The 122,634-nt window shown below is 40.9% G+C and overlaps 1 protein-coding gene and 1 pseudogene across 1 annotated transcript; one reads left to right on the top strand and one right to left on the bottom strand.

Annotated features, from left to right (window-relative positions):
• Positions 1-1,753: 1,753 nt before the first annotated feature.
• On the bottom strand, positions 1,754-68,918 carry USP18 (ubiquitin specific peptidase 18). Its single transcript, XM_054718657.1, has 11 exons — positions 66,921-68,918; positions 64,812-65,062; positions 63,506-63,602; positions 47,492-47,637; positions 11,918-11,997; positions 11,470-11,616; positions 10,585-10,680; positions 6,543-6,710; positions 4,571-4,702; positions 4,022-4,071; positions 1,754-2,370 (listed from the first exon to the last, which is right to left on the bottom strand). Exons 2-11 carry the CDS (start codon positions 64,864-64,866, stop codon positions 2,325-2,327), a joined length of 1,017 nt encoding a protein of 338 aa, XP_054574632.1. The 5' UTR covers positions 64,867-65,062; positions 66,921-68,918; the 3' UTR covers positions 1,754-2,324.
• Positions 68,919-78,124: 9,206 nt separating this feature from the next.
• On the top strand, positions 78,125-79,867 carry LOC103304252 (band 4.1-like protein 5; annotated as a pseudogene).
• Positions 79,868-122,634: the final 42,767 nt, after the last annotated feature.

Here is a 122,634-nt window from a genome sequence, read left to right as displayed (position 1 = left end):
CTGCTGGCCTGATCCCTCCCAACTGCCCTCCCCTGCTGGCCTGACCCCTCCCAAATGCCCTCCCCTGTGGGCCATCTTGTGGTGGCCATCTTGTGTTCACATGGGGGCAGACATCTTTGACCACATGGGGGCAGCCATATTGTGTGTTGGAGTGATGGTCAATTTGCATATTACTCTTTTATTAGATAGGATAAGAATAAACTGAAAATTGTTATAAAATACTTAAATATAAATTGTGAAATCATAAAAATCCTAGAAGAAACCATAGGCAAGAAATTCTCAAACATCTCTTGTAGCAATATGTTTGCTGCTACATCTCAAAGGAAACTAAGGAGAAAATAAACAAATGGGATGACTGAAATAAAAAGCATCTGCACAGCAAAAGAAACCATCAACAAAACAAAAAGGGAGCCCACCGTATGGGAGAACATATTTGGCAATGATACATCTGATAAGGGGTTAATATCAAAAATATATAAGGAACTCATACAACTTAATAAAAGGGAGACAAATAATCCAATTTTTAAAATGGGCAAAGGACCTAAATATACACTTCTCCAAAGTGGACATACAAATGGCCAAGAGAAATATAAAAAAATGCTCAAAGTCACTAATTATCAGAGAGATACAAATTAAAACAACAATGAGTTATCACTTCACAACTGTCAGAATGGCTACCATCAACAAATCAACAAATGACAAGTGCTGGCGAGGATGCGGAGAAAAGGGAACCCTCCTGCACTGCTGGTGGGAATGCAGACTGGTGCAGCCACTATGGAAAACAATATGGAGTTTCCTTAAAAAAATTAAATATGGAAATGCCATTTGACCCAGTGACCCCACTTCTAGGAATATATCCTAAGAAACCTGAAACACCAAACAGAAAGAATATATGTAACCCTACGTTCACAGCAGCACAATTTGCAATAGCTAAGATCTGAAAACAGCCCAAGTGCCCATCAGTAGATGAGTGGATAAAAAAGCTGTGGTATATCAATACCATAGAATACTATGCAGCAGTAAAAAAGAAGGATATCTTACCATTTGAGACAGCATGGAGGGACCTGGAGAATATTATGCTAAGCAAAATAAGCCCATCAGAGAAGAATAAGTATCACATGATCTCACTCATATGATAATGATAATATAGAGCAAAATAAACTGATAAACAAAATAGTTCCAAAGACATAGAAGCATGGAACAGACTGTCGAATTTTAGAGGGAAGGTGGGGGTGGGTGGATGGGAAGAGATTAACCAAATAACTTGTAACCCAGGGACACAAACAATAGCATGGTGAAGGCCTGGGGCATAGAGTGGTGTGGGCTAGAAGAGGTCAATGGGGAAAAGCGGGGGTGTGGGGTGGGGGACATCTGTAATACATTCAACAATAAAGATAACTTAAAATTAATTAATTAATTAATTAAATCCAAACTTCTTAGTTCAGTTCAAGATCCTCTACATTCAGAGCCCCACATACCTGCCATCATTATCACTCACCACTTGCTTTCTTCTTTTGAAACAAGGTTGATAGACAATTTCTGAACCTTGAGCCTTGCCTTTTTCAACCATGACACTGAGTATGCTTTTCCATATAAATGCACTGTCCTCCATCCTAAGCCCTTTTCCATCCTGAAGTCTTCTCCCATGGCTCCACAATGAAAGTGATTTCCCTTTCCTTTGAATTCCTATAGCACAAACCCTTAGTATCTTATGTATTTTAACCACTGTCCATTAAACTGCAAATGCCTTTGAGAGAAAAACTTTATTCATTATTGTGCCTAGCATGCATTCTTATGAAGAGTGGGTAATCAATACATATTTGTCACTTGAGTTTTATGAGATTAACATGGGTTTTAAAGATAAAATTTAAAAGTATGTATAAATAGAAATTATATTCAGTCAATACAAACCAGTACAGTCATACTAAGTTGTAAAATATTTAAATACTTCCCTACCATTGCCCCTTGCCATCTGAATGCTTCCTACTACCATTGGTGGCCAGGTCTCTCTTCCCCTGAAAGCATCTGGACTCCCACAATCTCTCAACTAAACACTTAAAGTCTTACACAGCTGGGAACACACAGGACACTGCTCCAACCATGTGGCCAGAGTCAACTGATGGAAATATCCATTCTGACTGATCTAGACCTGTTGCAGTGTCACTGTTAAATCTTTTGATAATTACTCTGATTATAAATAAAGTTTAACAGTACAATTTGAAAACAGTGCTTTTCCTCATTGCAAAATCTTTTAAAAGAGCAGATTCAGGAATAGACAAGGAAAATGATACTTCGTCGGTCCCTAAAGATTTAGGATACATTCATTAGGACTCCATCTTCATGTAAACCAGAAGGTAGGCAGTTTCCCGCCTAGAAAGAAAAAAAATGCAACATCATAGCAGAAACCAAACATTCATACATTATTAATTCACAATAGGAAAAAAGCCAACAAACTTTCCAGGTTGTTAGATAAAGTGTTCATCTATCCATCACCCCAGAGGAAAACAAAATGTGTGACCTAGGAAAATAACTAACCTGCAGTTAGTTAATATCTAAATCAGGAGTTGACAAACTAGGAACCCATTAGTCAAATCTGACCCTGTATTTGCAAATAAATTTAATTGGAACACAGCTACACTCATTCATTCATATGTCATTTGTGGCTGCTTTTGACTACAAAGATAGAGTTGAATAGTTGCAACAGAAATTGTGTGGCCCACAAAGCCTAAAATATTTATTATCTGGCCCTTTATAGAGAAAGTCTGCCAAACTGTTACTTAAACAATGGGGGAGTCGCTGACAACCAGAAAGTGACAAAAAGTGAGCATTCAAAGGAGGTGGTTATAAGAAAGAAGAGAAAAGGAACATTGGAGAAGTATTTCAAACACAAATTCTAGCTCATTCATTATTTTTCAAATGATCTGGCCTACTTCTGTGGCTGAAACAATCACAAATATCACCCTAACCCAGAAACTCAGCTGGGAAAACTTATAAAGTCTCTGATTTAATTTCACCCAGCTTTTTTTCTTTCCAGTTTCCTCTCTGTAGTTATTGATTTGTAAAAAATAGTTATTGATATTTACTAACACAAGCCACTGCACCAGACAAAGAAAGAGAAAATGAGTGATCCTTGCCCCCAAAGAGTTTGTGGTCTAATGTGAAAGTTACATAAACAAAAATGACAAAACAGTGTGACCCTTTCTATAAAAGAAGTATGCTCAAAACACAGTGAAAGCACATGAGAAGCCCCTACAGATATGCCTGGGTGAATCAGTGCAAGGCATTAAAAGAGTAGGAAAAGGCCATGATCAGAGAGGTACTGAAGTATGGATAGGACTTTGCCTTGATGATAAGTTAAGAGAGGGTAATACTGACTAGAATTGCATGTGTAAAGCCATGAGAAAAAAATGGAGGATCTGATGTTTAGGGAGCAACTTCCTCTTTAGTTATTCTTGGAGTCTAAATTGTGAGAAAATATGGTGCAATGGGATGGGTATTGAAAGATGAGGCTGGCCAGTTAGTCACTGAGGAGTTATGTAAATACTAGAGGCCTGGTGCATGAAAATTCATGCACTGGAGGAGGGTCCCTCGGCCCAGCCTGCCCCCCTCACAGTCTGGGAGCCCTCAGGTGCGGGAGGCGACACGGCGATCAGGGAAAGGTGACGCCCCATCACACCTCTGCTGCTGCCACTGCTGGCAGTGCAAGCCTCAGCTGGCCCTAGTTACCTGAGCCTCTGGCGGCCCTGGGCAGCTGGGCTGCTGAGGGCAGAACCGGCCACACTGTGTGCCTGCCGCCCCCAGTGGGGCTGAAAGGACTGGGGGACTCCGCCAGGGCTGAGGAGGCTAGGTGCTGCCATCTTGTGGCTATGGGTATCACCATCTTTGTGATGGTGTGACCATCAATTTGCATGTTCCCTCTTTATTAGTTAGGATAAGGGGCAGTTGAATCCATGAGAGTGTCACACAGCAATAAGAATACTGTGTAAGCTCATTGGGCTTCCATCACTAACAATTCTCTTACCAGCGGCAGTTATGATTTCCATAGGTACATTGGATATCTTCCCAGGATACCTGGAAGTATATAACATAGAAAGTGAAGCAACCAGCTGATATCTTTGAAGCATCCAGAGTACAGGGTGCTATAATCTGCCCTCCCTCACTCCTTCCAACAAACCTACCCCTAGGAACTCACAAAACCCACAGCATCTAGTGATAAATGCCATGTAAATGAAGTCTCTTTTAGTACCATTGTCCCTCTGTTTACACTTGGTTATGTTCAGCCCAAAGTTCTAACTTCATATTTCCAACTCTTCTTGCTTTCCATAAATTTCCCACAAAGCTTAAGGCACTGAGCTTACAACACCAAAAATATAGACATTGAGCTAAGTAGACTCTTAGAGACCATTTGAACACTTCATGCAGAAAACAGCTTTCAAGCTCATAAAAGGTCCCACACACAGAGAACAATAATGTGGCTTGCTTGACCTTGAGGACCCATCTAGCCCTGGGCTCAGAATATAGCACAGGTAGCTAATCTAGGGCAAGAGGCAATTTAGATGATGATCCTCACCCAACAAACACTGGAATCGTTGAAGCAGAACCATTTTCCATCTATAGAATTCCGGATATAGGCACAGTAATGACCAAAGTCAGGCAGCCCCACATGGGCAATCACAGCAAAGAGTTCATACAGTCCTTCAAGCTGAAAGAACACAAGGCATAATATGATTCACCCATCATCCTTCTTTTTCTAACCCTACTTTAAAATAAGGGAACATTTCATTACTTGTTTATTCAGTGACTACTCCATGCCAGGCCCTGGTACTTCAAGGGGACTAGAAAACATTCCTTGACTTCAAGAATTTCACAGCTAAGTAAGGCAGAATTAGAATGTCATGCTTTATAACAGATGCATTTACAGGTAAATTCTGGAAAACTCAACTTTTGCACAAAAAAGGAAAAGAAACAACCAGCTGAGGAAAGGCTGAGGAGCTTGGGGAAAAGGTCTCCAGAGAAGACATGCTTGAAATGATCTTTCAGAATGAACAAGATTAGTAGACAAGTTATGGAAAGGGGGTAGCAAAAAAAATTTGGACATCCCAATCTTGTCTTAATCAAGATCAAAACAAAGGTCAATGTCCAGAGTTCCTGTTTCATATTTAAACTTAGTCCTTTGAAGCTCAGGAGGTCTGCCATGGGCCCTAGGCAGGGCTGCTAAACCTACATGGTTGCTATAGAGAGAATACCGGAAAGAACGGGTGAGTGCACATTATTGAGGGAGAAAGATAACTCTTTGTTCCCTTGGGTTATATTTTCTTGGGCTTGGATGCACCAGGAGCTTTTTGCAAAATAAACAATCAACTTCTCAAGCTTTCCCAAGCCTGCACTGGGCCTGCCTCCTGACCAATCCATTCTTTCTCCAGGTTAGATGGACAAGCCTCTATGGTCAAGCACCTCTCTTTGCATCATTTTGACTTCTAAGGCATGTGGTTACCTCTGCCTTCATTATTCTATCCCTTTCCCCAGTGATCTGCGGGAGAACAAATCAGTGGTTCCCTGGGGAGTGTTGTTTTCAAGCAGAAAAAAATTTAAGATATACTTCATCAGGTAAACTGTGCAAATAAAAATAAAGAAAACTAGGGAAAAAATGAGAATCCTATGAAGTGTATATGCCCTGAGTTGATAAAGAAACTATATTATAATATAAGCTTTTCTAACATATTATCAGGCCTCAGTATTTAAAATACTAGAGCATGAACAGTAAACAGACCACTGGAACAAAAAAGTTCAGAAATGGTATATACAGCTAAAAGTAGAATATGCTAAATGTATAATTTCAAACATATGGAGAAAAGATATCTATGTCACTTTTTTTCTCAGAATTTTCCAATAAGTTATTAGCTCAGGACAACTGAATTCAACTTTACTTTGATTAAATTTGGTCCAATGTACTGGCCACTTCCTTATTACCCTCCAAGTGGACATAAGCTGCTTTAAGAAGAAAACTTGGTTAGTGTTATATTTACAGCCCATTGTGTTTACCTATGTACATGTAAGTACTACACATCTTATTAAAAGGAAGGTCCTGAATTATGGGTTCTTTCCCTCAGGTTCCTTCTCCCCATGCTCTAAGGTGTCTGAGTACAAACCCAATATTTATAAATAGTGTCTTTTGAATCTTAAAGAAAAGAAAAGCAGCTATAAAGAGCAAATGAGGGTGGTGATGGCATGGTGATAACAATTCACTATTGTTCAAGAACACACAGGTCTCAATCATTAAAATACTATTTTTAAAATTAAGTGTTTCTTGAATATATGAAAATGCTTCTATTAATTACATCTGGTTGTTGGTGAGTTTCCTTCCTTTTTGTATACTAAACATGGACAGCAGAATTTCTGAGATGAGAGAATGACAAAGATGAGACACGCCAAAATGCCATTTCTGAGTGTTTAACTTCAAGCAGCCTAGTGGAAGTGGGCAAAATCAAAAGGACACAGTATCTAATGAGATGGCAGTAGACAGGAGGTGAGAAGCATGTCACCTGGTACTCAGCATTGCAGAGGTCTTTATCAGTCAGAAGAAACCGATTCAAGTCCAAGCTCTGGGGGAAATACAGCGAGTGGCAGATTTTTTCTGTCTGTGAATTCCTGATGGAAAACCGCATAAGGTGGATTGTCAAGGTCTGGGGCAAATACGTCAGCTTCAAGACCTGCAAAAGCAAAATCACTATGGAGATGAAATCCAAAGGCACTTGAAATGGATAATTCAGAGAAATACCACAGCAAAAGGTATGTTGAAAGGGAAGCATACATATCCCATGGATACAGACAACAGTGTGGTGAAGGCCAGGGGTAGGGTGGTGGGGGCTGGGTGAAGGTGAGCATAGGGGGAGGAAGGGAATGGGGACATCTGTAATCCTATCTAATAATAGACAAATATGTAAATCGACTATACCTCCGACACACCCACAAGCCACGCCCACCATCCAATCAGAGCGAGTATGCAAATTAACCCAAACCAAGATGGCTACAGCCACAGAGAGCAAGGTTTCCTAGGTAACAGAGGAAGCCAAGCTTTCCGCCTGCCCTTGCCAGGCCTAAGGCTCCACTCAAGCTACAAACTTTCAATTGTAGAAGGTAAACAAATTCAAACAAATGGCAGCAGAATGGAGCTTAAGAGAGCAGGCCAGGGTTGCCGCCGGCAACAGGGGAAGCAAAGCTTTCCGCACACCCTGGCTGGGCCCACCCGCTTAAGGCAACAAAGTTTCAATTATAACCCCAACACAAATGGCTACCAGCCTTGGAGGGAGCCCCAAGTTTGGCTCCGCTCCAGGCTACAAAGTTTCAATTGTAGAAGGAAAATAAATTCCAGATACCAGGGTCTCTGCTTGGGTTGCCAGGGGGCGTGGCTGGCCTGAAAACCACCACAGGCCCCTTGCTCAGGCCTCCCCACACCCCAAGAGAACCCCCACCTGATCCAGGACGCCCTTCAGGGCAAACCAGCTGGCCCCCACCCCTGTACCAGGCCTCTATCCTATCTAATAAAAGAGTAATATGCAGATTGATCATCACTGCAACACACAATATAGCTGCCCCCATGTGGTCAAAGATCCTGCCCCCATGTGGACACAATATGGCCACCACAAGATGGCCAGCAGGAGAGGGCAGTTGGGAGGCACCCAGCCTGCAAGGGAGGGCAGTTGAGAAGGACCAGGCCTGCAAGGGAGGGCAGTTGAGAAGGACCAGGCCTGCAAGGGAGGGCAGTTGGAGGTGATCAACCCTGCAGGAGAGGGCAGTTAGGGATAACCAGGCCGGCAGAGGAGGGAAGTTGGGGGCAAACCGGGCCTAAACAGGCAGTCGGACATCCCTCGAGGGGTCCCAGATTGGAGAGGGTTCAGGCTGGGCTGAGGGACAACCCCCCTCCATGCACGAATTTCATGCACCGGGCCTCTAGTAGTGTATAAACAATTGAACAAATAAATAAGTAAATAAGTAAAATAAAATCTCTTCTTTTTTCATAAAATATTTTATTATTTATTTTTTCAAAATTAAATTTTTATTTATTTACTTTTAATTCTTTATTGTTAAAAGTATTACATATGTCTCCTTTCCCTCCCATTGTCCCCTCCTAGCCCGACCTGGCCCCACCTCCCCAGCCCAGGCCGTCACCCCCTATTGTGTGTGTCCATTGGTTATGCTTATATCCATAGAAGTTCTTTGGTTAATCTCAATCTCTTAGCACCCTCCCCCTCGCCCACCCTCCCCTGCCTTCCCTCTGAGGTTTGACTGTTTGTTCGATGCTTCTTTGTCTCTGGAACTATTTTTGTTCATTATTTTATGTTGTTCATTATATTCCACAAATGAGTGAGATGTGGTACTTATCTTTCTCTGACTGGCTTATTTCCCTTAGCATAATGCTCTCCAGGTCCATCATGCTGTTGCAAATGGTAAGAGTTCTTGCTTTTTTACAGCAGCATAGTATTTCATTATGTAGATATACCACAGTTTTCTAATCCACTCATCTGCTGATGGGCCCTTAGGTTGTTTCCAAATCTTAGCTATTGTAAATTGTGCTGCTATGAACATAGGGGTGCATATATCCCTTCTGATTGGTGTTTCTAGTTCCTAGAAGTGGGATTACTGGGTCAAATGGGAGTTCCATTTTTTATTTTTATTTATTATTATTATTTTTAATTTTTTTATTAAGGTATTATATGTGTACATATCTTACCATTGTCCCCTTCACCCCACACCCATACATGCCCTCACCCCCCAGAGTTTTGCGTCCATTGGTTATGCTTATATGCATGCATACAAGTCCTTCGGTTGATCTCTTATCTCCCCCACCTCTCCCTAACCTTCCCCCTATAATTTGACAGTCTGTTTGATGCTTTACTGTCTCTATATCTATCTTTTTGTTCATCAGTTTATAATGTTCTTTATTATCCATAAATGAGTGAGATCATGTGGTATTTTTCTTTCATTGACTGGCTTATTTCACTTAGCATAATGTTCTCCAATTCCATCCAGGTTGCTGCAAATAATGAGAATTCCTTCTTTTTTATGGCAGCATAGTATTCCATTGTGTAGATGTACCACAGTTTTCTGATCCAGTCATCTGCTGATGGGCACCTAGGCTGTTTCCAAATCTTAGCTATTGTAAATTGTGCTGCTATGAACATAGGGGTGCATATATCCTTTCTGATTGGTGTTTCCAGTTTCTTAGGATATATTCCTAGCAGTGGGATTACTGGGTCAAATGGAAGTTCCATTTTCAGTTTTTTGAGGAAACTCCATACTGTTCTCCACAGAGGCTGCACCAGTCTGCATTCCCACCAGCAGTGTATGAGGGTTCCTTTTTCTCCAAATCTTCTCCAGCACTTCTCATTAGCACTTCACTTGTTGATGATAGCCATTCTGACATGTGTGAGGTGGTACCTCATTATTGTTTTGATTTGCATCTCTCAAATGATCAGTGACTTTGAGCATTTTTTCATGTCTCTTGGCCTTCTGAATGTCCACTTTCAAAAAGTGCCTATTTAAGTTCTTTAACCATTTTTTATTGGATTGTTTATTTTCCTTTTGTTAAGTTGTGTGAGTTCCCTATAAATTTTAGAGATTAAACCCTTACCAGATGTAACATTTGCAAATGTGTTCTCCCATGCAGTGGGCTCTCTTGTTATTTTGTTGATGGTTTCTTTTGCTGTGCAAAAGCTTTTTATTTTGATGTAGTCCCATATTGCTATGAGATATGTCTGATATTTTGCTGCCTATGGATTCTTCTTCTTCCATTCCTGTAAGAATACATTTGAGAGACTGCTTTCTTGCTATAAATGTTGTTAAATAAACATAGAAACAGTTTAGATATACTACATTATCACCTGCTATTGGCATTATCACCAATCCAACCTAGATTACTTAACAAGCAAAAAATACATTCATCATGTTCAAAACTTTAAATATTGACAAACTTAAATACTAAATATTGTTATAGCATTTAATATGAGAATTTCCTAATATATTACCAATATTTTTAAAGTTGTTATGAGTGTGAAAATGATAAAATAATTAAGTGTATTAGCAATCCTCTATTAATTATCTACATGTACTTTCAGTGAACACAGTGCAGTTTCTGAAGTGTTATCTTTTATTCTAATTGTTTTCTGAAATGTCTGTTTAAACTACTATAATACATGAGCTTGTAAAAGAAAAAAAGAGGGGGAGGAGATGAGACAATACAGAGTGGAGGGCCTATTGGCTGTCTGTTGAGTTCTCCCGCAGAAGGCCTGAGCAGCCCAGTTTCTGTACAGGCCCTGGAATCCAGGGCAACAATAGAATCTGCTCTAGGGAGTTATTCTACTCTTGAGGAAAAAACTCTGCCCCTGCTCTAAGACCTTCTCTTCTTATCTTTAAAGGCTCTGTCCCTCTCAGTGATGTGATCTGAGGAGCCCTATGATCCATGGGCCTAATTAGGAATCCCTCCCTCAATCACCATGAGGTGCCTTGGTGGCTCCGTGAAGTCTCTTGGGAAATCCTTGTGGGGCAACCTGGACTGGGAAAGAATCTGGTTTCACGAGTGAGTACCTGTTTCCCACGGGTCTTCTTCCCACAGTTCTCACAGAAACATGTGTCCTTGTTCGACAATTCCCTGGGCTGGAAGAAGCAGTGCAGGGCATCCTCCTGTCCCAGGAGAACAAGCAATAAAACAGGGTTGGTATTTCCCATCTAGAATACATCCCCTCACCCTGCAGATGGAGATTTAAGCTTTTCTTCTAGTTATCTCTATGTCCCCCTTCATGTCTGGCCCCGAGGTCAGGATCTCAAAAAGAACCTACTGGTTATAGAGATAAAACAGGAGGGGGCACTTGAAAGTGGAAATAGAAGGGGAAATTTTTTTTTTTTTGTCAAATCAAAGGAGAACTTAGGCAGAGCCATGCAAAGAAAACAGAAATGACTTTTTAAAAGTCAAGGGTGAGCTAAAAAAGCCTCATTAGTGAACTAAAGAAGCAAGAAGGTGAAGGGATTAGGCAAAATACACACACACACACACACACACACACACACACACACACACACGTGAGCAAAAGTAGGTTTACAGTTGTGAGTGTATGACAGAGTTTATTCTTGTATTATATATTTTCCATATAAACAACTGTAAACCTACTTTTGCATACACACACACACACACGCACTCACAGAAACATACACAACAGTGTGATGATAGAGGGAAAGGGGGTGAGGGGTAGGTGGAGGTGGGCAAACGGGGGAGAATGGGGATGGAAAGAGACTTTGCTTGGGGTGATGGATGCACAATGCAGTGTACAGATGAAGTCTTATTGAGTTGTATATCTGTATGGTTTTGTGAACCAATGTCACCTCAATAAATTAAATTTTTAAAAAAAGAATCAAGGGGCATTGGCAACACTAAGTTGTATGGGAACAGGAAATTCACCAAGAGAAATTCCTTACCACTGTTTTCAGGGGCTTTGAGTCCATATCAAAAAGAGAAAGTGGGAGGGTCAGCATGCTACTGTTTCTGCTACACTCTGTGGTACATTCAAGGCAAATAAAGGACTCCTTCATCTGGATTGTATACAGGGCCTGCAGTCTTTCTACCTATAAGACAGAGGAGGGGAGAGATAAGAAGGACACAGAGCCATGGATGGTCGTGGTCAGGATAATTTCCAGAAGTGGGAGCCATGAGATAGAAGCTCCAGAAATGGCAGCCACTAATGCACTTGCTCTATTAAAAAAGGTACAAAATAATAATATTAATAATATTATGGAATTGTGATAAGCATTTTATAGGATTTTCTCTTTTACTAGTAATACCCACTATACATTACATTAACAATTGCTTAATGAGTTAAATGAGCAGCATCTTAAACTTCTTAGTTCTCTATTTCTAGAATCTTACCAAGTCCACATCAGTGATTTGGCCCTTAATTAGGTTCCATACTGTGAAGTAGAGTTGAGCAGCATCATGCTGGACAAACACTGGCCAAAGAGACAAGAAACAGCCCAATTAGTGAGGTCACCAAGAATACTTTTCATGCCCTTCTGCCCTAGCTACCTATGAGCACTCACCACTTTGCATTGTCCTAGCCTTTCTCTCATTTTAAGGCTGTTTCCACTATATGTTAGGTGTTAGAAATGTAAAAAAAGGTTGCATTGATTTTGAGAGTTCCTCTTAAAAATTAAAATCCAAGTTTTCTGTCCTCTGATTTGCCACCCATACCTATTGGCCTCTACTCAGCAGACTGGTACAGCCACAGTGGGGAAACAGCTAGATAAAACCAACAGTCAACAGTGGATTCTTTCCTATGTCTACCAGGTATGCCAAAACAATACTCTAATTAGATTCCTATGGCCACCCATTATTCTGTGCCTTTATGTACTTTTTACTTATTTATTAATTTTTAATTATTTATTGTTGAAAGTTTTACATATGTCTCATTTTTCTCCATTGGCTTCTCCCTGTCCACCCGCCCCCCCTCCAGCACATGCCCTTACCTAACCCCTAGTGTCCGTGTTCATTAGTCATGCTCATATGCATGGATACAAGTCATTTGGTTGATCTTTTACCTCCTCCTCTGCCTTCCCTTTGAGGTTTGTTGGTCGGTTTGAGGCTTCTATGTCTCTGGATATATTTTTGTTCATCACTTTATGTTGTTCATTATATTCCACAAATGAGTGAGATCATGTGATATTTATCTTTCTCCAACTAGCTTATTTCGCTTAGTATAATGCTCTCCATGTACATCCATGCTGTTGCAAATGGTAATAGTTCTTGCTTTTTTATAGTAACGTAGTATTCCATTGTGTAGAGGTACCACAGTTTTTTAATCCACTCATCTGCTGATGGGCACTTAGGCTGTTTCCAAATCTTAGATACTGTAAATTGTGATGCTATGAACATAGTGGTACATATATTCTTTCTTTGGTGTTTCCGATTTCTTGGGATATACTTCTAGAAGTGGAATTACTGGGCCAAATAGGAGTCCCATTTTTAATTCTTGAGGAAACTCCATACTGTTTTCCACAGTGGCTGCACCAGTCTGCATTCCCACCTGTAGTGCAGTAAGGTTCCTTTTTCTCCACATCCTCGCCAGCACTTGTTATTTGTTGATTTGTTGATGATAGCCATTCTGGCAAGTGTAAGGTGGTATCTCATTGTTGTTTTGATTTGCATCTCTCAAATGATCAGTGACTTTGAGCATTTTTTCATATGTCTCTTGGCCTTTTGAACGTCCACTTTCAAAAAGTGCCTATTTAGGGTCTTTGGTCATTTTTAAATTGGATTGCTTAACTTCCTTTTGTTAAGTTGTATGAGTTCCCTATAAATTTTAGAGATTAAACCCTTATTGGATATAACATTGGCAAATATGTTCTCCCATGCAGTGTACACTCTTGTTTTTTGTTGATGGTTTCTTTTGCTGTGCAGAAGCTTTTTATTTTGATGTAGTTCTATTTGTTTATTTTCTCCTTAGTTTCCATTGTCATAGGAGATGTATCAGTAAAGATACTGCTATGATATATGTCTGATATTTTGTTGCCTTTGGATTCTTCTAAGATTTTTATGGTTTCCCATTTTATGTTTAAATCTTTTCTCCAATTTGAATTTATTTTTGTGTATGGTGTAAATTGTGATCTAGTTTCATTTTTTTTACATGTATCTGTCCAATGTTCCCAACACCATTTGATGAAGTGACTGTCTTGACTCCATTGTATGCTCTTGCCTCCTTTGTCAAATATTAATTGAGCATAATGGCTTGGGTCGATTTCTGATTTTCTGTTCTGTTCCATTGATCTATATGTCTGTTCTTGTGCCAGTACCAGGCAGTTTTGAGAACAATGGCTTTGCAATATAGCTTGATATCTGGTATTGTAATCCCTCCAACTTTGTTCTTCTTTCTCAGGATTGCTGTGGCTATTTGTGGTCTTTTTTTATTCCATATAAGTTTTTGGAGAGTTCTTTCTAGGTCTGTGAAATATGCCATTGGTATTTTAATGGGGATTGCATTGGACTCTGTAGATTGGTTTGGGTAGTATGGACATTATAATGATGCTGATTGTAACAATCCATGAACATGGTATAATCTTCCACTTATTTATATCTTCCTCTATCTCTTTTTTCAATGTCCTGTAGCTTTCTGAGTATAGGTCTTTTATCTCCTTAGTTAAGTTTAATCATAGGTATCTTAATTTTTTATTGAAATGGTAAATGGGATTATATTTTTAGTTTCTCTTTCTGTGTGTTCATTATTGGTGTATAAAAATGCCATAGATATTTGGTTGTTAATTTTGTTTTTATATATTTTCTTTATTTCCTCTCCTAAAAATGTAGCAGGTTCCCATTACTCATATCTGACCTAGGTCTTCCCCAACAGTATCTGAGATAACAAGAAAAAGGACCATTGCAGTGATAGAATATGCTGGCTAAGTGGAGGCAAGAATGAAGCAGTGAATTCTATATATATTATATAACTAAACATAAAGCTAAAATGGCATGTACAGTTCTCCTAGGGGGGAGGGAACCTAGGAAGACAAAAAACAAAAATGAAAACACACTGAGTACTATCTTGCAAAAGGACATATATTGCCAAAAATCCAAAGACATTGCAACAAAAGGTCATTATTGTAAGTGTACTAAATAGTCACATTTGCTATCTCAACACCATTTTATTTCCTTCATGATATTTATCACAATTTGTACTTAATGTTTGGGGGTTGTTGTTGTTTTATTTTTGTTTTGGCCTTTCCTCTAAAGTTTAAATTCCATGGAGTCAAAGACTCTATTACTCTTATTACCTTGTCTATAGCACTAGCACAACACCTTGCACATAAGTAAATATTATATATTAGTTGAATGGATTAATTCAGCCATATTCTAAGATAGTAATCCCAAAATTTAAGGACAAACAGCAAGGTTGAACTGATGTTGTCTCCAGAAAATTACTTACTGCCTGCTACAGAGCCAACACTGAACATAAAAGCAGTTGGAAGACCTTGCCATGCAGAGACATTTTGCCTTGTCTGACCGTACCTAACAACACAGGGATATTTGCCCAACCGATAATTGACTTAACACATGTTATGTGCAAGACATTGTACACACCAAAAAAGTTCCTGTCCCAAAGAAACCTATAGTCTAGTGGAGGACAAATATTCATATAATCATTATTCAAAGAAGAATAAGGAAATTTCCCTGGGTGTACACACAGTTGTGGAAAGTTAAAGTGTGGTGAGAATAAAACAGTAATAGCAGAGTGAGGGTCTCTGCAAATCTACGCCTCCATAGGGCAACGAAAATACTGGTTTTAAAAAATTGTCAAAATAAATGTTTTCACAACTCTGGAAATTAACCAAAAGTTTACAAATATCTTTAAAATGTTTACACAATAAAAAGTACAGAATCTAAGTAAGAAAATGTTTTTTCAGCTCTTTTTAAGATGGTGATGGAATTGATGGATCTTACTCTGACCTCCTCCCAGAACCACTCTGGAAAGACAACTAAATTGGGGAACAACCACCCTGAATTTCAAACTAAAGACTCTGAAGAGGATACTTATGACCAAGGACTGGCAGAAGAAACCACTAAGAGACTGGTAGGGAGGGGAGAGATGCGAAAGGGGCTGGCCTCACACCCCTATGGGCAGCAGCTTAATTTATGGAGGGATAGCTCAGTTGTGGGAAGTTCCCTCTGAGAGGTGTGAAGCCTAAACTCCAGAATGGGCTCCCAACCAGAGCAGGAGAGGCAGGAACAGATGCCCACATACCAGCTGGCTGTGAAATTCTGGCAGGGTTTCTGTCTGCCAAGGAGAGATGGAACCCACTGGAGATAAAGGCACCCTCTTAAAAGGCTAACACACAAAATTTTGTTTGCCTTTACTCACTCTGGACTCCAGCAGAGGGAGTGCAGTGCAGACTGGAGTCACCTGAGGAGAATCTGAGGTTTGTGGCTTTGGTGAGAAATGTAGGGGGCACACCCAACAGGATCCCTGTACTGAGCCATCCTCCAATCCTGCAGCAGCCATCTTTCTTGGGTGGAGCAATCCCCACTGAGAGGAATCAGCCTGGGGGAAAGCTACTACACACCCTCAGCAATCCCTCTCACACCACCCTGTAGGTCTTAAGCTCTGCTGAAGAGTCAGCAGCATTGGCCAGGGTGTAGAAGTCTGAACAGACTCAGGGAAGGGGTCAGTGACTGGTTTTTGGGTGGAGCCATTCCCCCCAATTCCCCATGAACCAGACTGAAACTTCTCCGTCAAGGGAGACCCAATAGAAACACCCTCCCAGCTTGCAGCCGATTCAACCTCTGGGTTCTCAAAGCTCCACCCACCTGACTTCCAGGGGCTCTGCCTTGCCAAGATCAGAGAAAAATCATGGACAGACTCAGATGTGTGGCTCTGGGATGGGGGAATCAAACCCACTATCTTCCCTGAAGTCTGAAAGGCACCTCCCCCTCACAGGAGATCCACTAGTCCCATCTTCCTGATTCTACCAGAGGCACTTCCAGTGAGCCCTTTCAGTGACTAAAACTTACAGCCAGACGGCAGGTGGAAGCATTTAGAGGCAGGTCCCAGAGTGCCTTGAGATGCTTTCTGTTCCATCTTTAGACCCTGTACTGAAACTAAACTAGCCTTGGAGCACAGCTTGGTCTTTCTCATGCACAGCCAAGTCCACTAGAGGCAGCCACAAACTGTGGATTGCTTGTAGCTTCAAACAGGTTGCCAAGGGCCAAACATAGGCAGAGTTTAACAGGGGCTTACACCAGAATTCTTCCCAAGAGGAACAGAACCAACACACCTAGTGGAAAGCTTCAAACATCATCGGTGCAGAATCCAAAAAACTTCACAAATAGTATATCCAAAATGAGAACACAGCATGCACTAAACTCTGCTAAGGCAAACTCCAATTTTTTCCGTTTATTTTCTTTCTTTTTTCTCTTATGTTTCTTTGCTTTTCTCTTTTCTTTTATATTGTTTCTTTTTTCCATTTTTTCTATCTCTTCCTATTCTTTCATTTCTATTTTTTATTCTTTAGTATTTTTCCTTTTTAATTTTTATATTCTTTTCTGTTTTTTCCCTTAATTCTTTGTATATTCTTCTTTTCTTCTTTTTTTCCTTATTTCTCTTCTGATTCTCTTTTTTTTTCTTGTTCTCCTTCTTGTTGTTGTTGTTTTTTGTTTTCTTTTTTCTTTGTTTTACATCACCTGTATAGAAGCTTGCATGCTGTGTACAGAGTTCAGCCTCAAGTCACCAGCCCAAGAGTCTATCCCACCCATGAACAAACTAACAGCAATCAATAACCAATTACAACAGGAGGGTCCACTTACCACACACAAAGGACATTCCTACATCACCTAGCTCATAAGATCAAGGAGACTTCACACTGAGTCTCACAGGACACCTACTACATAATGTGAACCCATAAATACTGGGAGTCAGCAGTTCTACCTAATACATAGAAACAAAAACAAAGAGACAGCCAAAATGGGAGATAAATCCCTGACCGGTTTGGCTCAGCGGATAGAGTGTCGGCCTGCGGACTGAAGGGTCCTGGGTTCAATTCTGGTCAAGGGCATGTACCTTGGTTGCAAGCACATCACCAGTAAGGGGTGTGCATGAGGCAGCTGATTGATGTTTCTCTCTCATCGATGTTTCTAACTCTCTATCCCTCTCCCTTCCTCTCTGTAAAAATCAATTAAAAAATGGGAGATAAAAAAGAAAAGGAAAAAAACAAAAATAACAGGCCCAGAATGAAAGAACAGGAGGAATCTCCAGGAAAAAAAAATGGAGGTAAGGAACTTATCAGAAATAGAGTTCAAAGTAATGGTTATAAGGATGCCCAAGGTGCTTAGTGAAAACTACCACAACATGACAAAGAACATAAAAAAACATGAAAATATAATCAACCATAAATGAAGAATGCCATCAAGAATACACTAGAAGGAATAAAAAGTAAGTTGGATAAAGCAGAGGGTTGAATCAAAAGACAAGGTAGGAAAACACATCCAATCAGAGCAGCAAAAAGAAGAAAGTGATCAAGGGATAGAGTACCTGTTTGAAGAAATAGTGGCTAAAATTTTCCCTAGCCTCATTAAGAAAAAACTCACACTAGTTCATGAAGCACAGAGTCCCAAACAAGATGAACCCTGAGAGACCTACATAAAAACACAGAATAATTAAAATGGCAAAGATAAAGACAAAGAGAGGATCTTAAAGGTAGCAAGAGAGAGGCAGTTAGTTATCTACAAGGGAGTTCCGATAAGGCTGTAATGAAAAGGAAGAACCTGCAGCCAAAAGTACTCTAACCAAAAAAGCTATCATTAAAAATTGAAGGCAAAATAAAAAGCTTCTTAGGCAAAAAAATAGGCTAAAGTAGTTCATTACAACCAAATGAACCTTGCAAGGAATGTTAAAGAGACTGCTTTAAGAAAAAGAAATAGAGAGGAACGTAGATATGAAAAATAAAATCACAATAAATAAGTACCTATCTACAATAATAAAAGCATAATATGCTAATCAGACTAGACGTCCTTTCAGATGATCTGGACAAAGCAAGGGCTATGAGGGAAGCCCAGGTCCTGGGTGCCAGAGGGAAGCCCGTGTTGGCAGTCACAGGAAGGAAGGCCTACTCTTGCACAAATTTTGTGCACCGGGCCTCTAGTCAATAATAATATTAAATGTAAATGGATTAAATGTTCCATAAAAAGACATAAGGTAACTAAATGGATAACAACCCATGACCCATTTATATACTGTCTACAAGAGACCCACCTAAGAACAAAAGATTCACAAAGACTGAAAGTGAAGGTATGGGAAAAATATTCCATGCAAATGGAAACAAAAAAGAAACTGGGGTAGCAATACTTATATCTGACAAAATAGACTTCAAAACAAAGGCCATAGCAAGAGATAAACAAAGGCATTACATAATATTAAAAGGATAAATCCAACAAGAGGATGTTACCCATGTAAACATATATATACCCAATATGGGAGCATCTATGTATATAAAAAACATTTGCTGGAATTTAAGGGAGTGAGCAGCAGTACAGTCATAGTAGGAAACTTTAACACCCCACATCAACATTGAATAGATCTTCCAGACAAAAAATAAAAAAGGAAATAGGTACCTTAAATGGAACAATAGATCAAATGAATTTAATTGATATTTACAGAACATTCCATCCCAAAGCAAGCAGAACATACATTTTTCTCAAATGCATATGAAACATTCTCAAAGATAGATCACATGTTAGGATACAAATTAAGTCTAAAAAAATTCAAAAAGAGTGAAATATAGACCACATATTTGGACACAACTTAAGTTTTAACAAAGTCAAACAGAGTGAAATCATCTTCTCGAATCACATGAAACTAGAAATCAGCTACAATTTTAAACACCCAAAAACATTCAAACACACAGACACTAACTAGCATGTTATTAAACAATCAATGTGTTACCAAAAAGATCAAGGAAGAGATAAAAATATTACCTGGAAACAGATGAAAATGAATACACAACAACCCAAAATCTGTGGGACACAGCAAAAGCAATCCTGAGAGGAACATTCATAGCATTACAGTCCTACCTCAAGAAACCAGAACAACATCAAATAAAAAATCTAATCCTATACCTAAAAGAACTAGACAAAGAACAACAAACAAGCTCAGAAAAAATAAGAAAATAATAAATACCAGAGCAGAAATAAATGACATACAGACTTAAAAAAATACAAAAGATAAATGAAACCAGGAGCTGATTCTTTGAAAAAATAAAATAAACAAGATTGATGAATCTTTAATCAGATTCATCAAGAAATAATGAGAGAGGCCCCAAATAAATAAAACCAGAAATGAATGAGCAGAAGTAAAAATTGACATCACAGCCCTAACCATTTTGGCTCACTAGGTAGAGCATCAGACTGTGGATCAAAGGGTCCTGGGTTTGATTCTGGTCAAGGGCATGTAGCTTGGTTTCGGGCTCCTCTCCAGCAAGGGTCTTGGTCGAGGCTCCTGCAGGAGGCAACCAATCAATGTGTTTCTCTCACATTGTTGTTTTTCTTTGTCTTTCCTTCTCTCTTTCACTCTCCCTAAAAATCAATGGAAAAATATCCTCGGGTGAGGATTAACAAAAAAACAGAAATACAAAGGACTGCAAGAAAATCCTATGAACAACTATGCAAACAAACTGGACAACCCAAGAGAAAAGGAGAAATTCCTAGAAACATACAATCTTCTAAAACTGAATCAAAAAGAACCAGAAAACCTGAATAGACAGATAACAACAAATGAAATTGAAGCAGTAAACAAAATTCATGGAACAGATTACTTCACTGGTGAATTTTAGCAAATATTCAGAAAACTACTAATAACTATTCACCTAAAATTATTCTAAGAAATTCAAGAAGAGGGAAGACTTCCAAGATCTTTATATGAGGCCAGCATTATTCCAATTCTAAAACTACATAAAGACACTACAAACAAAGAAAACTATAGGCCAATATCCCTGATGAGCACAGATACTAAAATCCTCAACAAAATTTTAGCTAATGAGATCCAAGCAATACTTTAAAAAATAATACACCATGACCAAATGGGGTTTATTCCAGGTATGCAAGGTTGGCACAATATTTGCAAAATGATACATCACAAAAACAAAATGAAGAATAAAAATCACATGTCAATAGATGCAGAAAAAGCATTTGATAAAATCCAGCAGCCATTCATGATAAAACTCTCAGCAAAGTGGGAATAGAAGGATCATACCTCAACATAATAAAGGGCATATATGACAAACCTACAGCAAATATCATACTCAATAGACAAAAAGTAACAGTGTTTCCCTTAAGATTAGGAAGAAGACAGGGATGTCCACTATCACCACTCTTTATTCAAGAAAGAACTAGAAGTCCTAGCTATGGTGATCAGACAAAAAGAAGAAATAAAAGGCACCTAAATTGGAAAAGAGGAAGTAAAACTGTCATTATTCATAGATGACATGATATTGTACACAGAAAACCCTAAAGACTCCACACGCCCCCCCCCCCAAATAAAAACCAAAAAAAATTCTGGATCTAACAAATGAATTTTGCAAAGCAGATACAAAATAAATATACAGAAATTAGTGGCATTTTTATACACCAATAATGAACTCTCAGAAAGAGAACCCAAGGAAGCAATTCCATTTAATATTATAACAACAAAAAATAAGGTACCTAAAAATATATTTGACCAAAGAGGTAAAAAACAAACAAACAAACCTGTACTCAGAAAACTATGTGACATTGAAGAAAGAAATTGACACAAACAAGTGGAAGCATGTACTGTGTTCATGGATTAGAAAATTAACATCATTAAAATGTCCATGCTACCCAAAGCAATCTATAGATTCAATACAATTCCTACTTCAATACCAATGGCATATTTCACAGATCTAAACAAATATTCCAAAATTTTATATAGAACCAAAAACGACCCAATCACCTCAACAATCTTCAGAAAGAAGAACAAAGTTGGAGGGATCACAATACCAGATATCAAACTATACTACAAAGCCATTGTAATGAAAACAGCCTGGTATTCCCTGGCCAAAGTTGCAGAGTGGTTAAGCATCGACATATGAACCAGGAGGTCATGGTTTAATTCCCAGTCAGGCCACATGCTTGGGTTGCAGGCTAGATCCCCAGTAGGGGGCAATTAATGATTCTCCTCATTGATGTTGCTATCTCTCTCTCTTCTTCTCCCTTCCTCTCTGAAATCAATAAGAACACATTAAAATAAAAATAAAAAACAGCCAGGGGAGGCGGTGGGGGCGGCTTGCATACATGCACATTAGCATAACCAATGGACAGGAACACTAGTGCGGTGAGGACTTGTCCTGGGGAGAGAGGGCTAAGAGGGGGGGTCAATCAGGAAAAAAGGAGATATATATAATACTTTAAACAATAAAAAAATGAAATATAAACTGAAACATAACAACAACAAACAGCCCAGTACTGGCACAAGAACAGGCATATAGATAATGGAAAAGAACAGGGAACCCAGAAATGAACCCCTACCTTTATGGTTAATTAATAATTTTTTTCCATTTTTTTATTAAGGTATATGTGTACCTATCTTACCATTGACCTCCAACCCACTCCCATACATGCCCTCACCCCCTTGTGTTTTGTGTCCATTGGTTATGCTTTTATGGATGCATACAAGTCCTTCAGTTGATCTCTTCCCCACCTCTCCCTAACCTTACTTCTGTAATTTGACAGTCTGTTTGATGCTTTAGTGCCTCTGTGTCTATCTTTTTGTTCATCAGTTTATAATGTTCTTTATTATCCACAAATGAGATAGATAATGAGGTATTTTTCTTTCATTGAATGGCTTATTTCACTTAGCATAATATTCTCCAGTTCCATACAGATTGCTGCAAATGGTAAGAATTTTTCTTTTTTATGGCAGCATAGTATTCCATTGTGTAGATGTACCATAGTTTTCTGATACAGTCATTTGCTGACTGGCACCTAGGCTGTTTCCGAATCATAGCTATTGTAAATTGTGCTGCTATGAACATAGGGGTGCATATATCCTTTATGATTGGTGTTTCTAGTTTCTTAGGATATATTCCCAGGAGTGGGATTACTGGGTCAAATGGGAGTTCCATTTTCAGTTTCTTGAGGAAACTCCATACTGTTCTCCACAGAGGCTGCACCAGTCGGCATTCCCACCAGCAGTGCACAAGGGTTCCTTTTTCTCCGCATCCTCGCCAACACTTGTTTGTTGATGATAGCCATTCTGACAGGTGTGAGATGGTACAGCATTGTTGTTTTGATTTGCATCTCTCGGATAATTAGTGACTTTGAGCAAGTTTTCATGTGTCTCTTGGCCTTCCTTCTGTCTTCTTTGGAAAAGATTCTATTTAGGTCTGATGCCCATTTTTTAAATTGGATCATTTATCTTCCTTTTATTAAGTTGTATAAGTTGCCTTTAGATTTTGGAGATTAAACCTTTATCAGTGATAACATTTGCAGTTCTCCCATATAGTGGGATTTCTTGTTGTTTCGTTGATGGTTTCTTTTGCTGTGCAGAAGCTTTTTATTTTGATGTAGTCCCATTTGTTTATTTTCTCTTTAGCTTCCATTGCCCTAGGAGAGGTATCAGTGAAGAAGTTCTTTGGGCACATGTCTGAGATTTTGCTGCCTGTGGATTCCTCTAGTATTTTTATGGTTTCCTGTCTTATGTTTAAGTCCTGTATCCATTTTGAATTTATTTTTGTGTATGGTGTAAGTTGGTGATCTAGTTTCATTTTTTTGCATGTATCTGTCCAATTTTCCCAACACCATTTATTGAAGAGACTGTCTTGACTCCATTGTATATTCATGCCTCCTTTGTCAAATGTTAATTGAGCATAGTGGTTTGGGTTGATATCTGGGTTCTCTGTTCTATTCCATTGGTCTATATATCTGTTCTTGTGCCACTACCAGGCTGTTTTGAGAACAATGGCTTTGTAATACAGCTTGAAATCTGCTATTGAGATCCCTCCTACATTATTCTTCTATCTCAGGATTGCTGTGGCTATTTGTGGTCTTTTTTATTTCAGATGAATTTTTGGAGAGTTCTTTCTAGGTCTGTGAAATATGCCATTGGTATTTTAATGGGGAGTGCATTGAATCTATAGATTGTTTTGGGTAGTATGGACATTTTTTAATGATGTTGAACAATCCATGAACATGGTATGCTCTTCCATCAGTTTACGTCTTCCTCTATCTCTTTTTTCAGTGTCCTGTAGTTTTTCACATATGGGTCTTTTACCTCCTTGGTTAAGTTTATTCCTAGGTATCTTAATTTTTTTGGTGTGATGGTAAATGGGATTGCTGTTTTAGTCTCTCTTTCTCTAAGTTCACTATTAGTGTATAGAAATGCCGTAGATTTCTTGGTATTAATTTTGTATCCTGCTACACTGTTGAATTCATTTATTAAGTCTATTAGTTTTTTGATGGAGTCTTTTGGGTTTTTTATGTACAATATCATGTCATCAGCAAATAAGGACAGCTTTACTTCTTTTCCAATTTGGATGCCTTTTATTTCTTCTTCTTGTCTAATTGCAATGGCTAATACTTCCAGTACTATGTCAAACAGGAGTGGTGAGAGTGGGCATCCCTGTCTTGTTCCTGTTCTTAGGGGAGATGGTTTTAGTTTTTGTCCATTGAGTATGATGTTTGCTGTGGGTTTATCATATATGGCTTTTATTATGTTGAGGTATGATCCTTCTATTTCCACCTTGTTGAGAGTTGTTATCAAGAAAGGGTGTTGGATTTTGTCAAATGCTTTTTCTGTATCAATTGATATGACTATGTGATTTTTATCTCTCAATTTGTTTATGTGATGTATCACGTTTATTGATTTGTGGATATTGTACCATCCTTGCATTCCTGGGATAAATCCTACTTGGTCATGGTGTATGAACTTTCTGATGTACTGCTGGATCCGATTTGCTAGAATTTTGTTGAGGATTTTGGCATCTATGTTCATGAGGGATATTGGTCTGTAATTCTCTTTCATTGTGTTGTCTTTATCTGGTTTTGGTATTAGGGTAATGATGGCTTCATAGAAGGATCTTGGAAGTATTCCTTCCTCTTGAAATTTTTTGGAATAGTCTGAGGAGGATAGGCTTTAGTTCTTCCTTGAATTTTGGTAAAACTCTCCTGTGAAGCCATCTGGCCCTAGGCTTTTGTTTGCTGGAAGCTTTTTGATGACTGCTTCAATTTGTTCCATAGTTATTGGCCTATTGATGTGTTTAGATTCTTCCTGATTGAGTTTTTGAACGTTATATTTTTCTAGGAACTTGTCCATTTCCTCCAGGTTGTCCATTTTGTTAGAATAGAGTTGTTCGTAGTATTTTTTAACAATCCTTTGTATTTCAGTGGGGTCTGTTGTTATTTCACCTCTTTCATTTCTGATTTTGTTTATTTGGGTCCTCTCTCTTTGCTTCTTGGTGAGCCTGGCTAGAGGTTCATCAATCTTGTTTATCCTTTCAAAGAACCAGCTCTTGGTTTTGTTGATCTTTTGTATTGTTTCTTTGGTATCTATGTCATTTATCTCCGCTCTGATCTTTGTTATTTCCTTCCTTCTGCTTGCACTGGGCTTTTCTTGTTGCTCTCTTTCTAACTCTTTAAATTGTAGGGTTAGTTAATTTATTACCTTTGTTTCTTGTTTTTTTTTCCAGTAGGCTTTAGAGCTATGAACTTCCCTCTCAAGCCTGCTTTCACTGTGTCCCATAGATTTTGGATTGTTGTGTTTTCATTATTGTTTGTTGCCATGATGTTTTTTATTTCTTCCTTGATCTCTCTGGTAATCCAGTCATTGTTTCATAGCATGCAGTTTCGTCTTCATGTATTTGATTTTTTTGGATTGTTTTTATTGTAGTTGATTTCCAGTTTTATGCCACTGTGATCTGAGAAGATGGTTGATATGATTTATATCTTCTTGAATTTGAAGAGACTTTGCCTATGTCCCAACATATGGTCTATCTTTGAAAATGACCCATGTGTACTTGAGAAGAATGTATATTCTGTGGCGTTGGGGTGAAATGTTCTGAAGATGTCAATTAATTCCATCTGGTCTAGTGAGTCATTTATGATTGATGTTTCTTTGCCGATTTTTTTGTTTAGAGGATTTGTCCAATGGTGATAGTGGGTTATTAAAATATCCTACTATGATTGTATTGCTGTCAATCTCTCCTTTGATATCCTCCAGGAGTTTTTTCTTTTTTATGTATTTGGGTGCTCCTGTATTGAGTGTGTATATGTTTACCAGAGTCATTTCTTCTTGTTGGATTGTTCTCTTTAGAATTATGAAGTGGCCTTCCTTATATCTTGTTATGTCTTTCAATTTGAGATCTAATTTGTCAGATATAAGTATTGCTACCACAGCTTTTTTTTTTTTTCATTTCCATTCGCCTGGAAAACCTTTTTCCATCCCTTCACCATCAGTCTGTGTGCATCTATTTTTTCTGAGGTAGGTTTCTTGTAGACAGCAGATATATGGGTCTTGTTTTCCTATACAATCCGGTACCCTATGTCTTTTGACTGGGGCATTTAATCCATTTACATTTAAAGTTATTATTGATAGGTACTTATTTGTTGCCATTTTTATTCTTTACCCCTGTGTTCCTTCTTTGCTTCCTATTTCTTTTTTTTTTTTTACAGCAGAGCCTTTAGCATTTTTTGCATTGTTGGTTTGGTGGTAATAAATTCCCTTAGTCTTTTTTTGTCTGTGAAGCTCCTTATTTCACCTTCATTTTTGAGTGATAGTCTTGCTGGGTACAGTATTCTTGGATTCAGACCCTTCCTTTGCATGACTTTGTATATTTCATTCCATTCCCTTCTGGCCTGATGTGTTTCTGTTGAGATATCAGTTGCTAGTCTGATGGGGGTTCTTTTGTATGTAACTTTCTGTCTCTCTCTGGCCGCTTTTAAGATTCTTACTTTGTTTTTGGTGTTTTCCAATTTAATTATAATGTGCCTTGGTGTTGGTCTTTTGGGGTTCATTTTGCTTGGGACTCTGTGAGCCTCTTGGATTTGTGTGGTTTTTTTCTTCCTTATATCAGGGAAGTTTATTTCTTCAAACAGGTTTTCTATTCCTTCCTCATTTTCCTCTCCTTCTGGAACCCCTATTATGCGTATGTTGTTTTGTTTTGTGTTGTCCCAAAGTTCCCTTAGGCTCTCCTCCTGCTTTTTAATTTTTTTTTCTAGAAGCTGCTCTACTTGGGTATTTTTTCCTGCCTTGTCTTCTAGATCACTGATGCCGTCCTCTGTTTCTTCTAGTCTACTGTTGATTCTTTCTATTGAGTTGTTTACAGCTGCGATGCCATTTTTCATTTCTTCTTGGTTCTTCTTCATATTGTCGAATTTGTCTTCCATTCTTTTCAGCCACCTTATGGCCATTTCTCTGAATTCTTTCTCTGACAGGTTGCTTGCCTCTATTTCATTTACTTCCTTTTCTGGCGATGCCTGCTCTTCTTTCATATGCGGGCTGTTTCTTTGTCTGCCCATGGTATCTTTTCTCCAGATGTCTGGTTATGTAGTTCTCTCTCTCCAGCAAAAGTCTCTGCACATGCATTCACTCCTATAAGACGTTTAGAGTTTCCAAAATTGGAGATTTTCACCACTCCACTATAGGTATTCACCAGAACATTATCACCCTTTATGTCTCTGTGCACAATCTGGTTTTTGTGGAGATAGTTATGGCCTTCCAGGATCTGCTTAGTGTAAACCTTGAGGGTGGACTCCTTTATCGGCCCCTACTTTGATTGCAAAAGAGAAGAAAGGCTTCACCAAAATCTTTGCACTGGGACTAAATGCAATGCTTTTTCCTCCATCTGTTGTCTTTTTTCAAAAGAGTGAGCACTGCAGCCAGCGAATGGACTAGAAGTGAATCAGCACATCAGACTGACCAGAGAAGGTGGAAAGTGAATTGGAACCCCTTTTTATCCTTAGGGCTAATTAATATTTGACAAAGTAGGTAAGAGCATACAATGGAGTAAAGACAGTCTTGTCAATAAATAGTGTTGGGAAAATTGGACATGTAAATGCAAAAAATGAAAGTAGACCACCAACTTAAACCACACACAAGAAAAATTCAAAATGGGTAAAACACTTAAATGTAATTTGCAAAACCATAAAAAAAAATCCTAGAAGAAACCAAATGTAGTAAAATCTCAGACATCTCTCATATCAGAATCTTTGCCAATATATCTCCTGTGGGAAGAGAAACAAGGGAAATTTTTAAAAATGGAGCTACATAAAACTAAAAAGCTTTTGCACAGCAAAAGAAACCTTCAACAAAATGACAAAAGAACCCACTGTATGGGAGAATACATTTGCCAATGACACATCTAATAAGGGATTAATTTCCAATATATGTATAGAATTTATACAAGTTAACACAAGGAAAACAAACAATCCAATTTAAAAATGGGCAAAGGACCTGAATAGACACTTCTCCGAAGAGGACATACAGATGGCTAAAAGAAATATGAAAAAATGCTCAAAATCACTAACTATCAGGGAAATTCAAGTTAAAAGTACAATGGGATATCACCTCATACCTGCCAGAATGTCTACGAACAATAAATCAAAAAACAAGTGCTGGTAAGAATATGGAGAAAAGGAAACCCTACTGCATTATTGGTGGTAATGCAGACTGGTGTAGCCACTGTGGCAAACGGTATGAAGGTTCCTCAAAATTATTAAAAATGGAACTTTCTTTTGACCCAGCAATCCCAATTTTTTGGAGTATATCCTAAGAATCCCAAAACACCAATCAATATATATATATATATACATACACACACATATATATATATCCCCATGTTCATAGCAGCATTATTTACAATAGCCAATATCTGGAAACAGCCCAAGTGCCCATCAGTAGATGAGTGGATAAAAAGCTGTGGTACAGGGAGAAGGAAGATGGTAAGCAGCAAAATGGCAGGGAAAGAGAGTGTGTGAGAGAATTAGGGAGCGAAAGAGGAGTGTGCGGATGTGCGTGGTGAGTGTTTGTGTGAGCTAGGGATAGCTAGATCCTGCAGGACTTTCAGAGGCTGGTGGGCTGGGAGGTCTTAGACTGTGAAACCCTGCTGCCACTGCAAACACTCCCGGGTGGCCCTTGCTGGCACAGAAACCATGCCATCTTGAAGGGAAGAACTGTTGTGACTAGGATCCTAGCCTCACCACCACCCAGACTGGCCTCAGATGCAACCCGGGGCCCTACAGCCACTCTGGACAAATTCCTGCCATCACAGCTACAGACCCAGGAACAACAAGACTCCAGACATCCCGGCTGCAGATTTCTGTGAGTCACAGAGCACAGCCCCCTCCACCCCAGCCTGCCTCAGTGGCAAAGGGTCTGTGTGACTCGTGGTGTGTGAGCGGGCTTACCACCAACACCAGGCATCCCAGAAACACTGGGCATCTGTGCAACCCCACCCCACTAGCAGGCCAGGGACTTGGATTATCAGTGCGCTTGGAAGGCTGCATGGAGCATCAGTGACTTTGTTTCTCTGCAAGCACAAGCTGGGACTCTGTTTCTCGTCGCATGCACACACTTGGACTCTGATTATTGGTGCATGTGGACTGATTCTTGGTGCCATGTAAGACCGCACTGAGCACTAATGACTAATTCTTGGCGCATACACGTGAGGACTCTGTTTCTCATCGTGCACTCATGGGGACTCTTGATTATCAGAGAGCGCACAAGGCCACACCAAATGCCAGAGACTCTTATTCTCAATTCTTGGCATGTGCACATGGGGACTCTGATTTTCAGTGCACACACACAGGGACTCTGTTTTTTAGCGCGTGCATGCAGGGATGCTAATTGTAGGTGTGTGCACGAAGTCACACCAAGCACCAGCGACTCTGATTCTCGGCACATGCGGGAACCCAGATTCTCAGTGCATGCATGAGGCTACACTGGGTGCTTGTGACTGTGATTCTCGACACAGGCATGTGAGGACTCTGATTCTTGGCGTGCATGGCTCCTGCCGAACCATGGAAGCCACACATCTCGGTGTCTGAGCTCTTCAGTGACACTCAGGTGGCATGACACTCCTGCAATATATGATTCAGGCCCCCGCAATTTGGCATTTGGACCATTTGATGATAGCTAGAATGAGGAGACAATGAAATAATCCCCAAAGGAAAGAAAAAGAGGAATCACCAAGAAAGGAAATAAGTGAAGTGGAGGCATGAAATGTGTCAGAAAAGGAATTCAGAGTAATTGTCAAACAGTTCATAAACCAGATGGATGAAAAAATCAGCAACCTATGCAAAAATCAGGAAGAAATCAAAAGTGATATAGCTACAATCAAAAACGTGATGGAAGGTTTCAACAGTAAACTAGGAGAAGCGGAGGACCAAATTAATGAGTTAGAATATAAAGTAGAGAAACAAGCACAATCTGAACAGCAACTGGAGCAAAAAATTAAAAAGCAGGAGGAGAGCCTAAGGGAGCTTTGGGAAACACAAAATGAATTAACATACATAAAATAGGGGTGCCAGAAGGACAAGAAGAGCAAGAATTAGAGAATCTATTTGAAGAAATAATGACAGAAAACTTCCCTGATATGGGGAAGAAAAGAGGCACACAACCACAGAGAGTCCCAAGCAAGATGAACTCAAAAAGACCCACACCAAGACACATCGTAATTACAATGGCAAACATTAATGTCAAAGAGAGAATCTTAAAGGCTGCAAGAGAGAGACAGAGAGTTATCTACAAAGGATCTCCCATCAGATTATCAAATGATTTCTCAACAAAAACACATCAAGCCAGAAGGGAATGGAATGAAGTATACAAAGAGATGCAAAGCAAAGGTCTGAATCCAAGAACACTCTATCCAGCAAGGCTATCAATCAAAATTTAAGGGGAAATCAGGAGCTTTGCAGACAAAAAACAAAACAAAACAAAACAACAAAAAACAAAAAACACTAAAGGAGTTTATCATTACCAAGCCAGCAATGCAATAAATGCTAAAGGGAATGCTGTAAAAAGAAGAAACAGAAAGGGAAGAAGGAACACAGGTATAAAGAATAGAAATGGCTACAAACAAGTACCTATCAATAATAACATTGAATGTAAATAGATTAAGTGCTCCAATCAAAAGTCATCCAGTGACTGAATGGATAAGAAAACATGACTCGAGGAAAGAAGATGGCTGCCGACGGGAAGGCAGACTGCAAGATAGTGTGTGAGTGAGAAAACAAAGAGAGAGTGTGTGGTACATGGGGAGTGTTTGTTGGTGAGGTGAGGGACAGCTACACTCCAGGAGACTGTGGGGGACTGCTGGATGGGGCTCCCCAGACCGGGCAGCCCCCACTGCTGCTGGGTTCCCTCCCAGAGTGACCGGCTCAGACGCGGAGACTGCACCATCTTGAAGGGGAAAGTGGATGTTATCGGAAGCCTGAAAAGCCCGGGGAATCTACAACTACAGCACCCTCTGAACAGCTGTGAACCTGAGAACACAGGTCACTAAGTGGTGCAAGCACGCGAATTCAGAGGAGCTCTACACTCCCTCATGGAAAGGTCAGATTTCCCTTGGGATAAGGTGAGGTCTGTGGTCCTGGCAGGAGAGAGAAACGTGCACTGCAGGAGCTGGAGAACCTAGGGAAGTCTGCACCTAGAAAAATCCGTGGCTGTTGGGGCTGGCGTGATCTGTGAATGTGGAAGGGGGTCCGCAGAGCTGCTAACTGAAGGAAACTCTAAAAAACAGCCCATTTTGATCTGGGTGCAAAAGGACAGCCTAAAAATGTTAAAAAGTGCGCCAGCTGCTTAGACCCAAGGGGAAAAAAGACTGCACAGACTTGCGCGCAACCCCAGAGTTCGCACAATTACTCTGGCACTTGTCTTTTCTTTTTTTTCCCCTTTAAATCCTTGCTATTGATTACTAAGCCAAATACATAGGATCACCCAATTGGAGACACTCTAAGAGACTGCAGGGGAAAGCTGTTTTTCTAGAATTGGGGGATCAGAGCGGGGAATAATGATCAGAGAACCAGCTCTGGGGCAACCCACTCCCCCAAACCAGTATTAAGTGCCACAGGGAAAACAAAATCTAAACACTAGCTAGAGAGGACCTATAGACCCAGAGGTCAATCCAGAAACACTGCCACCCAGGGGTTGAATCACAAATTGACTCTTGTGTAAACACAAATAAAGAAATCCTATCTAATAAAATAGTAATATGCAAATTGGTCATCACTCCAACACACAAGAGCTGCCCCCGTGTGGGCAAAGATGGCTGCCCCCATGTGGACACAAGATGGCCGCCACAAGATGGCCAGCAGGGGAGGGCAGTTGGGAGGGACCAGGCCTGAAAGAGGGCAGTTGTGGGCAATCAGGCCTGCAAGGGAGGGCAGTTGGGGGTAATCAAGCTTGCAGGGGAGGGAAGTTAGGGGTGACCAGGCCGGAAGAGGAGGGAAGTTGGGGGAGACTGGGCCTGCAGGGAAGGGCAGTTGGGGGGGGGGACCCAGGCCTGCAGGGGAGGGCAGTTAGGGGCAATCAGGCTGGCAGGAGAGTGGTTAGGGGGTGATCAGGCTGGCAGGCAGAAGCAATTAGGGGCAATCAGGAAGGCAGGCAGGTGAGCAGTTGGGAGCCAGCAGTCCTGGATTGTGAGAGGGATGTCAGATTGGAGAGGGCGTAGGCTGGGCTGAGGGACACACACCCCCGTGCATGAATTTCGTGCACCGGGCCTCTAGTATAAGAAATAAAGATGTACTGCCTGCTTAAACATCAGGACTGGCTTACAACACCAGGAACTTCAATACTGTCCTGACTAGGAAACAGGCGTGCCAAACAGAACACTAGAGGAAGTGAATGACCTTCACTACTGCACATTTTGATTTTTTTTCCCTCATCTTTTACTTAAGAAACTATTTTTTTCTTTTTTCCTCATTTGATTTTACCTTTTTAATTACTACATTTTTATTTTCAATTAGTATTACTACTACTATTTTACCTTTTTTTTTTTTTAAAAAAAGTGTCATCTTCTCTTTAGTTTACTTTGGGATTAGTGTTCTACCTTCTATTTTCATCTTTCCTTTAGCACCATTTTACTCTATCTCAACTTTACCTTTATGCCACCACTCTCTTCCTTACTTTTCCCCTTTTATTGTCCTGTTTCTCTTACCTCAGTGGTCGGCAAACTCATTAGTACACAGAGCCAAATATCAACAGTACAAGGATTGAAATTTCTTTTGAGAGCCAAATTTTTAAAACTTAAACTTCTTTTAACACCACTCTTCAAAATAGACTCACCCAGGCCATGGTATTTTGTGGAAGAGCCACACTCAAAGGGCCAAAGAGCCGCATGTGGCTCGCCAGCCACAATTTGCCGACCACTGTCTTACCCTATTCCTGCTTTAGATTTCCCTCTTCCTTCTTTTTACCCCCTGTTAATATTTCACACTTCTTATATATCTAATCTCCAATCCCCTGCTCCAAGTCTATACACACCTCTCTCTTCTCTTTCTTCACTATCCAAAATTTTTTTCTCTCTGTCCTTTTGTTGTTGTTTGCTTGATTGCTGATTATATTGTTTTTTATGCTTTTTTTGTGAGATTGTTTTGCTTTTTCTTTTTGTTTTGTTTTTTGTTTGTTTTTTGCTTCTGTTTTCCCTCGCCTTGCTTGATGTTAGTTGTTGTTTGTAGTTTGCATTCATCTACAGGTACTTGTTCCTGGCATTTGTTGGCATTAGTGGTTGTTTTATTGGAGTTTTCTCCCCATATACATAGTTTTCCCCCCTCTTCTTTCTTATTATCTTTGTTTTATCTCTTTTTTTCCCCTTTTCCCAATTTCATTTTTGCACCCTTTATTTCTCTCTTCTTCTGTCTCTCTTATCCTTTAATTTGCCTTTCTCTGGTGGTCACCTTTATTTGGGGTTACTAATATCGTGAATACATTTGTATTCCGTGTCTTGTGTGCTGAACCTTGTTGTGTTATATTTTGTGCCTTTAAATCAATGCAGGAGAGAGAGAACTACATAACCAGACACCTGGAGAAGAGAAATCAAGGGGAGACAAAGAAACAACCCGCATATGAAAGAAAAGCAGGCATCACCAGAAAAGGAAGTAAATGAAATTGAGGAAAGAAACTTGTCAGAGAAGAATTCAGAAAAATGGTCATAAGGTGGCAGAAAAGAATGGAAGACAAATTCGACAATCTTTGTAAGAACAAGAGGAAACGAAGAAGAACTATGAAGAAATGAAAAATGGCATCGCTACTATAAAGAACTCAATAGAAAGCATCAACAGTAGACTAGAAGAAGCAGAGAACCACATCAGTGAGCTATAAGACAAGGTAGGAAAAAATACCCAAGTAGAGCAGCTTCTAGAAAAAAAAAATTAAAAAGCAGGAGGAGAGCCTAAGGGAACTTTGGGACAACACGAAACAAAATAACATCTTCATAATAGGGGTGCCAGAAAGAGAGGAAACTGAGCAAGGAATAGAAAACTTGTTTGAAGAAATAATGACAGAAAACTTCCATGATATAGGGAAGAAAAAACCCACACAAATCCAAGAGGCTCACAGAGTCCCAAGCAAAATGAACCCCAAAAGACCAACACCGAGGCACATTATAATTAAATTGGAAAACACCAACAACAAAGTAAGAATCTTAAAAGCGGCCAGAGAGAGACAGGAAGTTACCTACAAAGGATTCCCCATCAGACTAGGGACTGATTTCACAACAGAAACACATCAGGCCAGAAGGGAATGTAATGAAATATACAAAGTCATGCAAAGGAAGGGCCTGAATCCAAGAATACTGTACCCAGCAAGGCTATCAATCAAAATTGAGGGTGAAATCATGAGCTTCACAGACAGAAAAGGGCTACGGGAATTTATTACGACCAAACCAGTAATGCAAGAAGATGCTAAAGGGTATGCTGTAAAAAAAAGAAATAGGAAGCAAAGAAGGAACACAGGGGTAAAGAATAAAAATGGCGACAAACAAGTACCTATCAATAAGAACTTTAAATGTAAATGTATTAAATGCCACAATCAAAAGACATAGGATACCGGATTGTATAACAAAAGATGACCCATATATCTGGTGTCTACAAGAAACTCACCTCAGAAATAAAGAGCACACAGACAGAGGGTGAAGGGATGGAAAAAGGTTTTTCACATGAATGGAAATTTAAAAAAAGCTGGGGAAGCAATACTTATATCTGACAATTAGATCTCAAAGTGAATGACATAAAAAGAGATAAGGAAGGCCACTTCATAACACTACAGAGAGCAATCCAACAAGAAGAAATAACTCGGTAAACATATATGCACCCAATACAGGAGCACCCAAATACATTAAAAAACTCCTGGAGGATATCAAGGGAGAGATTGACAGCAATACAATCATAGTACGGGTCTTTAACCTTTTGCACTCGGATGTCGAGTGTGACTCGACACAGTTAGCATTAGAATAAAGGAATCGAGAAAAAAGCAAGCGAGTGCAAAGGGTTAATACCCCACTATCACCGTTGGACAAATCCTCTAAAGAAAAAATCAGCAAAGAAACATCAATCCTAAATGACTCACTAGACTAGATGGAATTAATTGACATCTTCAGAACATTTCACCCCAAAGCCACAGAATATACATTCTTCTCAAGAACACATTGGTCATTTTCAAAGATAGACTATATATTGGGTCAGAGGCAAAGTCTCTTCAAATTCAAGAAGATAGAAATCATATCAAGCATCTTCTCAGATCACAGTGGCATAAAACTGGAAATCAACTACAATAAAAACAATCCAAAAAAACCAAACACTTGGAGACTAAATAGCATGCTATTAAACAATGACTGGGTTACCAGAGATATCAAAGAAGAAATAAAAAACATCATGGCAACAAAAAATAATGAAAACACAACAATCAAAAATCTCTGGGACACAGCGAATGCAGACTTGAGAGGGAGGTTCATAGCTCTAAAGCCTACTGAAAAAAACCAAGAAATAAAGGTAATAAATTACCTAACCCTACAACTCAAAGAGTTAGAAAGAGAGCAACAAGAAAAGCCCAGTGTAAGCAGAAGGAAGGAAATAATAAAGATCAGAGCGGAGATAAATGACATAGAGACCAAAAAGACAATACAAAAGATTAACATAACCAAGAGATGGTTCTTTGAAAGGATAAACAAGATTGATGAACCTCTAGCCAGGCTCACCAAGAAGCAAAGAGAGAGGACCCAAATAAACACAATCAGAATTGAAAGAGGAGAAATAACAATAGACCTCACAGAAATACAAATAATTGTTAAAAAATACTATGAACAACTCTATTCCAACAAACGGGACAATCTGGAGGAAATGGACATACTCCTAGAAAAATATAATGTTCAAAAACTCAATCAGGAAGAATCTAAACACCTCAATAGGCCAATAACTATGGAAGAAATTGAAGCAGTCATCAAAAAGCTTCTGGGAAACAAAAGCCCGGGTCCAGATGGCTTCACAGGGGAGTTTTACCAAACATTCAAGGAAGACCTAAAACCCACCGACCTAAAACTATTTCAAAAAATTCAAGAGGAAGGAACACTTCCAAGGTCATTCTAAGAAGCCAGCATCATCCTAATAACAATAGAAATAACAAGATAAAAACAACACAATGAAAGAGCAGAACAGGAAAATATCCCTCATGAACATAGATGCCAAAATCCTCAACAAAATTCTAGCAAATTGGATCCAGCAGTACATCAGAAAGATCATACACTATGACCAAGTAGGATTTATCCCAGGGATGCAAGGATGGTACAATATCCGCAAATCAATAAATGTGATACATAAACAAATTGAGAGATAAAAATCACATAGTCATAGCAATTGATGTCATACCCTCACTTGACAAAACTCCAAGCAAGGTGGGAATAGAAGGATCATACGTCAACATAATAAAAGCCATATGTGATAAACCCACAGCCAACATCATACTCAAAGGGCAAAAACTAAAATCATTTCCTTTAAGAACAGGAACAAGACAGGGATGCCCACTCTCACCACTCCTGTTTGACATAGTACTGGAAGTATTAGCCATTGCAATTAGATAAGAAGGAAAAATAAAAGGCATCCAAACTGGAAAAGAAGAAGTAAAGCTGTCTTTATTTTCAAATGACATGATATTGTATATAAAAAACCTGAAAAACTCCATCAAAAAACTATTAGACTTAATCAATGAATTCAGCAATGTAGCAGGATACAAAATTAATGCCAAGAAATCTATGGCATTTCTATACACCAATAGTGAACTTACAGAAAGAGAGACTAAAAAGCAATCCCATTTACCATCGTACTAAAAACAATTAAGATACCTAGGAATAAACTTAACTAAGGAGGTAAAAAACCTATATGTGGAAAACTACAGGACACTGAAAAAAGAGATAGAGGAAGATGTAAACTGATGGAAGAACATACCATGTTCATGGATTGGTAGAATCAACATCATCAAAATGTCCATACTACCCAAAGCAATCTATAGATTCAATGCACTCCCCATCAGAATACCAATGGCATATTTCACAGACATAGAAAGAACTCTCCAAAAATTCATCTGGAATAAAAAAAGACCACAAATAGCCACAGGAATCCTGAGAAAGAAGAACAAAGTAGGTGGGATCTCGATAGGAAAAAATGGCGATGGAATAGAGTCGGGTTTGGAGTCTGGTCCTGGGGCGGAGAGTAGGAGAAGCAGAGGCTCGCAGAGGGAGTGTATGTGGGCAAGCCAAGGGACAGCTAAACTCCAGGAGAAGGCGGGGGAGTGCTGGGCAGTGTTCCCCTGACCGTGCAGCACCCACAGGGGCTGGGTCCCCTCCCGGAGCTGCGGGCTCACCGGGCGCCTCGCCATCTTGCAAGGAAAGGAGGATTTTATTGGAAACCTGACTTTCCGCGACAACTGCAAACACTGAACTGCTGCGATCACCAGAACACGGGTCCCCTATCGGCGCAAACATTCGGATTCAAAGGAACTCTTCACTGCACCACGGAAAGGTCAGATTTCTCCTGAAATAAGGTGTGGTTTCTAATCCCCGCGGTGGGTGAGGGAAGCGCTGGGTGAGGGAAGCGCGGCAGCCGCAGGACCGGCAGGAACCGGAAGGTCTGTGCCTAGAAAAATCGGCGGCAGTTGGAACTGCAGTGATCCGTGAATGTGGAGGGGGGTCTTCTGAGCTGCTAACAGAAGTGACCTCTTGAAAGCAACTCATTTTAATCTGACGAGGAGGGTCAGACTAAGAATTTTCAAAGGAGTGCAGGATCCTTAGTCTGGCGCACAGACCCACTGTCCGCACACTTGGGCTCTTTCCGACTCTGATTGCTAAGCCCAATACATAGAAAAACCCAGGTGGAAAGGCCCTGGAAGCCTGCAGGGGGAAGTTGTTTTTTCGGAACCTGGGGAGCAGAGCTGGGTGTGACCATCGGAGAGGCAGCTCTGAGGTGCACACCTCCACAAGCCTGTAGTGAGTGCCATAGAGGGGAAAAAAAAAAAAAAAAGCTAGAGAGGCCCGGAAGTCAATTCAGAAACACTGCCACCCAGGGGCTGAAACGCTAATTGTCTCTGGTGTAATCAAAAATAAATACGAGAAATTAAGACACGGCCGGCTTAAAAAGCAGGACTGGCTTCCAACACTGAGGAGCCCTGGAATGAAGCTGAACTGAAATACCGCCCAGAATGGGAAACAGGCGTACCAAACAGAATAATAGAGGAAGTGAATGACAGCCGCTACTGCACATTTTAGTCTCCCTACTTTTTAATTTTAAATTCTTTTTTCAATTTTTTTAATTTTTTATTCTCATTTTTTTATTTTCATTTTTTGCATCTTTTACTTAAGAAACTAATTTTTTTTCTTTTTCCTTACTTGATTTTCACCTTTTTAATTATTACATTTTTATTTTCAATCAGCATTATTATTACTATTATTTTACTTTTTTTAAAAATGTCATTTGATTTTCTCTTTCATTTTTGGATTAGTGTCCTATATTCGATTTGCATCTTTCCCTTACAATCGTTTTACCTTATCTCAAAGCTAACCTTATGCCATCACTCTCCTCCTAACCTTTCCCCTTTTGGTCTCCTGTTTATCTTAACCCTTTCTGGCATTAGATTTTCCCTACTTTTTCAGTTTACTCTCTGCTAAAACTTCACCCTACTTATATATCTAATTCCCAAGCCCCTGCTCCAAATCCATACAAACCTCTCTCTATGCTACCTTAAAAAAATTATTTTTCTCTCTGGCCTTTTGTTGTTGTTTGCTTGAATGTTGATTAGATTGAATTTTTATGCTTTTTTATGAGATTGTTTTGATTATTCTTTTTTGTTGGTTTGGTTGGTTCTTTTGTTTGCTTTGTTTTTGTTTGTTTTTTACTTTTGTTTTCCCTTGCCTCACTTGATATTAGCTGGTGTTGCAGTTTGTATTAATCTCCAGGCTCGTGTTGCTGGAATTTGCTGGGAATAGTGGTTGTTCTAGTGGAGTTTACTCCCCATATATATAGTTTGTTCCCCTTTTCTCTCTTAGTATCATTCTTGTCTCTCTTACTTTTTTTTCTTTTCTTTTTCTTTTCTTTTTTTTTCTTTCTTTCTGCTCTTTTCCCAAGTTCAGATTCACACTCTTTTTTTTCTTTTTGTTGTTGTTCTTTCTTTTTACTCTCCCTCTTCCACTCCTATTCCCTAACTTGTCTTTCTCTGGTGGTTACCTTTATTGGAGGTTATTAATATCGTGAATACAATTCTGTTCAGTGCCTTGTCTGTTGTGCCTGGTTGTGTTGTATTTTGTACCTTTAAATCAACGCCGGAGAGAGAGATCTATATAACCAGACATCCGGAGAAGAGAGACCATGAGGAGACAAAGAAATAGCCCCACAGGAAAGAAAAGCAGGCATCACCAGAAAAGGAAGTAAACGATTTAGAGGCAAACAACCTATCAGATAAAGAATTCAGAGAAATGGTCATAAGGTGGCTGAAAAGGATGAAAGACAAATTCGACAATATGAGTAAGAACCAAGAGGAAATGAAGAAGAACCAAGAAGAAATGAAAAATGACATCGCTGCTGTAAAGAACTCAATGGAAAGCATCAAGAGTAGACTAGAAGAAGCAGAGGACCGCATAAGTGAGCTAGAAGACAAGATGGAAAAAAATACCCAATTACAACAGCTTCTAGATACAAAAATTAGAAAGATTGAGGAGAGCCTAAGGGAACTTCGGGACAACACAAAACAAAACAACATTAGGATAATAGGGGTGCCAGAAGGAAAGGAAACTGAGCAAGGAATAGAAAACCTGTTTGAAAAAATAATAACAGAAAACTTCCCTGATATAGGGAAGAAAAAACCCACACAAATCCAAGAAGCTCACAGAGTTCCAAGCAAAATGAACCCCAAAAGACCGACGCCAAGGCACATTATAATTAAGTTGGCAAACACCAATGACAAAGTAAGAATCTTAAAAGCGGCCAGAGAGAGACAGACAGTTACATACAAAGGAACCCCCATCAGACTAGCAACTGATTTCTCAACAGAAACTAATCAGGCCAGAAGGGAATGGAATGAAATATACAAAGTCATGCAAAGGAAGGGTCTAAATCCAAGAATACTGTACCCAGCAAGGCTATCAATCAAAATTGAAGGTGAAATCAGGAGCTTCACAGACAAAAAAGGACTAAGGGAGTTTATCACCACCAAACCAGCAATGAAAGAAATGCTAAAGGGTCTGCTGTAAAAAAAAAAAAAAAAAAAAAAAAAGAAAGAAATAGGAAGCAAAGAAGGAACACAGGGGTATAGAATAAAAATGGCATCAAATAAGTACCTATCAATAATAACTTTAAATGTAAATGGATTGAATGCCCCAATCAAAAGACACAGGGTAACAGATTGGATAAGAAAACAAAACCCATATATCTGCTGTCTACAGGAAACCCACCTCAAAAAAAAAAAGGACGCATACAGACTGAGAGTAAAGGGCTGGAAAAAGGTTTTCCAGGCGAATGGAAATGAAAAAAAAGCTGGGGTAGCAATACTTATATCTGACAAATTAGATCTCAAAGTGAAGGACATAACTAGAGATAATGCAGGCCACTTCATAATACTAAAGGGAGAAATCCAACAAGAAGAAATAACTCTGGTAAACATATATGCACCCAATACAGGAGCACCAAGATACATTAAAAAAATCCTGGAAGATATCAAAGGAGAGATTGACAGCAATACAATCATAGTAGGAGACTTCAATACCCCACTATCACCATTGGACAAATCCTCTAAACAAAAAATCAGCAAGAAACATCAATCCTAAATGACTCACTAGAACATATGGAATTAATCGACATCTTCAGAACATTTCACCCCAAAGCCACAGAATATACATTCTTCCCAAGTGCACATGGGTCATTTTCAAGGATAGACCATATGTTAGGACATAGGCAGAGTCTCTCCAAATTCAAGAAGATAGAAATCATATCAAGTATCTTCTCAGATCACAGTGGCATAAAACTGGAAATCAACTACAATAAAAACAACCCAAAGAAATCAAACACTTGGAGACTAAACCGCATGCTATTAAACCATGACTGGGTTACCAAAGACATCAAGGAAGAAATAAAAAACATCATGGCAACAAATGACAAAGAAAACACAACAATCCAAAATCTATGGGACACAGCGAAAGCAGTTCTGAGAGGGAAGTTCATAGCTCTACAAGCCTACTGCAAAAAACAAGAAACAATGGTAATAAATTACCTAACCCAACAACTCAAAGAGTTAGAGAGACAGCAACAAGATAAGCCCAGTGTAAGCAGAAGGAAAGAAATAATAAAGATCAGAGTGGAGATAAACGACATAGAGACCAAAGAAACAATACAAAAGATCAACAAAACCAAGAGCTTGTTCTTTGAAAGGATAAACAAGATTGATGAACCTCTAGCCAGGCTCACCAAGAAGCAAAGAGAGAGGACCTAAATAAACAAAATCAGAAATGAAAGAGGTGAAATAACAACAGACCCTGACGAAATACAAAGGATTGTTACAAAATACTACGAACAACTCTATTCCAACAAACTGGACAACCTGGAGGAAATCGACATATTCCTAGAAAAATACAACCTTCCAAAACTCAATCAGGAAGAATCTAAACAGCTCAACATGCCAGTAACTATGGAAGAAATTGAAGCAGTCATCAAAAAGCTTCCAGGCTAACAAAAGCCTAGGGCCAGACAGCTTCACAGGAGAGTTTTACCAAACTTTCAAGGAAGAACTAAAACCTATCCTCCTCAGACTATTCCAAAAAATTCAAGAGGAAGGAACAATTCCAAGCTCCTTCTATGAAGCCAGCATCACCCTAATACCAAAACCAGATAAAGACAACTCAATGAAAGAGAATTACAGGCCAATATCCCTCATGAACATAGATGCCAAAATCCTCAACAAAATTCTAGCAAATCGGCTTCAGCAGTACATCAGAAAGATCATACACCATGACCAAGTAGGATTTATCCCAGGAATGCAAGGATGGTACAATATCCGCAAATCAATAAACGTGATATATCACATAAACAAACTGAGAGATAAAAATCACATAGTCATATCAATAGATGCAGAAAAAGCATTTGACAAAATCCAACACCCTTTCTTGTTAAAAACTCTCAACAAGGTGGGAATAGAAGGATCATACCTCAACATAATAAAAGCTATATATGATAAACCCACAGCTAACATCATACTCAATGGGCAAAAACTAAAACCATTTCTCCTAAGAACAGGAACAAGACAGGGATGCCCACTCTCACCACTCCTGTTTGACATAGTACTGGAAGTATTAGCTATCACAATTAGGCAAGAGGAAGAAATAAGAGGCATCCAAATTGGAAAAGAAGAAGTGAAGCTGTCCTTATTTGCAGATGACATGATATTGTACATAAAAAACCCAAAAGATTCCATAAAAAAACTAATAGTCTTAATAAATGAATTCGGCAATGTAGCAGGATACAAAATTAACGCCAAGAAATCTATGGCTTTTCTATACACCAATAATGAACTTACAGAAAGAGAGACTAAAAAAGCAATCCCATTTACCATCGCACCAAAAAAATTAAGATACCTAGGAATAAACTTAACTAAGGAGGTAAAAGACCTATACGCAGAAAACTACAGGACACTGAAAAAAGAGATAGAGGAAGACGTAAACAGATGGAAGAACATACCATGTTTATGGATTGGTAGAATCAACATCATTAAAATGTCCATACTACCCAAAGCAATCTACAGATTCAATGCACTCCCCATCAGAATACCAAGAGCATATTTCACAGACCTAGAAAGAACTCTCCAAAAATTCATCTGGAATAAAAAAAGACCCCGAATAGCCACAGCAATCCTGAGAAAGAAGAATAAAGTAGGTGGGATCTCAATACCAGATTTCAAGCTGTATTACAAAGCCACTGTTCTCAAAACAGCCTGGTACTGGCACAAGAACAGACATATTGATCAATGGAACAGCATAGAGAACCCAGATATTGACCCAAACCACTATGCTCAATTAATATTTGACAAAGGAGGCATGAACATACAATGGAGTCAAGACAGTCTCTTCAATAAATGGTGTTGGGAAAATTGGACAGATACATGCAAAAAAATGAAACTAGATCACCAACTTACACCATACACAAAAATAAACTCAAAATGGATACAGGACTTAAACATAAGACGGGAAACCATAAAAATACTAGAGGAATCCACAGGCAACAAAATCTCAGACATATGCCAAAAGAACTTCTTCACTGACACTGCCCCTAGGGCAATGGAAGCTAAAGAGAAAATTAACAAATGGGACTACATCAAAATAAAAAGCTTTTTTACAGCAAAAGAAACAATCAACAAAACAACAAGAAAGCCCACTGCATGGGAGAACATATTTGCAGATGCTATCACTGATAAAGGTTTAATCTCCAACATCTACAGGCAGCTTATGCAACTTAATAAGAGGAAGATAAATGATCCAATAAAAAAATGAGCAACAGACCTAAACAGAATATTTTCAAAAGAAGACAGAAGGAAGGCCAAGAGACACATGAAAACATGTTCAAAGTCACTTATTATCCGAGAGATGCAAATCAAAACAACAATGAGGTACCATCTCACACCTGTCAGAACGGCTATCATTAACAAATCAACAAACGACAAGTGTTGGCGAGGATGCGGAGAAAAAGGAACCCTCGTGCATTGCTGGTGGGAATGCAGACTGGTGCAGCCACTGTGGAGAACAGTATGGAGTTTCCTCAAGAAACTGAAAATGGAACTCCCATTTGACCCAGTAATCCCACTCCTGGGAATATATCCGAATAAACTAGAAACACCAATCAGAAAGGATATATGCACCACTATGTTCATAGCAGCACAATTTACAATAGCTAAGATTTGGAAACAGCCTAGGTGCCCATCAGCAGATGACTGGATCGGAAAACAGTGGTACATCTACACAATGGAATACTATGCTGCTATAAAAAAGAAGGAATTCTCATCATTTACAGCAACCTGGATGGAATTGGAGAACATTATGCTAAGTGAAATAAGCCAGTCAATGAATGAAAAATACCACATGATCTCACTCATTTAGGGATAGTAAAGAACATTATAAAGTGATGAGCAAAAAGATAGATACAGAGACAGTAAAGCATCAAACAGACTTTCAAATTACAGGGGGAAAGTTAGGGAGAGGTGGGGGAGTTATGAAATCAAACGAAGGACTTGTATGCATGCATATAAGCATAAACAATGGACGCAAAACTCGGGGGGGGGAGGGCATGTGTGGGTGTGGGGTGGGGTTGGTAATGGTAAGATATGTACACATATAATACCTCAATAAAAAAAAATGGGCAACAGAACTAAATAGAATATTTTAGAAAAAAGACAGAAGAAATGCCAATGACATATGAAAACATGTTCAAAGTCACTTATTATCCGAGAGATACAAATGAAAACGACAATGTGGTACCATCTCACACCTGTCAGAATGGCAATCATCAACAAATCAACAAACGACAAGTGCTGGCGAGGATGCAGAGATAAAGGAACCCTCGTGCATTGCTGGTGGGAATGCAGACTGGTGCAGCCACTGTGAAGAACAGCATGGAGTTTCCTCAAAAAACTAAAAATTGAACTTCCATTTACCCAGTGATCCCACTTCTAGGAATATATTCCAATCAACTAGAAACACCAATCAGAAAGGATATATGCACTCCTATGTTCATAGCAGCATAATTCATCATAGCTAAGATTTGGAAACAGCCTAAATACCCATCAGCAGATGAGTGGATTTGAAAACTATGGTACATCTACACAGTGGAATACTATGCTGCTATAAAAAAGAATTCTTACCATTTGCAGCAGCATGGAAAGACCTGGAGAGCATTATGTTAAGTGAAATAAGCCAGGCAATGAAAGAAAAATACCACATGAAGGCTGGGGAGTGTTGGGGTTGAGAGATCAACCAAGGGACTTGTATGCATGCGTATAAGCACAACCAATGGACACAAGACACTGGGGATTGGGATGAGGGCATGTGATAGGGGTTAGGGGAGGCTAGGGGAAGGTCAATGGGGAATAAAGGACATATATGTACTAGTATATGTAATACTTTAAACAATAAAATAAAAAATATAAATAAATAAATAAAATTTGAATTGGTAGACTAAGTAAACAAAAAAAAAAAAAAAGAAAGAAAACATGACTCACCTCAGAATAAGGGATTCACAGGGACTGAAAGTGAAGGAATGGAAAAATATCTTTCAGGTAAATGGAAATGAAAAATACTGAGATAGCAATACTTATATCTGACAAAACAGACCTCAAAGTGAAGACCATAAAAAGAGACAAGGGAGGCCACTTCATAATTCTAAAGGGATTGATACAACAAGAGAATATAACTCTGGGGGGAAAAATTGGACAGTTACATGCAAAAAAATAAAACTAGACCAACAACATACACAAAAATAAACTCAAAATCAATAAAAGACTTAAATGTAAGACATGAAACTATAAAAATCTTAGAAGAAATCATAGGCAGCAAAATCTCAGACATCTCTTGTAGAAATATGTTTACTGATACATCTCCTAGAACAATGCAAACTAAGGAGAAAATAAACATATAAAAAGCTTCTGCATAGCAAAACAAAACAAAAAGGGATTCTACCAAATGGGAAAACATATTTTCCAATGATATATCAGATAAAGGGTTAATCTGGAAGATTTATAGGGAACTCATACAATTTAACAAAGAATGATAAACAATCCAATTTAAAACTGTGCAAAGGACCTAAATAGGCTCTTCTCCAAAGCGGACATACAGTTAACCAAGAGACATATGAAAAAATGCTCAAAGTCACTAATCATCAGAGAGATGCAAATGAAAATGACAATGATATACCACCTCACACATGTCAAATGGTTATCATCACAAATCAACAAATGACAAGTGTTGGCGAGGATATGGAGAAAAGGGAACCCTAGTACACAGTTGGTGGGAATCAGACTGGTATAGCCTCTGTGGAAAACATTATGGAGTTTCCTCAAAAAATTAAAAATGGAACTCCCATTTGACCCAGTGATTTCCCTTCTAGGAATATATCCTAAGAAATCTGAAACAGCAATCTATAAGAATATATGTACCCCTATCTTTATAGCAGCACAATTTACAATAGCTAGGATCTGGAAATATCTCATGTTGAGTGGGTTAAAAAAAACCTGCGGTGCATCTACACAATGGAATATTATGCAGCTGTGCAAAAACAAAACAAAACAAAACAAAACACTCTTATCATTTGCAACAGCATGAATGGATCTGGAGAGCATTATGCTAAGTGAAATAAGCCAGTCAGAGAAAGATAAGTATCACATGATCTTACTCATATGTGGAATCTAATGAACAACATAAAGTGACATGTCCAGAGACACAGAAGCATTGAACAGACTGTCAAACCTCAGAGGGAAGGCAGGGGAGGGTAAATGGATGGGAAGAGATCAACCAATGAACTTGTTGCAAATATGCATAACTCATGGACACAGAAAATAGGGTGGTGAAGGTCTGGGGGGGTGCGGGCTGGGAGAAGTCAATGAAGGGAAAAGGGGACATATGCAATACCCTTAACAATAAAGATTTTTTTAAAAGAAAAGAATTCAATGGGTAAAGAATACTCTTTTACTACAAATGGTGCTGGAATAATTAAATGCTCATATACAAAAGAATGAAGTTGGGACCCTTACCTTACAACATTCACAAAAATTAACTCAAATAAAACAAAATGTAAGAGCTAAAAGTATAAAACCTAGAAGAAAACAAAACAGAATTGTGAATGACTGATAAGAGGTATGGAGTCACTTTTGGGGTGATAAAGTGTTCTAAAAGTATATTGTGGTTATGATTGCACTACTCTGAGAGTATGCTAAAACTTCTGAATTACATATTTTTAAAAGAGTAAGTTTTATAGTATGTGACGTATCTTAATAAAGCTGGCTTTAAAAACAAAACTATTTTATGAGTTATCTTTTGTAGAAAATGATTTCTCCTTATTAATCCTTTATTATGTTTTCCTGGGATTCTTTACCTTCAGCTGAATCAGCTTTGAGAAAACTCTTAGGCTTACTTATTCTACTGAGAGGCAGAAAAAGAGTGAGTGTGAAAGTCATATATTCATAAATAAATCAAATACATTATTTATGCATATGTAAATGGGGCTCTTCAAAATATTTCAGATCTTCATAAATGCCTCCAATACAAGGGGTCCACAGTCTACCTAACTTTATTAGTCCCTCTCCCTCTCCCCTCTCATCTCTCTTCCTTCCCCTCTCTCCTTCTCCCTCTTTCTCCTTCCCCCTCCTTTTTCTTCCTATTTCTTTCTCAATCTCCCACACCCTTTAGAGCACTAGATCAGGAGCAAGTGATGCGAGCACTGTCTTACATGGTACATTGTACTTCTGGAGACAGTAGATGAGTTCCATGGGTCGCACTGCTTTCTGTCGACTGTCCTGCATCTTCTCCAGCAGTAAGAGCAACTGGAAGGGGACATTTCTCCTCTGCTCTTCCACTCTCCTTGGTACTGTTACCCTGCCAAATCAGAATAGCCATGAACCTCCTGTTACAACAGTTCTCAATATTAGGTGCATACTAGAATCACTTGAAGAAACTTCCAAAAATCTCCATGTCCAGGCCACTCTGTAGAATAACTAAATCAGAATTTCTGGAGGTGGAACTCAGTTATCAAAATTTTTCAGTTTCCCAGATAATTTAAATGTACAGACAAGATTAAAAAACACCATGGTTTTTAACCTCCTGAGAGGGTATCAGCACAACTGCTGCCTCATCACCTCTTTCTCCACTCTGCCTGACAATCACACTAAAATAAAAGGCAGATGCAGTAGGTCTTGTCTGGGCCTACAGTAAAGAGGGCATGCAGCACAATATCCATCCTGAAGCACCCCAAAGTGAAAAAGCAAATACTCATCTATATCCTGGGAAGAAAGAGCAATATGAAGGTATGTCAGTGCATTTTAGAAATCATTTACTTAATTATAGGTATCTCAAAATTGTTCATGCCAATGGAAGGGGGGAAAAAACATGGAAAACATGGGGCAGAAAAGAATGTGTAATAATACATATTTGTGTTTGCTTTGTTTGAAAAAATTGAGAGACTTTTGCATGTGCTTGCTGATTTATTCCTCTTTGACACTGGTCTAGTCTCAATTTCTTTTTAATCAAATCGGCTGTCAATCCTGACTGCGCTTTTAAATCACCTGGAGCATCTTTTAAAAAGGACCAGTGGCCCAGCCGGCATGGCTTAGTGGTTGAGCGTTGACCTATGAACCAAGAGTTTGTGGTTTGATTCCCAGTCAGGGCACATGCCCAGGTTGCGGACTCAATCCCCAGTAAGGGGGCCACGCCAGGAGGCAGCTGATCAATGATTCTCTCTCATCGTTAATGTTTCGATCTCCCGCTCTCTTCCTCTTTGAAATCAATAAAAAAATATATTTTTAAAAAGTACCAGTGACTGTTTCCCATCATAGGCCAAATGAAACCAAATATATGGGGGTAGTACCAGGCATTTGTATTTTAAACTTCTCAGATGATTAGAATGTGTAGTCCAAAATGTGCAGAACAAGACTCGTCTCTGGTAACATTTGAAAGAAGACTTTTAAAAGTCCAAGTCACTGTGGACTTCCAGTCAAGATGGTGGCATAGGTAAATGCTATGCTCATCTCTTCCTGTGACCACATCAAAATTACAACTAAACTACAGAACAGTCATCACTGATAACTGCCTGAAGTCTAGCTGAACAAAATCCTTTAACTAATGATATACAGAAAAAGTCATGTAGAGATTGTTAGGAGGAGCAGAGTTGCAGAATAGGCTGTTCCCACATCCACATGTGGTGGTTAAAATTCAGGAGGGATATCTTGGCTGCACATGTCCCCCTGAAGTATAAAGGGTCCCAGTCCCACACAAGGTCACCAAGCACAGGGTCCAGTGCCAGGAAGAGGAGTCCTCATAACTTCTAAATGTGAAAACTAATGGAGGTTGTGGCTGACTGAGACAGCTGCTGGAGTCCCAGGAGTTCACAAATTTATCTGCTGATGGACTCACTGGCTCTGAGCTCTATTGCTGGGGCAGCAGCTCAGAAGGCACCAGGGACATACAGAGAACTGAATTATCTGGCTTTGGGGTGAGGGCTGGAGGGGCAGCTTTCCCAGCAAGAAGTGCTGGCAGAAGCCATTGTTCGTTTGCTGATTCCTCCCCTTGCAGGTGCAGGCAAGCACCAGATCTGAGTCTCCATCAACTTGGCTAACACTGTTTGCCCTGCTCTGGTGATTTCCTGAGACCCTGACACACTGAACTTGCAGGCCCATCCAAGCCTATTCCAGTAGCTTTTTTAAACAAATAGCTATCCAGGCTCATGCTGAGGACTTCCCTAAAGAGTCTCAAAGGTTCATAAACCCCAAACAAGCAGCATATGGCCTTTGGCATGGCCCATCCTCTTGCTAAGCAGCCCCAATCCAGCATTAGCAGAAGCAAGCTTCAGTTCATAACAGCCTCTCCCAGGAACCTCCAAGCCCAGCACAAGGGTCAACCACCTGCAGATCACGTTGTAGCTTATACTAGGTGGCCACAGGCAGGGAACAGGGAGCGGCTGACCTTTGCCTAACCTCCCAAGAGGCCCCAGAACCAACACACCTTGTGACCAGATTCACTCCACACTAGAGCATTATCCAACCACCTCTACAAATGACACACCCAAAAGGGTGAATCCAGCAGGCACCAAAGGCCAGCTAAAGTGGATCCTGCTTCATCTGGTCAGATCCTGCACAACTTGTCCACGGTAGTCATGGCCAGACCTCACAACCAATCAACATAAGGGTCAATCCCTCCCACTGTAGTGCCAATAGCAATCAAGGCTCAACAACAGGAAGGAACAACCCACACCAATCATACACCTGTAGCACCAATTCAGGTGATGAGGGAGACTGTACTACTGGCCCCAAAAAAGTCTACTTTGCCAAGTCCAGGAGACATAGCAGTTGTACCTAATGCATAGAAACATACACAGAGAGGCAGCTGTTAGGGTCGCTGAAGGAAGAATGCATGAGGCCAATGTAGTATGAGATTATAAATTTATTAAGTCATATGAATAACAGATGGGCTGAGACCCAAAATGATTTCAGGACCCAAAAACAGGGAGTCAGAGGTTTTTAAAGGACTCTAGGTGGGCTTTTTCTGGGTGGAGAATTCTCTGTGCAGTTCCAAATTCTGGGAAACTCCAGAGAGGAGAGATAATGGTGTTAGCAAGTAGAATGTGGTCTAAGAAAGTATCCATTGTGAAGTGGCCTAAAGGTCAGTTCCCAGGGGAGGGAGTATTGATTCAATTATTTGATCAGACCTAACATTCCAGCCTTTTTGTTTTATGGAATAGGGACGAAGGTCATATCTTTCATATTTGTTTCCTACTGAGGTGAGACATCGAGATTACAGGGGAATGGGCTTTGATAGTAGTGGGCTAACCAAGGGGTTTCAGCAGCATGATTCCCCCCAATAAACTGGTTGGTGAAGGCTCAATAATGGTCCTGTTGAGTGACGTGAGAGTAAAAGCTGGTCCTGAGGTTGCCATAGCATCACTTGTCTGGTTTTGCTGTTTTTCTGGGCCTTGGGCTGAAATACAACTGAGGCCTAGATGTTATCTTTAGGGAGAAAAAGATCAGGGGTCTAAGTTGCCTGACTAGTGATATTAAAGGGGAGGATAGGTTACCCTGGGGTGAGGTTCTTATTTTCCCAGTTTTGTAGGCATCTAGAGTTTTCTTGTAGGTCCTGAGACAGGATTTCAAATAGGAGAAAGCAGTGGTTAGACCCTCTATTCCAGTTCCAACATTTGCTGTGATGCCAAGGATTATTAGGAGAGGGATTATCTGAACTGCCCTCTTGTGTTGGATATGGTGAGTTGAGACAGGTAAAGACTGATTGTTGGGGCTACATCCAAATTGGGTGAGAGACAGATGAGAGTACAGGTTCCTGTCCAGTTGGTGGGGAGATAGATGTATGTGTTCTCCCCACAAAGGAAAAAGAATCCCTGATCATGGAGACAAGCTGAAAGGTATAGAGAGAAGAGGTGGACTAAAGGATATGAGGTTCCTTTTCCCAGTTCCGCAGTCCAAGCTGAAAGGGTAGTCACCATGGCACTACCAATAAGGGGTGACAGATGAGTGGTTGAGATTTTATTGCAGTGAAAGTGGGAGGGAATGATAGAATGGGGAGTTATCCAAGGGAAAAGAGAAAGGGAAGGAAAGAAGCAGTTGGAGCCTCGGGCCTGGAATGGGTGGATAAGAAATAAAGCTGACCGGCTGTAGGAAATAACCACTGGCTTCTGGGAAGACCTGGTAGTCAACCCATTGGGACCAGTGGCCATTTGGTAGTTCTACATTAACTGTGGTGTTGCAAGCTGATGATGGGAGATGGCTTATTGTTATATTGCCCTGTGACCTTGTAAAGCATAAAGGGGCTTGGGCAATTAGTGGGCTGTGTAGAGTAATAGGACCTTTGATGGGGATGGAGGAAGGAGCTACCTTAGCAAGAGATTGAATACAAATACAGAAAAGAAGGGAGGCTTAAATTGTCTGGGCTATAGGATGATTACCTAGAAGGGTGTCTGCCTTTTTGAGAAATGTAGTTCCCTTTTCCTTTTTATAAGCTAGAGTGATTTTTACCTGATTCCATCTTGTGATTGGTGTAGGGATAGTGGTATATGCTGAAGAGCAGTGGGAAAGCCAGATTCAGAAATCCCTGGCAAAGGTTGGATTGGTCTGGTTTAGGAGGGAATGGGTAAGGTTAAGTGTTCATTTGAATGAGTGGAGGCGAGAAAGTTCCTTATGGGCATCGGAGAGAAAGGCTGGAATAGGATTAGGAGGAGAGCTAGTCCCCGCTTTCAGGATCAGGGATTGTCCCAAGGTGGGGAAGGGTATGTTCAGGGTCTAGAAAGAAGGAAGTCTCTTCCCATGGGTAATCAAAGTCCCCTTATAGAAGGGAGTCCCATAGAAAGGTGAGAATCCTGATGCAAAGGGAGAGGGGGCAGTAGCTAGGACCTGGAGTATATATATTGGGAGAGGAAGTGGGCTTTCAGAGAAGTCAGGATTGGTAGGGTTAATACATAGGGAGCACATGCAGGGGTGCTCACTCATTCATCCTCTTCTTCTGGGATGCAGGTAAGGTAGAGTCTGGTTGGCCTGATCAGATGGCTGTAATACCAAGGGGACTCCAGCTCATGTGATGGAGGTGTTCCTGAGATGGGTTTTAATCTGGAAAGGTGGAACCATGGGGTATGCCCCGATAGTTTAGCTGCTCTTGGGGTAATTATAAGGACCTTGCCATCAGAGCTGTAACTTATTAATGGATTTCCTTTAGGAGGACCTAGTCCCTTGGATGTGAGGAGTAGTGGGGGTGTCTCCCATAAAAGGTTGAGGGAGAATCTGATGAGCATGTTCTCTCAGTAATTGTTGGATGAGATTTAAAATGGGGACATAGTCTCCTAGCGGGGTCTCTGTGGGCGGGAGGTTGCCTAATAAGAAGGGTTTTTTATACATAAGCTCAAATGAACTAAGAAAGGAGCGTGCACAGGAAGGTTGCCCTGATGTGCATAAGGGCTAGAGGTAGGAGAGTAGTTAAGGTTCTTTAGTTATGAGAGTTAATTTAATTAGGTTAGACTTAATTAAGGAATTTGCCTTTTCTACCTTGTCTGAAGGTTGGGGATAGTAGGAGGGGGTGTAAGTTCCACTGGATGTTCAGAGTGGAGGAGACCTGTTGGGTCATTTGAGATATGAAAGCAAGTCCATTATATGATTCTTAATGAGGTAGGTCAGACATAGTGGGGAATGGCTTCTACACATCCAGAGAAGGTTCTATGAGGGTTAAGAGGTATTTGGTTCTTTTTCTAGGGGGCATGTGAGTGAAGTCAATTTGCCAGTCTTGTCCAGGGATTTGGCCTCTTGCCTGATGAGTGGAGAAAGAAGGAGGTCTAACCTGTCCTTGGAGAGAGAATAACAAGAACAGGTTTTGGTGATATCTTGCAGTAGGAAGGCTAGGCTAGGACATGCAATGAGGAGTTTCAGGAGTTGTAAATGTATCCTATATGTAGGGAATTGTGAATAGCCCATAAGATATCATAGGCCTGTCCTTGGGGAAGGATATATTTTCCCCGAAATTTTAACCATGGATCTTCCTGAGAAGCCCCAAGAGCTAATAGGGACAGATGTTCCTCTGGAGTATATTAGAGTGTTATATGGGGTATAGCTAAGAGTAGGGGAGATAAAGGCTTCCTCTGAGCCGCTGCCTTGGCTTCCTGGTCTGTTTATCTCCCTGTATTATGGGATCATTCCTGACTTGGTGTCCTTTGCAGTGTCTGACTTTTAAGAAGGCTAGAAAAGGGGAGAGAGATTCCTAAATAACAAGCAGGAAGACCTGTTGATGATTTCAATAATAGTGTCAAGGACTGTGAATGAGCAGAGGAAATAAAGTCTAGATATAAAGACTTTAAGCAATAGGAGAGAGCCTGGGCAGGACTGCTTTAGCTTACTAGGAGAGAAGGGATCCCTTCGAACGTCAGAGGTGATCGGGTCCTGACTCACTGAACAACAAACCTTCTACCCATTCGCAAATAACCAGTGTTAGAGAGTGGGAATTTTTGAGCATGCTTCCAGAGAGGCCGTGGACTATGCCCCAGACAGAGTTGTCAGTGCTGACACCAGGCCAGGCCTTGAGATATGGTCTCATGGCCCCTTCCCAGCACGTAGGCCTTCTCTCATAGAACTCTGTCAGCTTTCTGAAGAACAGGATGACCCTGTGAATAACATGATCGTCATTGGCATGATCCTGACGTTGCTTGGGAAAAACTGTTTTGTCTTGGGTTACTTGTTCTGCAAAAACCGGATGTGGTTAATGTGCTTAAAAGCGGTCCTACACAAAGGGTCGCTGCTGCTCTCTGGTCTCCCTGCATAGAGAAAGGCAGAGCAGTCGCCAGTCGGCCGGCCACCCAGCTAATAAAGGCTCCCTAAATTTTAATTTGGTCTGGGCTCCAGTGGTCCTTTGCTCGCGTTCGCTCCAACAACACCAGCTTTAGCCAAAAAGTAAACAACCAGCATTTCTTAGATTGACATTTATCAACACACTTTAAACACAATCTTACTTTAAAGAAAATATACATTCAACAAAGTAAAAGAGACCTTCTATAATAAGAGCCAAGAGCAGGCAAATTAAAACTTGTCTAGCAATCAGTGTTTCAGTATTTTATGTTATTTTAAAATATTTTGATGTTTATCATTTAATCCTGCAATGCTCCAAAGTCTTTAAGTTACCAAAGGCTTTGGAAAGTTATCTATAGGCATATGAGGCTGGAGAAAAGGCCCAAGGGGGTCGGGGGAGAGGGGTAGTGGAGGAAGCAGGCTCAGCAGCCTGTTCCCAGGTCTCCAGCCACTTGGATTTAAAACTGCCACATTTTTCCTTAGAGATAACATGATAAGGAATGATAATGAGTTCAGCTTCTGATAGTATCAGCTTCTGATAATGAGTTCAGCTTCTGATAATGAGTTCAGCTTCTGATAATGAGTTCAGCTTCTGTTAAGTAAGTGTTTGCAATTTTGTAGTAAAGAAATGTATTCATTGAGAAGGGGGTTGAGAGGGCAGAGAGGTAAGAGTTGTTTCATAGCATTAAAGGGATGAAAATGCTGACGTAGGGATCTAAAAGCTCAGTGAGGGCTCTCTTCAATGTGTCATAGAAGGGCTTTGCAAGAAGACTAAATTTGGGAACCCAGAGGCAAAAGTATTCAGTGATCCCAAGAAAGGAGCCTATTTCTTATCTAGAGGAGGGCGCAGTCATGGAGGATAAGGTGTTTAAGGTCCAAGATACTGGCTCAGCTCTGTGGGGTGAGAGTGAAACTGAGACAGGTGACTATGATTTGGAAAAACTGGATTTTATGAGGGGATGTGCAGTAGTCCTGGCCCGGCACTGATGTAGACAAGAGTGGATAAAAGGAGTGTCTAGTAAGATGCAGTGTAGAGGAGAGGTGGCTAATGGCTGTGAGATTAATTCGTCCGTCAACCCACATAATAGAGGCTGAGGGGAGGATAAGGTTCCCAGCAAATTCGGGGAGGGCATAATAAGTGATCCCTATGTCAATGAAAAAGAGCTTGGCTTACCTGCCTCCACACTCATTTCCCGAGGCCCTGTCCTGGTCATGTAAGTCTGCGGGGCCTTATTGGGGCCTGGGCAGCTTCAGTCTTTGGTGGCCAGTCCCAGGAGGTCTGGGAACTCCAAACTGGACCCAGAAGGTGGCCTGCCTGGACTGTCCAAGGTCCAACCTGGAGGGGCCAGACTAGTCTGATTTCCAGTGGCCTTCCCTTCCATACCTTGGACATGGTTCAGGCGGGGGTCTCAGGTTTGAGCAGGACTTGCCCTATTGTCCTTCCTTGTTGTATTTGAAGCATGGACCCGGAGGAGGTTTGGCCCCTGACTTACCCTTGGTTGGAGGACCGGCACTTTGTTTAGGGTTCATGAGAGTGGTGGCTAGGAGCTGGAAAGCCTCCTCTGGGCCTCAGCCTTGGCCTGATATTGCCTTTGTTTTGGATTTGGGTCTCCTCATCTCTATTATTAAAGACCTTAAAGGCTAGGTTAACAAGATCTTTTTGAGGGGTTTGTGGACTTGTGTCTATTTTTTGAAGTTTGCAGCATATGTCAGGGGCTGAATGGGATATAAAATGGGTGTTCAGAGGAAGAGTTCCCTCTGGGGAGGTGGGTTTAAGATGATAAATTTCTGTAAGGCCTTCGTGAGGCAAAAGAGGAAGAGAACTGGGTTTTCGTCAGGGCCCTGAGTGATTTCATTACATCTGTCATAGTTGACCACTTTATGGGCAACCTTTTTTGAGTCTGGCAATGAGACAGGTAATTATATGGCTACAGAGCTCGTGCCCTGGAGAGATAACCTGATAGTCTCATCTTGGGTCAGTTCTGAGGAATGCATCAGTACCAACAGGGTTTGCTGCCACATCCTGTCTATGGAGGATATTGGCATGGTCCTGATTTGATATCCAAATGCACTCCTTCTCCTCTGGGGTTAAAGAGGAAGACAGGATGACTTAAATGTCATGCCAGGACAGGTGATAGGACTGGGTCAGGTACTCAATTCCTTGGTCAGGTCAGTGGAAAAAGACCTGAGACACCTCTCAATCTGTGTGAGGTTGAACATAGAGGATGGGATGTGGACTTGGACTATGCCCTCAGTTCCTGCTACCTCCCTCAGGGGTGGAATGGGTATGGGAACAGAAGTGGCTATTGAGGAAGGCAGTCTTTGCGTTGCTTGAGTGTTAGGGAAAAGGCTGTATTAGAATTCAGGTTCTCGGGATTTGGGCTCTCAGGGGCCTGGGGAGAAGGTGGTTGCTGTTAGGAGGGTCTGTATTTTGTGAATCTACTGCAGATGAGGGATGGAACTCGTAAGGGGATGGAAGTTGGTGGTCTGCTGGGTCAAAAGTACATTTAGCATCAGAAGTGTAGGGGTGTGATGATTTGTGTGAAGGAGAAGGATCTGATGGGTAGAGGACTGACAGAGAGGATTGGGACTGGAGGATGCAAAAGGCCTGGACATAGGGAATCTCTGACCATTTTTCATTACAGTGACAGAAATTAAATTGCTCAGTGTATTAAAATTGAAAGTGCCATTTTCAGGCCATTGAGGCTAGTTTATATTGTGGCCAAACAGTGTTACAAAAGAAAATGAGGTGCTTGGGTATGCTCTTCCCCATGAGTGTGCAGAGGGAGTGTGGCATGGCCCATGAGAGAGGAAGGGTGAGTCACAGACCACAAATCCAAAGGTGACTGCTTAGGGCAGGCATCCCCACTGCTAAACAAACTACCACGAGAAATGAGAGGTGACCCTCTGGACTGGGCATCCCCAATCCAGAAGGACACAAAGCCAAATGGCTGAGGAGTCTTTTGGCCTAGCACTAGGACTTTCAAGACCAGAGACTTTTGAGAAGTCAGTGAGAGAGAATAGGCAGAAGACTCGAGATGAGGGAATTTATGGAATGTCAATGACCTAGAGAAGATTGGCCAGTGTGGAATGGAGGATCAGCAATGGAGAAAGAGAGTTTCTTGATCCAGCATTCTCTTTTGCTGGCTCGGGGGTGGGGGTGTGGGGAGCGGTGAGTCCATAAGGGAGGGAGGCCTAATTGAGGCTGGCTATCATGTCACCTCAGTAGGATTTGGTGGCAAAGCCCAGGTTGAGCTGCCACTGCTTACTGCTTTCCGAGTAGCAAATTCGTGGTGTCTGAAGCCAGGGTGATGGCTCCCCATCCCTGTGGAACCCCCTTGGGTTTCGGCACCAAATGTTATGGTCACCGAAGGAGACCAAAGTGGTAAGGAATTATAAATTTATTAGGTCATCTGGATACCAGGTGGGCTGAAACCCAAAATGGCACCAAAACCGAAAGACAGGGAGTCAGAGGTTTTTAAAGGACTCTAGGTGGGCTTTTTCTGGGTGGAGAATTCTCTGTGGAGGTTCGTATTCTGGGAAACTCCAGAAAGGAGAGATAATGGTCTTAGCAAGTGGAATGTGGTCTAAGCAAGTGGAATGTCCATTGTGAAATGGCCTAAAGGTCAGTTCCCAGAGGAGGGAGTATCGATTCAATTGTTTGATCAGACCTAACAACAGCCAAAATGAGAAAACAAAGAAACATGTTTCAAATGAAAAAAGGACAAAACTCAAAAAAAAAAAAAAAAAAAAAAAAGAGAACTAAGTAAAATGGAGACAAGCAATCTTCCAAATGCAGAGTTCAAAACACTGGTTATATGGGTGTTCAATGATCTCATTGAGAACTTCAACAGGAGTCAGGAAACATAAATGGAGAGAGAAAACATCTTTAAAAAGAGGTTAAGAATGCAATATCTGAAATTAAGAATACATTAGAAGGAATCAACAGTAGATTAGAAGCAGAAGTTCAAAGAAGCAATTTTGAAGACAACAATTTTTAAAACAATTGGAACAGCAAAACAAAAATTAGGATAATTTAAGGAGCCTCTGGGACAACATCAAGTGTACTAATATTCACTTCATAGTGATAGCAGAAGAGAGAAAAAGATTGAAAACTTATGTGAATAAATAATGACAGAAAACTTCCCTAACTTGGCAAAGAAAATAGACACACAAGCCCAGGAAGCACTGAGAGTCCTAGAGTCCTAAAACAAGATGAACTCAAAGAGGCCCACATGAAGTCACATTGTAATTAAAATCCCAAAGGTTAAAGACAGAGAATCTTAAAGCAGAAAGAGAAAAGCTGATAGTTACTTACAAGGAGATCCCAGAAGACCATCACCTGATTTTGGTCATAGAGAACATTTTATGAACTTAACCCCAAAGGGAAGTAAAGCAAAAATAAGTGAATGGGACTACATTAAACTAAAAAGCTTCTACATGGCAAAAGAAACCGACGACAAAAAGAGGTAGCTGATCAAATGGGAAATGGTATTTGCAAACAATAACTCCAACAAATGTTTAATGTCCAAAATATATAAAAAAACTCATAAAATGCAGCATCAAACAAACAACCCAATCAAAAAATGGACAGAGGACTTGAACAGACATCTCTCCCAAGAAGACATACAAACAGTCAATAGATGTGTGAAAAGATATTCAACCTCACTAGCAATTGGGGAAATGCAAATCAAAACTACAATGAGATACTACCTCACACATTTTAGAATGGCTATTAGCAACAAGACAAGTAATAACAAGTGTTGGAGAAATTGTGGAGAAAAGGGAACCCTCATTCACTGCTGGTGGGAATGTAGACTGGTACAGCCATTATGAAAAACAGTCTGGCGATTCCTCAAAAAATTAAGAATATAGTATCATGTGATCCAGCAATCCCTCTCCTGCTTATATACCCCCCCAAAAAAACCCTCAAAACATGTATTCATAAAGATATATGCACTCTATGTTCACAGTGGCCAAGGCATGGAAACAACCAATGTGTCCTGTGACAGAGGACTGGATAAAGAAAATGTGATACATATACACAAGGAATACTACTCAGCCATAAGAAAAGATGAAATACTGCCATTAGTGACATCATGTATGGACCTTAAAAATGTTCTGCTAAGTAAAATAAGTCAGGTAGAAAAATCTAAGAACCATATAATTCCACTCATATGTGGGATATAAAACTGAAACTCATGGACACAAACAGTAGTGTGGTGGTAGCCAGAAGGAAAGTGGTGGGGAGGATGGGGGTTAAAGGTACCTAATATAAGGTGATGGAAGATGAGTTGACTTTGGGTGATGGGCACACAGTGCAATAAACAGATGTTGCAACATAAACACCCACACCTGAAACCTGTATGATCATATTTACCAATGTGACCCCCATAAATTTAATTTTTTTAAAAAAGAAAAAGGGATAAAGAAGTGGTATATATATATATATATATATATATATATATATATATACACACACACACACACACACACAATTTAATAGTACTTGGCATAAAAAAGAATTAAATCTTACTATTTGTGACAATATGGATGTGAATTATACTAAGTGAAATAAATCAGACAGAGAAAGATAAATATCTTCTGGTTTCACTTATATGTGGATTCTAAAACAAACAAAGCAGAAAAACTCATAAATACAGAGAACATTTTGAGGTTGCCAGATGGGAGTGGGGTTGGGAGAATTGGCGAAAAAGGTAAAGGAATTAAAAAAATATTCACTGGTAGTTACAGAATAGTCAGAGAGATGTAAAGTACAGCATAAGGAGTACAGGCAATTATCTATATCTATACATATAACTAGAGGCCCAGTGCATAAAATTCGTGCATGGGGCGGGGGGTGGGGGGCCCTGAGCCTAGCCTGCACCCTCTCCTATCTGGGACCCCATGAGGGATGTCCGACTGCCCTCTCACAATCCAGGACTGCTGGCTCCCAACCACTCACCTGCATGCCTGCCTGATTGCCCCTAACTGCTTCTGCCTGCCAGCCTGATCACCCCCTAACCACTCCCCTGCCAGCCTGATTCATGCCTAACTACTCCCCTGCCTGCCCAATTGCCCCTAACTGCCCTCCCCTGCCGGCCTGGTCACCCCTAACTGCCCTCCCTTGCCAGCCTGGTTGCCCCTAACTGCCCTCCCCTGCAGGCCTGGTCGCCCCCAACTGCTCTCCCCTGCTGGCCCTGTCACCCCTAACTTCCCTCCCTTGCCAGCCTGGTCACTCCTAACTGCCTTCCCCTGTGGGCCTGGTCTCTCCCAACTGCCCTCCCCTGCAGGCCTAGTCCCCCCCCAACTGCCCTCCCCTGCAGGCCTGACCCCCCACCCCCCAGCTGCCTTCCCTTGTAGACCTGGTCACTCCCAACTGCCCTCCCCTGCTGGCCTGGCCACTCCCAACTGCCCTCCTCTGCCTGCCTGGTTGCCCCCAACTGCCCTCCCCTACAGGCCTGGTCCCCCCAAGCTGCCCTCCCATGCAGGCCTGGTCTCCCCTAACTGCCCTCCCTTGCCGACCTGGTCACCCCTAACTGCCCTCCCTTGCTGGTCTGATCGGCCCCAACTGCCCTCCCTTGCAGTCCTGGTCCCTCCCAACTGCCCTCCCCTGCTTGCCATCTTGTGGTGGCCATCTTGTGTCCACATGGGGGCAGCCATCGTTGACCACATGGGGGCGGCCATATTGTGTGTTGGAGTGATGGTCAATTTGCATATCACTCTTTTATTAGATAGGATAGAGAAATATGCTATTAACCAGGGCTGACTGGACAGGAGGAGGTTGCACACTCAGCATTGGAGGCGGGCGGCAGGGGCTTCCGCACATCTGTGCTGGTGGGGGGCCTGATCAGCAGCAGCCATGGCTGCTGCGGGGCCCGGGGAGTGAGGCAGGGCTGGACCAGTGACTCGAGGGTGGGCAGCGCCACGCGAACTGGGTTCCTAGTATTGTAATAACTATGTATGTTGTCAGGTGGGTACTAGACTTATCAGGTTGATCACTTGGTAAGTTATATAACTGTCTAGTCCCTATATTGTATACCTGAATAAAACATTGAATGTCAACTGTAATTGAAAAATGTTAAAAATTATTCTAAAAAAAATCCAAGTCACTGTGAATAACTGAATGTTTGAAAACATAAAAGATTATACATGTTTACTAGAGGCCCTGTGCACAAAATTTGTGCACGGGGGGGCGGGGTTCCCTCAGCCCAGCCTGCACCCTCTCTAATCCAGTACATCTTTTTCACAATCCTATACTGCTGGCTCCTAATCGCTCACCTGCCTGCCTGCCTGGTTGCCCCTAACTGCCCCCCCCCCCCCCCGATCTGGTTGCCCCCAACTACCTCCTTCTGCCAGCCTGTTCGCCTCTTACTGCTCCCCCTGCTGGCCTTGTTGCCCCCAACTGCCCCACCCTGTTGGCCTAGTTGCCCCCAACTACCTCCCCTGCTAGCCTGGTCACCCCCAACTGCCCCCCCTGCCAGCATGGTCACCCCTCATTCCCCCCACCAGCTTGGTCACCCCACGCAGCTTGCTTGTTCAGTCATTTGGTCATCCCTCAGGCCAGCCCTCGGTGGCTGGGCAGCAGCCATCCAAGGCTTGCCTACACCTCAGGCTGGCCCTGGGCAGCTGGGGGGCTGAGGGGACTGGGAACCACCATCTGCTGGCTGTGGGTGCTGCCATCTTTGAGAGTGTGGCAGTCAATTAGCATATTCCCTCCTTATTGGCTGTGGGCACCACCATATTTGTGAGGATGTGATGGTCAATTAGCATACTCTCTCTTTATTAGATAGGACTAGGGGCCCGGTGCACGAAATTCGTGCACTGGGGGTCGGGGGTCCCTCAGCCCAACCTGCCCCCTCTCACATACTGGGAGCCCTCAGGGGATGTCCTACTGATGGCTTAGGCCTGCGCCCCACAGGGAGTGTACCTAAGCCACAGTCTGGCCTCCCTTTGTGGGAGGCAACCGGGCTGGTCAGGGGAAGGTACCAGCCCCATCACCCCACTGCTGCAGCCACTGTCAGTCACCGCAGCCACCAAGGTGTTTTCATCAACACGGACTCCAGTCCCTTCACCAAGAAAAAATGACAACTTTCTTTAGGCATTTTCAAGATGTGTCTTTCATTGGATATGACATTTCTTTCTTTCTTTTTTTTTTTTTTTATTCTGAGTATATGTTTCCATTGACTTTTAGAGAATGTGAAGAGAAAGGGAAAGACAGAGAGAAACACTTTGATTGGTTGCCTCCTGCATGAGCCCTGATCTGGGCCCCGGCCAGGGAGGAGCCTGCAACCTAGGTACATGCCTTTGATCAGAATCAAACCCAGACCCTGCTGCCTGCAGGCTTAGGCTCTATCCACTGAGTCAAACCGTCTAGGGCAGGATATGATATTTCTTAGCCCCTCCAGCAGCAGACCTTCGTTTTTTTCTCCAGAAGTGTGGTGGAAAAACCCTAGATCACCTTTTGGATTCTTATTACCCAAGTTACTAAGAATATTACCAGTGGCATACAGGAAGCTTAGCCAATGTGCAGTCAGAAAAGGTGTTTCCTCTATAGTTCACACCAATGGAGGGCTGGGCCCTGCCCAGGCCTAAAGCCTCTGGCTGAAACTTTAGACCTGGGAAGGGGACCTCCAGCTCCCTATGATCACCGGCTCAGCCCCTGCCCAGGCCTGCCCAGACCGAAAGCCTCTTGGGCAGGAGCAGACCCCCAGCTCCCTGCGATCAATCGCAGGGGGTCCACTCCTGCCCAGGCTGAAAGCAGACCCCCAGCTCCCTGCCCAGGTGATCAATCGCAGGGGGTCCACTGGTGTACCAGGCCGAAGCAATGCCCAGCTACCTGGGATCGATTGCAGGGGGTCCGCTCTTGCACCAGGCCAAAAGCTGCGGCTGGTGGCTTTTGGCCTGAAGCCTGAGTGGACACCCAGCTCCCTGCCTCCGATGGAAGGGGTCCGCTCCTGCACCAGGCCAAAAGCCGCCACCACAGGCTTTTGGCCTGGTGCTGGAGCGGACACCCAGCTCCCTGCCTCTGATGGAAGGGTGTCCGCTCGTGCACCAGGCCAAAAGCCGCCACCCCAGGCTTTTGGCCCGGTGCCGGAGCAGACAACCAGCTCCCCGCCTCCGATGGAAGGGCATCTGCTCGTGCACCAGGCCAAAACCCGCTGGTGGTGGCTTTTGGCCTGGAGCCTGAGCGGACACCCAGCTCCCCGCCTCCGATGGCATGGGTCAGCTCTGGGCGCCTATGTATGCAAATTACCTGCCATCTTGGTCGGGTTTATTCGCATACTCGCTCTGATTGGATGGTGGGCGTGGCTTGGCTGGTGGGCAGGTCTGGTGGGCACGGCTTAGGCATAGCGAAGGTGTGGTCAATTTGCATATTACTGTTTTATTAGGTAGGATAGCCTGAATAATAGTCTTACCTCTTCAGTATCTGGGTGAAACCCATGTTCATAATCAACACCTGGATCAGGGAGTTAAGGCAACAGCTCTGTCCAATGTTGTGTAAACCAACTGGGCCTGTAAGAAAAGAGAAAAAAATACTGAGGACGAGGACTAGCTAAGGGATTTAACAGAAGTCATATGTTCTTCTAGAATCTTCTTAAGGATATGAAATCTTATAAAGTACTCTCAGAGGCATAAAGAAATCACTAGGGAGCTTGCAAAATAATTGGGGAGAAAAGATAAAGCATGAACTCTGAAAAGTGAAATAGTAATAAAAGTTTAATCATCCATTAGGAAAGAGAGATGTCACAACAGTTGTATTACTCATTGTCAAATGTGTAGTACAAGCCATTGTTGTATGAGCAAAGGAAAAGTGAGAAACGTTACAGAACGTGTAGCTGGGAGAATTATGAGTTCCTGCCAGAGTTGAGTCACAATGGGCATCTACAGGGCTCAGGGATAAGAGTAATTTTAGATTACAGTGGAAAGGGCCTACCCAGTTCCCACTTCATGGTTAGAGAAATCAGAAGAAAGCTTCAGGAGAAATCCACTAATCTAAATTCACCTCCAGGGGCTGGAAGCCAAAAGGAACTTATGAGACAACCAAAAGATGGCATTTCTCTAACCCACTTGCAACCAAACACAGCCTTGGGTTCCACAGACCCCACAAAGGTGAATAATTTAAGAGGGTGGTTTGGTTGGTTAGAGCTTTATCCTGAAGGTTGTGGGTTCAATTCTCAGTGAGGGCACATACCACATTGTAGGTCTCTCTCTCTCTCTCTCTCTCTCTCTCCTCTCTCTCCTCTCTCTCTCTCTCTCTCTCTCAAAATCAGTAAAAGCATATCTTTGGGTGTGGGTTTAAAAAAATAAAGAGGGAGCAAGTACCATTAATATCAGGATCCCTGTGGAAAGGGCTTTGGTGTACATAAAATAGGGCAATAAGAACGTAAAAATCCAAGGGTAGCAGGTAATCACAGATATACACTCCTGAATCAGCGGAAGCACTTGCTTCTAGACATACTTGCACACAGGTACAACAGTAAAGACAGGAAATAACTGCTACTATATGCCAACCATTGGTCTAAAGAAATTTCCACAGATTATCTCATTTATTCTCTCAACAACTGTATGCTCTCAGTACTATGATTATTCCCATTTAAAAATGCAGAAATGATGGCACAAGGAATCGGGAGTCATTAACCACAAAGCTCTACTGCTTCAGAGTATAGTGAGCAAACAAAACATTTCTAAATAGTCAAAAATAGAAAAATGGGAGGTAATGACCCTGAGGGCAGTTCCAGGCACCCAAGTGTTTTGGTAGCTGCTCCCTCTTCTTCATGTTGCTGTTTTCTTGCTTCTTCTCAACAGGGTCTGCTGAGACTCAGCTAGGACTGATGGCAAATTTCTTTAGGAACCCAAACACCTTGCCCATTAGTGATCACTCCAAAATCTCCAGGCCCTTGGCTGGAAGTTCTTCAGCACTGCATGACCTCACTCCTGGGAAGCGCTCTCATGAGTCAGCCTTGGTGGGACTTCTGTGAAAATACACCACAGACAGTTAAGGGTAAGCAAAGGGAAAAGCACGTTCATGTGATCAGTTCTGTTTCCAAGGAGCCAAGTCTTGGAGGGAGATGTATGGAAAGCCTGGCTAACAAAGCTCTAGGGCTAGAAATGAGAACTAGGCTACACACCCACTCTCCTTGTCCCACATGTCTCCATTCTTAACTCATCAGAGGAATGCCCCGTTTTCTTCCACCCCACCCCCACCAAGGTTCGCCCTCCTGGCAAATGGCACAATATTCACCAAGCATTGCAGATCAGAAGACTGATGTCCCCTTGCTCCTCCTTTTCAGCTCCCCCCGCTGCCCCCCAAATTGAGGTCTGTCAATTCTACTGCCTAAAAGTTTCTCACAATCACTCTCCTTTCTCTCCATGCCCTTAACTTCCTGGTATAAACAAATAATGAGAGCCGCTTTAAAATGAAGTCAGAGCTGTCATGCCAGAAAAACTGTCTTGCAAGTCTTATGCCTCAAACCTTTGGAATGTTCAAACAATGCAAAATAACCTTTGGACTGGGACTAAAGCAACAGTGTATTCCAATGAATTGTTTGCAAAATAACAAGAAAGCAGTAATATGACTAAGGGCCTGATGACTACCAGATCAAAATTTAAAACATTGTTTAGCATTAGTGACACAAGTTTAGCCTATCTGCACCAGTAAAACTGCCTTTCTTTCCCTTTCTCATGCATATCCCTTGCCTTTGTGCCCTAATCAGAATATTAATTGGGTTGCCCCCTGAATCAGAGCTTCCCGAAGAGCTGTTCTTTAATCACAAACAAACAAAAAAATGATTATTGCTTCTCACTTTGGCCTTTTGTTTTTAGGTTAAGACTGGAAAGCCTGTCCTGGCTCCCCTCAGGCACTTTGTACACAAAGCTATTAAAATATTTGATTCATTATATTCTAATGTGGGGAAGAACTGTCTCTTCTGTGAGTGAGTGCATTATTCAGACTCCTGCAGGACAGACACCATTCCCCAGGTGGAGGGGAGTGTTAGTGGTTGACAGTTCCCCTCTGAGTCTTTCTCCAGGAATTTACCCCAGCTAGAAAAGCTGGCCCGATCCCTAGTCAGTGACCAAACAAGGAGCAGATATAAAGTCTTTAACACCTTGCCTCAAAGTAAAATAGCTCTGAAGGGTCAGTCATCCAGGCCCAGAGGTCCCCTTAAGATCTTCTGAGGCCTCTGTTGCAATTGTCTGGCAAGTCACCTCTTCCTTCCTCCCATCCCTGCTTTGCTCACCCCTCTTAGTCATTAATTTAAAGGGCACTAAATCTCCTGAATGCACATCTCAGACAGAGCCTTAGTGTCTAAACTGACATCCAACTATGGGCACTGTGTAATTTCAACTGTTTCCAATACACTCTGCATAGTGCATAGTGGGCATTCAATAAAGAAAGGAAAGGACTCAGTTTGGGAGTTTCAAAATGGCAGCTGAACAGGCGGACATGTCCTTTGCCTTCTCACTGTGCAGATAGAAGGAACAACTAAGTCAAATAACATCCACCTGGAATTGGCAAATTAAATACAACTGGTGAGACACTCCTTGGCCAGAAAGGACAGAGGATGTCTGGAGAATGAGGATTGGGGATCTGGGCTGGAGAGAGAGATGCGTGACCACTGGGACAAGAGGGTCAGAAGGAACCAGTACTGCACCAAGTCCACGTCCCTTGGGGACATGTGTAATACCCAACTGTGGAAGGGAGGTGCACAGGGCTGTTGGTGGCCAGGGAATCTAGATCTAAGTTCACAGCCGCGAGAAGCTGTGCCCAGAAAGACAGCCTGAAGAACTGCCTAAGCCTTGCAGTTCAGGGGGAGGGAGGGAGAAACTCACAGTATCACAGTTGTTTTGCATCTGTATTTTCCTTGCTTTTATTCGCTAAACCCAGTTCATAGGATCTTTCAATTACAAACACTCATGAAGGCTGTGATGCAGATGGAGGTGCAGTTTTGTGGAGGCTGAGGGGAGGCTGTGGAGAGGAGCAGGACAGGGAAAGGTAACCAGGAATCTGGCACGGACACATTCCAGATCCTCCGAATCTAAGCAGCCATTTTTCTCCTTAAGAATCAGCCCCTGCCAGCAGCTGCAGGGCAACTAGTGCAGACACAACCAGCTTTGCAGAAAAAACAAAAACTCTGAATAGCTCCAGGGAGAACTCGGGGACTAGGTTGAGGGACCCTTTAGTCCTTGAAACCAATACCGCAACATCCCCACCTAAAGCCCGTGTCAGAAATAGACACTTGAATAATTAAAACTGATAGCAGGCAGACAAACAAAGTGAGCAGATTAGTCCTGCCTTTTTATAGTCAAGGCTGTGGAGATAGACACAAACAGAAGAGTGGTGGATCACTTGCAATTTCAACATGGTGCTGACTACCTAACAGGAAACTGAGAAGTGGCAGACAGAACAATAGAGTGGGGTCTTAAACCAGCCCCCATGGACATTAAAACTCAGCTGAAGCAAATGACACTTTACTTTTTTATTTTTTACCTCTTATTTAAAATTTTTTTAATCTTTTATTTATTTGTATTATTTTTCTTCATTCTATTTTTATTTTTTTATCTTATTTTTTCATTTTTTCCCCAACCTTTTCTTCCTCACTTCTCCCTTTTTCATCTTTTTTTCTGTCCCTACTTTAGTTTTTTTTCTCTCTCTTTTCTTTTTAACCCTTGTTAAAAATTGACCTTCTTTATTGATGTATTATTATTGTAGTCTCTGTATTCTGTAGAAATTTACTCATATATCTAATTTCCTCTCCCCTGCTCTAAGTCCATGCACCCTTCTCTTTTCTCTTTCTTCACTAGCCCACTTTTTTATGCTTTTGTTTTTCCTCTCCTCCCTCACTTTCTTCTTCTCCTAATTACTTAATTAGTTTCACTCATTAAACCCAAGCCTATCTTATCTCTCTTCTATTCTCCTTTTTTGAAAATAGATGAATATATAGGATAGAAAAATTTTTTAAATTCTGTTTTATCTTATTTTTTTTAACTTATTGATTTTTTTGTTTTTCTTCTTTTTACTTTTGTTCTTAACCATTTATTCTCTTTTTATCTTCTCTGTACTGAACTATAGTCCTTCCCCTATTCATTCAATTCCTTAACCTTACTTTCTGTATATAAGCTCTGCCTCTTCAGATTCTGTCCCACCCCCTTTTTTTCTGGGTGTTTGTTGTTTGCATGTTTTGGGTGTATTTGTTTGTTTTGTGGTGTTTTATCCCCATATATATTTCTCCCCTACTTTTTTCTTCTTTTTCTTTTCTCTCTTACCTTTTTTTCTTTTCTCAATATAATTTTTGATTTTTTTCTCTCCTAATTCTCTTATCTCTGGTGATCACTTTTATTGGGGTTATTGGTATTGTGAGTACATTCGTGTATTGTGCCCTTCAAGTTGTGTCTTGTCATGTTGTATTTTGTGTGGTTTGGTCACTGTAGTAAACAGTGAAACACATAGTCAGACACTGTGAGAAGAGACTCCACCCATGAATGGGACAGTAACATTCAAGACCCAACTACACCAAGAGAACTCAAATATCCCAAGTAGGGGGCATCCCTAGAATAACCTGTCCAGAAGACCTGAGAGATTGCAGCACTGGGTCCAACAAAACATCTACTATATAAGACCAACTCAAAAAAAATCTGGGTGACATAGAAGTTTGATCTAATACACAGAAACAACCACAAAGGAACAATGGGGAGTAAAAATGGGAAGACAAAGAAATAAAACCTATTTGAAAGAAAAGGGGAGAAAACAACAACCACCACCATTGGAAGAAAAAGAAAATTCACCAGGAAGGGAAATAAATGAAATGGAGGCAGGCAATTTGTCGGAGAAAAAATTCAGAGCAATGGATATAAGGATGCTGAAAAGGATGAAAGACAAATTAAACACTATGTGTAAGTATAAAGAGGAAATGAAGAAAAATCAAGAAGAAATTAAGAATGGCATAGCTGCAATAAAGAACACAATGGAAAGTATCCACAGGAGACTAGAAAAGGCTGAGGACTGCATCAGTGAGTTAGAAGACAAGGTAGAAAAAACACCCAAGCAGAGCAGGAACTGGAAAAAAAACTTTAAAAAAAGGAGAGCCTAAGGGAACTTTGGGATAACACGAAACAAAACAACATCTGCATAACAGGGGTGCCAGAATGAGAGGAAACTGAGAAAGGAACAGAAAACCTGTTTGAAGAAATAATGACAGAAAACATCCCTGATATTGGGAAGAAAAACTCACATAAGTCCAAGAAGCTCACAGAGTCCCAAACAAGATGAACCCAAAAAGATCGACACCAAAACACATCATAATTAAATTGGCAAACACCAATGACAAAGCAAGAATCTTAAAGGATGCAAGAGAGAGACAGAAAGTAACATATAAGGGATCTCCTATTAGAATATCAACTGATTTCTCAACAGAAACACACCAGGCCAGAAGGGAATGGAATGAAATATACAAAGTGATGCAAAACAAGAGACTGAATCCAAGAATACTATACCCAGCAAGGCTATAATTCAAAATTGAAGGTGGAATCAGAAGCTTCACAGATAAAAAAGGGCTAAGAGAATTTATCACTACCAAGCCAGCAATGCAAGAAATGCTAAAGGGACTGCTGTAAAAAGAAGAAAGAGAAAGGCAAGAAGAAAAACAAACACTAAGAAAAAATATGTCAACAAACAGGTACTTACCAATAATAACATTAAACGTAAATGGATTAAATGCACCAATAAAAAGACATAGGGTAGCTGAATGGATAAGAAAACATGACCCATATATTTGCTGTCTACAAGAGACCCACCTTAGAGCAAAGGATTCACACAGACTGAGAGTGAAGGGATGGAAAAACATTTTTCAGGCAAATGGAAATGAGAAAAAAGCTGGGGTTGCGATACTTATATCAGATAAAATAGACTTCGAAGTAAAGGCCATAATAAGAGATAAGGAAGGCCACTATATAATACTAAAGGGAGCAATTCAACAAGAAGGTATAACTCTGGTAAACGTTTATGCACCCAATGCAGGAGCGCCCAAATACATAAAAAATATCCTGGAAGATATCAAGGGAGAGATCAACATCAATACAATCATAGTAGGAGACTTTAATACACCACTGACATCACTGGATAAATCCTCTGGACAAAAAAAAATTAGCAAAGAAACAGCAATTCTAAATGACACACTAGATCAGATGGACCTAATTGACATCCTCAGAGTATTTCACCCCAAAGCCAGGGAATATACATTCTTCTCAAGTGCACATAGGACATTCTCAAAAATAGACCACATATTGGGTAACAAGCAAAGTCTCCCTAAATTAAAAAAAAAAATTGAAATCATATCAAGCATCTTCTCAGACCACAAAGGCATAATATTAGAAATAAACTACAATAAAAACATTCCAAAAAATTCAAACACTTGGAAGCTGAATAGCATGCTACTAAACAATGATTGGGTTATCAATGAGATCAAAGAAGAAATTAAAAACATCCTGGAGACTAATGACAATAAAAACACAACAATGCAAATCCTATGGGACACAATGAAAGCAGTCTTGAGAGGGAAGTGTATAGCTCTACAGGCCTACCTCAAAAAACAAGAAAAAATGGTAATAGATCATCTAACTCAACAACTCAAAGAATTAGAAAGGGAGCAACAAGAAAAGCCCACAGTGAGCAGAAGGAAATAATAAAGATCAGAGCAGAAATGAATGACATAAAGACCAAAAAAAAAACAATACACAAGGTCAACAAAACCAAGAGCTGGTTCTTTGAAAGGATAAACAAGATTGATGAACCTCTAGCCAGGCTCACCAAGAAGCAAAGAGAGAGGACCCAAATAAACAAAATCAGAAATGAAAGAGGTGAAATAACAACAGACCCCACAGAAATACAAAGGATTGTCAAAAAATACTATGAACAACTCTATTCCAACAAACTAGACAACCTGCAGGAAATGGACACATTCCTAGAAAAACACAATCTTCCAAAACTTATTCAGGAAGAGACTAAAAATCTCAATCGGTTGATTACTATGGAAGAAATTGAAGCAGTCATCAAAAAGCTTCCAGCAAGCAAAATCCTGGGGACAGATGGCTTCACAGGGGAGTTTTACCAAACATTTAGGCAGAACTAAAACCTATCCTCCTCAGACTATTCCAGAAAATTCAAGAGGAAGGAACACTTCCAAGCTCATTCTATGAAGCTAGCATCACTCTAATACCAAAACCAGATAAAGATAACACAATGAAGGAGAATTACAGGCCAATATACCTCATGAACATAGATGCCAAAATCCTCAACAAAATTCTAGCAAATCGGCTCCAGCAGTACATCAGAAAGATCATACACCATGACCAAGTAGGATTTATCCTAGGGATGCAAGGATGGTACAATATTCGCAAATCAATAAACATGATACATCACATAAACAAATTGAGAGATAAAAATCACATAGTCATATCAATTGATGCAGAAAAAGCATTTGACAAAATCCAACACCCTTTCTTGAGAAAAACTCTCAGCAAGGTGGGAATAGAAGTATCATACCTCAACATAATAAAAGCCATATATGACAAACCCATAGCCAACATCATACTCAATGGGCAAAAACTAAAACCATTTCCCCTAAGAAAAGGAACAAGACAGGGATGCCCACTCCCACCACTCCTGTTTGACATAGTACTGGAAGTATTAGCCATTGTGATCAGAGAAGAAGAAGAAATAAAAGGCATCCAAATTGGAAAAGAAGAAGTAAAGCTGTCTTTATTTGCAGATGACATGATACTGTACATAGAAAACCCTAAAGACTCCATCAAAAAATTATTAGACTTAATAAATGAATTTGACAGAGTACCAGGATACAAAATTAATGCAAATAAATCTATGGCTTTTCTATACACCAATAGTGAACTTACAGAAAGAGAGACTATAAAAGCAATCCCATTTACCATCACACCACAAAAATTAAGATATCTAGGAATTAACTCAACTAAGGAGGTAAAAGATCTATACGCGGAAAACTACACAACACTGAAAAAAGAGATAGAGGAAGACATAAACAGATGGAAGAACATGCCATGTTCATGGATTGGTAGAATCAACATCATCAAAATGTCCATACTACCCAAAGCAATCTATAAATTCAATGCACTTCCCATCAAAATACCAAGAGCATATTTCACAGACCTAGAAAGAACTCTCCAAAAATTCATCTGCAATAAAAAAAAAAAAACCCGGAATAGCTACAGCAATCCTGAGAAAGAAGAACAAAGTAGGAGGGATCTCAATACCAGATATCATGCTATATTACAAAGCCACTGTTCTCAAAACAGCCTGGTAGTGGCACAACAACAGACAGATAGATCAATGGAATAGAATAGAGAACCCAGAAATCGACCCAAATCGCTATGCTCAATTAATATTTGACAAAGGAGGCATGTTCATACAATGGAGTCAAGACAGTCTCTTCAATAAATGGTGTTGGGAAAATTGGACAGATACATGCAAAAAAATGAAACTAGACCACCAACTTACACTATACACAAAAATAAACTCAAAATGGATCAAGGACTTAAACATAAGACGGGAAACCATAAAAATACTAGAGAAATCTACAGGCAGAAAAATCTCTGACATATGCCAAAAGAACTTCTTTACTGATACTGCTCCTAGGGCAATGGAAACTAAAGAGAAAATAAACAAATGGGACTACATCAAAATAAAAAGCTTTTGTTCAGCAAAGGAAATCATCAATAAAACAACAAGAAATCCCACTGCATGGGAGAACATATTTGCCAATGATATCAACGATAAGGGTTTAATCACCAACATTTACAGGGAACTCATGCAGATTAACAAAAAGAAGATAAACAACCCAATCAAAAAATGGGCAACTGATATAAATAGACAATTTTCGAAAGAAGACAGAAGGAAGGCCAAGAGATATATGAAAACCTGCTCAAAGTCACTAATCATCAGAGAGATGCAAATCAGAACAATAATACGGTACCATCTCACACCTGTCAGAATGGCTATTATCAACAAGTCAAAAAATGACAAGTGCTGGCGAGGATGCGGAAAAAAAGGAACCCTGGTGCACTGCTGGTGGTAATGCAGACTGGTGCAGCCACTGTGGAGAACAGTATGGAGTTTCCTTAAAAAACTAAAAATGGAACTCCCATTTGACCCAGTGATCCCACTTCTAGGAATATATCACAAGAAACTAGAAACATCAATCAGAAAGTATATATGCACCCCTATGTTCATAACAGCACAATTCACCATACCTAAGATTTGGAAACAGCCTAAGTGCCCATCAGCAGATGAGTGGATTAAAAAACTGTGGTACATCTACACAATGGAATACTACGCTGCGGTAAAAAAGAAGGAGCTCATACCATTTGCAACAACATGGATGGAGATGGAGAACATTATGTTTAGTGAAATAAGCCAGGCAGAGAAAGATAAATATCACATGATCTCACTCATTTGTGGAATATAGTGAACAACATAAACTGATAGTAAAAAAAAAGATCCAGAGACAGAGAAACATCAATCAGAACGTCAAACCTCCGGGAAGAAATTGTGAGGTAACCAGAAATCCAAGAACACCTGAGAACACCTTTCTAACCATGTTAGCAATCATCAGATGTACGGTAATATTACCTGGGGAAAATGGGGAAGTATTTTGGACTTATGCTCCTGACCCTTCATGGGTAAGACCCCTTATGTGGGCTGAGCCCCTGACTAATGTAGTCACCAATAATACCAAACACCTTGGTCATCCAGGAAGACCATGGGTTGGGCAAGAAAGTATAATTACACAGGGGTCTCCACTCAGCTTTCCTTTTGTATGACATAAAATCAAACCACTGCCCCTTTGGGTGTACAATTAAAGAGAGGTTTCTGGCTTGTGTGGACACCAAAGAAAGGGTGTCACTAGTATCACTACTTGCCCCCCGGAGAGGTGCAGAAAATGTAACTAAGACCTTGTCTATACAAAAAGGAATGGACAGCCAGTTTGAAAGGGAATTGCCATGGCCTAGAGCAAAGAATATCTTTACATGATATTATTCTACAATGTCATTAAAATTTTTCCCAGATTTGGATTACCCCCATTACTTATAATAGTACCTCCCACCCTTGGGATCAATAAAAAAAATCATCTTTTTGGTGCTTGGAGAGAAAGGTAACACATCTCTTGATATTTTAGAATTACAACAGCATAATATACAATTATCCCAAGCAAACTTACAAACTAATTCTTTGAATGTCTGGCAGCAATTTCAAAAGGACATGTAAGGATTTAATCCCTTCCATTGTGTAAAGGGCCTCCTGGGAAGGCACCTGAGCATTCTATATTGGTCCCTCTTGCCCTTTAGGCCAAGAGGGACCCTCTTCTCACAATCCAATTGCTCACAGCTGTTGCCTGAGCTTTCTGTTCATGTCAAGGTTGAAGCCTCGTGATGACTGGTACCATGGATCTGTCTCTTGCCCAGTGGGGCAAGCTGGGCCCTCCCTGGAGAAGAAACCTGGGTTCCACAAGATATGTGATCAGTGCTGGGACCCTGCCAGCAGGTGAGGGGATCCCAAGGCAGGTGCTGGGTGTGGAGGCCATGGGGACATAGGGTACCAAGGAGACAGAACTGAACCTCACAACACCCTGCCTGGCCCCGGAGGATGGCTGGTTAGCCAGAGATGGGTAAGAATCCTCTGGGAAGGAACAACCTAAGACAGGCACAGTCGCAGAGGGGCCATCAGGAGAGAACTTGGGGGTCAACAGAGGTGGGCACAGAACCTCACCCCCCAACTTTGCAGGGGCCTGAACACTCACCCCTTCTGAAGGAAGTCTTCTGCCCCCATGGCTGCTTAACTTCCCATGCCCAGCTCAAATCGGGACCCGGGTAACAGACAGAGACTTGGCCAACAGCAGCTGCCCTCTCACTGCAACAAGACTTGTTTGAGATGTCTTGTACCCATGGTGTGGGGAAGTGGGTTTTTGATATCTAAATCCAGCCTACCACCAGGAATGCTCAGGGCCTACTCAAGAAGGCAAATAATCCTTTCCACTAATATTTACAGAGTAAAATAAGATTGTTGTTAGAGTAATAAATTTGACAGTAAAATAGTAGTCAAGTTTTCAGGCTAATTTAAATTGGCTAATTGAAACAAGCGAATATTCTAGAAAAATTAATTGTACTGGACAAAAAGCAGTTCCTAAAGTGTTAACTAAAATTTTATTGGTAGTTCATCTCATGATAAAATTGCATAACATGTAATGAACCTAAAGCAGTAATATTATAGTGCAAAAAATTAAAATTTAAAAGCTATCAAGACTACATTATAAAATTTTCAAAAGCCTCCTAATATTTAAATCAAAAAAGGGGGGAATAGTAGAAGAATATCATGTAAGGAAAAATACCCTGTAAGTAAATTACATCTAGAAAATTTGTACTTTAGAAAATTAATTGTAAGGCTAAAAGCAAGACACCCATGAAAAACACACATGGTATCAAAACAAGCCAGAGGAAAATTATTTGGGCAAAAAATGAAAAAGGATCCCAAATCAATTTTATAAAAAATATCCCTTTATTAACTTTTGGTTGAGAATATGTTTGTATATTTTCAGAAAACAACTCTGAGACCATATGGATTCCGGCAACAGAGAGGAATCGACAGGACTACTCCAGCCATGAAGACAGAAGAGAAGCAGTCCAGAGATGGAAGACGCTGACGTCGCCTTGCCATACTAGCAGTTAGCAGCTGTGCATCACTGCAGGTTGCCCAGGACCAAACCAGAGAGGGTCGGACCTGCATTACCACCATTTGTCCACCATCCAGAACTGAAATATCATTGCTTACATGTACACATAAGGAGCTGTTTGACATTGAAATTGGATCTCAAAAGAACTGTGGGCCCAGAAAGAAACTCACTACAGACTGATTCATTTGCCTTTCAGCATAACCATTATTGCTTGTCTCATTTTTGGTTCTTATAAGTGTATTTCTAGTAGCACATGATCTCACTCATCTAGGGGAAATGATAAACAACATAGACTGATGAACAAGAACAGACCCAGAAACAAGGAGGCATGGATCAGACTGTCAGGCCTCAGAAGGAGGGTGGGGATAAAGAGGAGAGATCAACCAAAGGACTTGTGTGCATGCATATGAGCCTAACCAGTGGTTACGGACAACAGGGAGGTGGGGGCATGCGTGGGGAGGGGTGTGGGATGGGAATGGGGGGATGAGGACAAATATGTGATACCTTAGTCAATAAAGAAATTTAAACAAACAAACAAACAAACAAACAAAAAGAAAACATGACCCATATATTTGCTGTCTACAAGAGACCCACCACAGAACAAAGGACTTACACAGACTGATAGTTAAGGGATGGCAAAAATTTTTTCAGGCGAATGGAAAGGAGAAAAGAGCTGAAGTAGAAATACTTATAACTGACAAAACAGACCTCAAAGTGAAAGCCATAACAAGAGGTCCATTTCATAATACTAAAGGGATCAATTCAACAAGAAGATATAACCCTGGTAAACATATATGCACCCAATATAGGAGCACCCAAATACATTAAAAAAAACCTTCTGGAAGACATCAAGGGAGTGAACGAGAGTAATATAATCATAGAAGAGGACTTTAATATCCCATTGTCACCACTGGGTAAACCCTCTAAATAAAAATCAGCAAAGAAACAGCTATCCTAAATGACTCTCTAGAGCAGATGGACTTCTCACATTCAAATGGCATAAAATTAGAAATCAACTACAATAAAAACAGTGAAAAAAATCAAATACTTGGAGGCTAAATAGCATGCTATTAAACAATGATTGGGTTACCAAAGAGATCAAAGAAGAAATAAAAGGCATCCATAAAACAAATTACAATGAAAACACAACAATCCAAATCTATGGGACACAGTGAAAGCAGTCCTGAGAGGGAAGATCATAGCTCTACAGGCCTACCTCAAAACACAAAGAAAAATGGTAATAAATTATCTAACCTTGCATCTTAAAGAATTAGAAAGAGAGCAACAAGTAAAGCCCAGAGTAAGCAGAAGGAAGGAAATAATAAAGATTAGAGCAGAAATAAATAACATAGAGACCAAAAAATATATATATATACACACACAAAAGATCAATGAAACTAAGAGCTGGTTATTTGAAAGGATAAACAAAATTGATGAACCTCTAGCCAGGCTCACCAAGAAACAAAGGGAGAGGACCCAAATAAACAAAATCAGAAATGAAATAGGTGAAGTAACAACCAACCCCACAGACATACAAAGGATTGTAAAATGAATACTACGAATAACTCTCTCCAACAACCTGAACAATCTCGATGATATTCCTAGAAAAATACAAGCTTCCAAAACTCCATCAGGAAGTATCAAAGAACCTGAACAGGCCAATAACTACTGATGAAATTGGAACAATAATCAAAATCTTCCAGCAAACAAAAGCCCTGGACCAGATGGCTTCACAGGGGAGTTGTACCAAACATTCAAAGAAGAACTAAAACCTATCCTCCGACTATTCCAAAAAATTCAGAAAGAATGAGCGCTTCCAAGCTCTTTCTTTGAAGCCAGCATTACCCTAATCCAACACCAGATAAAGACACTACAAACAAACAAAAAAAAAGAGATTACAGGCCAGTATCCCAGATTAACATAGATGCTAAAATCATCAACAAAATTCTAGCAAATTGGATCCAGTATTACATTAGAAATATCATATACAAGGACCAAGTGGGATTTATTCCAGGGAGTAAGATTTGCAGATATTGTACCAGCCTTGTAACCCTAACCCTTGTACCAGGGAGACAAGGCTGGTACAATATCTGCAAATCAATAAACATGATACATCACATAAACAAATTGAGAGACAAAAATCACCTAAGCAGGTATCTGAGGGATCTGTGTCTTATGGGCTTGCACCACAGGCCGCCATTGCTTGGCATCTCCTGAGGGGCTGCCCACACCTCAGCCTCACTAGGTTGCTGCTGCGCGGTCCTCCCGCCAGTGACAAAAATGCTGAGATTCTTCCATAGAATCCTTGGGCATCAGTCAATGCATAAACATGCTGAGAAGGAATGACACTGAGAAGCTCAATGAGCTGCCACACACATTCCTGCAGCTGGAGATTCTAAGACTATCATCTTGTGTTGGGTGTTCCTTCTGGATGGTACTGATGTTAATATGGACTTGCTGAAAAAAGCCAAAGGTCAAGAGCTGTTTGATCAGATTACACACCATTTGGATCTTATTGAAAGTGACTATTTCGGACTGAGATTTATGGATTCAGCACAAGTAGCACATTGGTTGGCTGTAACAAAGAGTATCAAAAAGCAAGTTAAAATTGGTTCCCCCTATTGTCTGCATTTTCGAGTTTAGTTTTATTCCTTGGAACCAAATAATCTTCATGAAGAGCTAACCCAATATTTATTTATTCTTCAATTAAGATGAGATATTCTCAGTGGAAAACTGGAGTGTCCTTAGTGATACAGCAGTTCAGTTGGCAGCTTATAATCTGCAAGCTGAACTTGGTGACTGTGATCTTACTGAGCATAGTTCTGAATTTGTAACTGAGTTCAGGTTCATGCCCATTCAGACTGAAGAGATAGGAGTTGGCTATTTTCGAGAAATGGAAGGAATACAGAGGTCAGACACCAGCACAAGCTGAAACCAATGATCTGAATAAAGCCAAATGGCTAGAAATGTATGGGGTTGATAGGCATGTGGTCAAGACTAGAGATGGGAATGACTATAGTTTAAGACTAACCTCAACAGGAGTTCTTGTTTTTGAAGGAGAGACCAAAATTGGCTTATTTTTTTGGCCCAAGATAACCAGATTGGGTTTTAAGAAGACTGTTAACGCTGGTGGTGGTAGAAGATGCTGATCAGGGCAAAGAGCAGGAGCACACGTTTGTCTTTAGAGTGGACCATCCCAAAGCATGCAAACATTTATGGAAATGTGCTGTGGAGCACCATGCCTTCTTCCGCCTCTGAGGCCCTGTGAAAAAGGGTTCTCAGCGATCAAGATTTTTTTTTTATATATATATTTTATTGATTTTTTACAGAGAGGAAGGGAGAGGGATAGAGAGTTAGAAACATCGATGAGAGAGAAACATCGACCAGCTGCCTCCTGCACACCCCCTACTGGGGATGTGCCCGCAACCAAGGTACATGCCCTTGACCGGAATCGAACCTGGGACCTTTCAGTCCGCAGGCCGACGCTCTATCCACTGAGCCAAACCGGTTTCGGCACAGCGATCAAGATTTATCTGATTAGGATCATGATTTAGATATAGTGGGAAAACTGAGTATCAGACCACAAAAACCAATAAAGCAAGATCAACATTCTTTGAAAGAAGGCCAGCAAGATATTCAACTCTACAGATGAAAGCAGGTACAGCAAAACCTGAAGAACTCAGTGTTCACAGTAATGTTTCAACTCAGATTAATGGCTCTCAACAGGCTTGGGGTATGATATCTACTCTGCTGGTGACTTCTTCCATCCTCTCTGGTCCCGTGCTGGTGGAGATAGAGAATCTTCCAAGGATTCCTGGAATAAACCAACATGACAGGAAATGGCTCTCTGCTGCCAGTGACTGCTGCCAATGTGGTGGAAACCAGGGGAACACAAGGGAGTTATCCCAACCCTAGCCTGTTCATAGAAACTACACTGACTTTGTCCATGAGCACAATGTGAAGAATGCAGGAGTCCATCATAATGTTCATTTTCCCAGACATGAAGCCATGACTGATATATGAGTGTTAAGCCTCTTAGGCCTTGGGACTCTGTTGTGCAAGTTGATAGTATATGTTCTCTGATGTTTATTGGGGATTGATCACATTAGGAGAATTTGTGAGAAGTTATTTTATATAGAGTTACTAGTCCTGTTTGTAATGGAATTCTGTGGAAGGAAAAGGATCTGAAGAAGCTATATGCCATCAATGATAATGATAAATGTTTTTGTGTTGAAAGGGCATGTATATCATTGTAATTTTACAAAGGTTTTTCATTATTTTAACATATAAACATATCACTCATAAAGTGTCCAGGAGAAGGTTTGTGTTTGTGAACAGCTGCCCATTTTCACCCCACCCTTTGCCATCCAAATAGATTGAAGTTAAAAGAATTGGACACGCCCTAACGGGTTTGGCTCAGTGGATAGAGCGCTGGCCTGTGGACTCAAGGGTCCCAGGTTCGATTCCGGTCAAGGGCATGTACCTTGGTTGCAGGCACATACCCAATAGGGAGTGTGCAGGAGGCAGCTGATCGATGTTTCTCTCTCATCGATGTTTCTAACTCTCTATTCCTCTCCCTTCCTCTCTGTAAAAAATCAATAAAATATATTAAAAAAATAATTGGACACATTAAAGGCACACAGAAGGAAGCATTTTCTGGCACAATATATCAGCCTGCAGTGATATTTTTTTCTAAAATGACCATGACCCATGCCTTAATTTCAGTTAAGTGCCCAAGATTTTATACTTTCAATTAATGTTTTTATTTAAAACACTCATTTTTAATAAATGCAGGTATTTTAAATTACTGAAAGGTCTAGAAATCACATAAGTAATATGAATCATGTAGAGAAATAAATCTGAATGGTTACTTCTGCATCATTAACTACTTAAACAATAGTTAACTGAATAGTTCTATAAGTATTGAATGGTGGTACAAAATGGAAAATTTATCTACTTTTGTCTTTTCAAACTTCTCTTTTATCTCATGTATCTGAAAGATTTCCCAGGTTTGCAATAGTTATATAATCTGGCCATATACAACCTTAAAAATAAAATTCTGAAGCCAAAATTAAAAAAAAAACACACACACCACCATAATCATCAATTGATGCAAAATGGCGTTTGACAAAATCCAACACCCTTTCGTAATAAAAATGCTCAGCAAAGTGGGAACAGAGGGATCATACCTCAACATAATAAAAGCCTTAGACGACAAACCTACAGCCAACATCTCAAGGGGCAAAAACTAAAACCATTTCACCTAAGAACAGGGAAAACACAGGGATGACCACTTTCACCACTCATGTTCGACAAAGTACTGTAAGTGCTAGCCATAGCAGTTAGACAAGAAGAAGAAATAAAAGGTATTCAAATTGGTAAAAAAAAAAAAGATGTAAAGCTGTCCTTATTTGCAGATGACATGATATTGTACATAAAAAACCAGAAAGACTCCATCAAAAAACTATTAGACTTAATAAATTAACTCGGCAATGTAGCAGGATACAAAATTAACGCCAAGAAATCTATGGCCTTTCTATACACCAATAGTGAACTTACAGAAAGAGAGACGAAAAAAGCAATCCCATTTACCATCACACCAAAAAAATTAAGATACCTAGGAATAAACTTAACTAAGGAGACCTATAGGCAGAAAACTACAAGACACTGAAAAAAGAGATAGAGGAAGATGTAAACTGATGGAAGAACATACCATGTTCATGGATTGGTAGAATCAACATCATTAAAATGCCCATACTACCCAAAGCAATCTACAGATTCAATGAACTCCCCATTAAAATACCAATGGCATATTTCACAGACCTAGAAAGAACTATCCAAAAATTCATCTGGAATAAAAAAGGACCCCAAATAGCCACAGCAATCCTGAGAAAGAAGAACAAAGTAGGTGGGATCTCAATACCAGATTTCAAGCTATATTACAAAGCCACTGTTCTCAAAACAGCCTGGTAGTGGCATAAGAACAGACATATAGACCAATGGAATAGAATAGAGTACCCAGATATTGACCCAAACCACTATGCTCAATTAATATTTGACAAAGGAGGCATGAACATACAATGGAGTCAAGACAGTCTCTTCAATAAATGGTGTTGGGAAAACTGGACAGATACATGCAAAAAAATGAAACTAGACCACCACCTTAAACCATACACAAAAATAAACTCAAAATGGATCAAGGACTTAAACGTAAGACGGGAAACTATAAAAATACTAGAGGAATCCACTGGCAGAGAAATCTCAGACATATGCTGAAGCAATTTCTTCACCTATACCGCTCCTAAGGCAATGGAAACTAAAGAGAAAATAAACAAATGGGACTACATCTAAATAAAAAGCTTTTGTACAGCAAAATAAACCCATCAACAAAACAACAAGAAAGCCCACTGCATGGGAGAACATATTTGCAAATGTTATCACTGATAAAGGTTTAATCTCCAACATCTACAGGGAACTTATACAACTTAATAAAAGGAAGATAAATGATCCAATAAAAAAATGGGCAACGGACCTAAATAGAAACTTTTTGAAAGAAGACAGAAGGAAGGCCAAGAGACATATAAAAACATGCTCAAAGTCACTAATTATCCGAGAGATGCAAATCAAAACGACAATGAGGTACCATCTCACACATGTCAGAATGGCCATCATCAACAAACGACAAGTGCTGGCAAGGATGCGGAGAAAAAAGAACCCTCGTGCACTGCTGGTGGGAATGCAGACTGGTGCAGCCACTGTGGAGAACAGTATGGAGTTTCCTAAAAAAACTGAAAATGGAATTCCCATTTGACCCAGTGATCCCACTTCTAGGAATATATCCCAAGAAACTAGCAACACCAATCAGAAAGGATATATGCACCCCTATGTTCATAGCAGCACAATTCACCATAGCTAAGATTTGGAACTTGCCTAAATGCCCATCAGCAGATGAGTGGATTAGAAAACTATGGTACATCTACACAATGGAATACTACACTGCTATAAAAAAGAAGGAATTCTTACCATTTGCAGCAGCATGGATGGACCTGGAGAGCATTATGTTAAGTGAAATAAGCCAGGCAATGAAAGAAAAATACCCCATGATCTCACTCATTTATGAAAAATAAAGAACATTATAACCTGATGAACAAAAAGATAGATAGAGAGGCAGTAAAGCATCAAACAGATGGTCAAATTACAGTGGGAAGCCTGGGGAGTGTTGGGGAGGGGTGTGAAGAGATCAACCAAAGGACTTGTATGCATGCATATAAGCACAACCAATGGACATAAGACACTGGTGGAGTTGAATGAGGGCATGTGACAGGGGGTAGGGGAGGCTGGGGGAAGGTCAATGGGGAAAAAAAAGGAGATATATGTACTACAATATGTAATACTTTAAACAATAAAATGAAATTAAAAATCATTTTAGATTGTTTAATAAAGAGCAGTTAATGACTATAATCATTGAATAAAAAAAGGTTTATAAAGAAGTCATATGGTGCCAAAACCGGTTTGGCTCAGTGGATAGAGCGTCGGCCTGCGGACTAAAGGGTCCCAGGTTCGATTCCGGTCAAGGGCATGTACCTTGGTTGTGGGCACATCCCCAGTAGGGGGTGTGCAGGAGGCAGCTGATCGATGTTTCTCTCTCATCGATGTTTCTAACTCTCTATCCCTCTCTCTTCCTCTCTGTAAAAAATCAATAAAATATATTAAAAAAAAAAAGAAGTCATATGGTATAAACCTAATTTTATAAAACATAACTGTTACTATATACACATGCACACACATACATAAAAATGACTGGAATGAATATACTAAAAATGTAATTGAAAGGTAATGCTCATTGATCGGATTACAAATAATTTTGGAATTTTTCCATTATTTTTCTTAAGTTACAAATATCTTGTAATTAATAGATAGATAATTTTAAAATAATAATTCACTTAAAGGATAGATTTAATATATTTTAATGGAGCCTTAGTTGGCAATAGTATTCCTGTTCCAAGATCTGAACACTTGATAAATTAGGAATGAAAAGAAGTATCAGAATCTTTTTTTCTTAATTCTTTTACAACATGTGGAGAAAAGCAGACATCTGAAGTTGGGAAACAACTAAAAGTAAGTGAATATATTATTAAATTCATGTTAACAAACAACCTCTTTTTCTTGGCAAATATTTATTTTCAAAAGTCATAAACAGTTGTTCTTATGAGGCTCAGTCTAGGAGATCTAGTTGAAAGGGAAATGATGACAATTGACAATTCCATGAGCAAGAAGTAGGATTTTGAGATCACACTGAAGGGAATCTGATGAAACAGAGTTGAAAGGGGCCAGTTTATGTTTTCCAGAGACATTGTTCTGGACTATGCCAAGACCTCAAAAATACTTCAGCCAAACTGGATAGTAAAACCCAGTGGAGTGTATCAATTGGACAGGCTGGCAGGCCAGATACCAAAGGGCAAGAGAAAAAAGCAGCAACCTTCAGAGCTGATCACAGAGGGGAGACAGGTATGTGAAGCAACAAAAAGAAGGGAAGTGAAACTTAGAATGCAAGAAGGATGGGGAAAGTCAGAGTGGGCAGACAGCATGCAGTTGAGCTGAGTGGCAACAAGCACCCACCAAAGAGGATAGATACATTCCAAGAAAGTTGCATTTTCAAACTCAATCTCGACACCCTCCCCCCCCACAAAAAAAAAATTGGCTCCAACAGAGGATTTTTAAGACAATGAAACTATTCTGTATGACACTATAATGGTGGCTACATGGCATCATTATACATTTGTCAAAGCTCATAGAATGGACTTTGGATGATAATGATGTGTCATTGTAGATTCATCAGTTTTAACAAATGTATCATTCTGGTGGGGGATGTCATAATGACAGACCCTGAGGGTAGAGGGCAGTATATGGGAAGTCTCTACTTCCCACTCAATTTTGCTGTGAATGTAACTGCTGTAAAAAATAAAGTCTGTTATTTTTTTAAATTAAATGTATTGGGCTGACATTGGTTAATGTCATTTTGTGATTGGTTAATGACATTGGTTAATGTTATTTTTAAAACTTTATTGTTTGGTTCCAAAGAGCTACATCAACTTAGCTCCCACCCTTTCTAAAATTTTTACCCTTAAAATAAGTATATGTGAATGATAGAAGCAGCTGGTTTAGGCTCACTGGCATTGTAGACAAAGAATCAATCAGGGTGATCAAGAAACAGCAAAAATCATTATACAAGACACCTGGGGTGGTTCCGGTCTCTAATTGGGCTGTTCACTCACAACTAGACTCTGAAAGAAATTCTGACTCTGTCTGTAAATACCTTAAGAGGAACAAAATTAGCATGCCTGGAACATGATACAAGCTGCTCCAGTCTTCCAAATCTAATCCATAAAGGCAACAACAAATCCAGACTTCATTCTTAACCATTTGCTGTTTTGTTGTTGTTGTTTTGAGTGACAGCACTGTGCTGGACACACAGGTTACCACACAGCACATAAAACCCAAAATAAGAGGGGGTTTTGGATCTCTCTCTCAAAAAAAAAAAAAAAAAAATAGCCCATATGAAAGGCATTAGGACTTACCTTCTTTGAGCCTCTGTACATGTTAAACTTTTCTCCTTTGCAAGCCCATCATTGTGCACAAGTGCCCAAACTGTGCAACACATCTTTTAATAATGAAAAAGGAAAGAAAAAGGCCTTTTCTGTCATTTTTTGCTAGTGCTCCATATATCAAGATAAAGCTGTATACCTGTGCTAGTCTCCTACCCATTTCTCCAAGGAACACGTCAGATAATCTAGGTATGCAGTTTGAAGATTAAGAGAAACTTTTGTTTCTACCCCTGGTTTGTATTTTCTTTTTAAAAGCTTGCAACACTTCTGTATTTTTTTTTAAGTTAAACTCAAAGTCATGCAAAGAGTCCAAATAAATATATAAGCCTGGAAAAAAATTCATTGGTCTAATATCTGTATGTAATGACTATAGACCATTATTAAAATTTGCAGATCCCCCAATAAACTTCTTAATTACCCAGGTGGCATATGAGTAGAGCCCCGCGGAATGTCTTTCCTGGAAAGAAAGCTTCCAAATTAGCACCAAACTTGCCTTAAGTGCCACGGCAGCGCCAAGCTCCCACTGCTGACTTGGATGCTGGGGAAGTTCGGAGGGCTCTGGTGCTATCTCGCTTCCCCTGTCAGGGCTTTTGATTCCCACGAAATGGAAAGTGAAACTCAGTGCTCAGCCCTCAGGGGCGGGGCCGAAGGGCGCCTGCACAGGCGAGGAGGCAGGCAACAACAGAGCCGCTCTGCGGAGCTTCTGTGCCTGCTTTTGCACTTGCACTTTTAAGTATGCTGTTTTCAATATAAGCATTTTGTCTAGGATCCCAAGAAGACATGCTTCTTTTCATTTCACATTTTAAGATCCCTGAGATATGCCAGGCTCTACTAGACTCATAATCTCTTGGCATTGAATAGTACACATGAGAGCATTTTTTTTTCTTTCCTAATGCTAAAGTATAATTTCTTAAATCATGTGCCTTGAAATCAATACGTTTTATATTCAATAAAATTTGGCATCTAGGCATAAAGTCGTTATTCTATTCTATTGTTCTGCTGCTTGCGTAATCAGAAGAGAATCCAAGTGATGAATGATAGAACAAAACGGGAAAAGAAAGTGCACTCTTATTTCTCATTAGAACTTTCAGTAGCAAGGTCTGACTTTTAGACTGTCAACAGATGGTCCTTGGTACCAATTCAACACTAACAGGAATCCCAATTTGGGGTGCCATAAAGAAGGAAACTTGATTCAGTGCAAAACAGCTCAATTGTAATATAGCACAGCTGGGAAAACAGTGTGGCATTGAGGAAACCGTGGGACCAGGTGGCCCTAGACAAGGCCTGTCTCTGGTTAGACAGCTCTGCTCAGCTCCTTGCTGGTCTGCTTTGCGTTGCTCTGCTCTGCTGTGCTTTGATCTGTTCATTTTGTGCCAGTGTACTCTGACCTGCGCTGTTCTCCTCAGCTCTGTTCCAGGAGGACACCTTCAGTGTTTCAGCCAGAATATGCAACCTTCAGTAGAAATGGAAAGAGACTCTTAAAACCAGGGGAGCTGACTTATATGGACAGAAGTCCCCACCCCTAGTCCCTGATTGGTCTGTCCTCGTGCAAATGAGGATGTCAATTCTTGAAGTTTGGTCAGAATAGAGACACTCTAGTTGGTTGGAGCTGCAGCTCAATTGCATGGGGTAAGCCTCAGTCCTATTGCTTGAAATAGGATTCCAAGAACTCCTTTGTAAAGGCTGGCTCAGATGGCAGGAACACAGTGCAGACAGGCAGTTCAGTGCAGGCTTCTCCTTAAAGTATAGTTTGTCTGAGAAGCCCCTGTGTAAAAATGACTGCTAGGCTCTGTGATTTTTGTTGTGTTGTTTGTTTGTTTTTGTTTCAATTTTAGCCCAGTTAACCACCAGACGCCCTACTTCGTAGATGTCTTCTTTCTCAGGGTTCACAGGACCTAACATTTATTCAATCCCTAACATTTATTCAATTCAATATGGCAGGCTGTCTACTAAACTCTAAACCTAATTTAATCTAGACAACAGCTTCTTGATGTAAAGCCCCTTCATGAAAAATACAAGCTCAGTGAAATTAGGAACTAACCAGGTGGGCATGCAGAAATATAAGGTTAAAGGGTGTATAACATGCACACATGAAATGCTTGGTACCTCTTTAGAATGTATTTCATGCATGTAGACTTATTGGGGTGGGGTTCAGAAGGTTATCTGCCAGGTGTCTTAGATTCTGGCTGTTAGGCAGGGATAAATTTGTGCAGGTAAGTAGAATGAAATCTCTTCACTAATACTTATTTGTTCTGAAAGAGATCCACTGCCAGATGTGAGGGTGAAAGGCTCCAGAAACCTAGGACCTCCCTGAGTAGGGTCTACAATAAGGTAAGTATTCTGTTCAAATTATCATGGCATAAAAAACTATGGATCCACAATATGTGCAGATGTGTATGTTAAATGCCTGAGCATACATATACACAATCTATATACATACATCCATGTACGTGAATGCATGTTTACCCTCTCACCTATGCTAAGGCTTCCCTTTCCTTGCAATCTGAATAGTGCACAGCATAGCATATTGTCACTTGTACTTTGGTTGAGTGTATACACCATGGTGCTACACAGGTACAAAATGGTGAGCACAGAGCGGGTCTTCAATATATTTGCTGGCCAATCAATTATATAGCCAACATCATATATATGTTAAACCTTGTCAGTAAACAGGAACCTCATAAGTTCTGAGGTGAGGGAAATCAGGGGAGCATGTTGCAAAATGTGGTGTAGTTTGCTAAATATTTCAAGTCAGTAGAATTCTAGGGAACAAGTTGTATTAGCTTCCAGTGATTATTAGCAGACAGTTATTTCTAATCAATCAATTCATTCTACTTGAATCGTGGTAATGCAGTGGAGCAAAGTAATTGGCATTGGACCTCCCTGAGTAGGGTCTACATGGGAAATCTGAGCACTTGCCAGAGAGCAATAGCATATGCAATAGCAATGTTCCCTTCCTGTGTTTAGCAGTTTAGATTTGCATGGTTATCAGGCCAGGGCTGATTTAAGGGTGCAACTGTAACTTGTAATCATACCCACTTCCCCAAGGGGATAGGAGGTCTACCTCAGTAACAGTCCATGGCCAGGTCCACACTGCCTCTTCCCCCTCTGCCAGATAGGCAAGTGTAGGCAGCAGCCAAGTTTCAGATGGCTGTACCGTAGGGCGCAACAGTTCATGAGTTGTCTTCACCTGCATGTGCAGCGTCTGAGAATACCTCTACATCATTAACTTTAAAGGGGAGGCACCTGTCTTCTTGGGCTGTTCACTCAGCAATCTGATGGCCATATCCAATCGTAGCCCAGTGGTCGGCAAACTCATTAGTCAACAGAGTGAACTATCAACAGTAGAATGATTGAAATTTCTTTTGAGAGCCAAATTTTTTAAACTTAATCTATATAGGTAGGTACATTGTTATTAACTTAATTAGGGTACTCCTAAGCTGGCCTTTTGGGCACGTGGTATTTTGTAGAAGAGCCACACTCAAGGGGCCAAAGAGCCGCATGTGGCTCGCGAGCCGCAGTTTGCTAACAACTGGTCTAGCCCAACATTTTAGGCTAGTGGGTCCACCCCTAGATAGAGCTTGTCTTTTAACAGACCGTTTTACCATTCACTCATCCAAGTAGCTTGGGGATGATATGGAATGTGAAACTGCCAAGCTATGTCCTGGGCCTTGGCCCAGCTCTGTATCTCCTACCCTGTGAAATGGGTTCCATTATCATTTGCTATGCTATGGGGTTGCCCATAGGTGGCCCCCGAGTATTCCAAGCCTCAGACAACCTTCCGTTGGGTGGCCTCTCTTGCAGGGTAAGCAAAGAGGAGGCGAGTGGCAGTATCCACACCCATCAGGGCATACTTAAACCCTGGTCCAGAGGGAGATGCCCAATGAAATCCACCTGACAATGTTGCAGGGGGGCCCGCCTCTGAGGACATGGCCCTCCTTTTCCTGGAGGCCACATTGATTGGGGCGGGGGGCGGGGAGGTGCCTGAGAACAGTGGGGACAACCTCATATTGCAGCGCCCCCATGGATAGGGCCAGGCCTCATCACTTAGTCACCTGCATCATTGTCCATGGTTCCACATTCCCCAATTTCCAATGGAGCCACCAAGCCCAGTCCTCAGGGGAAGGTACTATGTCCTGGACCCTTGCCAAGGCATCTGCCTCATTGTTCCCAGGGGTTAACAGTGGTCGATGGCCACTCAAATGGTATATTGTTGCCTCTTTGGAAGTCCTTGCTTCCTATATGTCCTTCCACATTTCCTGTCCCCACACAGGACAATGTCCTACCAGTCACTGCTGCTTGTGCCATTTTGGCAACCACAAAGTCAAACCTTTAAAGATAGCCCAGTTGTCTGTCCCAATTGCCTAAGGGCCAGGCTCCTTTGTCAAAACCATTCAAACTGCTCTTAGTTCAGCCCATTGGCTACTTTGCCCAGTACCAGAATTAAACCACAGTTAGTCTGTGTACAGACAGTCACTGCCATCTATATAGCAGGGTTCCCTCTACAGGACGCATCTGTGTACAACATGGTCTTCAGGAGGGGTGCTCCCCCTCCCCCCAATCATGGAATGAACTAGGGAGTAGCTCCTCCTCCATAAGAGCCTCCTCCCTTGACAGGGTCTCAAATGTCACAGGAGCCAACTGGGTTTGCAATTTCTGTGACAAAGGGCTGGTACTCACTGCTGCCCTCTGTTCCAAATAGGCACCCCACTTTGCTAAAGTTGGGGTTTATGCCAATCCCGATTGGACGTGGTCACCCAGGACCTAACCCATACAGCTATAGGATAGGCAGTCTTCACAAGCACCTTACTTTGTGCTGTGATTGCCTCACAGGCCTGCAAGGCCACATAAATGGCTGCCAACTGCTTCTCAATGAGGGAATACCGACTCTCGGCCCCCTTCCACACATGAGACCAGAACCCAATGGGCACCCTTCTCTGCCCATGCTATTGCCACAGACCCCTATCAAACCCCAATGAAGTAACAGTTATGTCCAGCTGGAATGGTTGTGTCATGTCTATGACCTGTGAGGTCTGGGCTTGGGCCACTGCCCTCTTGGCAGCAAGAAAGGCCTCCTCAACTCTGGAGTCCAGTCCCCTATAGCTCCCTTCCTACATAACTGGTACAAGGGTTGCAAAAATTTCTCCAGGTTGGAAATGAATACTCTCCAATTCTCCAAAAGACCAATATAGGTCTGTAAAAACTGTTCCACTGTAGTAGGATGGGGAAAAGCCTGCACTTTGTCAATGACTTCTTCCAGTATCACCTTCGTCTTACTCGACCAGACAACTCCTAAGATTTGACAGACAAGCCAGGTCCCTGGACCTTACAGTCATTCACTGCCCTTCCCTATGAGTCCAATGACTGCCATAGGCTACTGGCAGCTGCATTCAAATCTGCAGGAGAATCAGAAGTTAGCATGATATCATCAATATAATGGAACAATGTCACTGTGAGAGGCTTACCCATGTGGCTAAATCTTGGGCCACCAGACCATGATGGATAGTAGGGCTGTGCACATATCCTTGAGGGAGAACAACAAAAGTCCACTGTTGGCCTTCCACATAAAGGCAAACTGCTCATGGCTCTCCGGGGCTATATCTATGGAAAAGAAAGCATTAGCCAAATCCACCACATAGTGATATTGCCCCAAGACAAAGTAAAACAGTCCATCAAGTCTGTTATAGCCGGCACTGCGGAGTGTTCAGTTCTCTAATCCACAGTCATTCGCCAGGTGCCATCTGGTTTCTTCAAAGGCCATATTGGAGCATTGTAGGGGCTGTGTATGTGTCGGATGATCTTTGCCTTTTCCAGCTGCAAAATCCTCTGTCTGATCTCTTCACGCCCTCTGGGAGGCGATACTGCCACTCTGCGGGGGTTAGGCAGAGTCACAGCTTCGTGATGCAGGTGCCCTATTGTGGTAGTCTTTACCACATACACCCACAGGCGAAATTTGCACTGGGTAGTTGCAATAGTTAACCCTTTCAGTAATCCATTCCCAGGATGTATTCAGGTATGGGGGCGATATACACAGTGTAGGCCTTCGCGGGGGAGGCGGCCAATAACCAGTGTCAAAGTTGCCTGCCGTACATGGACAGTCCTGCCTCCGTACCCATCTATATGGGCTACTGGGCCTATATATCTGTCTCGGTTACCATACAACAAGCTGCAGTCTTCACCTGTGTCCACCAGTGCCAACACACATTGCACATTGTGGGGCACCAGTAAAAAGTAAGTCCAACATGAAGCCTCTGGTCCTACGGGTCTACCCCTAACCAGGTCCCTTAGCCTTTTTCTCAGTCTAGAAGGTTATATTCTTCCTCCCCAGGGGAGTCTAAGTAATCTTGGAGACACACCAGTGTCAGGGAACTGCCTTTCATCAGCAGCTTCTGGAAACGCTGTCCTACTGATAATTGTTTCCACAGAGCCAGCAGCACATCATTAGGCTGCTGATCTATTGTCTCTTTCTGAACTCCTGCAGCCAGCAAGTCCACCCACATTTGCGTGTGGGAGATTTTCACAGGCTCTGCCCACGCTGCTTTTCCAGATCCAGAGCCCATGGTCTTAGGTACTGCTTTACTTACCTTAGATTTCTGCACAGTCACGGGTCTTGCTACTCCCTTTTCTCGCAGCTTTACCTCCATATACCCCAAGATGGCCATGACTGTAGTGACCTCATGTATATGGTTGTCTATGAAAGGTGTCAGAATAGCTGACAGTGAGCCAAATACTACCCTCCAGAGGAGTGGCAGAGAGAATTAAGTCTTTCATATGCTTTGTAAAACGTTCATCAGGACCTCGAATATTCACGTTAAACATGGCTTGTCTTATGCCCATTACTCGTATCACTTGCACCAAGTCTATATACATACTCCATTTACTCACAGTCAAGCAGTTCTCCAGCATCCCGCTAAATGCTTCCAGACGCTGCCATTAACCAGTCCATCAGGGAGTGATCTCCCTGTCTGGCGCCCAAACAGCAACTAATCTGCAGTAGCTGCTGCAAGGAGGGGTGGGTCATTATGGAGGCTAACATCTCTATCTCAGCTGGAGACAGCTGTAGGCTATCTGCACCTTCATCCCACAGCCTTAAGAGCCACACCGGAAGTGTCTCTGCTTTCCTAACTCCCTTAGCTCTGTGGAGGTATAGGAAGTATATGTGGTTAATTCAGTAACTGTGGGTGGCCCTTGAGCTCCACCTCCTGAGGCCACAGGCTGTTTATGTTCTAGATGTCTTCACCACTTGTCATGCCTGCAAAACAGAGGTCTCCACACCCGCATTAGCACCATCCTCTGAGCCTTCCTCTGGTTCTCCCAGTCCCTCCTGTCCCACAGAGTCTGCCTCCTGCTACTCTAATGCATGCAACTGGGTCTTCAAGCCTCCTTCTCAGCTTCAGGGCCATTAGGAGCAACCAGCCTACCTGCCTGGCAAATTTCCGCTAGTCCTTTGGGATCTGGTCCATCAAGGACAACAAAGCCTTCTCTAAAACCTCCAGCATTGCCTGGATTTGCTCCCATTCTTCCGTGGCATCGGGACGGCCACTACCAGATAGCACAACCCAGTCGGGGGCCACATGTCCTCCAACAGAGTAGAAGGGGTACTTACCCCAGAATCCTGTCAACCACTTCGCCAGCTGTGGGTTGTGTGCTCTTCAGCAAGGGACTTGACTCTTTTCCATGAGGGAAATCAGAAGAACACATATGTACAAGCAGGAAAATGGTACATGCTTTATTCCACACAATAGCAATCATAGCTGGCTGGTCAGTGACAGCTTATATACATGTTCAAACAATCTCAAACAAAGAAGGCACTTTGCCATCAGCATTTTACTACAGAAAGGTACTTCTGCGCAGTGTAAAGTTTGCTGTGACCTTGCACCTGCATAAAGTATCTAACCTTGAGCACCCCCAATTAGTTCATGCTTATAGTGGCCTTGAATCATCTGGTATATTCTTAGATAGGGCCCCACACATGGGTTTCAGGTAGAATTAAGACAGACTATGGCATGGCATCTATTACCTTCCCTAGTCATTACCCTCTGGCAAGGATAAAAAAAAAAAAAAAAGAGGACTTCTTTTTTTAAAATTAAATATTTTATTTTGGAAAATAAATTTTAAATATACAAAAATATTACAATAACCCCATATACTCTTCACTCATTAAAATTTTGGCACAGTTACTTTATAGCTTTTGTCTCTCATAAACACACACACACACACACACACACACACACCTCCCTATATGTATCTTTAATAAATCAGTATTGAAGTATTTTTGCAGGACTATTTGATATGAAATTGCAGGGATTAGAGGAGAAACCAGGATGGCAGCATAGGTAAACACCTAAAGTTGCTGCGTCACACAACAACTTCAAAACTACAACTAAAAGACAAAACAGACATCATCCAGAACCACAAGAAGGCTGTATAAGTGGAAATTCTACAACTAGAAGGGAAGAGAAAAGCACACTAAGACACAGAGGAGCTTTGGAAGTAAAGTGTAGAGCAGGCATCCTTAAACTACGGCCCGCGGGCCACATGCGGGTGTTTTTGCCGTTTTGTTTTTTTACTTCAAAATAAGATATGTGCATTGTGCATAGGCATTTGTTCATAGTTTTTTTAAAACTATAGTCCGACCATCCAGGGACAGTGAACTGGCCCCCTGTTTAAAAAGTTTGAGGACCCCTGGTGTAGAGGTATGGAGGTTCGAGCGTGCAGAGAGGGCTGGCAACTGAGTACGCGGCTGGCTTTTTCAAGCAGGAGGGAGACAAAAGCTCCCAACTGCTCTGAACTCCAGTTCCAGGCAAGACGCTGGGGACCCAGACTCATACGGGGAGAATTTGGACTGTCTGGAAGCGGGCAGAACTCAAGGGCGGCTTTCTCTCAGAGGTGCTTGCAGCGATTACCGAGGGACACTGAGACCCAGGGACCTCTTAGGGCAGGGCTGACAGAAAGCCATTGCTGTTTGTTCCACCATGAGACTCTGCCCCATCCAAGCTGTGTGCAGAGGCTTTTGCATATGAATGGCCTGGTCCTTTGAAATCTAAACTTACCTAACAAACTGCAGCTAAGTCAGTGAGACCCAGAACATCCAAAAGAAGGCCCAAGGCCCCACAGCAGCTTGCATTGCTTCATAGCTGGGCCCCATCTGGGAACCTCTAAAACGCAAACAAAGAAGAGGAATATGCAGATCTCTCCATAGCTCCTGCTGGGTGGCCTCAGACAGAGTCTAAATTAGCACCTCCTTGGAGATCCAAGAGCCAGTGTACCCAGGGGTCAGAGTAGGACCATCCAGATTACAACTCTGCAGATCCACAAGGGACACACTCAGGGGGTGCACTCAGTGAGCACCAAAGCCCCATTGAAGTAAGTCTTGCCTCATAAGAGTGTCTCCAGCATAGAAGTTCTCCCATCGTAGACACAGCTGATCCTCACAGCCAATTGGCCTGGAGGTCAATTCTTCCCAGTGATAGCAACAACTATCAAGGCTTAACTACAATAAGACTGCACATAGCCCACAAAGGGGTGCATTAAGAGTGTCCACCTCAGGTAACTGGGGAGGCTGAGCCACTGGGCTCTATAGGTCACCTACCACACAAAGCCACTCCATCAACACAGGGAAGCAGCCAAAATGCAGAGACAAAGAAACAGATCACAAATGAAAGAAATGGAGGAAAGCAAACAAGTGGACATAGATTTCAAAAACGGTTATAAGGTTTTTCAAGAATTTTCAAGAAAAGGCCGATAAATTTAACGAGACCCTCGAGGATATGAAAAAGGACCAACTAGAAATTAAGCATACACTGACTGAAATAAAAAAATAATATACCGAGTTCCAACAGCAGACTAGAGGATTGTAAGAATCTAGTCAAATATTTGAAATACAAAGAAGCAAAAAACACCCAACCGGAAAAGCAAAAAGCAAAAAGAATCCAAAAATATGAAGATAGTGTAAGGAGCCTCTGGGACAACTTCAAGCCTACCAACATCCAAATTATTGGGGTGCCAGAAGAAGAGAGAGAGCAAGATACTGAAAACCTATTTGAAGAAATAATGACAGAAAACTTCCCCCACCTGGTGAAAGAAATAGACTTACAAATCCAGGAAGCGCATAGAACCCCAAACAAAAGGAATCCAAAGAGGACCACACCAAGACACATCATAATTAAAATGCCAAGAGCAAAAGACAAAGAGAGAATCTTAAAAGCAGCAAGAGAAAAACAGTTAGTTACCTACAAGGAAGTACCCATACGATTGTCAGCTGATTTCTAACAGAAACTATGCAGGCCAGACAGAAGTGGCAAGAAAAGTGATGAATAGCAAGAACCTACAACCAAGATTACTCTACCCAGCAAAGCTATCATTCAGAATTGAAGGTCAGATAAGGAGCTTCACAGATAAGAAAAAGCTAAAGGAGTTCATCACCGCCAAACCAGTATTATATGAAATGATGAAAGGTATTCTTTAAGAAGAGGAAGAAGAAGATAAAGGTAAAGATAAAAATTATGAACAACAAATACATATCTATCAACAAGTGCATCTAAAAATCAAGTGAATAAAAAATTTGATGAACAGAATAAATGGGTGAATATAATAGAATCAGGGGCATAGAAAGGGAGTGATTTACAATTCTCAGGGGAAAGGGGGTATAGGGGTATGGGAAGAGACTGGACAAAAATTGTACACCTATTAGTCGGGGGTAAGGGCAGAGGGTGGTGTGGGAACTGGGTGGAGTGGAGCTATGGAGGAAAAAAAGAGGAACAATTGTAATAATCTGAACAATAAAGGTTTAATAAAAAAAGAAATTACAGGGATTAAAATTCCTCAGCCCTAATTAATCCAGTATATTGCCTAGAATAAAAAATATTTTTTGAGAAACCAAGATGACGGCATAAGGTAAACACCTGTTCGAGCTGCCTCTCACAACCACACCAAAACTACAACTAAAAAACAAAATGTCTATCACCCAGAACCATGGGAAAGCTGGCTGAGTAAAAGTTCTACAACTAGAAGGAAAGAGAAAAGAGCATTGAGACGTGCACAAGCATGGAAAAGCTGAGGTACACAGGCACGTGAATTGAGCTGGCGGTTGGCGACTGGTGCACTGTTTCTTTCAACCCGAAGGGAGACACAGCTCCCCATTACTCTGAACTCCAGTTTTTGGCAAGACTCTGGGGACCCAGACCCCTACGGGGAGAAGATGGACTGTCTGCCAATGGGTTGGAAAGTGAGGGTGACTTTCTTGCAGAGCTGCGTGCAGGAATCATTGTTTACTGCACTGGGGTGTGGGACGCGGGGACTTGGAAACACGGAGATGCAGAGTGGGCTGACTGGAAGCCATCACTGTTTACCATGCCCTAGTGACTCCCTGAGACCCCGCCCCATCCAATTTACAAACCCAAGCAAACTGTGAGCAGCGGTTTTTGCATATAAACGGCATTCCCTATCACAGCTTAACCTAACAAACTGCAGCTCTGATCAGACTAGGAGAAATATGCAGACCTCACTGTAGCTCCTGCTGGGTGGCCTCAGACAGTAGCTGACCTGCACACCATTGGAGATCTAGAAGCCAGTGTACATAAGTGGTCAGTGTGAGATGACACCAGATTTCAAGTTCTCACATCCATAAGTGACACATTCAAGAGGCAGACTCAGTGAGCACCAAAGCCCCACTGAAACAAGTCCTGCCCTATAAGGGTGTCTCCAGCACAGCAGTTCTTCTGTTATAAACACAGCAGGTCCTCACAGCCAGTTGGCCTGGAGGTCAATTCCTCCCAGCACAATAAGACTGTGCACTCAGCCTACAAAGGGGTACACCAGGAGTATCCACCTCAGGTGATTGGAAAGGCTGAGCCACTGGGCTCTATAGGTCACCTACCACACAAAGCCACTCCATCAACACAGGGAAGCAGCCAAAATGTGGAGACAAAGAAACATGTCACGAATGAAAGAAATGGAGGAAAGCAAACTACTGGACATAGAGTTCAAAACCACATTTATAAGGTTCCTCAAGAATCTGCTAAAAACCTCTGAGGAACTTAGTGAGACCTTTAAAGATCTTAATGTGAATATCAAAAAATGAAAAAGGACCAGTCAGAAATTAAGCACACACTGTCTGAAATAAAGAATATACAGAAATTCAACAGTAGACCAAAAAACCCCAAGAATCAAACCAAAGATTTGAAACATGAGGAAACAAAAACCACCCAACTAGAAAAACAAAAAGAAAAAAGAATCCAAAAATATGAAAATAGTGTAAGGAGCCTCTGGGACAACTTCAAGCGTACCAACATCCGAATTATTGGGGTGCCAGAAGAAGAGAGAGAGACAATAAGAAACCTATTTCTTATAATAGGTTTTCAAAATATTGAAAACCTATTATAAGAAATAATAACAGAAAACTTTCCGTATCTGGTGAAAGAAATAGACTTATAAGTCCAGGAAGTGCAGAGAACCCCAAACAAGAGGAATCCAAAGAGGACCACACCAAGAATTTACAGAAGAAGCCACATTTAGACTGGTAGGAGAAATGGAGGCACAGAATGGGCTGGTCTCACATTCATGTGTGGCAATTAAAGATCAGAAGGGATATCTCAGCTATGGAGGCCTCCCTGAAGAATGAAAGGTCCCAGCCCCACACTGTGTTCCCCAGAGTTTCAATGCCAAGAAGACAGTCCCCATATCTTCTGACTGTGACAACCAGCAGGATTGTGGCTGAGTGAAATGGAGGGTTGCTGGAGCCCCAGGCATTCCTCTTAAAGAGCCTGTCAATTTACTTAAGAAGTACTCCTTCTGAGCTCCATTTCTGGGATAGCAGCTTGAAAGGCACCAGGTACATAAGAGAGGAACTGGATTGTCTAGCTTTAGGTTTAAGGCTGGAACAGCAGCTTTCTCCCAGACAGAAGTGCTGGCAAAAGCCATTGTTACTTTACTGAGCCCTCCCTCTGCAGGTGTAGGCAAGTATCAGATCTGAATTTCCATCAACCTGGCTAACACTGTTCTCCCTACACTGGTGATTCCTTGAGACCCTGCCACAGCAAAGTTGAAGGCCCATACAAGCTGATTCAAGCGGCATTTTCATACAAATACCTGTCTTGCCTCATGCTGCAGACTACCATAAAATCTCTCAAAGGTTCACAAACCCCAAACAAGCTTGGAATTGTGCCTTCCTCTTGAATTTATTGTAATAGTCTGAGGAGGATACGTTTTAGTTCTTCTTTGAATGCATGCTAGAATTCTCTTGCAAAGCCATCTGGAATAGGGCTTTTGTTTTAGTTCTTCTTTGGATAACTTTTAATTCTTCTTTGAATGTGTGCTAGAACTCTCTTGTAAAGCCATCTGGAACAGGGCTTTTGTTTGCTGGATGATTTTTGATTACTGCTTCAATTTCTTTGGAAGTTATCAGCCTATTCAGGTTTGTTGATTCTTCCTGATTGAGTTTTGGGAGATTGCATTTTTCTAAGAATATGTCCATTTTGTCTAGGTTGTCGAGTTTGTTGGAATAGAGTTGTTCAGTGTATTTTTTCATAATCCTTTGTATTTCTTAGGGATCAGTTGTTACTACATCTCTTTCTGATTTTGATTTTTTTTGGGGGGTCCTCTCTCTTTGCTACTTGGTGAGTCTGGCTAGAGGTTCATCAATCTTGTTTATTTTTTCAAAGAACCAGCTCTTGGTTTTGTTGATCTTTTGTATTTTGTTTTCTTTTTTGCTTTATGTCATTTATTTCCACTCTGATCTTTATTATTTCCTTCCTTCTTCTTACACTGGGATTTTCTTGTTGTTACCTTTCTATTTCTTTGAGTTGTGGGGTTAGATAATTTATTACCATTTTTTCTTGTTTTTTTGAGATAGGCCTGTAGAGCTATGAACTTCTCTCTTAAGACTGCTTTCACTGTTTCCCATAGATTTGGGTTGTTGTGTTTTCATTGTCACTTGTTACCAGGATGCTTTTTATTTCTTTGATCTCTTTGGTAACCCAATAATTGTTTAATAGCATGCTATATAGCCTCCAAGTGTTTTTTTTTTTCCTCATTGTTTTTATTGTAGTTGACTGCTAATTTTATGCTATTGTGACCTGAGAAGATGTTTGGTATTATTTCTATCTTCCTCAATTTGAAGAGACTTTGCCTGTGTTTCAATATGTGGTCTATCTTTGAAAATGTCCAATGGGCACTTGAGAAGAGTGTATATTCTGTGGCTAGGGGTTAAATGTTCTGATGATGTCAATTAATTCCATCTGATCTAGTGAGTTATTTAACATTTCTGTTTCTTTGCTGTTGTTTTGTTTAGAGGATTTATCCAGTAGTGTTAGTGGGGTATTAAAGTCCCCTACTATGACTGTATTGCTGTCAATCACTCCCTTGATGTCTTCCAGAAGATTTTTTTATGTATTTGGGTGCCCTTGTATTGGGTGTATATATATTTACCAGAATTATATCTTCTTTTTGAATTGCTCCCTTTAGTATTATGAAATGTCCATCCTTATCTCTTGTTATGGCCTTCACTTTGGGGTTTAATTTGTCAGATAAAAGCATTACTACCCCAGCTTTTCTTTCATTTCCATTCACCTGAAAATTTTTTCCGATCCCTTCACTATCAGTCTGTGTGCATCCTTTGTTCTGAGGTGGGTCTACTGTAGACAGCAGATATATGGGTCATGCTTTCTTATCCATTCAGCTACCCTATGTCTTTTGATTGGAGCTTTCAATCCATTTATGGTTAAGGCTATTATTGGTAGGTACTTGTTTGTCCCCATTTTTATTCTTTATGTCTGTGTTGCTTCTTCCCTTCCTATTTCTTCTTTTTACAGTCCCTTTAGCATTTCTTGTATTGCTGGTTTGGTGGTAATAAACTCCCTTAGTCCTTTTTTTGTCTGTGAAGTTCCTGATTTCCTGTTCCATTTTGAATGATAGCCCTGCTGGGTATAGTATTCTTGGATTTAGTCCCTTGTTTTGCATCACGTTGTATATTTCATTCCAATTACTTCTGGCCAGATGAGTTTCTGTTGAGAAATGAGTTGATATTCTGATGGGAGATCCCTTATAGATAACTTTGTGTCTCTCTCTGGTAACCTTTCAGATGCTTACTTTGTCGTTGGTTTTTGCCAATTTAATTATAATGTCTTTTGGCGTCGGTCTTTTTGGGTTCATCTTGTTTGGGACTCTGTGAGCTTCTTGGATTTGTGTGAGTTTTTTCTTCCTAATATCAGGGAAGTTTTCTGTCATTATTTTTTCAAACAGGTTTTCTATTTCTTTTTCAGTTTCCTCTCCTTCTGGGACCCCTATTATCCAGATGTTGTTTCCTTTTGTGTTGTCCCAAAGTTCCCTTAGGCTCTCCTTTTTAAAAAATTTTTTTCCAGTTCCTCCTCTGCTTGGGCAGGAAGCTAAATCTGAAGAGGCAGAACTTATTTCCAGAAGGTAAGGTCAAGTAATTGAATGAATGGGGAAATGGCCACCATTCAGTATAGAGGATGTAAAAGAGAATGAGTGTATACTAGTAAGAAAAAAAACAAAAACAAAATACTCACAAAAGCTAAAACCATTCCTACTAAGAATAGGAACAAAACAGGATGCCCACTTTCACCACTCCCATTCAACATAGTTCTACAAGTGGGAGCCATAGTGATCATAAAAAAGGAAGAAATAAAGGCATCCACATTGGAAAGGAGGAAGTAAAACTCTCATTATTTGCAGATGACATGATACTGTATGTAGAAACCCTAAGGACTCCATCAGTAAACTACTAGATTTAATAAATGGATTCAGCAACATAGCAGGATATAAAATCAATACCCAGAAATCTATGACATTTTTATACACCAATAATGAACTATCAGAAAGGGAAACCAAGCAAACAACCTCCTTTACTATTGCTGAAAAAAAATTTAGATACTTGGGAATAAACTTAACCAAGGAACTAAAAGACCTGTACATGGAAACCTACAGGACATTGAAAAAAGAGATAGAGGAAGATATTCTACCAATCCATGAACAATATACTATGTTCATGGATTGGTAGAATCAACATCATTAAAATGTCCATACTACCCAAAGCAATCTATAGTTTCAATGCAATTCCTATCAAAATACCAATGGCTTATTTCACAGTCCTAGAACAAATATTACAAAAATTTGTATGGAATAAAAAAATACCTTAATTTCAGAAATCTTGCAAAAGAAAAACAAAGTTGGAGGGATCACAATATCAGGTTTCAAGTTATACTACAATCCACCGTAATCAAAACAGCCTATTACTGGCACGAGAACAGACATATAGACCAATGGGACAGAACAGAGACCTCAGAAATGAACTCAAGCCATTATGCTCAATTAATATTTGACAGAGGAGGCAAGAGCATACAATGGAGTAAAGATGGTCTCTTCAATAAATGGTGTTGGGTAAATTGGACACATACATGCAAAAGAAATGAAATTAGATCACCAACTTACACCATACACAAGAATAAACTCAAAATGATAAAAAAAACTTAAATGTAACCAGGAAACCATAACAATCCTAGAAGAAATAATAGGAAGAAAAATCTCAGATATCTATCATGGCCATATGTTTATGGATACATCTCCTAGAGCAATGGGAACTATGGAGAAATTAAACAAATAGGAATACATCAAGATAAAAAAGGTCTTTTTTGATTCCATACAAATTCCACAGCAATAGAAACCATCAAAGAAACGAAAAGGGAGCCCACTGTATGGGAGAACATATTTGGCAAAGATACTTCTGATAAAGGATTAATATCCAAAATATATAAGGATCTTAACAAAAGGAAGACAAACAATCCAATTAAGAAATGGGCAAGGGTCCTAAATAGACACTCTCCAAAGTGGACATACAGTGGCCAAGAGACATATGAAAAAATGCTCAAGGTCATTGATCATCAGAGAGATGCAAATGAAATGACCTGTCAGAATGGCTACCATCAACAAATCAATAAATGATAAGTGCTGGCAAGGACAAGGAGAAAAGGAAACCCTACTACACTGCTGGTGAGAATGCAGACTGGTGCAGCCATTATGGAAAACAGTATGGAGTTTCCTCAGAAAATTAAATATGGAACTGCTATTTGACCCAGTAATTCCCCCTTCTAGGAATATATACTAAGAAAACTGAAACACCCATCAGAAAGAATATGTGCATCTCTATGTTCATAGCAGCACAATTTACAATAGCTAAGATCTAGAAACAGCCCAAGTGCCCATCAGTAGATGAGTGGATAAAAAAAGCTCTGTACATTTGTACTATGTAATACTATGCATCATTAAAAAAGAAGAATCTCTTACTCTTTAAGACAGCATTGAGGGACCTGGAGAGTGTCATGCTAAGTGAAATAAGTCAGTCAGAGAAAGACAAGTATCACATGATCTCACTCATATGTAGACTCTAAGTAACAAAATAAACTGATGAATGAAGTGGATCCAGAGACCTGCAAGCTTGGAACAAAGTGTGGAATCTTGGAGGGAAGGTGGGGGAGGGTGGGTGTGTGGGAAGTAATCAACCAAGAACCTTGTATACATATATGCATGGCCCATGGCCACAGACAATGGGGTAGTGATGGCTGAGATTTGAGGATGGGGTGTGCTGGAAGGGGTTAATGGGGGGAAAAGGGGGACATATGTAATACTTTTAACAATAAAGAGTTATTAATCAACCAAAGGCAATATAAAAAGAAACAAAAAGGATCCAGCAATTCCACTACTGGATATTTATTGAAAGAAGCCCAAAACACTAAAGTGAGAAGACATACGCATCCCTGTGGTTATTCCAGAATTACTTACTTACGTGTTCATCAATAGATGAATGGATAAAGAAGAAAAGGTGCATATATACAATAAAAGATGACTCAGACACACACAAAAAAATGAAATCTTGCCATCTGCCACAACATGAATAGATCTAGAGGGTATTGTGCTGAGTGAAATAACTCAGACAAAGAAAGATAAATGCCATATGATTCTACTTATAGGTAGAATCTTAAAATACATAAATAAATAATAAGCAAAAAATAAACATACAAAGAACATTTTGATGGTTGTCAGATGGGAGGAGAATTGGGGAGATAATTGAAAAAGGGGAAGGGAGCCCATCAGTGTGGCTCAGTGGTTGAGCATCGACCCATGCACCAAGAGGTGGCTGGTTCAGTTCCTGGTGGGGGCACATGCCTGTGCTGCAGGCTGAATCCCCAGTAAGGGGTGTGCAGGAGGCAGCCAAATGATGTTGAATTTTCTTAGATTAATGCTTCCCTCTTTCTCTCTCCCTCCCCCTCTCTCTCTAAAATCAATAAAAACATTTTTTTAAAGGGGAGGAAGGGATTAAAAAGTACAAAATGGTAGTTTCAAAATAGTCATGGGAATGTAAAGTACAGGTAGAAAATATAGCTAATAATATTGTAATAACCATGTATGGTGTCAGATGAGTATTAGATTTATCACTCTTCATAACTTATGCAAACATCTAATCACTATGCTTTACACCTGAAACTAATATAAATTGTATATCAACTGTATTTGAAAAATAAAAAATTATTTTTAGAAAACTATTTGTTGAAGAATGTGAGTTATTTCCAAATGTTGTCTACTACAGTGGAACCTCAGTTTTTTAACTTAATTTGTTCTGGAAGGCTGTTTGAGAAGCAATTTGTTTGAAAACTGAATAATTTTTCCCATCCTATATAATAAAAGCCTAATATGCTAAGTGTCTGGTTGTCTGGTCATCCATTCAACCAATTAAAGCATAATATGCTAATGATATGCTAAGGCCGCTCAACTGCTCACTATGATATGCACTAACCACCAGGGGGCAAGCTGTTAACCAGTTGACCAATTGCTGTGATGTGGATTGACCACCAGAGGGCATACAATTGACCGGTTGACCAGTTGCTATGATGTGCACTGATCACCAGGGTGCAGACGCTCTGACTAGTAGGTTAGCTTACTGTTTGGGTCCGGCCAATAGAGACTGAGCAAGACAGGCCGGACATGCCCTGGAGCCCTCTCACAGTCCCTCCCCAGTTGGCCAACCTCCTGCATTCCTCCCTGGCCCTGATCGTGCACCAATGGGGTTTCTTGGCATGGCCTGCACCCTCTTGCAATCCGGAACCCCTCAGGGGATGTTAGAGAGCTGGTTTTGGCCCGATCACGCAGGCCAGGCCAAGGGACCTCACTGGTGCACAGATTTATACACCGGGCCTCTAGTTAGAGATAATGTAAATTGAATTAATCCATTTCAAGCTCCCAAATGATTTTGTATTTAAACCTTTCTTATATACAGTATATGTCTAATGAACAGATTACATGTCTAATGTAATCTATAAATAAATACTTTAAAAACAAAAAGAATATGAAATATAAATGAAAATTTAACAAAAAGGAAATGAAATGTGCACACTAGAACTTATTTTTAATGTTGAGAGCTATTGATGACTGAACATGGAGAAAAGGAATGGAGGGATGTTATTGTTTGGAAGGGGAGTCCCTTCCATGAAAACATCACTGTTCTGGGCTTCTTTGTCTCTTTGCTCCACTAGAACTTGCTTAGGCTCACTGGGCCTCTGTCTCACTAAAAAACTATCCAAAGATGTTTGTTTTTGCCTGTTTAACATTTACCTGAAGTGGAACATTGTATTGTTAGTGAACAAGTTTATTGCTATTTCTTTGTCAGGGTGACACGTATTTCTCAATAAAACTTTTCATTTCTCCCCATTTCCCAAGCATTTCCTTGATTAGTGAAATAGAAGTATCCTCCTTTCCCTCTTCTTCCTTGGAAGAGAGCTCCTCAACTGCCGTCTGTTGCTCCTTCCTCTGAAGGTCTTGGAGTTCTTTGTGGTCAGCCCAGTGTTATGGTCCTTCACATCATCATCATCCACTTCCAAGCCCATGGACTTGCCCAGAGACAGAATATTCTCCACAACAAACACAGGCTCTTCCTCAAAGCCCTCAAAGTCTTGTTCAGCAACAGACACAGGCCACAATTTCTTCCAGGCTGATTGCATGTTTCTGAAGACACTTCCCCCCATGCTTTGTCTATAAGCCTCAAGCAAGTGAGGATATTAAAATGTTCCTTCCAGAACTCCTTGAAGGTTAAATTAGTTTCAGAGGTCACCTCAAAACACCTCTGAAACAGTTCCTTTGTGTAGAGTTTCTTAAAATTAGAAATGAATCTGCTGGTCCATGGGATGGATGGAAGGAGTTGTGTGAGGTGGCAAGAACTTAACAGTGATAAAGCTGTTCTCTTTCATCAATTGGCCTCCATGCTTGGAGGGTGGGAAGGAACACTGTCCAGTACAAGAAGTGCCCTTATTGTCAATTGTTTTTCCTGGAGCTATTTCTTCGTACTTGGGGCAAGCACTTCACGAATCCACTCAATAAAAAATTGCCTGATTACCCAAGCTTTGCTATTAGCTCTACACATCACATTCTATTTGTTTTTCATGACATTTTTCTTGAAAACTCGTGGGTTTTCAGTATGGTAGATGAGTAGAGGCTTCAATTTAAAGTCCCCACTGGTGTTTCCACACAATAATAATGTCAGCTTGTCCTTCATTGACTTGTGTCTTGATAATGACTTATCCTGTGTGATGTAGGTCCTCTTTGGCATTTGTGATGAGAGGCCTATCTCACTTGTTGGGGAACAAATCCCTTGGCCTCTACATATTCTTAAAATTCTGTCATAAAATGATCAGCAGATATTTTGTTAGAATTGACAGTCTCCCCATGCCTCACTACATTATGAATGCCACTTCTTTTCTTAAATTGATCAAGCCCTCCTCCCTTAACCAAATCACTTTCAGCACTCATTCTAGGGTTGTCTTTCAGCTCATTTTTTAAACTCTATTGTTTCCTTTTCATTTTGCTGCTATCAATAACCTTCTTAGGGCCCATGGTGACTCACTGTATGTATTTAATAATATGTGTTGTATTGTCAATCAGTGAGCTAGACAAGATGCCTTCATGAGCCAATTAGTTAGGAGTCATCTTTATTGTACACCGGTTCAGAGCAGAATACCTCTGTCAAATTCTGAACAACCACAGGAAGGAGTATTCCCTTTTTATATCTTTCTAGGTCTTTGTGTAAGTTATTTTTGCAGACAGCTTGTAACTTTGAGTATATATCATATCTAACAAACACCTATCATATCTTTACAGACAACTTGTAACCTTGAGTACGTATCTATACAGACACCTGTAACCTTGGATACATAATGAACAAACACTTGGCATGAGAATATGGGAATTATTATCAGTATCTGTGTATCAGCCCCTTTAAATGACTAGCTTGCAAGGTCAGACAGTTAAGTTTATCTTTTCTATTATTCAAGCTAAAAAACAAAGTTATTTTTATAAAATAAGATAGCATCTAAAAATAACACAGTTGACTTACAGAGCAAGGGACTATCTAAAAATAGCAGAGAAGTTCAAACAGCAGTTTCAAACAGCAGTTTTTCCAAAGGAGGGATCACTACTATGCTTCATAAGCAGCAAGAAAAGAAAAAAAACCACAAAAATGCTTACAGGACAATTTCCTGAGATGTTATCAACATGAGGTTTAGCAGTAAACTAACCCATACTTGCACATTATCTCCTTTGTTTGTCACCTGAGAGATGTGAAACCGATCATACAGTCTCACATGTCAGCATGAAAGGATTGTCAGGTCGAGAACCAAAGTTTTGTTCAGCAGCCAAGACATTTTTTCTGTGAACAACTTGGTTAAGAACTGAATTGTTCGAGGTGGAAGACGTTCAAGAACCAAGGTTTTATTGTATAAGTAAAATTGCTATTAACAATCACATACCAACTAAAGAACTTGTATGCATGCATATAAGCATAACACATGGACACAGTCAGTAGGGGGCGGTGAGGGCATGTGCCAGAGTAGGGTGGGGGGAAAAGCGGGGAGAGGTCAATGGGGGATAAGGAGTTCATATATAATACTTTAAACAATAAAGAATTTTAAAAAGAAAAAAAATCACATACAAGTTTTTTGTGTGGACATTAGGTTTTTGTTTTTCTGGGATAGATGCCAAGAGTGCAATTTCTAGTTGGTATGGTAGCACATACTTACATGCTTAATTTTAAAGAAATTGTCCAATTCTTTTCCAGTGTGACTATTATCATTTTACATTCCCACCAGCAATGTATATGTAAACCAGTTTCTCTGCATCCCTACCAGCATTTACTGGTAGTATTATCATTATTTTTTATTTTAGCCATTCTTGTAGGTGCATAGTAATATCTTCTTGTGTTTTTTTTTAATTTAGTTTTGATGTCTTTTTTGTTTTATTTCAACTAGACTTGACCTTATATTGTCTTTCGTGACATTGACATTTTTAAAGAGTACAGGTATGTTGTTTCCTAAAATAATGTACCTTAATTTGAGTTTATTGGATTGTTTCCTTATGATGTTATTGCTGGTTGAAATGGAGATCTTCCACACAATTGCAAGAAAAGCATTTCAGGGATCCAATGCATGGGAGGACAAGGTGTAGTGGTAAGATATATTGAAGCTGGAGTAAACACAAAGGATTGTCCCAAGTGTCCAGTATCTCATTCACAATCAGATGGCTCAGCTCCATTCTGCTGTGGAAGAAATCCATCCTTGTCTCCACCAAGCCCAGAAGAAGGACTAGAATCCAGAAATGTGCCATTAGTCCATGCCAAAGCTTAGTCCAGCTCAGTCTCTGTTTTCTGCACTGCCACACCCCGGCCCACACTTGGAACCATGCTTGGAGCCATGTGGCCCCTACTGAGAGAGAACACACCAATGAATGAACTCATGCTACCAAGGTGAGCCTTTGTTAAGTTTTAATTCTATTATCTCAGGCTTGTAAAAAAGTAAGCTTTCTTTTAAAGTAATCAATCTCCTAATCCTTCAGGAGATTGTGCTAAGCCCTCCCCATATCCAATCCCTTTCCTAGATCTTCCAAGATTCTGTGTCCCTTATCTAATCCAATCCTTTTCCCAGGCTAAGCACCTCCCTTTTATGGTCACCATCTTGGCTCCAACTGCACATGTGCCTAGGAAAGGAATTTCCCCTGCTATTTTTGTTTTTTGAATCCTCACCCAAAGATATTTTTCCATTGATTTTTAGAGAGTGGGAGAGGAAAAACAGAGAGAAATATTGATGTAAAAGCAACACTTCGACTGGTTGCTTCCTGAATGAGCCCCAAACAGGAATGGGCCTGGGAGGAGCCTGCAGCAGAAGTATGTGCCCTTGACTAGAATGGAACCCGGGACCCTTTGGTCTGCAGGCCAATGCTCTGTCCACTGAACCAAACTGCCTAGGACTCCCTGCTGTTTTTATTCCTCCCTTAGTAATCCCAGCTAATGACCAGTAACCAATTCTTCATGCCTGCTTCAGAAGTTAAGTACCCTTGGTGGAGGATATGGTGGAGCCTATGAATGTGTGGCTTCCTAGTAAATGAGGTTTACTGTCAAATTCAGTGCCCTGGTTAATGTCTTATTCCATTTTCTCCCTTCCTTTATTAATAATTAGCATCTATGCTAACAATGTGATTCAGGTTATGTATTTTTGACAGTGCTGTATCTGATATAGTGTGTTCTGTGCATCACTGTAGGGGCCATCTGATACCAGTTTGTCTTATCAGTGATGATAACTTTCATCACTTAGTTAAGGTGGCGTCTAACAGATTTCTCCATTGTAAAGGTTTTCTGCCCCCTTTTAATCAATAAGTAATCTGAAGGGAGATATCTTGAAAATGTTAAACATTTTTTAACCCATTTTTTAACCTTCCTGCATGAAAATTTCATTAAACTCCTGCACTAAGAGACTTGACCAAACTTGAATGTGGCTTCTAATAGTCTAAAGCCATATGCCTAAGATAAGACAACCTCCTTTTGAGTCTCACTTTGGAAAAGCTCAGGGCTATCAAAATAGTTCTGACCAATACCTGACATTGCCCCCCTGGCCTCCCTTTATTTTTTAAAATCTTTATTGTTGAAAGTATTACATATGTCAACCCTTTATCCCTCATTAACCTCTTCTAGCCCATTCCCATCCCCCACCTCAGACCTTCACCACCCTATTGTCTGTGTCCAGGGGTTATGCATATATGCGTACAAGTTCTTTGTTTGATTTATTCCCACCGACCCACCCCTGCCTTCCCTCTGAGATTCTACAGTTTGTTCCATGCTTCTGTCTCTGGATCTATTTTGTTAATTAGTTTATTTTGTTCAGTAGATTCCACATGTGAGATCATGTGATACTTGTCTTTCTCTGATTGGCTTATTTCATGTAGCATAATACTGTTCAGGTCCCTCCATGCTGTCTCAAAGGGTAAGAGATCCTTCCTTTTTACTGCTGCATAGTATTCCATTTTGTAAATGTACCACAGCTTTTTGGCTGTTCCTTATAGCATTTCTAAAAAGAGCTCACCACTGTGACTTTCAGGATGTAGATATATCTCCTACAACTCAGGGTGTCTTTTTCAAGAATGTGAAAACCATTCTTTTGAAATGCAATCATTGGGAAGAACAGAGCCTCTGTCTTCCAATCTCTGTGGGATAGAATCCTAACAGAGATTGCCAGTAGCAGATACAACTGGTCTAATCCCATTTATATTGACCAGACCTTTATATTTAGTCCCCCTCCCTACATCTGAAATGCCCAGTCACATTAGTGCAAATCGAAATGGAATTTGGGTTTTTCCTTTACTGTCAGTAGTTATTAAGTAAAACCTGTATTCACTGCCTTAACTAATATCTGGCTTTGTTTCTTTTTATCACCCAAAAACTTTAAGCTAGTGGTTTTAACTTTCCCTAATGATTCTATTGTGGTTCTTCTGTGTTTATTAGTTGACATTCTACTAAAAAAAAAAAAAAGAAGAGCTTTCCTTTGTCCCCTTATATTTGCTTGTTTGTTTCTTCATATCATTATGGGTTTTATGTTTAATGTCTACTGACACCATTAATTTTAATACCCAATTGGCCAATAGGAGCTCTGTCAGACAGGCAACTATGTCCTTATGACATGTTCCCCATCATTTTCTGAGCTCTTCCTTACCTTATGGCACAAGATGTTTCAGGTTACACTCATTGTCCCTGAATGGTAAATGTAACCAGTATCCAAATCTGTTCCATGTTCTTTGAACACGATTTCCTGCTCAGGAAACAATGTGTTAGAGATATAAGGACCTTGAAAAAGATGGCGACCGGCAGGAAGGTAGGGAGAGAGAGAGTGTGAGTGAGGAACCCATAGAGAAGAGTGTAGACGTGTGTGGTGTGTGTGTGTATAAGCTAGGGTCAGTTAGATTCTGCAGGTCTTCCAAGGGGCTGCCTAACCGGGCAGTCCTAGACAGCGGAGCCCCGCGCACAAAGCAGACACATCTCCGCGGCTGTTGCGGACGCGGAGACCACGCCATCTTGAGAAACAGAGCTGCCTGAGACTCGGATCCTGGCTTCTGACACAAACCAGGACCCTGCAGCCACTGGGGACAGAGAACTGCTATCACAGCTTCAGACCAACAAACAACAAGAATCCAGACGTCCCGGCAGAATTCCGTGAGTCAAAGAGCCTACCCCCTCCCCGCAGGCGCGCAGACAGCGCCATTTTAACTGATAGATCCGCCTCTTGCCCAAGCCGCAGAGCTTTGCGCAGGGACTCGCTCCCCCTCAGGGAATTTGGCCTACGCGCGAGCGCACAGGAGAGAATCAGCTCCCTGTTGGGGAAATCTGTCAGTGCGCACAGAGGGCTCCCCTTCGGAGAATTTGGGGGAATTTGGCTTGCGGGTCACAGCTCTCCCTTCAGGGAATCTTAGTGCTTGCACAGAGGGGCTTTCCCTTTGGGGAATTTGGCACGCAGGACAGACTCCGCCCCCCTTCCGGGACTCCGGTAGAGTGCACTGAGCCAGCTCACCTTCAGGAAATCAAGAGTGTGCGCCCTAGCCGGTTTGGCTCAGTAGAGAGAGCACACACAGGTCGCAGCTCCACTTCAGGGAATTTGGCACGCCGGACACAGCTGCCTGGGATCCCTGACTCACAGCGCATTCACACTAAGAGCCAGCGACCCCAATTGTTGGTGCATGCACACATAGGGACCCTGAGTCTCAACGAGAAACCGCACAAGGCAACAGAGACTCTGACACTCGAGTCTTGGTGCAGACACAGGGAAACTCTGACTCCTGGCACATGCTAAGGATCTCATTTTCGGCACATACCAACAGTGTGGTGCAGACAGGGCCCCTGAATCTAAGTGTGCACACGAGACCACACGGAACACTGGGGACACTGACTCTGGGCAAGTCTGGTTCCCACCAACCAAAGGCAGCCACACGTCCTAGTGTCAGAGCACTTCAGTGAAACTCGGGTGGAGTGAAGTCCCCACAGCACACGGCCCAAGTCCACGCAAACGGAAGCTTGAGCTTTCTGGTGATAGCCAGAATGGGGAAACGAAATAACTCACAGAGGAAAGAAAATGTGGAGTCACCAAGAAAGGAAATCAGTGAAACTGAAGCTTGCAACATGACCGAAAAGGAGTTTAGAGTAATGGTCGTGGAATTTATACATCGGATGGATGAGAAAATAAACAACTTATGCAAGAATCAGGAAGAAATGAAAAGTGATATAGCTACAATCAAAAACACCATGGAAAGTTTCAACAGTAGACTACAAGAAGCAGAGGACCGAATTAGTGAGTTAGAAGATCAGGTACAGAAACAAGCTCAATCTCAACAGCAATTGGAGAAAAAAATTAAAAAGCAGGAGGAAAGCCTAAGGGAGCTTCGGGACAACATGAAACGAAGTAACATGCGTATAATAGGGCTGCCAGAAGGACAAGAAGAGCAGCAGGGATTAGAAAATCTATTTGAAGAAATAATGACAGAAAACTTCCCGGATATGGGAAAGATAAAAGTTACGCAAGTACAGAGAGTCCCAAGCAGGATCAACCCCAAAAGACCCACACCAAGACATGTCATAATTTCAATGGCAAATATAAATGATAAAGAGAGAATCTTAAAGGCGGCAAGAGAGAGACAGAGAGTTACCTACAAAGGAACACCCATCAGATTGTCAAATGATTACTCAACAGAAACACAACAAGCTAGAAGTGAATGGACGGAGGTATACAAAGTGTTGCAAAGCAAAGGACTGAATCCAAGAATACTATATCCAGCAAGACTATCAATCAAAATTGAAGGGGAAATCAGGAGCTTTGCAGATAAAAAAAGGCTTAAGGAGTTTATCACCACCAAACCAGCAATGCAAGAATTGCTAAAGGGAATACTGTAAAAAAGAAGAAATAAACAGGTAAGAAGGAATATAGACACAAAAATAGATATGGCCACAAACAAATACCTTTCAGTAATATCTTTAAATGTAAATGGACTAAATGCTCCAATCAAAAGATATCGAGTAGCTGAATGGATAAAAAAACACGACCCATATATATGCTGTCTACAAGAGACCCACCTCAGAACAAGAGACTCACACAGATTGAAAGTGAAGGGATGGAAAAATATCTTTCAGGCAAATGGAAATGAAAAAAAAGCTGGGGTAGCAATACTTATATCTGACAAAATAGACCTCAAAGTAAATGCCATAACAAGAGATAAAGAAGGCCACTTCATAATACTAAAGGGAGAAATCCAACAAGAAGAAATAATTCTGGTAAACATATACGCTCCCAATATAGGAGCACCCAAATACATAAAAAAACTCCTGGAAGATTTCAAGGGAGAGATTAATAGCAATACAATCATAGTAGGAGACTTTAATACCCCACTATCACCACTGGATAAATCCTCTAAACAAAAAATCAGCAAAGAAACAGCAATCCTAAATGAATCACTAGACCAGATGGAATTAATTGACATCTTTAGAACATTTCACCCCAAAGCCACAGAATATACATTCTTCTCAAGTGCACATGGGTCATTTTCAAAGATAGACCATATGCTGGGTCACAGGCAAAGTCTCTTCAAATTCAAGAAGATAGAAATTATATCAAGCGTCTTCTCAGATCACAGTGGCATAAAACTGGAAATCAACTACAATAAATACAATCCAAAGAAATCAAACACTTGGAGACTAAACAGCATGCTATTAAACCATGACTGGGTCACCAGAGAGATTAAGGAAGAAATAAAAAACATCATGGCAACAAATGACAATGAAAACACAACAATCCAAAATCTATGGGACACAGTGAAAGCAGTCTTGAGAGGGAAGTTCATAGCTCTACAAGCCTATTGCAAAAAACAAGAATCAATGGTAATAAATTACTTAACCCTACAACTCAAAGAGCTAGAAAAAGAGCAGCAAGAAAAGCCCAGTGTAACCAGAAGGAAGGAAATAACAAAGATCAGAGCGGAGATAAATGACATAGAGACCAAAGAAACAATACAAAAGATCAACAAAACCAAGAGCTGGTTCTTTGAAAGGATAAATAAGATTGATGGACCTCTAGCCAGGCTCACCAAGAAGCAAAGAGAGAGGACCCAAATAAACAAAATCAGAAATGAAAGAGGTGAAATAACAACAGACCCCGCTGAGATACAAAGGATTGTTACAAAATACTACGAACAACTCTATTCCAACAAACTGGACAACCTGGAGGAAATGGACATATTCCTAGAAAAATATAACCTTCCAAAAATCAATCAAGAAGAATCTAAAGAGCTCAATAGGCCAATAACTATGGACGAAATTGAAGCAGTCATCAAGAAGCTTCCAGCAAACAAAAGCCCGGGGCCTGATGGCTTCACAGGAGAGTTTTACCAAACATTCAAGGAAGAACTAAAACCTATCCTCCTCAGACTATTCCAAAAAATTCAAGAGGAAGGAACACTTCCAAGCTCCTTCTATGAAGCCAGCATCACCCTAATACCAAAACCAGATAAAGACAACACAATGAAAGAGAATTACAGACCAATATCCCTCATGAACATAGATGCCAAAATCCTCAACAAAATTCTAGCAAATCGGCTCCAGCAGTACATCAGAAAGATCATACACCATGACCAAGTAGGATTTATCCCAGGAATGCAAGGATGGTACAATATCCGCAAATCAATAAACGTGATACATCACATAAACAAATTGAGAGATAAAAATCACATAGTCATATCAATTGATGCAGAAAAAGCATTTGACAAAATCCAACACCCTTTCTTGATAAAAACTCTCAACAAGGTGGGAATAGAAGGCTCATACCTCAACATAATAAAAGCTATATATGATAAACCCACAGCAAACATCATACTCAATGGACAAAAACTAAAAACATTTCACCTAAGAACAGGAACAAGACAGGGATGCCCACTCTCACCACTCCTGTTTGACATAGTACTGGAAGTATTAGCCATTGCAATTAGACAAGAAGAAGAAATAAAAGGCATCCAAATTGGAAAAGAACAAGTAAAGCTGTCTTTATTTGCAGACGACATGATATTGTACATAAAAAATCCGAAAGACTCCGTCAAAAAACTAATAGACTTAATAAATGAATTCGGCAATGTAGCAGGATACAAAATTAACGCCAAGAAATCTATGGCCTTTCTATACACCAATAGTGAACTTACAGACAGAGAGACTAAAAAGGCAATTCCATTTACCATCGCACCAAAAAAATTAAGATACCTAGGAATAAACTTAACTAAGGAGGTAAAAGACCTATACACGGAAAACTACAGGACACTGAAAAAAGAGATAGAGGAAGACGTAAACAGATGGAAGAACATACCATGTTCATGGATTGGTAGAATCAACATCATTAAAATGTCCATACTACCCAAAGCAATCTATAGATTCAATGCACTCCCCATTAAAATACCAATGGCATATTTCACCGACCTTGAAAGAACTCTCCAAAAATTCATCTGGAATAAAAAAAGACCCCGAATAGCCACAGCAATCCTGCGAAAGAAGAATAAAGTAGGAGGGATCTCAATACCAGATTTCAAGCTGTATTACAAAGCCACTGTTCTCAAAACAGCCTGGTACTGGCACAAGAACAGACATATAGATCAGTGGAACAGAATAGAGAATCCAGATATTGACCCAAACCACTATGCTCAATTAATATTTGACAAAGGAGGCATGAACATACAATGGAGTCAAGACAGTCTCTTCAATAAATGGTGTTGGGAAAATTGGACAGATACATGCAAAAAAATGAAGCTTGATCACCAACTTACGCCATACACAAAAATAAACTCAAAATGGATACAGGACTTAAACATAAGACGGGAAACCATAAAAATACTAGAGCAATCCACAGGTAGCAAAATCTCAGACATATGCCAAAAGAAATTCTTCACTGACACTGCCCCTAGGGCAATGGAAGCTAAAGAGAAAATTAACAAATGGGACTACATCAAAATAAAAAGCTATTTCACAGCAAAAGAAACCATTAACAAAACCACAAGAAGGCCTACTGCATGGGAGAACATATTTGCAAATGGCATCACTGATAAAGGTTTGATCTCCAACATCTACATGCAGCTTATACAACTTAATAAAAGGAAGATAAATGATCCAATAAAAAAATGGGCAACAGACCTAAATAGAAGCTTTTCAAAAGAAGACAGAAGGAAGGCCAAGAGACACATGAAAACATGCTCAACGTCACTAATTATCCGAGAGATGCAAATCAAAACAACAATGCGGTACCATCTCACACCTGTCAGAATGGCTATCATCAACAAATCAACAAATGACAAGTGTTGGCGAGGATGCGGAGAAAAAGGAACCCTCGTGCACTGCTGGTGGGAATGCAGACTGGTGCAGCCTCTGTGGAGAACAGTATGGAGCTTCCTCAAAAAACTGAAAATGGAACTCCCATTTGACCCAGTAATCCCACTCCTGGGAATATATCCGAAGAAACTAGAAACACCAATCAGAAAGGATATATGCACCCCTATGTTCATAGCAGCACAATTCACCATAGCTAAGATTTGGAAACAGCCTAGGTGCCCGTCAGCAGATGACTGGATCAGAAAACTGTGGTACATCTACACAATGGAATACTATGCTGCCATAAAAAAGAAGGAATTCTCATCATTTGCAGCAACCTGGATGGAGTTGGAGAACATTATGTTAAGTGAAATAAGTCAGTCAATGAAAGAAAAATATCACATGATCTCACTCATTTATGGGTAATAAAGAACATTATAAACTTGAACAAAAAGATAGATACAGAGACAGTAAAGCATCAAACAGACTGTCAAATTATAGGGGGAAAGTTAGGGAGAGGGGGGGAGATAAGAGATCAATCAAAGGACTTGTATGCATGCATATAAGCATAACCAATGGATGCAAAACTTTGGGGGGTGAGGGCATATATGGGAGTGGGGTGGGGGGTGGCAATGGTAAAATATGTACACATATAATACCTTAATAAAAAAAAATTGGAAAAAAAAAAAAAAAGATGTTTCAGGTTCATCTTGTACTTTTTCTGCTTCAGCCCTGAAATCAGCCAGTTCTCCAATGAGTCTTGGTTTCTTTCAGAGGGAAATGGTATTTAGAAACCAAGATCCAAGCACTGGATGTTCTCAGTGCTACTGGAATGTCATTGCTTTTAGTTTTTTTTTCCATTGCAGGGAGGAGGAGGAGGAAGGGAAAAGAGCAGGAAAGAAAAGGAAAAAAATAAAAAGGAGGAAGGGTAGGGGGAGGAGAAGAAAGGAAGAAGGAAGTAGGGAGAACAAGAAGAGGAAAGGCAGAGAAGAAGAAGGAGAAGGAGTGGAAGAAAAAAAAACCGAGTTCATATTGAAGCCTCCAATTTTATATTATGCAGTACTAGAGGCCTGGTGCACAGATTCATGCATGGGTGTGGTCCCTCAGCCTGACTTGCACCCTCTCACAATCTGGGACCCCTCAGGGGATGTAGCAGTGCTGAAGCAGCAGGCAGCCAGGGAGGAACCCCAGCCTGGGCTTGGGTTCAGCTCTACTGCCGCTCATCCCAGCCCCGCTGCATCTGCCGCCGCTGCCTCCGCAGCTGTGCTCCTCAGCCATGAGCCTGACCTTTGGCTGAGCAGTGCTCCCACTGTGGGAGCGCAATGAACACCAGGGGGCAGCTCCTGTGTTGAGTGTCTGCCCCCTGGTGGTCAGTGTGTGTCATAGCGACCGGTCAACCAGTCGTTCTGGTCATTCGGTCATAAAGGTTGCTTAGGCTTTTAGACATATAGATTACAGGGTTCTTCTTTGCTCTATCCTGTTCCATAATTGTATTCCTTCTCCCACAGTGAGAACCCTGGCTCCATATATCAATCTACTTCAATGCTCAATCTGACAACACACACACAATAGTTTCAGAACAGCTACACTCATTTTCCTACCAACAACAAAACTACTAAGCTTAAGATTTTTTTGCCACTGTTTTTATCTGTACAAAAGATTTATAGCCCCGGTCACTGTAGCTTGGTTAATTGAAGCATTGTCTCACACACTGAAAGGTTTTGGGTTCAATTCCTAGTCAGTGCACACGCCTGGGTTGTGGGTTCAATCTGAGTTGGAGCACATGTGTAAGGCAGCTGATCAATTTTTCTCTCACACATCAATGTATCTTTCTCTCTTTCTCTCTCTCTTTTCACACTCCTCTCTTTCTTTCTTTCTCTCTCTCTCCCCCTTGCCCTCTCTTAAAGAAAAACAAAGTAGGTTTACAGTTGTTCATATGGAAAATAATACAATAATAAAATAATGAACTCTATGTTTTGCATACTCACAATTATAAACCTACTTTTGTCTCACCCTATGTAGTCAAATATTGTATTTACTGCTGTGGATTAGATTATTATTTTTCTACATAGTTATGGCATCCATTGAATATATAGTTCAATGTATTTGTTTCATGTAATGTAGTTTCAGGATGCAAAAGCATCCTAGGTGTCTCTGCTGTGGATAAAAGTACAGGAAAAATAGAATAAGATTACCATAAAAAATTACAAGGGTCATTTGATCAAGGAAGGCATTGAGCATATGGTCCAAGAAACTTAGAAGTACAAAATTGAATATGAGAAGCAGAGGTACAGGGTATCTTCCAGAATTTGCTTGAATTTTATGCATTAAACATGAAAGCAATGGTTGAAGATTAGAAACTTCAAGGCTAGATCAAAGATGAGGACAAACAGAAGATTCTTGACAAGTATAATAAAATTGTCAACTGGCTTAAGAAAAATCAGACTACAGAGAAGAATTTGAATATCAGCAGAAATCCCTGGAGAAAATTTGCAACCTCATCATAAGCAAGTTGTACCAGAGTATAAGAGACATGCCAGGAGGAATTTCTGAGGCTACTCTGGTGATGGCACACCTGCATCTGGTGGTGCTTCTTATGGGCTCCCTTTAAAGAGGTGAATTAAGCCAGCCTGAGTATAGATACCTCAGCATTATTTCACAATAAAAATTGAAGGCAAAAATTTTTAAATTTCTTTATTAATTAAGGTATTACATACGTGTTGAAGGAGGCAAATTTATAGCAAATTCAGTGACTATTTTAGAGTTGAGCTACTGTACTAAATTACTGGCATTCTCATTACTTGAATAGGGAATATATGCCCAGGGGAAGGAAGTAACATTGCATTTTGTTAGCATTGTGTTGTAATTGAAAGATACGATGTACTAAATAAAAGCTGTATTTAAAATCAGTGTGGGAAAGCTTATTTAAAAAGAAAAAAAAATGTTTGGTCAGACCAAGAGCAAAAAAATTACTAGGTGGAGTCATTTGAATGAAGATGATAGAAAAAAGAAGCAGTGAACTTAGATACTGAACAGAAATTATACAACATTAAAGCAGAAAAAAAATTAACAAAGCCTCAGTGACCTATCCTATCTAATAAAAGAATAATAAGCAAATTGACCGTCACTCCAAGACACAAGATGGCTGCCCCATGTGGTCCAAGATGGATGCCCCAATGTGGACACAAGATGGCCACCACAAGATGGCCTGCAGGGGAGGGCAGTTGTGGGCAGTTAGGGGTGACCAGGCCAGCAGAGTAGGGCAGTTGGGGGAGACCAGGCCAGGAAGGGAGGGCAGTTGGGGGCAGGGGACAGGCCTGCAGGGGAGAGCACTTGGGGGGGACCAGGCCTGTAGTGGAGGACAGTGGGGGTCACTCAGGCCTGCAGTGGAGGGCAGTTGTGGGTAATCAGGCCAGCAGGGAGGGCAGTTAGGGGTGACCAGGGCAGCAGAGGAGGGCAGTTGGGGGTGACCAGGCTGGCAGAGGAGGGCAGTTGGGTGAGACCAGGCCAGCAAGAGAGGGCAGGTGCGGGGGACCCAGGCCTGCAGGGGAGGGCAGTTGTGGAGGGGGGCGGCCTGCAGGGGAGAGAAGTTGGGGGGGACCAGGCCTGCGAATTTCGTGCACCGGTCCTCTAGTGGTACTATAATGAAAGATGTAATATTTATGTCATCAAGTTCTAAAAAAAAGAGAAGTATGAGGCTGAAAAGTATTTGAAGATATGATGGCTGAAAATTTCAAAAATTTGGCAAAAGGCATAAACTTACATATTTAAGAATCTGGGTGGACTCTCAAGATAAGGCTAAAGAAATCTACGTCAGTATATATCATAATCAAACTTCTAAAACCTAAAGGTAAAGAAAAAAATCTTGAAAGCAGAAAGACATAAAAATGACACCTTATCAATAAGGAGAAAGCAATTCAAAAAATGAAAGTGGATTTCTTCTCAGACCAGAGGCCAAAAAGAAATGGCACATTTTCAAATGCTGAAAGAAAGGAGCTCTCTACCCAGAATTCTATTATCCAGTGAAAATGCCCTTCAAGAATAACAAGGATATCATGACATTCTCAGATAAAGGAAAACTAAGAGAATTTGTTTCCAGTGTAACTACTCATGAAAGAATGACTAATGGAAGTTCTTGAAATTGAAAGAAAATAAAAAAAGAATTTTAGAACATCAGGGAAGAATAAAGAACAACATAAAGAATCCTACCTAATAATAGACAAATATGCAAATTGACTATACCTCCGACACACCCACATGCCATGCCCACAAGCCACGCCCACCATCCAATCAGAGCAAGTATGCAAATTAACCCAAACCAAGATGGCTACAGCCACAGAGAGCAAGGTTTCCTAGGTAACAGAGGAAGCCAAGCTTTCCGCCTGCCCTTGCCAGACCTAAGCCTCCACTCAAGCTACAAAATTTCAATTATAGAAGGTAAACAAATTCAAACAAATGGCAGCAGAATGGAGCTTGAGAGAGCAGGCCAGGGTTGCCGCCAGCAACAGGGGAAGCAAAGCTTTCCGCACACCCTGGCCGGGCCCACCCGCTTAAGGCAACAAAGTTTCAATTATAACCCCAACAGAAATGGCTGCCAGCCATGGAGGGAGCCCCAGGCTTGGCTCTGCTCCAGGTTAAAAAGTTTCAATTGAAGAAGGAGAATAAATTCCAGATACCAGGGCCTCTGCTTGGGTTGCCAGGGGGTGTGGCTGGCCTGCAAACCACCACAGGCCCCTCGCAAAGGCCGCCCCACGCCCCAAGGGAACCCTACCCTGATCAAGGACACCCTTCAGGACAAACCAGCTGGCCCCCACCCCTGTACTAGGCCTCTATCCTATCTAATAAAAGAGTAATATGCAGATTGATCATCACTGCAACACACAATATAGCTGCCCCCATGTGGTCAAAGATCCTGCCCCCATGTGGACACAATATGGCCACCACAAGATGGCCAGCAGGAGAGGGCAGTTGGGAGGCACCCAGCCTGCAAGGGAGGGCAGTTGAGAAGGACCAGGCCTGCAAGGGAGGGCAGTTGAGAGGGACCAGGCTTGCAAGGGAGGGCAGTTGGAAGTGATCAACCCTGCAGGAGAGGGCAGTTAGGGGTGACCAGGCCAGCAGAGGAGGGAAGTTGGGGGCAAATAGGCTGGCAGCGGAGTGGTTAGGGGGTGATCAGACTGGCAGGCAGAAGCGGTTAGGGGCAATCAGGAAGGCAGGCAGGCAAGCAGTTGGGAGCCAGCAGTCCTGGATTGTGAGAGGGATGTCTGACTGCCCGTTTAGGCCTGACTGGCCTAAACGGGCAGTCAGACATCCCTCGAGGGGTCCCACATTGGAGAGGGTACAGGCTGGGCTGAGGGACAACCCCCCTCCGTGCACGAATTTCATGCACCAGGCCTCTAGTAATAATATAATAGGTAAACACACAAGATTTTCCGTTTTGAGTGTTCTAGAGTATCTTTGATGGTTGAAGTGAAAATTATAACATTATATAATGTGGTTCTCTAAGTATCTTGAAGAAATATTTAAGAGAATTACATTATAAATGAGGGAGGGTAAAATGACTTAAAGGAATATAAGGTTTCTATACTTCTCTTAAATTGTCAACACTAGTGGACTGTGATACCAGTGTAATATAGTAACTACAGCAGCCTAAAGGACAGACCTAAGCCCTAACATACCAATAATTACTAAATGTAAATGGTCTAAATATGCTAATTAATAGACAGATTGGCAGAGTGGGTTTAAAATAAACCATGAACCAAGTATATGTTGTCCTCAGAAAACTCTCTTCAAATATAATGATATAGGTAGGTTGATAGTAAAACTGGGAAAATACTAGTAAGTGCCATGTAAACAACAATCAAAGAAAGCAGCAGTGGCTATATTAATATCAGAGTAGATTTCAGAGCAAAAAATTATGAGGGACAGAAAAGCATATTATATAATGATAAAAAGATCAACCCACCAAGAAGACATATAAATCCTAAATTTATATAAACCAAAAGGTACAGATACCAAATATGTGAAGCAAAAACTGACAGAACTAAAGGGAAAAATGTTAGGGACTTCAATACCTTTTTCAATAAGTGACAACAGCTAAACAGGAAATCAGCAAAGATAATAGATACACAAGAATGCCATCAACCAACAGAATCTAATCAATATTTGTAGAACACTTTCTGCAACAATAGCAGCATATATTCTTTTCAAGTGCACATGGAATATTTACCAAGATTGACTTTATCAGACCACTGGCACAACTTATCAAAATTTGTGGGACAGAGGAAAAAATGGCGACTGAATAGAGTCATGTTTGGAGTCTGGTCCTGGGGTGGAGAGAAGGAGCAGCAGAGGCTCGCAGGGGGAGTGTATGTTGGCAAGCCAAGGGACAGCTAAACTCCAGGAGAAGGCAGGGGAGTGCTGGGCAGTGTTCCACTGACCGGGCAGCACCCACAGGGGCTGGGTCCCCTCCCGGAGCTGCG

The sequence above is a fragment of the Eptesicus fuscus genome, chromosome 7 (assembly GCF_027574615.1).
Source record: "Eptesicus fuscus isolate TK198812 chromosome 7, DD_ASM_mEF_20220401, whole genome shotgun sequence".
Taxonomy (NCBI): domain Eukaryota; kingdom Metazoa; phylum Chordata; class Mammalia; order Chiroptera; family Vespertilionidae; genus Eptesicus; species Eptesicus fuscus.
Note: the sequence above shows the minus strand (reverse complement) of the source record. Positions and strands in the feature narration are given on the sequence as shown.

Excerpts from the sequence above, each read along its gene's own strand:
- USP18 (XM_054718657.1), bottom strand. The coding sequence starts at position 64,866 with ATGAAGAAGAGGGAGCAGCTACCAAAACACTTGGGTGCCTGGAACTGC. Across the intron at positions 11,998-47,491 it reads CCAGAAGTACAATGTACCAT|TGTTTGTCCAGCATGATGCT; the intron begins GTAAGACAGTGC and ends CTCTTTGGCCAG. Across the intron at positions 10,681-11,469 it reads CAAAGCCCCTGAAAACAGTG|GAGGATGCCCTGCACTGCTT; the intron begins GTAAGGAATTTC and ends CTCCTGGGACAG.